Below are 144,179 nucleotides of genomic sequence, written 5' to 3'. Positions count from 1 at the left end.
CACCTACAAAGACTCGTGCTCTTCTGGGCTCAGCCAAGTATGATCTGGGATTACGGAAGGCTGGAATTTATAAAATACCTTGCGAGTGTGGGAAGGCCTACATTGGTCAAACCACACGCACAGTACACGACCGCTGCGTTGAACATGAGCGCCACACTCGCCTTTTACAGCCCAGTAAGTCGGCCATTGCCGAACATTGTATTTCCACAGGACATACTATGGATTATTCGGCCACGAAAATCTTGGCCTCATCGAGATCCTTCTGGGATTCAGTTGTGAAGGAATCCGTGGAAATACGTTTAGCGGAAAATCCCATTAATCGTGATGGCGGCTTTTTATTGAATAAGGCCTGGGACCCGTTGATTTCTTTAATTTCAACCAAAAGAAAACTTTTTATGGCTTCTGACTTGTCGAGCGACAGTTAATTTTAATTTTAATATTGAAATTTTGCATTTTATTGTTTTGGACACGTCTGCGTGCATGTTTTACTTTTTTCACGCATTATTTGGCGCTCCATAGATGCGGTAATATTGTAGAGGGCCTTGGAATCGACACGTGGCGCGCATGCTACGGTAACTTGCGCATGCGCGCCTGTGGCACTTTTACGTACAAATAGAGCGACTTGCACTAGCAATCTCGACAACCTCAGTAAGGCCAACCACTTTGCTTCCCACCTCTCTGATGTTTTTTCCATCCCAGATGATTCCCACTTTGATTATTCCCTCTTCCCTGATGTCATGGACCGTACGCATACCTCTGTTCCTCCCCTTGCTCCTAGCTTCCAGTACTTGGACCACACCCCACCATCTGCACTTAACACTCCCATCACTACAAAGGACATCAGCCTCACACTCCGCACTAAACGCAACACTGCTCCCGGCCACGACTGCGTTACCTACCGCCACCTCAAACACTGCCCTCCCTCCTTCCTTTCCATCCTTGCCACCCTCTACAATGTCATCCTTGCCACTGGCTTCTATCCCGACCTGTGGAAAACCTCCCGTATCCTGATGTTCTCCAAACCCAACAAGCCTCCATCTGATGCCTCTTCCTATCGTCCTATCTGTCTCACATCGGTGTTCAGCAAGATCTTGGAATCCATCCTTTCCCGGCGCATCCATCTCCACCTCCACCAAAACCACCTCCTCCCAAACACCCAATGTGGCTTTCGACCTTCCTTCTCTGCTGATGACCAACTCCTCCGCCTCACTCATCTCCTCTCCCTCCAGCTTAACTCCCGTCGCTCCGCTTTTTGTCTCACTTGACCTCGAAAAGGCCTACGACCGTGTCTGGCATCCCGGTCTCCTATTTAAACTCCAAACCTACGCCCTTCCTATCAACTACATCTGTCTGGTGGCCTCCTTCCTCTCCCACTGCCCCTCCTATGTTACCATCCATAATGCCAATTCCCACACCTTCTACCCCTCTGCAGGTATGCCCCAGGGCTCTGTCCTCTCCCCTCTCCTCTACCTCCTGTACACGGCAGATATGCCCCAACCCCCCACCCCCCCCCTCCAGTACACCTCTTGCAATATGCTGATGACACCGCATTCCTCGCCCTCGCTCCTACCCTCCAACGGTCCCAACGCCTTCTCCAGAATCACCTTGACCTTTTTGCTGCATGGTGTAACCAGTGGCTCCTGAAACTCAATCCTTCCAAGACCCAGGCAATCATCGTAGGTCATACCACTCGCTCCTTCAGGCTCCTGGATTTCTCCCTTACTGTCTGCGCACGTCCTGTCCGCCTAACCCCCACCCTCACCTACCTTGGCCTCACCATTGACCGTCACCTCACCTGGCTTCCTCATCTCCGCTCCATCCAATCCAAAGCCCACAACCGCCTCCGACTCCTCAAACTCCTCTCTGGCCGGACGTGGGGGTTGCACCCCTCTACCATCCTCCACAGCTACAAATCCTTAATCCGTCCCATCTTCTGTTATGCCAGTCCTGCCTGGATATCTGCCCCCCCCCCAAATTCTATAAGTCCCTCCAGATCCTTGAGCGTCATGCAATCTGCCTCGCCTTCCGTATACGCCTCCCGTCCCCCACGCGGATCCTCTATGATCTCATTCCTTTCCCCCATCTGCTCCTATTCCTCGAACATATCCGCATCCTCTACACCTCCCGCCATCTTGAACCCCCTCACCCCCTGGTTGCTCCACTCCTCTCCCATCCCCGCCCCCTGCCACGTCTTCACCGTTGTGTCCCCCCTAACCCTCCATCTCTACACCCTACATCTCCTTTCCCAAGGTGGCTTCCATCAACTCCCCCTCCCGGACGATGCCCTCTCTCCCTCCATTTATCCCTCCTATCAACTCTGATCCTCACTCCCCCTCCCTTCCTCTGTCCTTTCCCTGGGCTCCCTCTTCCCCCCTTCTGTCCTGTTTTCTCCCCACTACACCTCTCCCTACCTCCCCTCTCCCCCCCCCCCCCAAGGCCTTTTGTATTCCCCTCCTCTGCCTACCCCACTCCCTGTCGCGTCTGCCCCCCACCCCTCTTATGGGTCCTCGTCCTCCATCAGCTCCTTTCCCGGTTCGCCCCCCCTTCGCTTTTACTCTCCTTTCCCCTCTTTTTTTCCCATCATCTGTCCAGTTTCCCCCACCTGCTCTCGGCTGTGGTATGTCACATTTGCCAACTTTTTAGTGCAGTGTTCCAGTGACTATTCAGTGTTGTTCGTCTTTCTCGTGTTGCGAACAGAAACCATGCTCTCGCTAGGTGTGAATTTTATGTCTTTTGCGAACAGACTCCAGACTGTCGCCGTGTTTTTTAATTGTCTGTCTATTGTTTTACCTGTCTGCTTCATATGTATTTTATTAGCATCATCATCCCTCTGTTCTTTGTTTTAAGTTCCACGATTTCTTTTCGCCATGTTACTCTTTAAGTCTCCGATTTTATCGCCTGTTTTTTATTATTTATTGTCTTCATGTTTCTCACAAAGTCTGTAGGCTTAAGAGCGGCATACTAAGCTGCTGCCAGCCCGCCCCCTTCGGGGGGAATTGAAATTTAATAAAGAAAGAAAAAAAAACTAGCAATCTCCAGTGTCAAACACTCGCCTGAAGATGGCTGTAAGGTTGTCAGCCGAAATATCGTGGAAAGAAGTCGATGAGATCCGGCTGCAATCCCGAAATCTTGTGGAACTACTTGATATTGTTTTTTTTTCAGCGGAAACCGAATTTCTTTAGTAGCTGCTTTACACTAGTGTTGCTACCTTCAAAGTCTACTGCTTCTTTCAACATCTGTTTAATTCCTTCCACTGTAGGCATACGTTTTTCAGCCAGATAAAAGTTGTAAGCAATTCCCCTAACAACGGCCTCATCAAAACTGTCAACATCTATAATTCTTCTACGTTTACGTTTTTTATCTGGAGTTTCAAATTCCCTCTTCCCACAATATTCCGATAGCTTGCCCTCCCTTTTAATTTTCTGGATAGTGCTACGTGAAACGCCTGTGACCACTTCAGCTCTCAGCTGAGCTTGCTCCACCGGAATGTTCATCCCCTGAGAGGACTCAGCCTCCATGAACATTAAAACGTCATGTATAATCTCCCATGACTGACTATTCAGTTTTCTGCCTTTTAGTTTTGAAGTACTAATAGAAGTCATATTCATTATGAAGTCACTGCGCACTAGTAATACAAATACCGAAAAGGAACACAAACGTGGAACGTGTACTGCACTCACAACGAACACACGTGGCACACTGAGGGCAGCCGAATGTATTTGGGCAGAGCTGCACACTTCTGCGCATGTCCAGTGGCTATCCGGCTGTTTAAGAGTAACGGTCACAAAATTCTCAGATACCTGGCACGGACTGTACATCGTTGCGATCCTGGATGGCGTTGAGTACAGCTCTCCTGAACCAATCGGTCCCATATTTGCATGACAGTCGTTGGATCACACTAGGGATTAATTTCGGCGGGAACGCGCAGAAACTGCGTTCCGCCACCTCCCAAGGAATGTTTTTTAATTCACTGGGACAACTAGACACCGGAGATTTAAAACGGTATACGTCTATTAAGTCAGTAAATGAAATTACAAAATAAAAGTAATAACAGATAAAATAAAATGTTTATGAATCCAAAAAAAGACAAGCTATAATTTTATGTAAACGCAATCAACAATATAAGACAGGAATCAACTTAATTTTCCAAGGAACTCCTTGCTAGAACAGGAGTGACCATGAGGAAACTCTTCAGTTTCGATGTGAAAGCTCATGGGTTACTGCTAAGATTTTTCAATTCTTGTGGTGGCATATTGAAAATGGATGCAGCGGTATACCGCACGCCTTCGTGCACAATAGTCAAGGAAGTGAGATTCAAATGCAGATTGAATTTCTACCTAGTACACTGTACAAGTATTCCTTCGTCACATGTATCAAGTTTATAGACCGTACAGAGGGTCATCCCAGAACTGACTAATTACAATTGTTTAGAGTAGAAATGTGCCGATTCCACGACGGAAACTTTGTTGTTTATTGAGTCCCATTTGGCATGAGTTAATATGTTCTCACAGCAGTTGCACTGCAGTTGCACGGAACGACAGAATCAGGTATCACAACGATAGAATTTTATGTCTTCGAGTCCGAAACAAGTGCACGAGTATTGGGAACGGAATTCTTCTCGTAACATTTTGGAGTTAAACTACAATCAAATTTCTTCTGTTTAGTGTGTGTGCATTGCAGTAAACGCCCTTGTACGATCCGGTATACAGTTCGTAGCACAGTGTGTGAGGGGGCGTCGTTGAGATTAGTTTGCGAGACCCGTGGACGTATTTTGTAGGATGGTCGTGTATTGTCCACGCGAGAGGCGTATTGACTTGCTTGTCTGTTTTCGCCATGGTTTGTGACCATTGCCAGGTGCAGTATGTGTTCTCTGTGGGCTGATTATTGTCACTGCCAGTGGCGCGATGTATTTGTGGTGTGTTTTTAGTCTATGGATGTCGCCTTTGGTACGATGTTTCTCGCGAATGGGATATTTTATTTGAGTGTGGTTACACAGATAAGCTATCGCGTCTTATGCGATTGTTGTTTACTGCGGTTATTTGCTTGTGGTTTTCGCATGTGGGTTTCTGCACTATTGTGCGATGATCTTCATGTTCGCTTTCGCGAGTGGTTCGCAAGCACCTGAATGATGGATCTTGGGCGATAGTTTGTACTATGTGGCGTGAGCATAGAATGTGCGAGTCATTTTGGCATGTTTTTGCAGAGTGAGCGAGGCACACCCTCAATTTATGAGAAAGAGAAGAACGGAAGAAATTTAGCTTTGCAGTCAAATGTCGATAATACCTTGTGCTTTTTTTAATGTTTGGTTCAGCAGCTGAAGTGGAAAATTTTTACATTAATCTGAGAAATTTTTGTGTCAGTTTCAGCAAAAAGAGAATTTTGCAGCAGAATTATTTTGTCTACATAACACAGACAGCAGACTGGTGATGTCAGCACTCATCGAGATTCACGCCATACATCAGCGTTAGTGTCACCATAACAACTAAGTAATCAGTAGTTCGTATATCTTTTATAGTAGTTGCGTTGCATGAATAAGTAGTAGACTTAGATGGTGTGAGAGAGACTGAAGTGAATGTGTAGTATAAGCCAGCTTAGTATTTTGAATTACATGAAAGGTTGTGGGAAATTAATACCACACTATCATACATTACAACATCATGACTTCACAAGTTTATAAAGATTTAGACACAGAAAATTAATCATTTAAAATTATTGCTGTAACTCAATCAAAGAATAATTGTAGAATAGAATGAGATTTTATTTTTTGTCAAAAGAGCTCTGTAAACCATTTTATTTCTTTTATTTTTCTTGGAGTAATCATGTAAAGCAATCCCTTACAATTTCGCTATAATTCTCTCTGTATTTACCCTGTGAACAAATTTGAAAACAAAAAAATGGCACTAAGCCGACGTTTAAGTGTTGTGAAGACTATGGGAACTGAGTGGATGGTGACGTTTCAGGCAGTTGGGCATGACGCTGACAACGGGGCAGTCATAGCAGCTGGGAGAGATGGCGCACCAGGCCCCCACAACCGCACTAGGGGCCGACTGTGAAGAGCGGACAAATTGAATAGCTGGCCGGCGGCCATTAGAGTGGTAAACTGACGCGAGGAGTTCGAATGTTTATACATCGCTTTTGGTTATAAAATGCCTTCCCTTGAGTTAGGTCGCAAACATAATGCCTCATTTAAATACTTTACTACAATATACTTTTTAATGTATGAACAAACAGCAACTAGTCACTGTTTATGAATTTATCTTACGTCCTACATGGAATCTGCCGTAGCTAATAGTTATGTACTGGACCCCTAGCTTTTTTCGTAGTTCATTTACTATAGATGTACGCAAAATGCATCAAAATACTCGAAGATTTGCCCACTATATTAATAGATATTTTCTGACGCTACCTTGCTTTAGATTTTATGATGAGAAGTGCGTTATATATGGCATAGTGCTTTGGCAACTCACGACCAGATTATCAAGTTTCAACCTAAACTAGACCATGAAAACACTACCGATCAGCCAACTTTCTTCAAAATGATCAGAACATATAAAATAGTATTCTGTCGGTCGGAAATCTTGCCTCCTGACAGCGTGTAACCATTTTTGTAACAGCTGTGGTTTTGAGAAACGAAACCTGCAAATAGATGCACAGACAGTGTGCTAATACCGTGTTACAAAAACATTTATTAAGCAAGTGCACTGACATACAAAACTACTTAAAATATTCACATACTTGCGAAATGTAATGAGAGGCACCCACATGCCTTGCTCATACTGTGGCATCAAGCAGTCAGGCCTGCAAGATGAGTGTTCTGCCAAGCGAGTGGATTCATTCTTATCTGTTGAGTAACATGAACTCTAGTACTCACAATAAAGATACAAATTATCCTCCTGTATGAATAATGCGCAACGGAAACGCATATCTGACTATCAGTAATTTACAGAACTCTGACTGTTCACTACGCACTGGCAGTACCACATTTTCTTTCCTTTTTTTTTTATTTAACGGCTTTTATCAGCACGTGGCCATCGCACTGAATATGAGTGGCGCACACATTATAAATTCTGGATATCATGACAACATACAATTCGAAGGAAAAGGCCACCAGTCTTTTTCTTTTCACTATCTTATTTATTCCGATAAATTCTATAACCTAAACACACAAATTCTATAACCTACAACAATAACACATGAGAAATTCCGCCCAGTGGGTATGGCTTAACATTGGTGATTCTCTACCTTATGGTCTCGTAATTATTTAACGCTACAGTGCACTTTCTGGACAGGATGGTGGATCTTTTATTATTTCTCACACTTCGACTCTCTCAATCATCATCACGAAACTTTCCTCCAGACCGAGCAGTACAAAAGGAACACGCATAACCCACTAATCTTTTGAAACTACCTCGCTACTCTCCCATGCAAACCACACATACCCAAATTACATGACATACACCACACTACAATATGAAATACTACACAGGGAATAGTCACAACATTATCACTTTTAGCTTTCCCACTTCAATTAATATTTATCCCAGTTTCACACGACACTGCCCCACTTCGTAATTCTACTTTCCTACTATGAACTCTGGAGACATATGCACGTCTTCCTGTGCAATGCAAGTCAAGTGGCGTTGCTGGATAGACGGCCGATTCACCTTGCTTCTCTCCCAGAGTTTGAATCTAGCGTCACACGGAATCATATCACGCAAAGTAATATTAAGAACGTATTCATCACACACGCGAGTCCTCAACTGATACCATGGACGAGTACTTCTCTTTATCTTTTGTCTCATACACAGTTTGAGACTCACACAGTACTCACCGCGTGGAAGTACTCGTCTCTAATTCCAAGTCCTGCACACGCCATTTCTTAAATATTTCAACTTATGGTACACACGCTATTTCTTAAATATATCAACTTATTGTACACACGCTAGTAATTCAGCTTAACTTAAGCACATGGAAGTGTTTCAACTTATTGCTACACGTGGTTTCATTGTGACCGTTGGTCACTTCTGAAGATTACTACGATCCCCTTAATATTACCTGCCTGACATTTAATTCTCCCCACAAAAGTTCCTGAAATAGAGAAATTATTATTTCAAACTACTCTTAAATATTCCACATGCATACCATGTCTCCACTCTTTTGTCTCTACGGAGCACAACTAAAACAAGTCTTAACAGCACAAGATCCAGCGGCAGAGTGCTGAAACATGGCTGTTCTTCAGGTCCTCTCACACCTCTGTCAAAGTGGGGGAGCACCTTGCTACCGTATTGGTCAGCCACATTTCAGGCGCTCAAAGCTCAGGTAAATTTCATCTCTTTGGTCCCACCAAAGGTGGCCAAAGGATCGACTCAAAGATGATCATATATTCACATTCACTATCTGCGGTTAGCAGACGACCATACATTCATTCATTTCAAAAGATCTCACCAAACTGGATGTAGGGATTTATTTTGTGGGAGTGCACATGTGATCAATTAAATAAATAAATTGTCATTCTTTCCCACACTGGTATCCGGCTTCGCTGTATTTATTGAAATTGAGTTATTTTACAAAAAAAAAGTGTTGTTCTGACAAAAATAATGAAGTATGTTGTACCTATTTTCAATGTCGGGCGATACTGTACCCTTTCAGTAATATTCGTTCCTTTCTCGAATTTATTTGTACAATTAATCGCTGCACAACTCTTCACCATTGTACTTCCTTTGATTGGAACATACAGACAGTAGAATTACGAGTAACAAATACTGTATGTACGCCCCAACAAATACACAACGTTGAATCAGGGTCATAAACAACAATACTACACAGCACATCAGACTACAACCACTATAATGGCGTCCAGCCGAAGGTTCAAATTATCCCGCGACTGCAGCGCCGTCAGTGAGTCTAGTTATTTTTTACAAGGTCTTTGTGGCGCACCAAGAGAAGTAGCACAGTCAAGGTCGTCCGCCAGACTTGTGAGAGCCGGGGGGGGGGGGGGGTTGCAGTTGGCTGCAGGCGGCAGTGACCCACATAGCGACAGCAGGGCAGCTGGTTGACATGTCATCATCCGGCTGCATAATGGAGTTAGGTGCGGATGAGCGATGAGCTGTCAACAAAGGGCTGGTGGCCTGGCGGCACAGGCTACTTTCCGATTCCAAGGTCCCATGGGACCTACCACTGAATGAAAGGGCGTGCGCGGCCATAGGGGCGGAGCTGCGGAGTGCTGACGACGATGGCAGATGGTGATTTACCTCAGACCCATGTCCTAATGCTGCCTGGCTCATCCTATGAATGTTTTCGACGACGACAATGCGTTGTCGACTACCACGCCTTCCAAGACAGTCAGTAATACAGACGCCACTGATTGCTGCCCACAGACAAGGAGGACATCCTGCCACACCGAGGCTGCTGCCTGTACCGTACATGCGGAGTAAAAGGGGTAATCCATCTTGACAAACTCATCCCTCATAGCTGCCACATCCAACCTGTTACACGACATGTGCAGTGCTGTGTTTATTCGTGTGACAATTGTAAATTTATAAAATTGGACTGCCTAAAGAACTTTGAAAAGGGAGCTATAGGAGATATTTGTTGTTTTTCATTAATTTGTTATATATGTGCCTTGCTGTTTTAATTTTACTAGATTACATGTATAATCTGTGTTTTCTTATCAAGTATTATTTTTTCTTAATGAACTCATGAATTATTTTTCGTTCTGTGTAAAGAGTCACTTGTTTTATGTCACTTATATGTTGTTTTGTTGTGTTGACACTAACATCTTTGTACTAAAGTAACAGACTGACACATGTTAAGAAATAAGCTGAACACATCCCACAAGAATACTATGATTCTTTTATATTGCGTGAATGTGAGAACGTTTGTGATCGATGTTCTGCCAAAGAATGAATGCAGACATGTGTATAATTGAGCAGGGGTAGTAATTTTCTGTGGGGCAGAGAATCCTCGAGACAACAGTATTATATTCTGGTTAGGGAAATAACCTTCTCTGGCTGCAATTTCAGGATGAATGAATAGATAAATGTCTGCATGACCCTATAACCATTTAGTAATTATCATCAAAGCCAGGGTATACAAGAATATTACCTGATGGGTTGCCCATCGCATTTTTTTCCTCACTTTGATTTTGTAGGAATGAAGCATTGTGCTGGGGTTTATGGCGAACAAAGATTGATTTATGTTTATTTCTTTGATAATAACCCAACTAAAGTGGCAATTTATTTTGTTCTATGTCACACTAACCATCTTATAGTGTGACACTCCCCAAGAATAAATTTGAGAGGAACGAGGAGGTTGCGAGAGATTGCAGGGCACTCTCACTTTTGATGTGGTGTCGTGCTGCTTAATGTTAGTAGGGAAGGTCATCTCTATTACTTGATTGCTACATTTGATATGATCTGACTACATTCACATGATGAAATGGTTCGCAGTGTGCTTGTGTGCTCTAGTGAAGGCATAGCGGTAAGGCTTTACCTTTGTTCGAAGGAAGTGGGTGGCGAGTTAATTGACAGCACTAAAACCGTACGGCGGTTGAGTGCCAAGGGGAGCTTTTTTCTGCAGGACCTGCGTGGAAACGTTTGCCGACAGCCAAGTCCCCCGGTGTCATTGTGCAGACACAGTGGGTGGCGCCGGTCGGCCGGCGGCAGTGTCCAGGTGGACTGACTAGGGCCTAGGAGTCGTTGCAGCTTAGACTTGCGCATTGTACAACCTGATGGCTGGCAATAAAGCAGAGTATGGGCCCTTGTCAGGTAGAAAGCGAATGAGATGGCTGAGAGTTTTTGTGAATTCCATGGGACAGGGCAGTGGTGCCCAGGTGTCCAGACTCTGCTACAAAACAGATTTGTGAAGGCACGAGGCTTTTAGCAAGTTTATGGCCATTCTTTAGGAAGTTCGAAATGGATGCAACAGGGGAGGTAATGATCTTTTTATGGAGGGCTGTGGTTCCATCCAAGTCATGCTTTTTGCAAAGCCACGGCATAAACACGTGGGAAAGAAGGCGTGAAGCTGAATCTTTTTTTCATTTTCTCCCAATTAATTTTTAAAGTCTCTCATCGGTAAAATGTGTGTCTGCTGAGCAGGGGGCAGTCTCCCAGCTTCGAATGCTGAGCTCTAGCTCGTGATTGGCTTGTGCTAAGGTGGGTGTAGTCTAAGCATGCAAATGTGCTATGCTACCGAGCTGCAGAGGAAAGCTGTCCAGAAAAAAGGGGCACTCTTTCACTAGAGCTTCTCTAGTATCTGAAATAAGTGACACTTCAACACGAAAAGTAGTCTACTTCGCATATTTTCATACGCTTATGTCGTATGGTATTATTTTTTGGGGTAATTCTTCTGATTCAAAAAGGGTATTTTTGGCTCAAAAACGGGCTGTTCGAGCTATATGTGGTGTAAGTAATGTAGTTCATGAAATAAGTTCGTGGCTTGTGGAAAACAATTTGATGCTAAATCACAGTAAGACTCAGTTTTTACAGTTTCTAAGTCACAATTCAACAAGAACCGATATTTTGATCAGACAGAAGGGGCATATTATAAGCGAGACGGAACAGTTCAAATTCCTAGGCGTTCGGATAGATAGTAAGCTGTTGTAGAAAGCCCATGTCCAGGATCTTGTTCAGAAGCTAAATGCTGCTTTATTTACCATTAGAACAGTATCTGAAATAAGTGACACTTCAACACGAAAAGTAGTCTACTTCGCATATTTTCATACGCTTATGTCGTATGGTATTATTTTTTGGGGTAATTCTTCTGATTCAAAAAGGGTATTTTTGGCTCAAAAACGGGCTGTTCGAGCTATATGTGGTGTAAGTTCGAGAACCTCTTGTCGACTCCTATTCAAAAATCTGGGAATTCTGACAATGCCCTCACAGTATATATTTTCTTTAATGTCGTTTGTTGTTAGCAATATTAGCCTATTCCCAAGAGTTAGCAGCTTTCACTCAGTTAATACTAGGCAGAAATCAAATCTGCATGTAGAATGCACTTCCTTGACTCTTGTGCAGAAAGGAGTGCAGTATCCTGCTGCATCCATTTTCAATAAGCTACCACAAGAACTCTAAAATCTTAGCAGTAGCCCAAACTCTTTTAAGTCTAAACTGAAGAGTTTCCTCATGGCTCACTCCTTCTAGTCTGTCGAGGAGCTCCTGGAAGAGCTAAAAAATTAAGCAAATTCCAGTGTTACATTGTTGATTGTCTTCATTTAAACTTACGACTTGTCACCTGAATATGTTTTTTTATACACTCCTGGAAATGGAAAAAAGAACACATTGACACCGGTGTGTCAGACCCACCATACTTGCTCTGGACACTGCGAGAGGGCTGTACAAGCAATGATCACACGCACGGCACAGCGGACACACCAGGAACCGCGGTGTTGGCCGTCGAATGGCGCTAGCTGCGCAGCATTTGTGCACCGCCGCCGTCAGTGTCAGCCAGTTTGCCGTGGCATACGGAGCTCCATCGCAGTCTTTAACACTGGTAGCATGCCGCGACAGCGTGGACGTGAACCGTATGTGCAGTTGACGGACTTTGAGCGAGGGCGTATTGTGGGCATGCGGGAGGCCGGGTGGACGTACCGCCGAATTGCTCAACACGTGGGGCGTGAGGTCTCCACAGTACATCGATGTTGTCGCCGGTGGTCGGCGGAAGGTGCACGTGCCCGTCGACCTGGGACCGGACCGCAGCGACGCACGGATGCACGCCAAGACCGTAGGATCCTATGCAGTGCCGTAGGGGACCGCACCGCCACTTCCCAGCAAATTAGGGACAGTGTTGCTCCTGGGGTATCGGCGAGGACCATTCGCAACCGTCTCCATGAAGCTGGGCTACGGTCCCGCACACCGTTAGGCCGTCTTCCGCTCACGCCCCAACATCGTGCAGCCCGCCTCCAGTGGTGTCGCGACAGGCGTGAATGGAGGGACGAATGGAGACGTGTCGTCTTCAGCGATGAGAGTCGCTTCTGCCTTGGTGCCAATGATGGTCGTATGCGTGTTTGGCGCCGTGCAGGTGAGCGCCACAATCAGGACTGCATACGACCGGGGCACACAGGGCCAACACCCGGCATCATGGTGTGGGGAGCGATCTCCTACACTGGCCGTACACCACTGGTGATCGTCGAGGGGACACTGAATAGTGCACGGTACATCCAAACCGTCATCGAACCCATCGTTCTACCATTCCTAGACCGGCAAGGGAACTTGCTGTTCCAACAGGACAATGCACGTCCGCATGTATCCCGTGCCACCCAACGTGCTCTAGAAGGTGTAAGTCAACTACCCTGGCCAGCAAGATCTCCGGATCTGTCCCCCATTGAGCATGTTTGGGACTGGATGAAGCGTCGTCTCACGCGGTCTGCACGTCCAGCACGAACGCTGGTCCAACTGAGGCGCCAGGTGGAAATGGCATGGCAAGCCGTTCCACAGGACTACATCCAGCATCTCTACGATCGTCTCCATGGGAGAATAGCAGCCTGCATTGCTGCGAAAGGTGGATATACACTGTACTAGTGCCGACATTGTGCATGCTCTGTTGCCTGTGTCTATGTGCCTGTGGTTCTGTCAGTGTGATCATGTGATGTATCTGACCCCAGGAATGTGTCAATAAAGTTTCCCCTTCCTGGGACAATGAATTCACGGTGTTCTTATTTCAATTTCCAGGAGTGTATTTCATTTTATCTGTTTCTAATATTGTGTTATAATTTCATGTATTGACTCATTCCATGACCATGGCGACTTCTCCTTAATTTGGTCCCACGGAACAATAAATAAATAAATAAATAAATAAAGAACGGCAGGTCTTTACCTAGATGGTGAAACTTTTCTCCTTTGGTAGTGTGCCACAGAGCCTGTACCAGTCACCATCTGAACCGTGAGAGATACTGCTTCTTGCATCACACACTCAACGAGTTACGCGTGAGTGTACTTATTTGTTTTGAGTCGGATGTCTAAACCTTTGACATATTCCACCACGCATAATCGTGTCACGGAGTCAAATTGGTTTGACAGATCAACAAACGGGTCCGCCTACACACTGGAATCCACCGGGGTTTCAGAGGCTCACTGCAAAATGTCTGTGTGCCGCATCAGCCGAACGCGAGACCGTATACTTGCATATTTCCGGGAACGTGCCGTTAATAACAGATTACCGATGTCCGCGACTGCACTCGGAGAGCACGTCGTGCTGTGGCGGGAGGATTAAGGGGCTCCGGAACGCCCTATACTTGCAATGTTAAAATAACGCTTATAAATTACATCTTTCCTCACAAAGTATTTGAGGTAGGAAGTTGAACTTTTTACAGATTATTTATTGGAATATGGGCTACAACTTAACACAGGGATTTTACAAAATTTTAGTTCAGTTATTAAAGATGTTTTTTTTTTCAATTGTAATGAAAATTCACAACATTTTTTTGCAATTTTTTATTTATATATTCAAAAATATACAGTTTTTTGGAAAAAGGCTGTGTTAAATTATGCAGAAGGTACTGTGTAACATTTACTGAAAGTCTGAAACAAATATGTTTGGAAGATCCTTAGAAAACATGTAATTAGTATGAGAAAATAAAAGTTTTGGGAATCGAGCGACAAAGATTGGATTAACTTTTTAGTGCATTCCAGGTCCATACGATGGATTATCTTCATCCTCTGCAAACTCCTCCTCCAGCTTCCTCTTGTTCCTCCTTCTGTTTACTCTTGCTTGTATTTCTAGACTCTTTACAGCCCTGTCTGCAGCCCGAAGGCGTTCCTTGTCTAAAGCAAGCATCGCTCGTACCATGTTAGAACCTATCTTCATTCCCATATTTCTAAATACCTTGCACCTTACAATGTTGCCATCATTGAAAGTCGCAACAGCATCATACACACCAAAGTGAAGTGTTTCTATTCCAACAAATACAGTCTTGGGGATTCTCGACCATATAACACTATTTACACTTTTTTCCGTGAATACACTTTTTCAACAGTTCAGGTGCTGCTAAGTCTCTGAAAATAGGTTTTATCACCTCCATTATTGCATGAGGCAGACTATGCTTGTGAGTGTACACTTCACCAGTTAGCAATCCTTTGTTATATTTACACCAACTGTCTTCTTCTTTGGGACACAAGCTATGTTGGGGATTTTCATCGGTTGAAGAAGTATGAAAAAAAAAATAGCCCAAACAGCCTTCTTCATTTCGTCGACACTTTGTGTATTTCTAATAACTTTACTTTTACTCATTATTATACTTCAACAAAACAGAGACTCAAGAAACAGAATTAATTACGAATATTTTCGAGATAACGACAGAGTAAATAAACATGAAACAACCGACAATCACACCAGCGATATATATTGAACCATCGCAGGTTAGCCACAACACATACTTTATCTCACATCACTAAAATGTACCTGATGAACACGGACGTTAATAATAACACCATTTGACAGCAGTTTAACAGCGCCACAGTGGGTCACGTCCATGTAGAACACATTTAAAAAAAAAATTAAAAATAGTTGTAGTCTTCGGAATTGAATAAATTATATATCTATTAAAAGGTAATAGTCGGCAGATTCAGAAAACGCAAAAAAGTAAAAATTGAACTTTTCATGATTTTGAGCCTTTCCGGAGCCCCTTAAGTATTTGCTGGTACGGCGTGGGGCTCCAAAATACGCTTCTCAGCACCCTGGTCTTTGGAACAATATTTTTATTTGTGAAATAGTAGAGCATAAATGCTTGATAGTAGCATAGCTTTTGGGCCATACCACAGATTCACATTTATGAAGTCAGATAAAGCGATAAGTTCTGCTTAGTGTGGTGCGTTGATCCCCGGCTGATCCTTTGTGAACGATAGACCGCATATTATTGAAAGCGATTGTCAGATAAAATGTTTGCGTAGCGTTTCTTTAGCATCATTTGTCATGTGATATTAATAAAGAACAAATCAATGGTTATTTATACTACAACTCCTCCCAGTGTTCCGATTTACATTACCTTTGCCATTCTATTAAAGTCATGGTTGCAATTGACAGAACCCGGAAGCTTGCAGGCCAACCAGTCGAAAGCTCCTCCCTGTATTCCACAATGTTCCAGCTTCTGGAGCAATGGTGAGAGTTGAGAACACGCAATGCGTCCAAGAACATTGTCGAAGATGACCGTTTTTGTGGTCCACATGTTAAGGTATTGGGAGGTATAATGTTGTGTGTGTGTGTACTGACCTCCAAATCTTTGGACATGGTAACACTCACACGTCAACGTTATTTTCACACTCTTCTCTTTCACATTGGGCTCTGACTTAATTTTTATGGATGGCAATGCGCGACCGCATTAAACAGCAAAGGTGAGGGAACCCTTGGAATGAGACGATTTACGGCGAATGGACTGGTCTGCCGTTCCCCCGAATTAAATAGCGCCGCGGAGGTGAGCTGATCGCTGCATGTTAGCGCTAGCTCCCCAGCATGTATGGACGACGCGGAAAGGGAGGCAAAGCTGCTGCCCTGCTGCAATTGCTGAGCCTCGTGCTCGGCGCATCAGAAGACGGGGAACGCAAGAAGACGGCGGAGCGGAAGGAGCAGTGCTATCGCTGCCAAAAACTTGGCCATGTTGCCAAGTACTGCCGTAATGCAGTGTCGTGCCTTCGCTGTGCGCAAGCACACGATTCGCGCCACTGCACCAAGAAAGACGCCACACGCTGCTGCGCCAATTGTGGCGGCCCCCACGCGGCGAATTACCGCGGGTGCAGCTATATCAAGAACTGGAGTCGCGGCGACAAAGCCAGACGGAGACACAAGACCACCAAGAACCTGGATACAGCCGAGGCCGTTGCGTCCTCGCCACCCCCCGCCTCTGGCGGTTCCGTGGTGGCCGATGACGTGGCTGTACCACCAGACGCAGTCAGCGAGGCGTGCGCCAGGGTCCGCGCCGCCGCCGATGAAGAAATTGCTGCCCTCAAAGCCGCAATGGCGGAAGAGAGGGCAACACTCCAAGCCGAACTAGCCGAGGCTCGGCTGCTGGTGCACATTCTCCGTGATGCATTGGCCAGCCAGCCCCACACAGCACAGAAGAAGGATGCTGACACGCAGACTGCCGCCCCCGTGGAACCTGTAGTAATACAGGAAGCCACGAGGGTGGGAACACAAGACGCAGCCGCACAGACAATCATTGCGGCAAAGAACATGGCAACCCAAGTCACCATCGAGGAGGCTCCTTGCCCTCTCCAAGACGCAGTTGGAGAAGGTAGTGTCCATTCACTTGGATACTCTCAGGTCCTACAACGCCCGCCCACCTCTCACGCCTGTTCAGTGGGAAGCTCTCTTCGTCTCAATAGAAAAACAAGAACAAGAAGAAGAGAGCACAAGACAACAACAAGAGGCGAGGACCGCCGAAGACGCTGAAGCTGCCAACTGGGAGGATGTGACATATCCCAAAGTGTCATTTGCAGACACATACCACAACAAGAAGAAGAAGAAGGACAAGAAGAGGTACCCAGACGCCAGGAGGACTTAGAAGACCCTCCTCCTCACTGCGCCCGACATCCATCATCCATCACCATCATCATCTAATATCCGCTCTGTCAGTCGCTGACTGACAGTCCCAGGCGTCGACAGGGCCAGTCAAGTAAAGGCCCCTAGCCGACGCACACTTGTCAATTCACGTGACCTATCGCCTGTCTCTGACCGGCAATCATATGCACCTAAACGTGCACAACCGTCCCAGTTATTCCCAAACGTCCCAGTAACTTCAACCCATCTAAGTGGAGTAAATGTCTAACGACAACAAACTCCCCCTTAACATCCTCAAGAAGAGGAATTCAAGTGCAACGCAGGCAGGCATTAAATAGCGTCGAGCACGAGTGGGATACGGGAGGGAGGCGTGTTGCAGCCCTTCCACACGCACTAACGATCATCCAGCAGTAGTCATCAGCACTAATGGAGGAAATGGAACGCCATACCAGAAGAACTCCAGATTAACCTTGTCACCAGCATGGCACCACGTTGCAGAACGTACGTTGCTGTTCGTGGTGACCACACACCATGTGTGCCCCACTTTTTGTATTGTCCAGGGGACCATCATAAATCGCCGTGACTTCAGTGTAATTATTCTCTTTGAATAAAAGTGCCGTTTTTGTCCGTCACATTGCGTATTTCTTTGAGTTACCTATGGTGCTATCCATGGTCCAGGTTTCATCGAACTACGTTACGTGGCAGTGACACATCATTCAAAACTTATTTTCGTCCTCAAGTTCTGCACAGCTGAGTACTATTCGCACAGTCCAAGTTGACACTCGGCGTATTCACTGATGGGAGCGACCATAAAGGTGTCTCTCATTTACAAGTCGCCCGTATCAGGTACCGTGCCGTGTGTCAGCATAGGTTGCGCGAATAATGCACTTAACGCCAATTTGACCAATGTTGCATGCTACTTTGATGAGGTTCCATTTAAAACAGGTGATAACTGAATCAGACAGTGAGAATATATGTACGCATTGTTCAAGTTATCTGACAAGTACATTACCTTGCAAGCGACGTCGGTTCTTTCTAAAACGATTATGAACAAAGCGAATTGCCCGTTATAGGAATTAGCAGCTTTGAGCTAAGGACCATTTGTTTAACCCATTGAAACACTCGACCTAGCGTTGTCAACGTCTACGGCACTCCAATAAGGGACACAAATAATAATTCCAAATTTTTACCCCGATCAACAGTTAATTTAGTAAGGAAAGAACATGTACAGTGTAGTAACCAGAATATTTTCCATTAATTAATATAGTGTAAAATTCTGTTTTAATTTTCCCATCTTTCTAAATAAACATACACAACCGTGCAAGTTGATTAGAGGGCAAGTTAGACATTTGAGCCTCAGTGTTCATCGTATTCGTATAACAACTAATGTCAAATGTTGGCTCCTGACGACTAAAGTAAACATATTGCCTACGCGTAATTGCTGTTGGTTCGGAGCATCAGTTAGTATTGGCTCGTGTAAGTAAAGCGTCCTTCATTTTTGTCGCAAATGTAGAAGTTTCGAAGTATTATTTCATCATGTACAGACTGTATTATTTAAATTACTTTTATACCTAATAAAGTCTACAGTTTCAATAAGGCAATCCCAAACTTACAGGGGGTGTACAAAAATATGGAAACACCGAAACACCAATAACACAACACATTAATGTGCCTAATATGTTGTAGGAAAATCGTTGACATTCAGAACTGTGTCCAGTCTTCTCAGGATATGCGGTTTTCTGGGGAATCTTATATCATTCTTCCTGCAAAATTTGCAAGTTCAGCAAACGATGATGGAGGTGAATAACGATCTCGCAACTTTAGAAGTTTCGAAGTATTATTTAATCATACACAGACTGTATTATTTAAATTACTTTTATGCCTAATAAAGTCCACAGTTTCTATAAGGCAATTACAAACTTACAGGGGCTGTACAAAAATATGGAAACACCGAAACACCAATAACACAACACATTGATATGCCTAATACGTTGTAGGAAAATCGTTGGTATTCGGAACTGTGTCCAGTCGTCTCAGAGTATATGGTTTTCTGGGGAATCTTATATAATTCTTCCTGCAAAATTTGCAAGTTCAACTAACGATGATGGAGGTGAACAGCGATCTCGTATCCTTCTCTCCAAAGGAAACAACAAGACTCCTTAATATTGAAATGTAGTGACTGCGATGGCTAGGGGAGAGTGACAATTCATTTTTGTGTTCACAAAACCACTTCTGAACGACGTGTGCTGTGTGAATATGGGCTCTGTCGTCTTTGAACAGAGTATCACCATTGGGAAACGAAAATTGTACCATGGGATGGACCTGATCAGTCAAAATGGTCACCTAATCCTTGGCAATATTGAAAACTTGCAGAGTACCCCAAATACCACGATATGGCTGCCGATATCATCAACAAACCCCTGCCACTTCTCATTCTCGGGATGTAAAGTAGATCAGATTTTGAAAATAGTGTGAAACAAGACTCATCCGATCAAATGATTGTTTGCATCGCTCCACAGCAAGGCCACCCACACCGGGTCCTAAGGAGGAGCCTCTACCATAGCTGTGGAGGAAGAAAAAAAATAGTTTACTCAGGTGTTTTTCTTCTAGGAATGTAATTTAAAAATAGGTATTATATAGGTTTTTAACAGGATTGGAACTGGAACTTTTTTATAACTACCTAGAAGTCGTCATTCGTCTTCCAAAATATTAAAAAATACGTCATACCACAGGTCTATCCATCCCCTCTCCCCAACAAACTAGTGGTTAGACATTGGACTCGCATTCGGGAGGACGACGGTTCAATCCCGCGTCCGGCCATCCTGATTTAGGTTTTCCGTGATTTCCCTAAATCGCTCCAGGCAAATGCCGGGATGGTTCCTTTCAAAGGGCACGGCCGACTTCCTTCCCCATCCTTCCCTAATCCGATGAGCCCGATGACCTAGCTGTCTGGTCTCCTTCCCCAAAACAACCAACCAACCAACCCAACAAACTACCGTACGGGCGCCCTTGCCCCATAGTCCAGGTTCTATGGCTTCGGCACCACGTTTTCCTGGTACGTGCATTTGCATCACTGATATTGGGTTTGGAATTCTAGCCCGCCCTGCAGTTACCACCTTCTGGAGCTCCCTTCGTGTAGTTTTGACGTTGACAGGGTTCGCGAGTGCGACATTCAGTTCTGCAGTGACTTTGCAGCTGTTATCCTCGTATTTTTCGTCGCAGTCCTCTTCAGTGAGTGTCTGTCGTGATAACTCAACACATATTTTTTGCTGCCTTGAGACTTAGTGAATGATATTTCTTCCCCTTTCCCTGTATGAGGTAAAAAAGAACTTAGATACGGTGCCTCTTGAAACACCAAACATTTCGGCTCCCTTGGTTACGGGACCACCCACTATACGCGGATCGACAATGTGCCCACGTCCGAAGACACTCAGCTCCGACATACTGCACTCAGAACTATGCAGAATACTATGCTGATGGTTCAAATGGCTCTGAGCACTATGCGACTTAACTTCTGAGGTCATCAGTCGCCTAGAACTTAGAACTAATTAAACCTAACTAACCTAAGGACATCACACACATCCATACCCGGGGCAAGACTCGAACCTGAGACCGTAGCGGTCGCTCGGCTCCAGACTGTAGCGCCTAGAACCGCACAGCCACTCCGGCCGGCTACTATTCTGATCACGACCGACACTTGCAATTTATAATGGATATCGCACAGGTGTCGTTCGTGGACAAATACAACAATGCTACCTGCAGGTAGTATCTCCTATTATGTGCAAGCATGCATCCAATCCGTGTAAATGCGTTGTCTAACACACACACACGTAATGTGATGTACCTTCCCCTGACTCCGACAAACGCGTTATAAGACAAATTTATGCTTTAATATACTGATCAGCGACCTACGGAGGATGTAATTTGGAAAAATGGTTTACACAAATAAGATAAATGCGAGAGAAAATATTAAATACTGGATTGTAGTGTTCCATACAAGGTGCGTACGAGATCATTTTTTTAACCTTCAGACATGGGAAATCCGTTATAGTATGGGACGATAGACAATCCCGCTCGACCAATACTCCAGTGCTTCTAGGCTGCTAACCGAGTTGCTTTCTACACTGTATGGCAGAAACGCCGCCTGATAGTTAGCCTTTATCGCAGTGTGCGCGGCAGGGCAGGAGGGTCTATGTAATTGGCCCCTATCAAGTGGCCACAGACGATAAGCACTTCCACACCAACGGTCGCGTGTAACGGAAATGACTCAAAATCACTCAAAGAACGTCAGTTCCTCGAGCATTACCGCTAACAATATGATAGTGACTCGGCATTGATGCCGAATGTACGACGATTCTTGCAAGTTGGGGCTGATTTGTGATCAGGTTCTAAAGTTTCGTTCCAGACTCCCAGGCTTTCTCAGCCCCCTGCATTATTAATCCGCATTGTCGTAATTATGTTTTTGTGATTGTGGTTATTTGTCTCCCTTGTCTCTTTTTTTTACCAAAAGGGCCAATATACACATTAGCCAGTCTTACTAATAACAAGAGATAAACCAAGTTGATCCAGTCTTTCACGTCATCATGAGCAGAAACAAGCCGGTGGCTTATGAAATGACGATTGCCATTTCCTCTCAGCAGGTTTCAGTCTGAAGCGTACTCTGTGAGATGTAATGCAACTACAGTAACAGCTTCTGCCCGGCGAGCGTGCTTATCGGAAATATTATGAACCGAGTTAAAAAGCTAAAAAAAAAGAAGGTTTAAAGGAAATGCGAGGTCTGTTCAAAAAGTTCCGGAACTTTGTCCACATAATTTTTCTACGCTTACCTTTTACTTATTGTGCATGGTGTCCCTCGAAATACTGTCCTTCACAATTGATCCTCCGCTCTCCCAACGCCGTTTCAACTTCCAGAAGCAGTGTTGGTACGCCTTTCACTGTCTCGCGCGAAGCGCCATCTGCAAACTTCCTTTAATTCGTCTATCGTTACAAATCTTCGTCCTTTCAACGGAATTTTCAACTTCGGAAATAAAAAAAAAGTCCGCAGGGGCCAGATCTGGAGAGTACGGAGGAATGGGGCAGCACAGTGATTTCGTTTTTTTGTGCAGTAGTCAGGCACCAACAGTGATGAATGTCTGGGTGCGTTATCGTGACGCAAGAGCCATGAAATGTCTCGTCACATTTCAGCAGTTTCCTTCTCACATTTTCTCGCAGGCGTCGCAACACGTCCCAATAGTACCATCGATTAACAGTTTGTCCCTGTGGCATGAATTTATGATGAACTAATGCGTCAATGTCAAAGAATACTATCAGCATGGCTTTGACATTTCACATGACCTGACGAGCTATTTTGGTCATAGAGACCCAGTGTGAAGACTGAACCTTGGTCTCAACAGCATAACCGTAGGCGCATGACTCATCATTAGTTATTACCGTCTGACGGAACATCTCGTTCTCATTTGCGCGATCCAAAAGCTCTTCACAGATTGCGAGGCGGAGGTCTTTCTGGTTTTGACTCTTGAGCCGTGGGATGAACTTGGCGGCAACACGATGCATTCCAAGATGCTGTGACAGGATTTCCTGGCATAAGCCAACTGAAATGTCACATTCTTCTGCAGTCTCTCGGACAGTCAGTTTTCGATTGGCACACACAATTTCGTTGATGTTTCTGACATGAGCGTCGTCAGTGGACGTCAAAGGGCGTACTGAACGAGGGTCATCTTTAACTTCCGCCCGGCCATTTTTAAACCGTGTGAACCAGGGAGGATGCTAAGTTCACCGGTCTTGGATACGATGTGACGTCATTATGACGTATACACGCTACATCGAAAACGATAGAAACCGTATATCGACTATTCGACGTTTGTGAACTTTCGAAAGGTTGTGACAGGGTAGCGCTGTGCTCTGGGCCATTCGTTTAAATGTGTTTTGCGTTTAAATCGTGTATTGTACTGTGTTTGTGTCCTGTGCGTTGTTTTTCGTTTGCTCGTCTCTAATTATGTGTTCAGCATTCAAGAGACAATGAGAGAAAAGCTGAAAGAGTTCAGCATCGATGACGACGGGCAATTGCGTGGTTATTGTGAATCTCAAGCACAAATTGATGTACTTCTGACCCAGCTGAAGTGCGTCGGTTATTCGTACTCGGTGAGAAGAAGCACTCAGCAGCCAAAATCTTTAGATGCGTCAAGACACTAACCTTTGGTTAAGATTACATTGAGAAATCCACTTCCCCTGGTATTTCATCTCCGGTCGACGATTTTTCTTCAACAATGCCTCATATTTTTCTTTTTAAGTTCGAAATTCAATCATTCTACACTCCAGTCATTACTGGACACTAAGGTACCTGTCTCTGCGGTCCAAGTGTAAAATTACTTGGAATTATGGTTGATAAAAGACTATCTTGGGATGGACATATAAATTACTTAGCTAACAAACTTGCACGCGTTCTCTTTCAGCTATATAAATTTAAAAAAAAAGTCAGCAAGAGTATGCTGCTACAATCTAATATGTACTGACAAGACCAATTTATGAAACCATACTAAAATATTGATAATAAATAAATATTATTTACGGCGTAAGCGTTCAATACAACAATCACACAATCTAATCAGTCGGGATATAAGAAGACTTCACTTTTTTACGAAACGTGTTGTCCGTGGTGTTTTCAAGGCCACGGTCAGGAATATTTCTATTAATATCCAGCTCTCTTATTTTGGCGAAATACATATACGCTGCCACACTGAGCTGTTATCAGAATCGCACGTGTCAAAACAAGCCACTAGCTGACGACAGTTTAGAATCTCGAACGTTCGTAAAAGACGATAGGTGTGTTAATCGACTAAAGCGTATTACGTCATAATGACGTCACATCATATCCAGGTTGGGTGAACTTAGCATCCTCCGTGAACCAGTCGTACCACCGAGTACGGCTTAAGCACTCATCACCGTAGGCTTCCTGCATCATTTGGTGTCTCTCTGTAAGGATTCTCTTGAGTGTAACGCAAAAGTTAATGGAGACGCGCTGCTCCTCAGACTCTGCCTTCTCGAAATTCGCAAGCCGTACGACACAACGTTCTACCCAATACAGCACTGAACAATAACGGACAGACGTACAACGATGAAACTCCTGGCAGTTTAAACATTAAACACAGGCGCGTGGAGGGATGCCAACGGCATTTCGCTTCAACACACCACTGGCACGAAATTACGAATGTACCGGAATTTTTTGAACGGATCTCGTGTTTTTGAGTTGATATAAATATTGGGCAACTCTCTGCAAGCAGCTTCGTTATAGTCTCTGTTATACACAGGCACCAAAGCGGTAGGCTCACAAGTGTATTCTTATTTATAAAAAGTACTGATGTTCCCGTTGTGGTCTTCAGTTCGAAGACTAATTTGGATACAGTTTTAGTAGCAAGTCAATTTTTACTCCCCACACTTCCAACCATCGCCAAACTGACGATACCTCAGGATGTGTCCTGTCAACTAACCCCTTCTTTTCGTCCAGCTGTCCCACTAATTCTTTTTTTCAAAATTCGATTAAGGTTTTTCTTCATTAGTTATCCGACCTATCTAATCCTTAACGTTCCTCTGTATAATTCAAAGGCTCCTGTTCTCTTCTTCTCTAATCTGTTTATCGTCCATGTATCACTTCCGTAAAAGAATACACTCTAGACAAACATTTTCAGCAAGAGCTTCTTAACAGTCAAATTTATGTTAGATGTTAGTAAAGTTCTCTTTTTTAGAAAACTTTTTCTCTGTATCGACTGTCTTCATTTTGTATCCTCTCTTCTCCGGCCAGTACAAGTTATATTGCTACTCAAATAGCTTTTTCCATTTCACAATGACTGATCCCTGACTTAGAGCTCATTTTCCGGTAACATCGCGTGACGAACATCTATGGGTTGTTCTGTATGCCTCCTTAGCTGACTGGGTGATGAACAGAAAACAGATTACTCGAGAAAGACTCCATAGGATTCATCTTGCCTGTTTACCTTTACGTCTGAACTGCAACGTTTAGGATACAGTCACTGGCTACATCGTAGGCCGTCGGAAGAGATGTGGTACGATATTTTGTGCGTCAAATTATGGCTCTCTTTTTACGGATGTGGCCTGCTGAAGTCGATTCACGCACTCTCCTCTACCCTGAGGTTGCTTATTCCCCGAGGACGAAACAAAACGCTGTCTCGTAGATACGAGGTCACGTGACTTTAGAATTTGGTTTTATAATTATTTTAGGTAATTTATTCAAATTTTAGGTATAATTTAATAATCTTTGTAATATTGATGAAATACGTATTTATTTGTATTTAATATATCCCATTGTTACCTTGTTAAAAGGAACTAGGCAAAATCGATTTCTCCCTGTTTGGAGGTGGTGTCATAGGACTTTTTGACACTATTTAAACGATCGTCATTGCGAAGAAACTTAAGTACAGCCAACATGTATCGAACTTCTTGCATCTTCCACGATCCGCCGTGTAACTGGATAATGGCAGGAGATAAGTTTGATACATTCCCAAGCAGAAGACTGAACATATAATGGTATTTACACGACATTACGAGAAGACATGCTATGAAGATGGGGAGGCGGCGCCCGTGGAGTATCGACATGGAGTATGTTGTGTGTGTTCCAGAAATGTTACGTTTGTTTTCTTTTTCTCACGCAAGTACAGTGTATCCCTTCTTCTTTTAAAATCTTGGCGATAGAGACAAGTCATGGAAAGGATCAATTTATTTTTTGTCAGTAAATAAATGAATACTTTGTTGTGGCTATTTGCCCCTTCCTTATGTTCCTGTCTGGCGATGGAGACATTGCGGCCAGGCCTCATAAATGACCCCTGCCCACTTTGCCCCCAGGGCCATTCTCAGTTTCAAGAAAAAAGAGTGATAAAAAAGAAAAAGGTGGTCTTCGCATGTGACTGCTATGCAGCGGACGCCGGTTCGATTCCCGGCCGGGTCAAAGATTTTCTCCGCTCAGAGACTGGTTGTGTTGTCCTCATCATCATTCCATCAACATCAACACGCAAGTCGCGAAGTGTGGCGTCACTTGAAAAGACTTGCAACTCGGAGGCCGAACATCCCCAGGTGGTGATCCCAGCAATCAATGCCATACGATCATTTCATTTCATGTCACCGATGTGTTGTACCTTGCCTGAATTGTGGAAAGGTTCTATTTATTTTGTGTACGAATATTATATTTTAGTTGAAAAATAGTCGACGAGGCGACATACGCGTTAATATTTAAAAGAAACATGGTTTTTCGGCCATTTTTTGGCGCGTCTCATCTTTGAGGAGTCATAGAAGTCAGACAGTAATTAGGAGAAAAATTTCCTTTTCACAGTTTAAAACTACAATCATTCCTTACTCACAGGCGAATTTTCGTTACTTTCCGATCAGTCGTTTTGTCATAAAAATGTTGGATGCAGATTGCCGCAATTCGACCAATAGTAATATGTATTAAGCAGACGAAAAGTGTAAATGCAAGCTCTGTTGTTGCCTTTCACACCTCTGTTGTTTTTACGCGCATTAATCTACAGAAAGCACTATCTCGCGTGTTTTGTTTATTTGCTTTTGCGTCTACATGTGCCGCGTGCTCGCATATCCTATGTTGCCGGACCTCTGAACGGTATTTCCACTTTATAACTCCTTGTTGAAATGTTTACTTCGTGTCTTCCCGTGAGATACGAAACAATCGTGCATCCCGTCACTTTTTTGAACCCTCTTAGATAGACTCGTGATGTAATTAGTTGACTTGTACTTGTGTGAAACCACGCATCATTTACAGAGTTGTCAGAAATTCATGGTGATCAGTGGCTTTCAGTGCGCGTGCTTACTTTGAGGCCGACGAAGAATATGACGCGAGTAGTTCCGTATCACATTCAGTGTCGCTATTAGTGAAAGTATAGCCAAGCGAATTTCGAGAGAATATAGAGAAACTTCACGTCTTGTATGACCAAAAAAAAGAGTTGTGGCCGGCGGCAGACGTTTGCATTGGACGAGTTTACACAGACAGTCGAAGAAGGAAAATCCACAACTTCGATGTGGGAAAGCAGTTTTCGACACCAGGTGCCGAATTGGAAAAGTTATAGTCTCAAATGGGAAACCTTATTGATACACTATGTGATCAAAAGTATCCGGACGCCTGGCTGAAAATGACTTTCAAGTTCGTAGCGCCCTCCATCGGTAATGCTGGAATTCAACATAGTGTTGGTCGACCCTTGATGACTGCTTCCACTCTCGTAGCATACGTTCAGTCAGGTGCTGGAAGGTTACTGGGGAATGGTAGCCCGTACTGCACTGAGGAGAGGTATCGATGTCGGTTGGTGAGGCCTGGTACGAAGCCGGCGTTCCAAAACATCCCAAAGGTGTCGTACAGAATTCAGGTCAGGACTCTGTGCAGGTCAGTCCATTACAGGGATGTTATTTTCGAGTAACCAACCACTCCGCCATAGACCGTGCATTATGGACAGGTGCTCGATCGTGTTGAAAGTTGCAATCGCTATCCCCGAATTGCTCCCCGAATTGCTCTTCTACAGTGGGAAGCAAGAAGATGCTTTAACATCAATGTAGACCTGTGCTCTGATAGTGCCACGCAAAACAACAAGGGGTGCAAGCCCCCTCCTTGAAACACACGACCACAACAAAACAACACAGCCTCCGAATTTTACTGTTTGCACTACACAAAAAATGGTTCAAATGGCTCTGAGCACTATGGGACTTAACATCTATGGTCATCAGTCCCCTAGAACTTAGAACTACTTAAACCTAACTAACCTAAGGACAGCACACAACATCCAGTCATTGCACTACACACGCTGGCAGACGACGTTCACCAGACATTCGCCATACCCATACGCTGCTATCGGATTGTCACACTGTGTACCGTGATTCGTCACTCCACACAACGTTTTTCCCCTATTCAATCGCCCAATGTTTACGCTCCATACACCAAGCGAAGCGTCGTTTGGCATTTACCGGCGTGATGTGTGGCTTATGAGCAGCCGCTCGACCATGAAATCCAAGTTATCTCACCTCCCGCCTATCTGTCATAGTGCTTGCAGTGGATCCTGACGCAGTTTGAAATTCCGGTGTGATAGTCTGGATAGATGTCTGCCTGTTACGCATTACGACCCTCTTCAACAAGACTTAACTGATGAAATTGTCAATACTGTCTTTCAGAAAATTACTAAGTGGTTCCTTGTAAACGGACTCTCACTGAGTTTTGATAAGACACAGTACATACAGTTCCGTACAGTGAATGCTATGACGCCATTAATAAATATAGACCTTAATCAGAAGCATATAGCTAAGGTAGAATATTCCAAATTTTTAGGTGTGTCCATTGATGAGAGATTAAATTGGAAGAAACACATTGATGATCTGCTGAAACGTTTGAGTTCAGCTACTTATGCAATAAGGGTCATTGCAAATTTTGGTGATAAACATCTTAGTAAATTAGCTTACTACGCTTATTTTCACTCGTTGCTTTCATATGGCATCATATTTTGGGGTAATTCATCACTGAGGAATAAAGTATTTATTGCACAAAAGCGTGTAATCAGAATAATAGCTGGAGTCCACCCAAGATCATCCTGCAGACATTTATTTAAGGATCTAGGGATATTCACAGTAGCTTCTCAGTATATATACTCTCTTATGAAATTTGTTATTAACAACCAAACCCAATTCAAAAGTAATAGCAGTGTGCATAACTACAATACTAGGAGAAAGGATGATCTTCACTATTCAAGATTAAATCTAACTTTGGCACAGAAAGGGGTGAATCATACTGGCACTAAAGTCTTTGGTCACTTACCAAATAGTATCAAAAGTCTGACAGATAACCAACAAGTATTTAAGAAGAAATTAAAAGAATTTCTGAATGACAACTCCTTCTACTCCATAGAGAAATTTTTAGATATAAATTAAAAAAAATATATTAATAAAAAAAATAAAAATAAAAAAACACAAAAATGAAAAAGTTGTTATATTAACTTAAGTATGTTGTTAAATTAACTTAATTATGTCTTGTATTGGAAAATTTGACTCGTTCCACATCATTACGAAATATCGTATTCATGATCCATGGAACTAATATTAATCTAATCTAATCTAATCTGTCGGCAGTCTCTGTCAGTCAACAGACGAGGTCGGCCTATAAGTTTTTGCGCTGTACGTGTCCCTTCACATCGGAAACAGTGGACCTAGGAATGTTTAGGGGTGCGGAAATCTTGCTTGCAGACATATGACACAAATGACACCCAATCACCTGACCTCGTTCGAAGTCCGTGAGTTCCGCGGAGCGTCCTATTCTGCTCTCTCATGACGTTTAATGACTACTGCGGTCGCTGATACGGATCACCTGGCAGTAGGTGGCAGCACAATGCACCTAATATGAAAAACATATGTTTTGGTAGTGTCCGGGTACTTTTGATCGTATAGTGTATGAATGAAACAACTCCTTGGCTTTCTGTTCGGAAATTGGGCCTCGGATACAAAAAGTTCAACAAAAAAACCTGTGCTGATGGAAAATAACAGAGTAGATGGAAAAAGAAATGTATTCTTGCGGGATATGAGACACTTAGCAAACGCCGGATGGACTATTTATTACACTGCTGAGAGTTGATGTAGTATAAATTATTCCAGGAAGTTTGGATGGCCGGAACAAGAAATGTTTTATATATCAGAAAATGTACAGGATAATCAGAGAGCAAGTGTTCAAGTGTGGAATGGCTGAAAACGAGGAATTCAAACAGCATCCGATTCTGGAAAAAGAGTTATAAAATGCCACATTGGGAAAGAAGGTGGATTTGTGCAGAATGCTGGCTGATGTTATATTGGGCAACAAGAAGGCGCAATTATCATTCTGAGATGAATGACGCATACTACGAAGATTGGTTTGGGAGCGTTCTCGAAAAATTATCAAACAGATAAGGCTCGATATTACACGATGATAAATCCAATATCACGAAATCCATCTATGAAATGGAGAAGGATTCTGTTACTGAATGTATGGAAACAGTAACGTAGAGCTTCCATTTGTCGCCGAATCAGATGAGGAATTTGCTAAAGCGGACTCACTGGAACACGCGCGACTGCACTTCAGGGCACTGGAATACATTTTGGAAATGTATTACCGTCAAGGAACTTAAACTTCTGTGGTTTCGTGTGGTGCACTGCGAATTCATCACCATTGAACTTATTTGGGGGTTTGTCAAATGCAAGGCAGCAAAAGAGAACAAGAATTTTAAGATAAATGATGCTTTACAGTCGTGTCGCTCCACTCTACAAGGTATTATCCAAAGTGTATGGAGGAATTCAGTGAGTCATTTGTCCTTGATTTCCAGTACCGCTTGCTCGACATAAAAACTAAACATCAGCGGCAGGCTAAATCTGTTCGCAATCCCTTCACAGTTACTGCTTTCCTTTCATGTTCTTCGACTCTTTACAACAGCAGTCTGGTTTCTGCTAAAACTTTAGATAACCTATCGCTCACCGTATTTTATCCTTGCTACCTTCAGAATTCCAGAGGGTGTCCTCCAGTTGATATTGTCAAAGCTTTTACGAACCAGTCTCTCTTTAAGATAAGTCGTAGGGTCGGTATTGCCTCGCGTGGCCCCAGATTTCTCCGTAACTCATGATCTAGTCAAGTGCAATGGTCGTCAAACTGCCGACCGAATTAAATATTCTTATGCCCGGCGGTTCTCAGCATCCGAATCCAAAAAGTCAAGTAATGTTAACAGTGCACCACACGAAACCACATAAGTTTAAGTTCCTTGACCGCAATACATTTCCAAAATGTATTCCAGTGCCCTGAAGTGCAGTCGCGCGTGTTCCAGTGAGTCCGCTTTAGCAAATTCCTCATATGATTCGGCGACAAATGGAAGCTCTACGTTACTGTTTCCATACATTCAGTAACAGAATCCTTCTCCATTTCATAGATGGATTTCGTGATATTGGATTTATCATCGTGTAATATCGAGCCTGATCTGTTTAATAATTTTTCGAGAATGTAGTTTTCCTGTTCAGAAATGAACAAAAATACTTACAGAGATAGTAATATTATTTTCACATTCACTTCTCGAAAAGAGTTTAGAATCTACACATCACTAAAAATCTAGTTGTCAAAATGCGCACGACAACACTCGATTCCTGTGACTATATCCATCGAAATCCAACAGTTGCCAAACTGGCACTCGACAGTTTAAAATTCCTGTTTCCTGGTTCAAATGGTTCAAATGGCTCTGAGCACTATGGGACTTAACTTCTGAGGTCATCAGTCCCCTAGAACTTAGAACTACTTAAACCTAACTAACCTAAGGACATCACACACACCCATGCCCGAGGCAGGATTCGAATCTGAGACCGTAGCTGTCGCGCAGCTCCAGACTGTAGCGCCTAGAACCGCTCGGCCACCCCGGCCGGCTCCTGTTTCCTATTTTGGACGATTTTAATATCATGAATATGGATGACCAATGTCATCAACTGCACAATAATTTTATTCGACGGTGGAGACAGATAAAGCCAACAGTTGCAAATGGCAAATATTTATTGTTTATCGGTACTGGATATACATTTCCATTTGCAACAGCTGCTAGTGTTTAATAGCTTCTGAAAAAATGTAACTTATAAACCAGTAAAGAACACCATTTGCAACTGTTCGCTGTATGTGACTTCTTGAAAAGTTGGCCGACTACCACAGAGGTGATGCTGGGTGATGAAGCAGACAGAGATGTCGTTGTAGGGTGAGGGGACGTAAAGGAAGGAATGCTTTCCTGTTTGTCTTCCGGTGTTAACAACCCATGGGCTCGCGTGCGTTGTACCGAACAGCTGCTATGGTATAAATTTCACGTGGAAGTAAAATAGATTCATGAATGCACATTACATAGACGGTCATCCACATCTACACGCGTCTGCATGGATACTCCGCAAATCACACTTGCGTGCTTGGCAGAGGGTTCATCGAGCCACCTTCATAATAATTCTCTTTTATTCCATTTTCGAACAGCTCGCGGAAAAAACGAACACCAATATTTTTCCGTGCGAGCTTTCGAGTTCCGTTATTTTATTATGATGATCGTTTCTCCCTATGTAGGTTGGGGTTAACAAAATATTTTCGCATTCGGAGGAAAAAGTCGGCGATTGAAATTTCGTGAGAAGATTCCGCCGCAACGAAAGCTCGTCTGTTTTAATGATGTCCACCACAAATTCTGTGTCATGTCAGTGACACTCTCTCCCCTGTTTCGCGATAATATTTTCAAACGCGGTACATATTTGAAGCAAGGAATATGAAATAAAATTAAGGCTGTTGTAACACAACGCAATGAGTACCGCAAAAATGACATTCAAAGCGCTTAGTAAACATTTGTGATTGTGTCTCATTTTGCATAATTCATTTAAATATAAATACAATTACTGTTATTAATTAATTAATCATCTGCTCACACAGTCAGCACAACACTTCATCAGGGAATTACAGTGTCAAAACTTTGGAGTCGCCGAGATTTGCGGCAGCCTGAAAACGAGAATAGTCGACATCAAATGTTCCGAATGGTACTTACTTTTAACTATCAGAACTTTGAGGCCGGGCCAAACTATCGCAACCTTGGTGTATCCAGTCTATTGGGAGCTCATAACATGATCGCTACATATGCGGCCCAAGGTGCCTTCCCACAATGTCAATAATGGGTCCTGAGCGAAAAAGTTTGACGACCAACAAGACTCTACTGGTTAGCGTCGTTGCCCCATCTAATCCTCAACATCCGTTTGCAGCACCACAATTCAAATACTGCTGTTCCAGATATGGGGGTCTTGGTGAAACGTTCCTCTGCATGCATCGCTTCGGAGCTTCTGTATCGTCTGCTGAAGTCCCCTCGCGGCCGTGTGAACTCCCAGCATCGCGTCGTGCGGTGCTCAAGACGAATCACGCAACCTGCTGCTCCCTAGAGTTCATCCGATAGGTTTGGTGCTGGACTTCAGTAATTTCTATGCACTGCTGCACTTATGCTATCAATCTAAAAAGGGCCACCCGCGTCGCTTTGACCCGTGGAACAGGATTACGATACAAGTAGCAATCAAATTAAAACGGCCCAGATGGAAAAAAAGTAAGTGATCTGTTTGTTATTTCTAAAGTGATCGCCATGACTGTTGATACATTTAGCCCACTTTGGGACAAAAGGATCAATGCCGTCAAGGAAAAATGTTTGCAGTTGCCTACGAAACCGTGATTGCCAGGCATGCGCCTTTTCATCGGAGGCAAATAGACAGCCACGAATGTCTTTCTTCAGGTCTCCAAAAATATGGAAATCACATGGAGAAAGATCAGAATTGTATGGAGAATGTATAAGGGCTTCCTAAAGAAACTTTCGCGGCATAGTTGAAACAACTTTGGCAACATGTGGACGGGCATTGCCCTGCAACAGAATGATGATGTCCGTCAACATTCCTGGGCGCCTGGACTTGATGGCGCGCTTCACTTTTTGCTAAGTGTCCCTGTGCCACTGCGCGCTAATTGTGATGCCGTGTTCCAGAGAGTCAGTCGAAGAAAACGTCATCATGAGTTTCCCGGAACTGGCGTGCACGGCTTTGGGTTTTTTCGGTGGGAGCCAATCCATGTGCTTCTATTGTTGGATCTGACACTTGCTCATCAGATTAAAATGATGACATTATGTTTCATCTTCCGCAACAGTATGGGACATGACTCAATTTTCTTCATCGTGATACCAATCCAGGAGCTGCAGTGATGTCGACATCCTGTTCAACATCTACTCGTCCTGAAGGTGTCGGGAACCCACTGTGCATAGATTTTCTGGAACTTCAGATGCATTGTCATGATGGTGTGAGGAGTACCTGACTGATGCCCAGCATGAGCCGAAAGTCTTCCACACTTCGCTGAGGGTAATTTTTGATGACAGCATCCACCGCAACAATAACACAAGGGGGTAATGACTTGATGACCCTGTCCTGGCTGACTCCTGTCTTTCAATGACATCCTACTTTCTCGAAATCATTTATTCTATGCAAACATACTTGCACATATCATATGAGGGGGGAATCAAAAATAAACAGAATTTCTGATTATTTTGAATTTTATTGAACTCTATATTCACAGTACTTCAGCCCCTTCGAAGTGGTGTCCAAGTGCATTAATGCACTTATCTCAACGCTTTTGCCACTGTAGAAAATAGTTCTGGAACTCTTGAGGCAGCACATTGTTCAAAGCCATTGAGGTGTTTTCTTTGATGTCAGCCACATAACTTAATCGCTTTCCTTTCAGAGTTTCCTTCATCCATGGAAAAAATAAAAGTCAGACAGAGCCAGATTGGGTGAGTAGGGTGGATGAGGCACAAGCCTCTCTTTTTTTTTCTTTTGCCATGAACCATCAGTAGTGGAGCAGACTTTGTTCTGCCCTACTCTCCATTGTTGCCAAATTTATTCAAGATGGCGGCGATATATATGGCAATGTAACAATGATGTCATGGCAGGAAGTTCAAATTTTGGCAGGAAGATAGGTCAACTGAGCTACCTCCACTAACCTATCCCCCTCCCCTCCCCCCAGAAAATGGCGGGAAGTTAAAATTCCAGCAGGACAATACAACATACCACAACTACCTCCACCTAACCTAAGACAATAGTGGGAAAATAGGTCACTTGGGCTGACCTAAGTATCCCAGCCACTTCCTCTTCATAGGAATTGGTGGGAAAAGGACTCAGACTGTGCTGGATAGGATGGACAAATGTCTTTATTTTAACAGTCTCTATTTAAACAATTTGAGGCAGTGTCTCCATCTTGTGTGTTCACCACGTGGTCTGGAGACCAACTGACCTAGTACACAGTACCGCCACCAGAGGGTGCCATTGTCCCTCCCATGACATAATCAAAGATGGCGGTCTGGAGGGGAAAAATAGTGGGAAAAGGACTCAGCCTGTTCTGGGCTGCTGGAGAGAGAAAGGAGTGTACTTTATTTATTTTTGGAACAATTTATTTAGGGACGGATTTCACCTAATTTCTTTATTACACTGATACAAAACACTCGCCCTGATGTGTTTGGGATCACAATATACAGTTTACAGACCTGGAAACTACTCATAAATCGCAGAAATAATGCAGTACACTGATGTACAATCACGAAAACAATTCGTAAATTATCGAAATAATGCATTGCACAGCCCACAGACATGTCCAGAAAAGAATGCAGTACACTGATGTGCAGACACCTTCACTACGCATAAAATTTCAAATCTACTACTATACACCGATAAGGGGTGCTAACATCCTCGACAGGGGCATGTCTGGGGAAATCTTGTGCTATTGGATGGGCAAGGACTCGGCAAGCTCCATTCATTCACGAGATTCGGACTGTAGCGGTCTACTTCTGATCAGCTGCAGATTAAATCGGTAACAGTGCTGCAGTGTGAGGGGTCTTTCATTCTCTAATTTCATCCTAAGACTTTGAGAATGCTCTGTGACTCCCACCAGCACAGAGATAGATCATAAATTATGTACTATGCTCGAGATGCTAGAAATATGTAGAGCACTGTCAGGTATACTTTTATAATGTAAATGTTGGAGAATTAACAATGAATGGACTTACTGCACAGTCATCTATCTACATTTGCAATGATACTCTCAAAGTGGAGAAGGGACGGTTTAGTGATTATATGGAAATTGGGAAACATGCTGTCGCAACATTGGTCGGTGTTGAAATTACTGTAAAAGTGCTCAAATTGTTCACATAATCAACTGTGATGCTTATTTTTACAGTACATCGAAGGTGTCTTTTCCACTCCATCCATCCACTGATACGCTGTTGGTTACCACATAATGATTGACTGACATCGCTTGTTTGAGGTGGAGAAAGAGTTTTTGTGGAGGGCAACACCTTCTGCGGATGGCTAGCACCGAAACAGTGATCACATACGTGATTGCAAAATGAGGAATTAGTCGAAACGGAATGCAGAGCCTTCAGCTATTCCGTCACTGCGACAGATCAGTTTAAATGTAGAGGTCATCAATCACCTTTCAACAGCAGTTTGGAAACGCTCCACACCACCGCCAAACTCTTCCAGTTTCCTGATGTTGCAACTGTCTTTTATTTAAAATCATCCAGTGTGTGTCGTGTGTTGTGGTAGCAGCAGTAACAACATGATTTACACCCTGCAACGTCTAGTTTTATGTGAGAAGCAATGGATCAGAATGTGCTAATATCAGTTTAGAATCTGACACAGACCTAGAAGTCGTGGCAGAAAAACAATGTGTATGGCAGTGTACAAAGTGTGGTACAGCAGGAAAAGCAATGTTTCAAACAACGAGACAGGGTCACAGGGAGCGTCTCTTGTGACTTCTTGTATAATTTATGGCATAGGGTCATCCTCCTACAGTACAGGCGATGCAACTTTACACTGGTCTGTGCAGTGGATCAATACCTGTATATTTAATAGGAACATTACATGTGCTCGATGCTGGCATGCAGACGGTATTTGTTTTCGATGTATGGGAGAAGAGAGATGCAGTAAAAATCTTGTGGAGTTCTTTATCGGATGTAGTGAGTGTAGCTTTCATAGTTCGTAATTTTTCTCTGTTGGATGGAACAGAATAACGATGATAGCATGTTGGGGTGATAGACGTGAATGGGCCCTGAGGGATGCAGAACTGCTTCAGACTGCCGTACTTGTATGTAGTTTCGGGGCCCACCCCAATGCAATAGCATAATCCTCGTCCTTCTCCCAGTTCCCATACTGTCTTTTATACTACCTCGTGTTTCAGGAGAAGGCTTCATTTGGCACTGACCTCACACATCGTACACTGTTGGCTAAGCTACGACAGCTTGTTCCCATTTCCACTGAATGGTCAAAACACAGTCCTGTCGCACTAAGTCGGGTCACTCTGTTTCTACATGGGTTGCAGAAGGTGGTGTATATAGCTCTCTCAGATTTCTGCTCAGTTTCAACTTAAATTGGAGCGATCATGTGCGTAAAGCTGCAGAAATGGCAGCAGTTGCAAGATGCATAGGGACTATCTAAAATTTTACTGTAGCAGATAGGTTCTACGTCTACATATATATACTCCGCTAGCCACCAAGCGGTGTGTGGCGAAGGGCACAAGTCATATTTCGATCCCTCTATTCCACTCGCAGATCGCACGAAGGAAAAACGACTGTCTGAACGCCTCAATACGAGCTCTAACTTCCCTTATCTTTGAATGGTGATCACTGCGCGATTTGAAAGTTGGTGCTAATAATATATGCTCTACATCCTCGGTGAAGGTCGGATTTCAGTATTTAGTGAGCAGCCCCTTCCATTTAGCGCGCCGTCTATTTGCAAGTGTGTCCCACTTCAAACTTTCTATGAGATTTGTAACGCTCTCGCGATGGCTAAATGAACCAGTCATGGATCTTGCCGCTCTTTTTTGGACCTTCTCAATCTCTTCAATGAGACCCAACTGGTAAGGCTCCCATACAGACGAACAATACTCTAACATTGGACAAACTAACGTATTGTAAGCTATTTCCTCTGATCTAGGTTCGAGAAAGGTGACACGTTTCGAGATATGAGTGTGTCAGAAATATGATTCACTAGTGGCTGTAATCATTAAAGGACTTCTGCATAGGATTCTATGCAGGTATGTGGTTGAATGGAAAGACTTGATTCAAAATTCCAGATAGCCTTTCTAGCGGATAGCGTAACACTAGAGATCTGAAAAGCTATTGCACATTTCTTATGACCTCAATCAGCACCCCATCTACTACTGTTTGTTATCATTCTCAATCAACCTTCGCCTATAACCTAGTGGATATATTGGGGAACCTCTGACATGGCATTGAGACAGAATGCATTACAAATACTGGAGAAGTATCTAGCGGTGGCAAGAGGGAGTAGCAAATACTGGTTTCATACCATGTTCATTAGCCGAATCACTTTCTAAATTTGGTAATTTTAGTATGAGGTTGCATTGCAGGCGACGTGTAACCGCACTGTTGGCCTGATAATATACTCTCCGGTGATCACCGTCTATAATCAGTATTTGTCTGGAAAAACCATGTCATCCGTAGGTAATGCCATACCTCAATTTATAAAGCCAGTATAGCTTTTAACATGGATACTTGTGTGCACCTGAAGAACCAAGATCACTTGTGATGGTAATATGGTTGTATTTTTTTAAAATCTGGCGGTTTGTAAGACGATTATGCCTCTCTTTACAGATACAGTGGTACCACTAGCAAGAAAACATAAAACTTATGAGACATGTCCACCCATCGTTGATTTTCGCTCGGTATTATTTCGTATCGCCAGTAATCAGTTATTGACAAAGTATTATACTTAGAAGTGGGGGATATGTGTTAAGTTCGCCTTGAGCATCAGGCTTATAAAGTATGTGTTTGTGTTCCGACTTGTGCAAAGGAAATGACTATGTCCAGTAGTAAGGAAGGTATGAATTTGTCATGGATTACTGTGATAGCAAAGGGAAAAGTATGTCAAGTCATAAGAATGGGCCAGATATTTCTATTTAGAGCCACAGCCGTCAGAAGGGTGTATTCCAGATACTTTGCTCGTTGTCGAATGTCGTCCAATTGAGACCACGATCGTAATATTTTATTGTAAGTAGAATGATAAAACAGATATGTGGCCGGTTTTCTAGGATGATTCTGCGTATGTGTGCTTGGCGTGCAGCGCCGGTGACCCGTGGTGGGAATGATTCACGTTTCCAGCTAATGGTAGGAGGTGTCCGAATGGAGAGGCCTTTTGGGGTGCAGGAATGTAGCTGACTTAACTGTGACTTCCTCTAGACGGCCGAATAGCGAACTAATACTTAGTATGTGTTGGGCAGCTTTTGTGATTGTGTGCTCAGAGCCCCAATAAAAAGGCTTCGATTAATCTAGGAATTACCAGCAAAACAGAAAATGCTAAATGTAGTATCCAAAATTCAGTTAATTGGGACAGAACGTTGGAGCCTCTTCAGACTGTGTACGCATATTAAAATGTATAAGGAACCATTTTCCGATAAAAGTAGGTTGCTGTACAAAAATCAAGAAATAGATTTTAATTTCTATAGTCAGGTGTATGCTCTGGACTCATCCTATGAATTTGCAGGCCTTAGAGCTTGTCCAAACTTGAATTGTTTCCATGTAGACCCTACGTCTTTCTAGAGAATGAATGTGATGCCGGCTTTTCAGTTATTCAGCAATTCAATGCAAATACAATTAAAATTTTCTGCAAAACTAATCCAGAGAATTTTAATGTCAGTGAAAACATGGCACTATTCACAAGAGGTATGAATAATGTATCAGATACGCTCAACTTTGGAATACCAAAAAACTCACTCTATAAGGATCTCTTTCACACAAAATATTAATTGACTTTTACAAAACCATTTGCTCAGAAAACAACACATTTTCCTCAAACAGAACAATGGAACCTAAGGGTCACGCTAAAGAGTACATTAGAAGTTTATCAGTATTCATGGGTCCAAAAGTTTTAAGTTCTTAATGACAGAAGAATTCAGTCAAGATCCTCTGGAATGTCATTTTGGAATTTTGATGACTATAAGCTGTGTAGTGGCAAATTCTGCCACTGAATGTATCAGGATGACCAAATGTACTGGTAAGAGGTAGAAGGCACCATATTAAGAGTCATCCGAGCTTTCCAAGTGATTTATTGTTTCTAACTACAGTGCGGTATTCCCTCAGTCTGCGTCACTGGGTCCCACAATGCTGAGGACACCACTTTGCTGTCTGCGAAATGACTTGGCGCGGACTGGCTGCCTCAGCAACCTGTGCATGCACTGTGTGTCGGCCTTGTATGCCAGTGGAGTTGCGTTGTCATCAGGATGCCGGCAGTTGACTCAGCGATTTGCATCCCTACCGACTCAACACCACTCGGTGTGAGCCACAGGCGGCCAACTGCGTGCTTCTCGCCAGCATGGCCGAGATCGCAGAGACAAGCGCCCGCAATCCGGCGTCCGAATCTGAGGCCCTCGCCTTGGGACGCCTTTGGCGTGTGTTGGAAGCCAGGAGGACTGCCTGCAGTAGTGAGCTGTGGAGTGGTCCACCGCCAGCTGGCTACGGACTCCATTCAGCCTCAGAGGGTCGAACCTGCAACCCACCATGGACTGGAACACTAGCGCCCCATCTGCTGCTGTGTGTAGCCAGTGGTGTGACATGCCCCGCATCCAGGAGCGCTGCCACACTTGAATGAATCTCATTAGAAATCTGCACCTACTTATATGTGGCTGTGTGCCTCTGTTTTGCTGTACATGCCACTTCGCGTCATGTACTCGTAACACAGTAGGATGGTCAGTGGGCCCCTCCTGCCTGTGATTTGCAACATTCAAAACCGCTATGTATACACTTTCAGCAATTTGACGGCCATGAGGCCTCTATTCTACTTCACAACTATTCGTATGCGTAGCTCACTGCAATCCGGCCTGCACCTGGCTGTAACTTGTGCTGAGAATATTGCACAAAATTAACTTTCCCTATCCTAAACGGTGGTGCCGCTACAGCTGTGACGACCATCCATCAACAGTAGATTTTCTGTGATTTCATATGTTACGGTGGGTGTAAGTTAAGATGGCTATATCTGCAACCTGGCAACTTTGAACAGAATTCAGAGCCATCTCTTATGACATTTGTTAATCAGATGCATTTATGTGCTAAAGAAATGGAGCTGCGCACCAAACGCATTCATTTACCTGCAGAGGAGAAAATGGTGATAGTGGACTGGGAGAATGATCTTCCTGTCCTGTATAAAAGACAAGATTCCAAAACACTGTTTTAGTTTATTGCATAGCAGGTCACACTGTTAGAAAGCTCAATAAACAGAGCAGCTGTGTGCGCTCAAACCCTCATGAGTAAAATGCGGTCTGAACACAATAACTGCAACCTTCACTGCTACAAACGACTTCGGCTCAGTAAGTAGCCTTTCTTATTTGACTTACCCGTCTGAAAGTGTTTTCATCATTCTTTTATAGGTTGAAGTAGCTTTTGAAAAGAAACTGTCTTCCATCTCAAATCAATGGGGTGATACATTTTATGTGTTTAGACAGCACTGACAAAATTGTTTTAGGAACAGGTGATTTAGGATGTTGTGTGGAATATAAACTTGATATTGCCAGTAAATTGATTTTCTATTTCACAAAGTGCCGCTTTTTCTTTCACACAAAAGAAATCAGCAAAGAGATCTTGTCAGAGAAGACTGTGAAGTAATCATGTAAGCTTTCCAAAGCTTCCGACAACAAACACACAAATTATATGGATGAGTTTACATTATGTTTCAACCTGTACGTTTTTGTCTGTATTGTTGGTTGGTGTGTCTCCATTGAAGATAATTTGCATGTTGTTCGATCTTCTTCAGTATATTTTATTCGTCTTAAAGAAAGTCAGAGTGTTATATTTTCTACACAGATGGCGTAGTTCACTTATCTTCTCTTAACCTTGTCAAATTCAGCGTTTTAAAATTAAGTAAAACCCGACTAGTACATATACTGAAAAGTTCCTCATGCAGCGCTAAGCGACGGTAGAGCCATCTAGCGACAGACCTGCGGAAACTTGTCAAGTGGCTACACCTACATTACTACTATCACCACACTGAAAAATACTTACCTCTTGTACAGTAGCAATCAATCAATCAAATTTTATTGTTGTTCAGCTCATAAAGCAATAGACAACGTCAAGATAACTTACATTTTTAACATTAATTACTAAATACAATTTAGTTTGGATTACATAACACCATCCCCTAGATACAGTGTTGAAAGACAGTATTTTCAGTTTCAAAAAATTCGTCTACAGCGTAGAAAGGATTATTCACTAGTATTCTGTACAACTTAGCTTTGAAGACATTGACAGGTAACTCTTTAAAATCTATACTTAACTTAGTGCACAACTTAAGTCCAAGAACTAAATATGAATTCTGTGACTTGGATAGTCTTTGATATGGTACATCTAAACATGATTTGTTCCTGGTGTTATGGCTATGTAAATCCCTTCTTAATGATATATTTGAAATATTGTTTCTAACATACAATAGAACATTATAGATGTACAAGTTTATTACCGTCAGGCATTGCAATTTAACAAACAAGGGTTTACAGTGTTCTAACTTATCTGAGTCGGTTATTATTCTTACTAATTTTTTTTGTAAAAGTAGAATGCCCTTTATGTGACTGCTATTGCCCCACAACAAGATTCCATATGATATGATATTTTGAAAGAAAGCAAAATATGCTGATCTTATATAACTATTAGGGAGATGTCTTTTTAAGTTTCTAATTATATCTAAAAACAAAGATGATATGACTTACCAAATGAAAGCGCTGGCACGTCGATAGACACACAAACAAACACAAACATACACACAAAATTCTATCTTTCGCAACCAACGGTTGCTTCGTCAGGAAAGAGGGAAGGAGAGGGAAAGACGAAAGGATGTGGGTTTTAAGGGAGAGGGTAAGGGGTCATTCCAATCCCGGAAGCGGAAAGACTTACCTTAGGGGGAAAAAAAGGACGGGTATACACTCGTGCACACACACACACATATCCATCCACACATATACAGACACAAGCAGACAACAAGTGTCTAATTAAATAGATAACTCTTGAGAGTCTGGCAGATAGATGTTTGATGTGTGGTTCCCATGTCAACTTGTTGTCTACTATAACACCTAAAAATTTTATACTTTCTAAGTCATGATTCTCTCTTAAGCTAAAGGAAAGTGCCTGGGACTTACTTTCATTTAGTAGAAAACCGTTCGCTCTAAACCATAATGAACTCTGAGCAAGGGTAGCTTTAACTATATTTTTTAGTGTGTTTAAATCTGAGTTTTTATTTAAAAAAGTTGTGTCATTGGCATACATTATTGTGTGAAAGTTTACAAAAGATGGCAGGTCATTAATCATAAGTAAAAACAATAGAGGTCCAAGTACTGAGCCCTGTGGCACGCCAGACCTAACATTAATCAGATCTGACTTCTCCCTGTTAATGCATACAACTTGTTGGCGGTTCTCAAGGAAGGATTTAATCATATTTATGCTGCTATTAGCAAAACCATAATAGGATAGCTTATTCAGTAAAGTATCATGGTCCACACAGTCAAACGCTCTGCTCAGATCACAAAATGTAGCCCAAGCAAGTCCCCTAGCCTCAAACACATCCAGAACAAATTTTACAAGAGAATCCATAGCACCTGTTGTGGATTTACCTTTCATGAATCCATATTGTTTGCCACTTGTTAAGTTTAAGTTATCTAAATATGTGCTAACTTGATTATACATAATTGTTTCAAGAATTTTTGAGAAAACAGGAGTTAACGATATTGGTCTGTAACTAGCAGGACAGTTCTTATCACCTTTCTTATATACTGGGGCCACTCTAGATATTTTTAGTACATCAGGAAACTTGTTTTCAGCTAGACATTTACTTACACAGTAGGTTAAGGGATCAATTACGCCGTCAATAATATCTTCAATAAGTTATGTGATAAATCATAGTAATCAATGCTATCTGAGGCTTTGAAATTTTTAACTATTTTCAGAATTGTATTGGTACACACCTCTGTGCAGTTGAGAATGCTCTGGTGGGGCCTTTCAAAATAGTTATCGATGAAGTTAAGGGCATTTTCTGGAGGTCTGTCTATTGAGCTGCATATTTCTTCAATAGATTGGACGCAGAATTGATTGAATTCATCTGGGGATATGGCAATAATGTCTTTTCCTTTGGTGTGTGCCACAGAGTTAATTATACTCCAGGCTTTTTTGCATTTATTTCTAGAGTTTTCAATGCGGGCTGTATTATATAGCTTCTTAGCATCATTAATAGCCTGTCTATAAAGTTATTTTCAAATGTATTTAAAAATATAGAGAAAAACTCAGTAAAAACAATGTCGGAGGAACAATGTTGTAGTCTACTAAATAGGGCATCCCAACTGATACAAGTGAGGGCAAGTCTAAATCTATCTATCCTCTCTTTGTTCTTAGGTCTCGTGGTTACAGTTTTAGCTTTTGGGCTGGAACAGTCTGGAGTTACATTGCTAAGACTAATATATACTGCATTATGGTCTGAGAAATGAAAACTAACTACATCTGAAGACATATGAGTTCTATTAATATTTGTAAATATATTATCAAGACAAGCAGGGCCCCTGATAGGTTTGGCGTTAGTATAGTACAGGTTATATTGCCTATGTACATTCTTGAAATCTGCCACATTTTTTGTCCTGCAGAATATCAAAACTTGAGTTGATGTCCCCTCCAATGACAATAGTATATTGTTCCCATTTTGGTGTACCGAGGGACATTAATAGGTCATCAAATTTCTCAAGAAAGATACTGGGGTCTGCACTAGGTGACCTGTAGACGACTAGTACTACTAATATTTTAAGGCACTCAATTACTATACCCGGTGTTTCAAAGTGCAGTTCCTCACAGGGAGTGTTGAGATCTAGCTTACTATACTTTTGTGTAGGCGGTGCTTTTACATATATTGCTACTCCACCATTCAAGTGGTGTTTCCTACTATAGCATTTAGTAAAGTATAATCATCCAGTACTTTGTAATCTAGTTCTTGCTCTTTGCACCAGTGTTCACTTATAAATAAGATATCAAACATGTTTTCATTGGAAAATTCATTAACAATTAGGTTTTTATCTGTCATACCCTGTATATTGAGGAAACCTATTTTAAACTCCCCTTTTTGCTTCACTTCATTTACATGTTTACCTGACTGACTTAACATACTGTTACCATAAAGCAGTTAACCAGGTTGTAACCTAATGCGGCTATCTAACCTGGTCTAGCACTGTAAGTTTTTTGACATCTCAGTTGAAACACAGCTCAACTTATCTAATACTATCCTGATTACTAAGTCACTTAAAACACGTTAGCCTAATTTGTTAAAATGTTCACCATGCTTGGTGTGACAATCTCTGTGACAGTTACTAGTGTTTATTATAGATACATTTTTGAAGTGCTTACAAATAGCTTTGTATTCCTGGTTGGTTTGATCCACTTCCTTATTAACACAGGACCACTGAGGCAAGTCGTGTCGATGAGGCACACTGACAACAATCACGTTGGTGTGGGTCAATGTTTCCAGAGTTTTCTTCAGTGTTGATGTTGCTGTCTCCCTCTCGTTTCTACTGACGTCGTTTGCTCCAGCCATTACAACTACAACGTCTTTATCTATCAAGGTGTTGCAGTCTTTCTTGAGTGATGCTGATACATCTCGAAAACCTGCCCCTGGTTTTACGATTCCATCTACTGTGCATTCATTAATTGCAGAAGGTCCTCTTTTCTGTTAACATAACTGCTAATACTCGTGCATAGCTGTCAGAATAAATCTTGATTTTCCGATTCTTCTTAGGTGTTTTTGCTGGATTTTGAGGCTCTTTCTGATTCTTCTTAGATGTGACTATGTTATTTGCTGGATTTTGAGGTTCTTGCACTATTTTATTTAGAGATGAACGTCCTGCTTCGGATCTATTGACAATCACACACCTTTCCCTACTTCCACGTAAACAGTTAGCTTTTTTGTTTTCATATGCAGTTTCAGATCTGTATGACCGATTGTCGATTGTTGTTTTGCTTGCTGTTTCACAAGATACGTTTTCTTCGTTACTGACAACAGTATTATGCCTACACCCATCACATTTCCATATCATTACAGTTTTCTTGTCTCCTTTTAGCGAGGGGTCAATTTTTCCACAACGAAAATGAAATATTTTGCCACACTCCTTACACACAATTCCATTTTTCACTGTTTTTTGACATTTCCCACATAGTTTATCACAAACCCTTGTCTTTTCAGAGGTTGGAATATCTGATACTTCACTCTGTTGGCACTGCTGTTCTATTTCATTACCTTTACTTTTCAGAACACGTATTTCTTCTAAAAGTACAGTGATAATTTTGGCTTTGCACTCGTAACTGTTTAATTTCTTGCCTAAATCGTCTTTGAAACAGTTCGAGCAGAACCAACTCTTCCGCTTTGGATCGACATTTGCAGACTTTATGTGGAACATTGTTTTACAGTTAAACCACATTATACCTTTGATAGCATTTCTACCGCAGTAGCATTAGGTTGTATCCCACATGTCTAAATCTCGCTCATAAGACGATGTTGTAGGAATATCTCGCCATTGTTCATGAGACGATGTTGCAGGAACACACATACTTTTCATTTCGTCTTTTCTGCCTGTAGCGCTTCTTCTTTCAGCGATTTCTTTAAGTGGATGGCACAGAACACACAGTTTATCACAAAAGACGGAGAAATTTCCACATGTCGAGCAATTTTCCTCATGATTTATGTGTTTATTTACAGAACTTACAAACTCACGATCTTCACTCGGCGCCATCTTGCCTCACTTATAAATATTAACTACAGCGAAATATGCTTACCACCATTGTGCAATACCAATTTACCACTTTTGGTAAGCTGTTGCTAGTAAGCTGGATAAAGAACGATGCAGATATGCTTAGTAGTCATTGAAAACTTATTTGCTGAACTTAACAGTGCGTACTGGCTGACAACTCTCAGCGCTTCTGACCTTTGTCAGTTAGCCGAGTGTATGCCTCAACACTAAGTGAGTTTAGAAGCTGGTCCCGCACCCGTGGTCTTGTTATTTGAGAGATGATTCATAATAATGACGACGTTTCTCGAAAAAAAATGAGAGAACACTTGAACAAATTTTTAGGCTAAGGCAAAAAAACACGAGAGAAATGTTCCTTGTTAACGCTTTTAGATCACACCCAGTTAATCGTGAACGTTGATAGACTTAAGTGTCATTCAAAATTGATAACTTTTTGTACGTTAGTAACTTCGAATGAGTAATGTTCTAAAAGTTGGTATACGAAAAATAGAAAGCGATGACATTTTTCAACAACCGTTGTGAATCAAGGGTGCCTGGTAGTGTTTCGCAATGACTATCTTAATTCGCTAATGATAAAGTAAGTTTATTGTTCCTTTCTTCCCACATTTTGTACGTTTTCTGCGAATTTGTTTGCGTGTAATTCTGCGTATTTTTACGTGTTGTTAAATAAGTGTACGTATTTTTGCTTGTCTGTACGTATTTTTACGCGTCGTTTTCTGTTATCTAGTTCCCCTCACAAACATCTAACGCCTCATTTGTCCATTACCTACATGATTTCACGTGCCCCGAACGCAATCCGCCATCCCTGTACAATGGCCCGCTGCTTAATCTTTGTGCACCTATTTAGAAAAATATCTCTTTCCGTAGCAAAAACTCAGACCCACATCCAATCCCTTCAGTGCTGCCAAAACCATGGAACCACCACGAACGGCCCAATCATAAAAATTCATTTCTCCAGATTCCACTGTTAATTTCACAATGACCTTCACTTTTTCAGATTCCGCCAGTCCCTGGCACACAAACCAGGTACTGCAAAAATGCATCTCCATGGCACAGGCATCCCAGAAACACTTCTGCTCCCTCTGCAAGATATTGCTACTGTGGAATCCCTGCTATATAAACCACATTTCTGCAGTTGAATCCCTTGTTCTCCAGCACCTGCAAGAGCATTACAGATGCCACCTCCAAAAGTCGCCCAACCTGCTGATGTCATAGTGCCACTATCCAATCCCTATCCTACCCAGAATGTTGCTCCTCGCCAACCCCCTCATAGTAGCACCCAGACCCTGCCTAGCTGAGCTTTTCAATTTTCCACATTCCCCAAAACTCCATATCAACTCCCCACTAAATCCTGAAACACTATTGTTAACCTTTTCACCAAAATTCTCAGCTCCACAGAAGTTGGAGTCATATCTAAAGGCATTATCTTCAGCCCTACACTCAAATTTAACCATGCTGGACTCATCAAAGAACAGCTCTACTTCACCTGATCCCTGCAATGGAAAAATTTCTATGCCAACCAAAGTTAACATAATTCCAACATTGAACCCTGCCTCTTCCAGTTCATACCACCATCCAAACATGATCCTTCCCCCCACCCCCACCTAATCCCCTCATTGCACCTTCCAGGATTTCATTATTTCCAACTTGGTGCCACCATCCTTCCCCAAGTTTCTTCCTAAGAACACTAACCTTTCAGCAGAAGAAAGGAGAGACACACCCAACCTCAAAACAAATCCTGACCTAATCATCCTACCTGCAGACAAAGATTCCACCACTGTTGTTATGAATCACAATGCTTACCTGGCACAAGCTGTCTGCCAATTACCTGACTCCTCCACCTATAAACTTTGCCAGAGTGATCACATTCCAGAATACCAACATAACCTCCAATACTTGCTCAAAACATTAGGTCCTTCCCAGAACCTATCCCCTGAATCCAATTCCCACCTCACCCATATGACACCCCTCACATCCTGATACTACATGTTCCCCAAATTCTACAAACCCAATAATCCTGGACGCCCCACTGTAGCTCTTATTCTGCCCACACTGAAAGAATTTCAGTCCTCACTAACGAAACATCCTACCAGCCGCTCTTAATCTAACTTCCCACATCAATTATGCCAGACACGTTCCTTCACTTACTCTCCACCATCCCTATCTGTTTACTTTCCGAACCCCTACTCATCATTGTTGATGCTGCTTTCCTATACATCAACATGCTTCTGCCCATGGTCTTGCCCCTACAGTATACTATGTTCCCCAGCGTCCTTCAGACTCCAAACTCACTACCTCATTCCTCATACACCTTACTAACTTTATCCTAATCACAACTACTTCTTTTCATTGAGTCTGTCTATAGTTCCACATATCATCTTTATAATGAGTAGCAATCTATCCTTTTCCTAAAAATAAGTTTTCTTTATTTATGCAAAGTGTGTACTATAAACCACCTGAATATGTTACAGTTTATTCTCTTCTGCATAAAAATGATTTTATAGTCACAAAGTCGCAAAAACATTATTTCTGTCACAAAGAACAAATGTTTTGATCAATGCTTATACTGTATGCAGTTGGTTGAACCTGCCACACACAAGCGACTGACAGATCAGTTTCATCCAGTATTACCAATATGAATGCCACTGTGTCGTAAAGACCTGACATGGGAAATGAATTACTTTGTTTACCAGGCGTCAAAATTGATCTCCGTATACACACTAATACTTAAAAATGGATCAAAATCCATTAAACTTATTTTGAAACTTTTTCTTGGAAACTCAAGGCTATGTTACAGAATAAATACTATTTTACATTTGCGACAACTGAGTTACATGCCTCTGTCCATTGTGCAATTCATTTTTCATTTCTTAATTTTCAATTCCCTTTTCCTTTATTAGTGCTGCAGTTTATGGCAATGGAGAGTATTTGCACAATGGTTTTAGAAACATGATGTATGTATAGACATTTTGTCAGTAGCAGCACTGCTGATTTCTGTAACTTCTATTGTAATTTGTATGACAGATTGTTAGATTAAATGAAATGACAATGGATATGAAGGTAGGACATGAGTTACTGGGGGAAATAAAGCTTTGAGGATGCGTCGTGAGTTCTGCTTGTGTAGGTCATTCAGTAGACTGCTTTTCTGCAAAAGGTACATGTCTTGAATTCGAGTCTCAGTCCAGCAATCATTTTTGATCCATATCAGTGCACCCTCTGCCGCAGAGTGAAAATTTCATTCTGGAAACATCCCCCCAGCTGTGGCTAAGCCAGTGCTAGTCCTCCAAGCTTCACAAGAGAGCTTCTGTGAAGTCTGTAGATTAGGAGAAATAAATAAAGCAGTGAGGATGGATCTTGAGTCGTGCATTGGTAGCTCAGCCAGCAGAGCACTTGTCCATGAGAGGCAAATGTCCCAAGTTCAAGTCTTGGTCCGGCACACAGTTCTAGTTTTCCAGGAAATTTGATTTCAGTGTCTACTCTGCTGCAGAATGAAAATTTCATTCAGATGTTATATGTATGTCAATCCACCTAGACAGTACATACGTAAGTAGCATACATCCTCGACATTCTACTATAACATAAATATGTGTAATGAAAACAATGTCACCCACAGTGTATCACAGGTCACTCGATAATGGTAGTTTAGCTGAAACAGACCTATAGTGAAAGTGAAATAAATAAAATTTAATCTCACACAGCAGCAAGTGTTGACACACCTTATAAATAATATATGACTGGAATAAGTTTAAACTTAACATTTACATAAGAAGACAATAAAGATGAAAAATATGATACAGACATCATAGATAACACTGTTCTTGAGTGAAACAACACGTTTAAAACTGAATTTCTGATGTAAAATTAATCAAAACTAGTTCTGAAACAATTATAACGTTAGCTATGGCAAAAAAAGAGGAAAAATATGTCACAGACATTGTACTTTACACTGATTAAGAAGTGATGTATCACAAACATGCTTGAATGAGATATCCTGGACATAAAATTAATAAAATCTGGACCTAAAATATTTGTAAGTCAGTTTTAGCCTATCAGACACAATTCCTTCTTGCAGAGAGATGTTGAATACATCACGTAAGAATAGACTCATTCATTTCAATATTTTACTAGAAATATTGTCCGCACAAGTTTACTTCTTTTTTAATTGTCTTAATTACTCTTTCATTTTCATTTACTGTAACATAAACAAGAGGATAGATTGCTAGTCGCTGTAAAGATGCCACATTGAGTTGCAGACAGGCACAAGGAAAAGACTGTTACCGGTACACATTAATTTTTGGCCAAAGTCTTCTTCAGGAAAGGGAGCACACACATTCATTCACAAAAGCCTCCTACATCAAAGACACCACCAATTTCCTTCACCGACTCTTCACCATCCCCATCTCTTTACCTCCTGCATCCCTACTTGTCGCTACTGACACCGCTTCTTTATACACCAAAATCCCTCATGAACAGAAATTTCAGTTCTATCCAAAGGCCTCACCTTTAACCCTACATCCAAATATAATCATTTTGGACTTTTCAAAGGCATAATCTCCTTCTCCCATGCCCTGCAATGGAAACACTTCTTTGCCACCAGTCTCCAACCTAATCCCAACACTGAACCTTTCCTCTCCCAGTTCATACCACCACCCAACTGTGATAATCCTCCTATCACTAACCACCTCTTGGTCACCTTCCAGGAATTATTTATCTTCATCTTGCCCTCACTATCCTTCCCAGAGTCCCTTCATAAGATCACCAATCTTTCAGCAAAAGCAAGGAGAGCTACACAAAACCACAAAAGAAATCTTGACCTGATCATCCTACCTACAGACAAACATTCCACCACTGTCTCCATGAATTGCAGTGACTAAATGGCGTAAGGCCTGCCAATTATCCAAGTTCCCCACCTATAAATTCTGCCAGAGTGATCCCATCCCAGAAGTCCATAATAACCTCAAATCCTAGCTTAAAGACATCTGCCTCCTATATGCTCACTAACATCCACAAACCCAACAATCCTGGATGCTATAGCAGCTGGTTATTGTGTCCACACTGAAAGAATTTCGGTCCTCACTGACCAACACTTCAAACGTATTGTCCTTAATATAACCTCCCACGTCAATGATATCAACCCCTTCCTTCACTGACCCTCCACAATCCCTGCCTCTTTAACTCCTAAATCCCTACTCATCACTGTTGATGCCACTTTCCTACACATCAGCATCCCTCATGCCCATGGTCTTGCCCCTACTGAATACAACATCCCCAATGAACATTCCCAATGTGCTTCAGACTTTAAGCCCACTACCTCATTCCTCATACACCCTACTAACTTTTTCCTAGTTCACAACTACTTCTGCTTTGAAGGGAAGGTATTATACAATGAAATCTGCAGTAAAGCCACATGGCACCTTCCTATGCCAACTTGTTAATGTGCCATCTAGAGGATACATTCATAGCCACCCAAAACACTAAAACCCTAATCCAGTTCAGGTTCACAGATGATGTCTTCATGTTCTGGACTCATGGCTAAGACATCCTATCCTCATTGCTTCACAACCTCAACACCTTCTGTCACAACTGCTTCACCCGGTTCTCCCCAAATGAATGTGCCACCTTCCTCAACACTGGCCTCTTTGATGGCTCTATTGACACCTCTGTCCATATTTTTTTTACCAACCAACAGTACCTATATTTTGATAGCTGACATCCCCCACCAGAAACTTCCTTCCATACAGCTTGGCCACCTAGGGAGGGCATATCCACAGTGACAAGAACTGACTTACCCAGTATACTGAGGCTCTCACCTCTATACAGACAGGCATAATTCCCCAAACGTAAACTGCAACCAAATCCCATGTGTCATTTTCCCACACACACTCCAATCATCCCTTCCCCCCACCCTGAACCCCCCAGGAACCAGCTACAAAGGAGTGTGCCCTTCATCATCCAAATCCATCCAGGACTGGAAAAACTGAATCATATCGCTCATTAGGGCTTTGATTGTCTATCTCCGTGACCTGAAATGAGGGGCATCCTACCTAAGATCTTTCCCACCTGTCCTAAAATAGTGTTCTGACGCCCACCCAACCTCCATATGCCACCTCCTATGCCACTCCAAATCCCACCCCTTGCCCCTGGGATACTGTCCACAAGGGTGAATGACCACCACCAAACTATGGCCAAGAACAATGTGGACAACACTGTGGCGCAACAGCTGCTGAACATAACATGCTTGATTTCAATGGCTGCTTTGCAACCTGGGCCATCTGGCTCCTCTCTTCCAGCATCGGATTTATAAACTGTGCAGATGGGAGTTATCCTTACAACGCATTCTTGGCTCCCGAAATCATCCTGGCCTCCTGGCTCCCTCCCCGTGGCCTACCAATGATGCAAAGGCAGCCTTGTCCTGCTGCCTTCTAGTTCCAGCTCGCACAGCCAGACAGTGCTCTTCTCCTTCCCCCTCTCTCCACCTGTACCCTATTGTCCCTCCCCCTTCCTTGCCTCACTCCCAATTGCTGCTTTTGCTCAATGCAACAGTTGCAGTGTGGCTAGAGCAGCCGAAGGCATTAGTAATGTGCTTGTGATGTTTGCCTGCTTGTGTGAATGTGTGTTTTCCTTTCTTTTCTGAACAAGGATTTGGCTGAAAGCTAAACGTGTAACAGGCTTATTGTTGCGCCTGTCTGCAGTTCCACATATCATCTTTGCAGTGAGTGGCAACCTATCCTTTCCTAAAAATAAGTTTTGTTTATTTATGAAACAGACAAAGGTTTCACCACTGTCTTTATGAATTGCAGTGACTGTGTGCCACAAGGCATCTTCCACCTGTCTGACTCCTCCACCTATAAACGCTGCCAGAGTGATGCCATTCTAGAAGTCCAACATAACCTATATCCCTTTCTTAAAGCCTTAGGTCCTTCCCAGAATCTATCCCCTTAATCCATTTACCTCATTACCTGTATGACACCCTGGACATCGTCTTTCTACCTGTTCCCCAAAATCCTCAAAAAGAATTTTGGCCCTCATTGATGAACAACTCCAACCAACTGCCCGAAATCTAGCCTCTCACAATATTGATACCAACCACTTCCTTCACTGACTCTCCAATATCCCCCCACTTTACCTCCTGGATCCCTACTCGTCATTATTGACACCAACATTCCTTGTGCCCATAGTCTTGCTATTATAGCACATTGTCTCTAACAATGTCCTCCAGAGTCCAAGCCCGCCATCTCATTCTTTATGCACCTTACCAACTTTTTCCTAACACACCACTACTGCACCTTTGAACAGAAGGTAAACAAGCGAATCTGTGGCACAGTCATGGGCACTTGCTTGGCACCCTCCTACTCCAACCTGTTTATGTGCCATCTGGAGGGAACCTTCCTAGCCTCCCAAAGCCCCTTAACCTGGTTCAGGTTCAATGATGATATTTTTATGATCTGGACTTGGGACAAGACAACCTGTCCATTATTCCTTTATAACCTCAACACCTGTCCCTTCTGCTTCACCTGACACTCATCAACCATTCTTCTGCCTTCCTGCAAGTTGACCTCTTCTCTGATAGCTTTATGCAGACCTCTATCCCCATTAAACCCCCTAACAGTACATGCATTTTGATGGCTACCATCCCTTCCACATCAAGAAAATCCTTACCACACAGACTCACCACATACGAACTGCATGTTGCAGTTCCTTGTCCTGTATGCTTAGCATGCAGAGCACGTGTGTGTGCGCGTATCTGTACGTCTCACAAAGGCCTTCACAGGTAGGCACTACCCCCAGACCCAGTCCATGTGCTAATAACCTTTTTGATGAATGGCTCCAACCCATAGATTTTTTTTTTTTTTAGATTTACTTTCATCCCAATTGATCCGTAGTGAGGAGGTCATCCTGGATGTAGAACATGTCAGAAAAACAATAATACATGAAAAATATTAACAACTAAACAAATAAGCTAATGTACCTTCCTCAGGTCCCAAATGGAATTCTTTCTCTCTCTCTCTATCTCTCTCTTTTTTTTTTTATGAATACTGTTGGAAAGGATCATTTTACAACACTCATTTACTAAGATCGCATTAATGCACTGAATTTAAAATTAAAGAAAGTTTATTTTATTTATAGGGTAATAAACATATAGAAGAACTACTACAATACTTATTTACAATGAACATATTACTGCACTGAAATGGTGCAGAAGTTAGGACGCACACACACACACACAAAATCAGTTGGTTCTAGTTAGAAATTCATCAATGGAATAGAATGCTTCTCTTAAACTGAATTCCATTGGTTGTTAGGCTTTTTATGGCTGTTGGCAAGTTATTGAAAATGTGTGTTCCTGAATAATGCACACCTTTTTGTACAAGAGTAAGTGACTTTAAATCCTTGTGAAAATTATTGTTAGATCTAGTATTGATTCCATGAACTGAGCTGTTGGTTTGTAAAAGTGATATATTTTTAATGACAAATTTCATTAAGGAATAAATACGTTGGGAAGCAGTAGTTAGTATCTCTAGTTCTCTAAACAGGGCTCTGCAGGATGTTCTTATGTTCACACCACATATAACTCTTATTGCATGTTTTGTGCGTGGAAAACTTTAGTTTGCCTTGATGAATTACCCCAAAAAATAATCCTATATGACATTATGGAGCGAAAGAATGCATAATACGAGGTGGAATCGAAAATTTTTCTGGCCTGGTGCTGCCATCTGGAAAGTAGGAGTAGTAGATCTTTGCACTGCTAGATGGCAAGAGCTGCATATCTGATGAGTCAGTGTTTGGAGTGGCATTCAGCTGGGACAAGATATTGTATGTCCACAGTGATTTCCGTAATCTGTGTTTGGTGTGTGGTGATTTTATGATGGATCCACGAACAGAACAGTGGGTGTGTATCAAATTCTGTTCGAATCTCGGGAGAAGTGCTACAGAGATGAGAGCTGGATTTATGGTTATGACCCAGAGACAAAGCAGCAATTGTCCCAGTGGAAGAGTCCAGACTCTCCAAGACCCAAAAAAGCTAGACAGGTGAAGAGCATGATCATTGTTTTCTTGGATACCAAGGGAATTGTGCACAAAGAATTCATCCCACCCAACCAAACAGTGATTTCTGCATACTACTGTGATGTCTTGCGACAGTTCCATGAAAATGTGTGGCGATGACAGCCCGAACTTTGTTGTCAAGGGAACTAGCTGCTGCATCATGACAACGCGCCCTGTCACATGTCCTTGCTCACCAGGACCTTTTTGGTAAAAAACAACATGGTGGTTGTACCCCACCCACTGTACTCACCAGATTTGGCACCTTGCAACTTCACACTACTCCCAAAACTGAAACTCAGGTTGAAAGGCCGTCGGTCTGACACTCTAGAGAGGATTCAACAAGCATCGCTGGTGGGGATAAACACCCTCAAAGAACAGGACTTCCAGAAAACGTTTGACCAGTGGCAGAAGCACTGGGACTGGTGTGTACGTTTGGATGAGAACTACTTTGAGGATGATGGTGACCATTAGTCCAAAGGTAAGGTTTTCAACAGATGGCAGCACCAGTCTAAAAAAAAATGCATAGCACCTCGTATGCCAGCTTTTTTATTTCTATATCCCCTATGTCTCACAGGATTTGCATTGCCAATAGAGATTTGTTTAGATGCTTCAGCAGTTCTGTTTTGTGCTTTCCCAGTTGAATTTATTATCAAGCTGTAATCCCAAGAATTTAACACTGTCCACTTCTTCTATCTGCTTTTCATCATACGGTAGGCATAAACTCGTGGGACACCCCTTAGAAGTTCTGAACATACCTAGTCCACAGATTTTCCATGGCATATCCCTACATACCTGCAATCCTCCCACTAATCCCAAGAACCAGCTCCAAAGGAGTGCACCCTTTGTCACCCAATACTAACCCAGACTGGAACAAATGAAACACATCCATCATCGAGGCTTTGATATTCTATCACTATGCCCCCCTAAAGTGTTGTTCCAGTGCCCACCTATTCTCCACAACATCCTATGCCACTCCCAATCCGAGCCCCTTGCCACAGAGATCATATCCCCTGTGGAAGACCAGGGTGCAAGGCCTACCCTAACTTCCAGCCAGCCTATCTGTCCTTTTCATCCAACAAATGCTGGAATAATCACCTGGAATTTTCAATTGAATAATCAATATTAATTCCTTAGGTTGCTCTGTGCTCTCTTTCAAGATATTCATTTTCTGTCTTACAGAATTACATTTAACATTACATACATTTTCACAAGATTCTAATTTTTCATTAAGATTGGGTTCTTTGTTATTACATTTAGTGTCAAATTTAGTTTCCAAAGCAATAGTGCCTTCGCTCAGATTTTTTTTTTTTTTTTTTTTTTCCAAAATCTCACTTTGAGCATCCAATTAGCACTTTGGTCATCTAATCTAGCATCTAGCATGTAGTCCTTGTCTTAAAGGAGCTGAATCTGCTCTCTGTTCATCTAATTTAGTATTTAATTGTATACTCTGAGCTTTGATTAAATTTATTACTTCAGACAAGTCTGGCATTTCCTCATTCACTGTCATGGCCATGGCTCTACTTTTCTTTGACCTCGTAATCATCTAACCTAAAATACAATATTGTGCACAATAACTACACCCACAGTTTGTAGTCCCTCTTTCAACTTACTTTGGTTTTTGCTCAGCCGTCGTAAAGGTCTAGGCTGCGTTGGGGAGCAGGTGTACAATCAGCACCAGTGAACAGCACGGGCACCGGCAGCATCGAACAGTGATTGCAGCATTGGTGTCAGCATCAGTGAGCAGACTCGAAGTCAGCAACAGTGAACGGCAGTTGCAGAAGGTGACGACGGCTGGTTACCGCGTCAGCACTATGTCGACGTCAGGTTACTGCGTTGGCATCAGCTGGGTCGACGTATGTGTGAGAACTGCTTACTTCCGACACCAAATAGTCTTAATCGAACTATTCTTCGCATTTTCCTTTTTTGGTGCCAGTTAACTTTTTCACCCCTTTTTTCTTTTAAGCAGAATCCAATTCTGCGAAACGGTTTCTTTGTCTTGTTACTCTCAGTTGCTATGGCAACTCAATATCTTCTTATTTCGATTTCTATCGTAAAATTCCTCCTTATCGAGTCCTGATCATGTCGGTTGCCACATTCTAACAGGTTGCCATGTTCTAACACTCTTGGACGACAAGAGACAGTGCGGTGTTGGGTTGCACGACTCACACGTCTCTTCCAGTTGACTTACACATTGTGCGTGCAGCCGATCCTCTTCTTTCAGTTATCAGCTACGTCGCTCGCACCGTTTAATTCTTTTCCGAAGACTTTATCAGGTTAAGGGAAATATTATTAACCAACTCTATGTTCTTGAAATAATTAAGTACTCGTTCGCTCATCGGTTAAACAACCATATATTTTCGACTCCCTTCCCAAAATAACAATTATTCTGTACAAACTCCAGCAAGCCAACTGGTTCCAAGATAAATGTTAGAATCTACTATACATTCATACAGTTACATACATTCTGCCTCATGCAGAGTCAAGAAATAAAGTAAAAGTCTCTCTATAATACACACTTCATCTGTCTCTGTAACAATCCTCATGACACCACACACCATAGAACATTATCAAGATACTCTTTGACTTTTTGATATAACTTATAGGGCGCTGCTTGTAACCACTTGTTGGGGCCGCTCATCTGACACAGCTCCTGGCTCCTCGTGATAGCTATCCTTCCAGCACACACAAATGTGTGGTGCATTAAAAAAAGGCTCTCTCACCCTTATCATTAAAATATCGGGTGTTTGAGATGGTGGAGAGCCAAGTGTTTCTAGAATTTACTCCAAGTTCTCGAAGCACTACAATATACCACATAAATTAATAAGTGATGGTACTGATCCCCCATGGTACACAACACGGGACAGATCGCTGTTGCAGAAGCAACGAAAACCACATGCCAAATTTAAAAGAACACAAAATCCCCAAGATTGGCAAAGTTTTGCAGAAGTTCAACATATAGCGCATGCTTCAATGCGAGATGCTTTTAATAATTTCCACAACAAAACTCTGTCTCGGAACCTGGCAGAAAACCCAAAGAGATTCTGGTCATACATAAAGCACACCAGTGGCAAGATGCAATCAATACCTTCACTGCATGATAACAATGGTGAAGTCACTGAAGACAATGCCACTAAAGCAGAGTTATTAAACATGGTAATCTGAAACTCCTTCACCAAAGAAGACAAAGTAAATATTTCTGAATTCCAATCAAGAACAACTGCCAAGATTACAAACATAGAAGTAGATATCCTCGGTGTAGCAAAGCAGCTTAAATCACTTAATAAAGGGACAGATTGTATACCAGTCAGGTTCCTTTCCGAGTATGCTGATAAAACAGCTCCATATTTAGCAACTATATACAACTGCTCGCTCACAGGAAGTTCCGTACCTAAAGACTGGAAAATTGCTCAAGTCACACCAATATCCAAAAAGGGAAATAGGAGTAATCCACTGAATTACAGGCCCATATCACTAATGTCGACATGCAGTAGGGTTTTGGAACATATACTGTGTTCGAACAATATGAAGTACCTCAAAGAAAACGATTTATTGACACAAAGTCAGCACACGGATTCAGAAAACATTGTTCTCGTAAAACACAACTAGCTCTTTGTATTCATAAAGTAATGAGGTCTATCGATGGGGGATGTCAAATTGATTTCATATTTTTAGATTTCCAGAAGGCTTTTGACACTGTTCCTCACTAGTGTCTTCTAACCAAACTGTGTGCCAATGGAATATCGCCTCAGTTGTGCAACTGGATTCATAATTTTCTGTCAGAAAGGCCACAGTTCGTAGTAATAGACGGAAAGTCATCGAGTAAATCAGAAGTAGTATCTGGCATTCCCCAAGGAAGTGTTATAGACCCTGTATTGCTCCTGATCTATATTAACGACATAGGAGACAATCTGAGTACCCCTCTTAGATTATTTGCAGATGATGCTGTCATTTACCGTATAGTAAAGTCATCAGATGACCAAAACGAATTGTAAAATCATTTAGATAAGATATCTGTGTGGCACGAAAAGTGGCAAGTTATTCACATGAGTACTAAAAGAAATCCGCTAAATATTGATTACGCGAGAAGTCACACAAATCTTAAGGCTGTAAATTCAACTAAATACCTAAATTGGAATGATCACATAGATAATGTTGTGGGTAAAGCAAACCAAAGACTGTGATTCAATGGCAGAGCACTTAGAAGGTGCAACAGGTCTACTAAAGAGACTGCTTACACCACACCTGTCCGCCATATTCTGGATTACTGCTGTGTGGTGTGGGATCCGCATCAGTTGGGACTGACGGATGACATCAAAAAAGTTCAAAGAAGGGCGGCTCGTTTTGTTCTATTGCGATATAGGGGAAGTAGTGCCACAGACATGATACATGAAATGGAGTGGCAATCATTAAAAACAAGGTGTTTTTCATAGCAACAAGATCTTATCATGAAATTTCAATCACCAGTTTTCTCCTTTGACTGCAAAAACATTCTGTTGGCACCCACCTACATAGGGAGAAATGCTCATCATGATAAAATAAGAGAAATCAGGGCTCACACAGAAAAATTTAAGTGCTTGTTTTTCCCGCGCACCATTTTTGAGTGTGGAACGGTAGAGAGACACCCTGAAGGTGGTTCACTGAACCCTATGCCAGGCACTTTATTGTGAATAGCGTAGTAATCACATAGATGTAGACGTAGACATTATATTTCCAAAAATTGATTATTTTTGTATCCATAGTTTTTGGACATTTGTACAGAGTGCATGACAATAGGCTAACAAACCAGAGCTCAAGGTACTTCTATGAAGTACCGTGGACGTCCGTCCGTAGTAGGATGATCACTGCGAGCAAACTGATCACAATGCCTAAAAGAAGTTGTCAGTTGCAAGTTGTAAGTCAGATCGAGTCTTGCTAGGGAGTTCCTGCATTACATTTGTCATGTCTTTAAGTTGTTGAGTGAGATAGAAACAGTGGCACACCATGGATGGTATTTAGTAGAAACAGAACCATGAATAGAATTATTGGGTATGGACAGAGACTTGACTGTCTATGGAGGTGTAACTGAGTAATGTTAGTTTGGAACTGTTCTTTGAATAATACATCAAGACAGAAAATTAGTTTTCTCCCAACTTAGTCAATGCATGACAGATAGGCTAAACCTGCAATCTACAATTGTTGTAACCATAACATTACCACAGTTGAGTAATAGTTTACTATTCTCTATTCCATGTTTCTTTCATTCTGTGTGCGCTGTCCTAGCATCCATGCATCCTTACTATCTGGGCACCTTTATTAGTCTTTTCACTGGCAGTCAGATTTTCGTCACAGTGGTCGCCCCTGTCCACAAAAAAGACCTGACCAAATGTAGCAGATTGGTTAAATATTGACCTCTTATTCACTGGCTACAAACAATTGCTCCTATAATACTTGGCCAAAATCCATCGTGCACACCACTAACCAATAATTGTTGTTACGCACTACATGGTTAAAATCACAGTATGCCCATGCTGCAGTGACCAAATAGGAAATATCTTTGAGTTCTCTATACTAGCAGTGGCATGTGTACATGGTTACTGCTCATGGCTAATCGTAGGAAGGTGTATTTGCAAGGAACAAGCCAACATTTATACCACACAGCAGATCAATAAAGAACCATACTCCTCACGCAGCATATTTATATTCATTTGGCAAGAAGCCAGATCATTTTATCACCCATCAAATGTTTGTAAGTAGATGCCTTCCATTGTGACTGTTGAGTGATGGAAAGTATATCTTAATGTAGATGCAAGGAACTTCATGTGAAACTGTAACATTATATCTTTTTAGAGATTAGCTTCATTGAAATTGCAAATATTCTTATACAGTAGGTGATGAACTATAATGCAATACTGTAGCAGCATATTGTCAAATGATCTTTCACAAAACCCAAAGAAATTCTGGTCGTATGTAAGGCCTGTTAGTGGCACCAAAGTTAGTGTCCAGTCCCTAGCGTATGAGACAGGAACTGAAGTTAAGGGTAACAAAGCAAAAGCTGAAATGCTTAACTCTGTTTTCAAATGTTCCTTTACAAAGGACAACCAAGGAGAATTGTCCCAATTTAATCCTCTTACCACTGAAAGGATGAATGAAATATGTATTAGTGTCAGTGGTATTGAGAAACAGCTGAAATCGTTAAAACTGAACAAAGCTCCAGGGCCCAATGGAATCCCTGTAAAATTCTATACTGAATTTACAGCTGAGTTAGCCCTCTTCCCACGGTAATCTATCGTAGATAGTCATGCCCAGTTCTTGGAAAAAGGCACAGGTCTCACCCGTCTACTAGAAGGGTAGTAGAAGCAATCCACAAAACTACCGTCCAATATAGCTGACATTGATTTGTTACTCTGAGCTCAAACATAATGAGGTATCTTGAACAGAATGACCTCCTCAATGCCAACCATTATGGTTTTCGAAAACATCGATCATAAGAAACCCAACTCGCACTCTTCTCACATGACATACTGAAAGCTTTGGATCAAGGCAACCAGGTAGATGCAGTGTTTCTTGATTTCCAAAAAGCATTTGACGCAGTACCACACATACGCTTATGGTATGATGATATGGGGTATCAAGTGAAGTTTGTGACTGGACTGAGGACTTTTTTGTAGGTGCCCCAGGGAAGTGTGTTGGGACCCTTGCTGTTCATGTTGTGTATTGATGGCCTCGCAGAAAATATTAATAGTAAAATCAGGCTTTTTGTAAATGATGCAGTTATCTATATTGGAGTACTATCTGAGAGAAGCTACATAAATATTCAGTCAGGTCTTGATAAGATTTCAACACGGCGCAGAGACTGGCAGCTTGCTCTAAATGTTCAGAAATGTAAAACTGTGCACTTCAAAAAATAAAAAACATTGCATCCTATGACTATAATATCAACGAGTCACTGTTGGAATTGGCCATTTCATGCAAATGGCTGGGTGTAACACTTTATAGGGATATGAAATGGAATGATCACATAGGTTCAGTTATGGGTAAAGCAAGTGGTAGACTTCGGTTTATTGATGGAAAACTGGGGAATTGCAATCAGTCTACAGAAGAGATTGCTTACAAATTACTCATTCAACCCATTCTCGAATATTTCTCAAGTGCTTGGGCCCCTTACCAGATAGTACTAACACAGGATATTGAACATATATGGAGAATGAATGTTCCCAGGTTTTGTTTAATCCAGGGGAGAGTGTCACAGAGATACGGAAGAAACTGAAATGGCAGACTCTTGAAGTTAGACATGAACTATCCTGAGAAAGTCTACCAGCAAAGTTTCAAGAACCGGCTCTAAATGATTACTCTAGGGATATACCACAACCCCCTATGTATCGCTCACACAGGGATCGTGAGGATAAGATTAGATTAATTACTGCACACACAGAGGCATTCAGTCAATCATTCTTTCTGCACTCCATATGTGAATGGAACAGGAAGAAAACCATAATAACTGGTACAATGGGACATACCATCTGCCATGCACTTCACAGTGGTTTACAGAGAAGTAGATGTAGATGTAGATGGACTGCAATTCTCACTCACAATTAGCTCAACTCATAGCTGAGCATCTTCAGCAGCAAATAATTCTGTTTAATAACTGGTCAGCTCAAACCTTCCAATCTAAGTTCCATAGGGCATGTTTATAAATTACAAACACAAAATTTGTACATATAAGTTTCAGTACATAAAGTATATCCTCATACTCTAATTGCAAGACAAATAAAGCTAGTACTGAGCAGGAAAATCCTCTCAAATAGGCTAATATATTCATTCTGGTACTGAATTCTCTTGTGCATCATGTGAGGTGGAAACATTTGTGACAGTGAAAAGGCCATCACCACAGAGAATACAACTGAATATAAACTGAGAGCACACAATTTCAAAACTACACTGCGGCTTCTCATGGAAGTGACTTGTGTCAGATATCTTGGGATGTTAACCTCATCTGCACTTGGGTCCTATTCGAGCAGAGCAAAGTACGAGAACCTGTTTTCACAGTACTCTTTGCTCATCTTAGTGCAAATGAGTTTATTCTATGAAAATGGTTTAATTATTTGTAGACCATTTTATTCTTGGTAACTGGTGCATTGGGTAAACGAATAAATCTCATGGTTAGCAACACTAACAGGGTGTTACATTCAATGTGCACTAATCTCAGTCACTCACATTAAAACAATAACATAGGTTTTTGAGTGGGGTTCGTCTTTATTAAAACAGTTACCCTAAGACATCTGACCCAAAAGCATCATATGATAAGACTTTATATGAGGCAGTCAGCCATGTTGTCCTGTAGTTTCCCTCCAGATGAGCATCTTGGAATATTCTGCTTGGGTTTCATCCTGCTGTTGAGCTGCTGTGTTGACTTGAATGGTATACATTTCTGTGATGTCACTGGCCCTTTAAAATCATCAAACAGCTGCACCTTCAAGCCTGGATTCAAGTATATGATAGTCATTCACAACTTGCCTATCTAAATTACACATTCCAGGACAAATAATATAAAAAATTCAATTTTTCATCATCTGAGAGTAATACAAACGGCAACTATCATCAGATTGCTTCCAGGTTTCTGAGGAAATTGTACTATTATATGGAGAATATGGTCCTGAAATGTGACAGAGAGGAATAATTGCAGACAGTGACACAATAACAAATCATTCATTCTCATATGCATGATATTTTATTTTGTATCTATAACAAAGCAATAATTTTGTTTACCTCCATCTTCACTCTGACTTTGCATATGATTAGTAGCTGCTCTCAAAGAAGATATTTTCAAGCAAATACAGTTTTTAGATTCAAGTCTTCAAAAGTATAGCCAGTACAATTTTATGACACATTTATTTCATCATCATTCAATATAATATATGTTTGGTATATGCAATGGCAGCAGTAACATCATATCTACAAACTACAAGGTGTTGCCATCCTCTGGTTCTTTGGTATAAAAGCAAATTTTCTTTCTAAAATATATAAGACTACATTTAACTTGTGCTTTCATTTTATAATCTTGTATAAGCATTTTAAAATATATACACAAAAACTTACATGATATGATTTCAGTCAAAATTACAATCTCATGGCACATAAACAACTGCCATTCACTCTCTATTTTTTTTCAATTATTTGTCGCATACCACTGACTCAAATCAAAACTATTTGGCAATTAAAAGGAGAAAATAGATGTTCATATCTTGTTTCACAACAGATGTACAGTAACAACATTTTATCTTCATATTTTGCACAAAATACAACATCATATAGCAGAATTAGCCACTTTCTGTAAAGAAGCATTATTAGCATCTTGTTTTCCTGCAACCAGTGTCTACTGTTTATTTACTTCCTCACAATAATTTGATACACAAAGTAATTGATAAGATGATTCTTTATACAATAACAAAACAAGACATGCATTTAAAAGAATCTCCAAGAGCTAAGCTTCCATGAATTTGAGTCAGCTACCTCTCACAAGGTGATAAAACTTAAACTTTGAAGTGTGATAAGAGGTCATAGGTAAGAAAAAAAAACTTTTATAGACAACTTTCCCAAAATCTTTCACTTAAATAAAAGCCAAAAGCTTACTTATATTATATTTAACTAATCAGTATCTCATCTGTAAACACAACTAATTAGATAATTAAGGAATACTGTAATATAATGAGCCTTTGCGAGCATATGAAATAGCATTTTCTGCACATCATTTTCCATTCCACAACAGCTTTTCCAAGAAGGCATCTCACCCATTTCTCTGACAGTGAAACTACTAATAACATTGACAAGAGCAAAATCTAGAAGGCATTAATAACAGATGAAATATTAAAAGAAAAGTTCACGGGATACAAAGCTTCCTTTCATAAGTACAAAGAGAGAGAATGATAGTACACAGCAGACAAGAGCAGGGCTTCTCTTGTTGAGAAGTGTAACATAAATAACCATTTACATTCTCACTTCAATATGAGATGCAACCCTAACTTCAAATTTTCCTTTCTACTTTTCTTTCTTCATTGTACTAGGTAAAAACATTAGTACCTTAAATCCTGATTAAATTATACAAATGTTTTCCTGTTGAATTTCACTGACCTTCAATTTGTTGCAAGTACAACCTTCTCATCTACATTTAAGTTAATGTTATGGCTCTCTTTCTCATTTTACTTATATAATATAATTCAGAATGGAAATGCTGGAAACTATGTCTGTGGATGAATTATACAGTGTGTAAACAACTTCAGATATCCAATTAATATTAGTTTTGGATTGTATGCTTGTGCATAGTTTCCTTTCTGTGGAATAAATTATTCAATTTCCGAACTGTGTTTTTTTTTCTGTTATTCTCACTGAAGCGACTTTTCTCTCTTATCTTTCACAAACATTAATATTTATTATTTGCATATCAGATGACTATTTTTTCAGACAGAATGGGCAATAAAATATTTTTTTTCTAACATAAGAGTACCAAGCATTTGGTCAATTCTGTTAACACAACTTTCAAACACTTCTTGTAAACTTTCTATGCATGCAAGTACTTATTCTAACTACAGAACTTTATTGGTAATAGCAGGCAGAAAATAAGGATCTGTTTTGCTCTGGAGAATGGGTTCAGTCTTTGCCAAATGTCAGCTTTGGAAAATGGCTACAATCAAACAACAGCTGGAGCTATTAAATGCGGCCAAGGATATATTAAGAGCATGTTAAATAATAGGTAATATCTCATTATTAAATTATCTTTGCTAGAGGGCAAATGAATTGACAGGCCAGTGGTTGTCCATTGCAGCATAGCAACAGATTTGATATTCTATGTACATTTTAATCACAGAGCAAAGTTAGGCACAAAGCCATTACTGATTCTCGGAAAATGAATAAATTTGTGTAAACACTAAACAGAAAAAACATTGTACAAAATAGAGTGAGATTTTTATGGTCCAGCAATACTCTGGCAACAAGAACTGGAAATGAAACAGGGAACAGATGACGGGAGTTTGACAACAACTAAAACATGACACTTCAATAGTCAGCAGCAGAATACGGAAAGTCGCAATGATAAGCTGGGTGTAACAAAGATGTGCTCTACAGGTAGTACTAATGGCTACAGACTTTGAAGTACAATACTTTGCTATTAGATGTTGATTGCATCCTATAAATTCCTAAAGAACACATGAAGATCAGAATATGGGATACAGTCAAGAAAAGTATTTCAATAAAAGATGTGGGCAAGTTGCAGGCACTCTTGTGTTCACCAAGTGGAAACATGTGATAAAACAAGTATGGTGGTAGCCATTTGACATGTTTTCCTCGGTAAAGTTTTCCCCCTTTCCAACCAAGTGTTGGATGTCATCTGATATAGTAATTTTCTGCTTCCATAGAGCAAACAGCACACACTATTTAACAGCATGACAGGTTTTGATGCGTGTAAGTGGTCACTGTGTCTTTATTCCATGGTTCTTCCTTGTATAAAAATGATATGTATTAACAATGTTTGTAACTACCACATGCTGTGGCATTTGGAAGATGCTGAAGATGAAAGACTCCCCCCCCCCCCCCCCCCCCGTCTGCAGTGAGCGATGGAGAAGAAAGTGACAACAGTGCATGTAACTGAAAGGTTTATTATGCCATAATGAAATTCCTGATCTTGTCAGGCAACAAAGATTCAAGCTTTCTCAAAGCATTCAAACAACAGAGCTCGAAAATTTCTAGTTTTCATACAATGAGAAAATTAGTAGCAAAACAGTGCGACCTGTACGTGCCCAGTGGAAAAAATATTGAAGATGATGCCATCAACAAAATATTCACTCACAGGAAGATGTTTACTAGAAAAAATTGTCATTCTTTTGTGTAATAATGAACATGGCTCTGAATTTGAAGGTGCAGTTATTTCACCATTGTACCAAATATTGGCTACCCAATTTCCCCAATATATTGGATGCTGCATTTAGTTTCTCCTGTCACAGATCAAGGAAACTGGAAGACTCGGTAGAACTGTGGGTGTTATGTGTTTACATGCAGGTACTACAAATGGTGGAAAAAATGTTCCTATAATTTATGGAAGTTGTAGTTGTGGACAGCTATATCCTTTACTCATAAGATAGGACGAAGACAGGAGAGCTCTTCTTCTTATAAGAGTAATCTCATCACTCAGCTTGTGGGGAATGTTATGAAAAGGAATTGAGGAAAGAGAGGAAGACTGTCATCTTCTGACATCATTTATAACTCCAAATGAAAATGATTCAACAAAGGGCTGTATGTCTTTTAGCAAAAGACATTAATAGAGGCTGAAGGAGAGAAACCATTTTCTGATGTGAAACATGCAAGACGAAGTTGGATTTGACCCTTCACCTTCTTTGATAAGTTTCCACACAAAAAGAACAAAAATAAGTTATTATTTTATGTTACAAGCAATAGATTTTAAAAGCTACAAATTACCCCATATTTATGCCTTTGTCGCAGCAATCAGCCACATAATTACAGGTAACCTATTTCCCACCCAAATTAAAGAAGGCTGGAGAGCATGTTTAGCAGAAAAATTATATTGGGTAGGGGTAAGCTTTGGAATCAAAAGGCCAATTCCAAATGTTTACTGTATTATATGAGAGAATAAAAGAATAAATATCACTGGTTGTCACATTAACATCATGAATCACAACTATGCAAACCTTGGCGGGGGAAAAAAAGGAACGTAAGACACTTTAATGCAAAGAGGAAGATGATTTACAACAAGCTAGTTTGCCCTCACATAAAACACATTTCCTTGACAGTACAGCAAGTAATTACAAGAAAATAAACAGCTATTTTATGAACAGTGTTGGGTATTTCATGTTAACCAGCATTCTGAGTCAAAAAGGATAATTAGGAATGCTCTGTATTTGTCATAAGGAAAACCAAAAGAAAAATTTACATATGTGATAATTAAACTATTCCCAAAACAATAAGACTAGACTCAACTGCAAATTGCTGAGAAAGTGAACAAAACAGAAAACTGGTACAGTTGCCTACAGGTTGATAGGCTTGGGTTTCAGCAAGATGAGCTTTATGTGCCACCTCCAAATACATTTTCACATCTTCATACAATATCAAAATTTGCCACAAAACAAAACTTTAAAAAATCATATAACATAGAATATAAAGCATGTTCAATGCCTTTTTACATTATATCTAGCACTAAATAAAAAAGGAAGTTGTACTCTGAAAATAATTTGTTTTACACATGTTCCACAATTTAAATGTATAACCTGTACACTTCACCTGGGAGGAGACATCAAGCATAAAAGTGTGAGGAAGGTGAATTTTTCAGTTCTTCATAGAAAGGAGATTCTCTGCTGATAACCAATGTAATTCCTGAACTGTATGATGCAGGTATTGTTATATGAGATGTCAAAACGCGGCCCTGGCTCTGCGCTCGGGATGTGGCTGACTCGCGAATGATGTTCACAACTTGCCCTGAAGATAGACAATTAGAAATCATTAAAATTCACTACAGAAATCAATACTTTATATTAAACAATCAAGCACATAATATATCAGGCTTACAAGAACCCAGAAATGAATGAAAAGCAAGAAACTTCAGAACATAAAAGATGGACTGAGTAGTAAAATAACGTTCATTTTATTCAAAACCCTTGAACAGAATACTACAGGATGATGCATACAAGAGAACATAGTCTTCCCTCCCCCTCTGTATATTGTGGTGTTCAGTGCTATAGGGTGGAGTGAATCAGAAGTTGAGTGGTATTAAGTTATATCATGTTTAAGAATATTTTTGGCCTGGCAGTTGGACAAGTTTATGTAGTTACCTTGCATGGTGTCTTCAATGTTAGGATTCTGAGTCCATGATACAAACTCCTGGACTGTGCATTCAGAAATTGAAAAACACTACAAAATACATTTTTGAAGATTATTATCTGCCACCAGAAAAATGTCTGGGAGGAGGTGCATAGTGAGAGCAGTTTTTGCAGTAAAGATGGCTCTATTGCTATGTGCATCATGAAAAAACAAAATGCACATGTGCTCCATTAACAATGGAATGATAACAGCATATGTTACAAATGGGGTAAGGAATACAATGGCAAATTTGTATCTTGCACTCATCTGAAACCTTTTAAGTGAGATCATATAGAATATGGGTTAATAACTAATTAATTTTTGGCATTATATGCAAATGAAACATATGGATTCATTTTCTCGTTTTTGTTTCCATTGATCAACATCAACATGGACTAATGAATAATGCTTCCTCTAGACTTTTCCATGCAGTATGGTGTTCAGCCAAACACATCTATGTTATTACTGCAGGTTTTCTAATGTCATCATCCCAGCTTCTGTTACATTGAAATCTCAAACTTTTTCTATCTCTTGGAATCCAGCAATGAACTTGGCCCATCTACCATCCATTCACATGACGACACTTATTGCTAACCACCACTTATTTTCAGCACAGTCATAATTATTTATTGTTATTCGTATTATTTCATGATCAACTTGCCTGTCTTTTTATCTCTCACAGTAATTCACATGTTTCTATACTGCTCAGTAACCTACACTCATTTTATTCTTTTTAATGTTTTTCACGTAAAATCTCACATCTGACAGTATTAAGTCAAAATTGGTTATACATACGGATCATAAACTTTCAATATCAGATGCACTGTAAGCTTTTGTCTAAACATTATTTACTTTACCAAAAACACTCAAGGCCATTTTGACTCTTCTGTTTATCTAATTTGCTTTCCATCCAGCTGTTATATCCTACTGTGCTAAATACAAAAAACCTATCAACTGACTATGTCTTCCTTGTTAATTTAAACTATATTTTCAATGAGGTAGTTATACATTATTTTAGAGTTATTATAATTGATTTCCAGGTCTACTTTCAAGCTAAGTCTATTAAGTTCTTCCATAACCAGTTGAAGTTTATCTCCATGAGAGAAAGACAGCCAACATCATCCACAACATGAAGGCGGTTCACATATGGTCCATTAATCTAGCAATACCAACACATTTTTCTTAACACAAGGGGGGTATTTATGTCACCCACACCCTAAAAAAATTAAAAAAAAAACAAAAGTCATTAATTTTTGTTAACTTATTTATAAAGAAATTTTCTAAAGAGATACTGATGTGTAAGTAGTACCAAAACCTGGAAATATCTTTTGGCACACACTTGACAATATCAAGGCATTTTCAATAACATACTTTACCAGCTAGGAGGGACTTCACGCCCAACCTAAAACAAGAATTTGTAAAATGTAAATTTTGTTAATTGTTGTTGCCTTTTACTCACAACATACTAGTAAAAAGATATTGGTGTGTAAGGTCCTGAATCTGGAAATATTGAATATTACATTCGCTGAGGAAAGTGAGATCTGCTACTAGGTATTAAATTTTTGGGTTAGGTTTACTTAAAAAAAATTTACAAAATTTATGGAATCTGGTAGCGGAATTCATTTAAAAAAATATTTTACAATATAAAGTAATTGACTAGATTACAATATTTTCAAAAGGTGGATGTAAAGTACACCCTCCCCCCCTCTCCTTTATTTTTGAGAGGGTTAACACCTATTTCTCCTCATCTTTCCCAATTTATGGACCTGTAACTTCCTCTAGGGCAGCTGGGAATAATTATGTTGCATGGAACATCCTTCCCTTACTCCTCTTTTCTTTTCCACTATCCTAATTAAATCTAATGAATGCAGTGGCATTTATGTACAAAATCTCCAATATTTTCAAATCAGTTGAACCAATGTTTTGTTATCACATGGCCACTCAGTACAGATTTTCTTAAAATGGAATTACAAGCTTTCTCAACACCTATGACTCCCAGACAAAGTGGTAATCAACATGCATTTCTCCATTCACCAGTTATAAATGGTCAATTGTGCTACATGCACTCAAAGCCTCCTCCATCTTTTTTATATTAAACTCATTTTTTCTCCCTATATCTGACAATTTGATGGTTATTAGACTGACACGTCTACAGTTCATTTTTCTTGTCTGTTTCCTTTAATCTGAAATATAACAATTACATCACTGTTCAAGCTTGCAGAATTAGAGATAACCTGTAAACAATTTGTACATTTATTTTTTATCATGTTGCCTCCATGTTCAACAATTTCTATTGGAACACCATCATTTCCTAGCACATTCTCTTCAGTTATATACCTTATACACCTTATCTGGCATTACTTCCATAATGTCATTATTTTCAGTAATAATAGTCAGAAAATTTTGTTCATCTCTTCATTATCACCACCAGCTTTACAACTTTACCGCCTCAAGTGGCACCTGTGTGCAACCAAAGCTTTTCAATTTTCCTCAGCCTTTAACCTATCTCTTTGAGTCTACATTTGCCCAGTCTTTCCACTGCTTTTGCACTATCACCTCCACTCCCTTCAGCTACTCGCGCCACGGCCCTCCTCTTAGCTTCTACTTTCATTTAATGCAGCATCTTTGATACCCTTGATGGTCACATCTCTCCACATGGCTCTACGACTTCAATCTTGGCCTTTCAATCTTTCATGTGAGGTTCCTCATTAAGGTCTCCCTGACTCCTGTTTCTCATTCTGACCCATTTTGTGAGTTTCATGCTGCTCTTAAGGAATTTTATCTCACTTAGTTTTATTTTGCCTTTCATCGCTCACATATACACCGTTTACAGAAATATTAGGATGTATGCATTTGATACACTCTCTCTTGCTTATTATGGGTACTTCTTTGTACCAGATGCAGAGAGTGATTGTACTTAAGAATGCTGATGCTTTATGACTTGGTCCACTAACTTCTTTTTCAGTTTTTCCATTTTACCCTATTTAATTTCTCAACTATCTAACTCTTTCCACTCATTTTTGCTGTTTCTCCCTCACCATTACTCCACTTGACCTCATTTTTGGTGTCTTATTTGTATTCAAAAACACACTTTTTAATACTAAGCTTCATTTCATAATCTTTCACTTCTTCCTCCTACACATCTAACTGCTGTTGGACGTCTCTTCCTTTTCCCCACACACCATCAAATCATCTGCAAACGGCATTGCCTTCATCTTTTCTCCTCCAGCTTTTCCTTCATTCCTTGGAACAGCTATTTTCCCCTTTATATCAACTGATTATTGAAGCATTTGTCCTTTAAACCTTTCCATACTTTCCAGCAGCTCACACTATTATATGTCTTTCCTATACACGGAGGTGCCAAAAGTCATGGGATATTACCTAATATCGTGTCGGACCTCCTTTTGTCCAGTGTAGTGCAGCAACTAGACGTGGTATGGACTCAACAAGTCATTAGAAATCTCCTGCAGAAACACTGAGCCATGCTGCTTCTACAGCCATCCTCAACTGTGAAAGTGTTGCCGCTGCAGGATATTGTGCACAAACTGACCTCTCGATTATGTCCCATACATGTTCAATGGGACTTAAGTCAGGCAATCTGGGTGACAAAATCGCTCGAACTGAGGGTGTTCTTCAAACCGGTCGAGAGCAATTGTGGCCCGATGACTTTGTGCAGTGTCATACATAAAAATTCCACCAATGTTTGGGAACAGGAAGTCCATGAATGGCTGAAAAAGGTCTCCATGTAGCCAAACATAACAATTTCCAATCAATGATCATTTCAGTAAGACTAGATGATCCACTCCATTCCATGTAAACACAGCTCACACCACTATGGAGTCACTACCAATTTGCATTGTTGACTACCTGGGCCCATGGCTTTGTAGGGCCTACGCCACACTCAAATCCTACCATCAGCTCTTACCCAAAGAAATTGGGACTCATCCAACCAGATCACAGTTTTCTAGTCATCAAGAGTCCAACCAACATGGTCATGAGCCCAGGAGAGGAGCTGCAGGAGATGTCTGAATGTTAGCAAAGGCACTCGTGTCAGTGGTCTGCTGCCGTTGCCATTAATGCCAAATTTTGCTGCACTGTCCTATCTGATATGTTCATCGTATATGCTGCATTGATTTCTGCAGTTATTTCATGCACTGTTGCTTGTCTGTCAGCACAGACAACTCTGAGCAAATGCCGCTGCTCTTGGAGGTTAAGTGAAGGCTGTCAGCCACTGCGTTGTCTGTGATGAGAGGTAATGCCTCAAATGTGGTATTCTCAGTACGTTATTAACACTGCGGATCTTGGAATATTGAATTCCCTATTGATTTCTGAAATCGAATGTCCATGCGTCTAACTCCAACTACCATTCCACATTCAAAAACTATTAATTCCCGGTGCGTGGCCATGATCATGTCGAACACCTCTTCACATGAATCACCTAAATACAAGTGACAGCTCCACCAATGCACTGCCCTTTTATACCTTGTGTACATGATACTACTGCCATCTGTCTACGTGCATATTGCTGTTCCGTAATTACTTTATTTCTCACGCGTTCTTCACCTGCTTGCCTATTTCATTTAGCATACTCATAGTCCCTGTTGGATTTGCTTTTTACTTATTTTACCAATTTTTGCTTTGTTTTTCTGGATTTCTTACCCAGCATCTTTTGATTTCTTTTGAAACCATTCCCTGAAAGTCTTATTAATACTTTGTAATACTTCACTGGTTTCAACATTCCGCCAAGGAGTTTCTTGCCATTTCACTTTTACTGTTGCTTCTCCTATTACCATTTTGAACAGCAATATTCCTCCTCCACTGATTTGATCTCATCCCTTGGCAGCTTAGCTACAACTGCTTTTCTGGTACTCATGTCCGCCTTTCTTCGTCTCTTGGTCTATGCAAATGTTTAATGAAATATTTGAATGCTTTTACAATTTTTATTCTGCTGTTACAGTGCCACATGCCTACTCTATGATTGAAATGTGACATCTACCCAATGTTAATTTCCGTTTTGTTTTCTTTGTATTCTTATTGTTTTCAGTTGTTCATCTCGATCACATTTCCAAAATTATGTTTCATTCAGCATGTCCTCTTCTTTGCTGTTCCATAAGTATCTTTCTAATATAATTAACCTATTTTTCAATAAATCTTTTCTGATTGTGTGACCAGTTCATCATGTTTAACATAGACCAATGTTTCAGCAACTTTTACACGTAGCCTTCATCAGGTTGCTGTATCTACCACTGGGATATACCACATTCATAATTTATATTGTGTTATTTCTTCATGCACTTGGTTTCACTGAACTTTTTTACTGAATGGCTGAAATGGAGAGGTGAAAACTTTATAGCAGTTTTTATTATAATTTTTAGTAACAACTGATGGCCAAACCAATAAAGCGACAGCTTAGAAACATATTACTGTTCCTGTGGTACACAGTGATGGCAGAGGCAACACCGTGCCTTGTCTTCATCCACTACGTTTGCTGCTTTGCCTGATGGGGCAGACTCACGAGTGCTGCCACTTGTAGGTCAGCTACCATTGGCAGCCAAGGCAGTGGAAGTCTCCATCCATTGCTGCTAATTATGCCGGTAGCTCCGTCCGCAATCTCAGTCACCTATCATATTTTTCAACTCGAAGGTACGTTATCTTTACAGAATTGTAGAGTTTGCAGCAGTCATTATGATATTCTGCCACAACCGGCTTAGTGTCATCTAAGTCATGTGACCTCATGTTCCATAAGGTGCGCTAATGTATTGTCCAATTACACTACCATGTACTATGCACCAGTCACTATTAACTTACTGACTCCAGGAATGTACAGCTCTGACAGCTACTCCAGGAGCTTAGCACAATGGATGAAGCTGGGACGGGAAATTTTACTTCACATTTTACAAGAAACCATATCAGCATTTGCCTCAAATGATTAAAAGAAACCACAGAAGTCCTATATCTGGATAACTGGAGAGAGATTTGAACCTGCTACCCCTGAATGTGAGGTTAGCGCCTTACCTACCATGCAGCTTCAATTTATTTCATCATGCCTCTTGGCATAGTCTGGCTCCTCATTGGTCAACACATCTTTTACAGGGACATCCTCATATTTGCTGTCATAATGGATCATAATGCTTTTCTAGTTATCTTGGATATAGCCATATCCTTCAAGTGCTGCAACACATTATTTCACATTTTTTTATCACATTTCTGGTGGTCTGGATATTTTACAGCTTCTACAATTTCTTTATAATCCTTGATGTCAGACAGTGGATAACTTAACTGTATATTGCAGGCAACATAGTTCACGGTATCGACGGCTTCTAAATCTGATAACTATAATGCAGTGATCCCCAAGATATTTTTTAATGTTGTGTACTTGGATAGATTTTTTAAATCTACTCTCCAAGTGACAGCAGGAGAAAGTTAAGGAAATGGACAAGCTTCCAGAGCCAGTGGTTCCTTTGTCTGGCAGAAGAGTTGAAGAGGAAAAAGGAGGATGAAGGAAAAGGCCAAGCGAGGTTTAGGAAATGGGTATAATTACAGAAACCATTGCTCAGAACCCTGGATGAGGGGAGAGTTGCCAGATGGGATAAGAAGGAAAGACAGATTATTGGGGACTGCATCAGCTCCTACCTCTGTGTGACAGTACCCATTATAAGACTTGCCCTATGCACCCTCCTATCATCACCCATTCTAGCCCTGTAACTGATAAAACATACACTATCAAAGGGAGTGCCACCTGTGAAATGACACATATCATATAATAGCTATTATGTGAACACTGTTCGGCCTTTTATATTGATATGACTACCAAAAAGTTATCAGTTAGGATGAATGGGCATCAGCAGAAGGTGTATACTGACAACACACAATATCCTGTTGCAGAGAATGCTCTACAACGCAACAGTTGTGACTTTGGTGCCCGATTCACCACACATGCTGTCTGGATTGTTCCACCGGGCATGTTTATCAGATCTTCGTACGTGGAAACTGGCATTACAACAGTCCTTGTTTCTTGCCACCCACCTGATCTTAATTTATGTCAATTTTTTTGGTCTCAAGATTCCTTCCCAGCAACCATTTCTTTTTTCACTCCCTTTCAGTTTTCTACATGTTTTATTTTCTGAACTATCTATCTTTCTCCGCCCCTCACCTCTATAACACACTTAGCTTTCCACTCATACTATCTCTTGCAAGATGTTTTGGCAGTAATCTCTGTTTTGCTTATAACCCTATCTTCCACCTTTAAACTCTCAGGTTGTCAAATCTCATCCCGTGCAGTCCGCAATCGTCAGTCTTTCCTTCTCATCCTGCCCCATTAGGTCTCCCCTGACTCAGGGTTATGGGCAATATTTCCATAATTCTTCCCATTCCTTAAATCTTGCCAGTCCTTTTCCTTCTTCCCTCCTCCTTTCCCTTCAACCCTTTTGCATTACGAAGGAGCCATTGGCTGCAAAAGCTTTCACATTTCCTTAACTTCTATATGTATTTTCTCCTGCCACCAATTGGTGAGTAGATTTTTTTATGTATACAATCACATTTTTAAAAATTTATTTTTTTGTTGGTATTTTAATTTTGTGTGGAAGACTAAACATGACAACTCTAAAACTTGTTTTTTTACTTTATTCTTAACAAAAATTTTGGCTTTTATTGGGCTTTCACCTCTTAAGGCCAAAGTTTTGGTCTGCAAAAACAAACTGCTGGTAGTTAACTTTAAAATGTGGAGATACAATAGCTATGGAAATGTCAGTGTATAAAGCAACCTTATCATTCACCTACAACCAAGTTCTGGCTATTATATCATGATCCAACAAGTATCTCTCTTTTTCCAGTAATTTTTGGGTCTGCAGAAGGATCCCATAAGCATTCTGCCATGATATTTCAGCCCAGAGACGTCCGGCCATCCTCAGGTGAGTAGACAAAGTACTTCATCCACTTGCCTGACTATGGCCAGACATTTGTGGGCCGAAATATTGTGGCAGAATGTTGATGGGATCCAGCTGCAGACCCTAAAATTACTGGAAGAAGAAATATTCCGGGAAAATTTCAGAAGTCTCTCTCTCTCTCTCTCTCTCTCTCTCTCTCTCTCTCTCTCTCTCTCTCTCTCTCATGAAGCTGAATCAAATGTAAATTGGAATATTGTTTTTAAAAGTTTATTTAAGCTTCAGAAAAAATCATATAAATGATCCTATTTTTCTATATAGTCTCCTGAAAGGGGAAACACATTTTCCCCAGCATATAGAAAGCTTCCTGATCACATTTTCATAAAATAAACATGACTGAGACAGCAGCCAGCTGGGCACAAACAGTTGGGCAGCCATCATCGTCAAATCTGTCCTCTCCAACTGCTCCCTTTGCTGGTCCAAACAATTGAAAATCACAGGGCTATACATCCAAACTGTAGGGAGGGTGTTCTGGGTGTGGTCCAGAACAATTCCTGAAATTTTTTTCGCGTTTGAGCAGCTCTGCAGTGGGAAGACAAGGCACCCATCTTGCTGGCACTTTTCGAAATTCAAAGTTGTCAATAATGATCGCCTGAGCTGCCGTAGTTCAGGCCAACCTCAGTATCAATTTCACCAACTGTTATTTGATGATAATCTTCAATAACCTGGCTCGTCAGTCACACTGGTCCTTGGGCAATGTTGGTGAGTTGCATTTGATCATTCTCGTAAAAACTGTTTCTGCCATACATACACCTGAGCCTTTCTAAGGGTGTTGTCTCCGAACAATGCCACAAGTCCTCTCAAAATTTCAGATGGGTGTATGTCCTCTGTTGTCAGAAACTTGATTACAACACGATGCGCACAGATGATGCTACCTCTTGCTCTGACACTCTGAACAATCACTGGAAACGAAAGCAACAATGAGCTGGGCCTGTGCCACTCTCCATTTAAAATAAGGCATATAAACCAAAAATTCCACTTTATATCTGATTCACCCTCACGTAATTAACTTCTGCAGTTAGCAATTTATTTTTAACTTTTTAACCACATTTGGCGTGTTGCATAGCAGGAGTAGCAGCCCATCAGAGTACTGTGAGCTGACACAGCTTCTCATAAGAAGCGACTCATTTTAAATTGCATCAGTGTTCTTTAGCATCAACTACTATATTTTGTGCATTTCTGTGTATTTACCAGGCCATCTTTAGTATGGATAGGCACTGTGATTGCAGTGTTCAGATGTGAGCCGAGATGGTGACCCTTGCTCACAGCTCCAGGCAGTACTGGCTTCGGCCATGCAGCTTGAGGCTGTTTCCAATGGGCATCACTGAGGGGAGGCCCTGACAAGGTGATCCAAAGGATGTCCAGCACGACCCACATGTCTCCCTATCAATCCACAATTGGCCTTCTTGAGTACTGCCTGCACACGCCAGCAGCGAAAGATTTTTCAAGGGACCAAATGGAGGGCCCACCAGTCCGTCTGACGATCAGGTTTTGGACACTAACTGTGGTCGACGAAGTCCTTGAGCCAGAGAAGTCTCTTGGCCCGTTCCAAAGGAATCCTCTTGGCCTGCAAGGTCTGGGTGTTCACAGATGGTGAGATTACTGGTAAGTGGGAGCTCCAATGTTAGGCATGTAATGGGGTTCTTCCGGATATGGCCCCGAAAAATTGGAAGGAATCCAATGTGCATTCTGTATATATACTGGGAGGAGTCACCCCAGATGTGGAATGGGTGCTTCCGAATGCCACAAAGAGCCCAAGGTGCAGCCAACTACAGGTGGTGGCTTATGTTGGAACTAACGATGTGTGTTGCTTTGCATAGGAAGAGGTTCTCTCTGGTTTTGGGTGGCTAACTGAAGTAGTAAAAACTGCCACAGTCTTGCTTAAGAGATGAAGTTGGAGCTCACAATCTGCAGCATTGTCAATGGAACCATACTGTAACATCAGGGGACTTCCTTTTGTCTTGGAATGAATAGTTAAAAATTGCAACAATTGAATTTTTAACCAATAACTGACTCTGTGCACAACTCAGTACAAGAGGTCAGAACTGCATGCTCAGTGAACACATGACTCAAAATAAAGAACTGGATGATGCAATACATGTAGTGGCAATAAAACAGTGTCCTCAGATGTCATTTGTTCCTAGGGAAATCCAGTGTAGCCAACTTCAGCAATTTAGTGGTGACATGGTAGTCATGAATTAGCAGCTTCAATATTTCTTTTACAATAACACTGTTTTTCACACTTCCCATTATTTCTACAAACTGATTCTCTTTGTGTGACATAATAGAATATGTATAATAATAATATAAATTTTTCAAAGGTATCTATGAAGGGGCATTACCTTTAAAAGATTATAATGTACATGCCTGAATTTTGTTTAAAAGAAATTATTTACAACTTTTTTCTGAGATGTAGATGATGGATATTCACTACAAGAAGCATGACTATAAAAATATAAACCTTCCTCTTAAAAAAAAATTCAAGCTTCCATTGCAAAAACTGTAGGAAAATTACAAAGGAGCTTGTCTAGGAAAGCCTGAATTTCTGAATCTATCCAACTTCTTTTTATCATAAGTGAACGAGTAATTGACTTGCAATGTTTACATTTTGGCAATGTGAATATATCTAGGTAAACTTCCACTACCCAAAATTTCAAGGATTCGTGTGACAATGGGTGTCATTTCCAAAAATTTCTGGATGATTTGACGTGGAATGACCCAGCATCAATAGTGACAAGAAGGGCACTGTGTGATAAAGGAACAGGAACTATGGAGGGTCGGTGGAGGAAATTGCTGGTGTCTTTTACATAGGAGGGTAGGTTATGGGTAATAGGTTGAAGGTGTTCTCTCAGTGGGCACACAGTAACCAGAGGTTGATTTACGGACTTTAGGAAGCATGTAGAAGGTAGGAGTGCTGGGAGTGGTAGTGGTGAGCAGAGAGATGCACTCCAGAGAGAGGTTCTGGGATGGTCCTAAGGATTTGAGGATACACTGAAGAGCCTGCTGGATTTCTGGATTGGGGTCACTGAGGCAAGGTTTGTAGATGGATGAATCTGATAACTGATGGAGACCTTCGGCCACGTAATCCTTGAGGTTCAGAACAACAGTGGTAGAGCCTTTACCAGCAGGTAGGATTATAAGGTCGGGATCAGTTTTTAGGTGGTGGACTGTAGGTCTTTAAGTGGAAGTAAGGTTAGTTTGCATGTTGAGGTGTTGGGGAATGATGGTGAGGCAACAGTCAAGGTTAAGAAATTCTGGAAATTTAACAGGGGGTAATTTGTGGGCAGTGAGGGTGGATCACGGATGGATGGAGGAGTGAACTGAGTCAGGCAGGGTCCCCTCGTGACTCAGTACCATCCAGGACTGGGGTACCTGAATTACATTCTCCTCCAGGCTTTCAACTACTTCTTGTGCCATGAAATGAGAAATGTCCTACCCACTATCCTTCCCACTGCTCTCATTGTGGTATTCCGCCGCCCACCGAAGCTACTCAATACCCTCATCCGTGCCTATACAACTCCTGCTCCCAACCCCTTGCCTCATTGATCATGCTTATAGGAAACTCCGAAACAGAACCAAGCAAAGCGTGAGGAATGCCAAAATCAGACATGCCCGCTCTGTTATATGCGGCATATCAAAACCTGCTGCACTGTGGAAAAAGCTGCACAGTTTCGGTATAGGGAAGCGAAGATCTGACACTGTTTATCAAGCGTCTGCAGAAGAATTAAACAATTTCTTCTCAACAGCTGTAAACTGCCACGCAGCGACAAATTACCAGCCCCAAGATATCAATCTCTCGAGAGACAAGTTTTTCCTAAAACATGTCGCTACCAGCACAGTACACAAGGCAATTATGAGAATCTCTTCCGAGGCAGTAGGAAATGATGGAGTGAGCATTGGAATGATTAAGAACGTCGTAGACACTATTATTCCAGTTATCACAGACATCTTCAACCTGTCTCTTGTCAGTAGTACATATCCTACTGAGTGGAAGCGAAGTTTAATTCAACCTATACCCAAGACTGACAACCCTAAGTCGCCAGGTGACTACAGGCTGATCAGCATACTGCCTGCAATATCTAAAGCCCTAGAATACATCGTCCATGAACAGCTGACGGATTACCTCAAAACTCATAACATACAAGACAAATATCAGTCAGGCTTTCGAAAGCACCATAGTACAGCAACTGCATTAATCAAAGTAACTGATGACATTAAACATGCTATGGACAGACGTGAAGCTACCATCCTAACAGTGCTTGACTTTAGCAAGGCTTTTGATACAGTTGACTTTGATATACTACTAATTAAAAGGAAACAGCTGAATTTCTCAAACAGCGCAATACACTGGTTCAACAGCTACCTCAAAAACAGAAGTCAACAAGTCATTTGTGGGTTGGAAAAGTCATCACGGAAAAACGTGCACTCTGGAGTTCCCCAAGGCTCCGTACTTGGTCCATTATTTATTTATTTATTTTTTTATTTAGTTATTTGTTGTTCCATGGGACCAAATTAAGGAGAAGTCTCCATGGTCATGGAACGAGTCAATACATGAAATTATAACACGATATTAGAAACAGATAAAATGAAATATAAAAAAAAAAAAACATATTCAGGTGACAAGTCGTAAGTTTAAATGAAGACAATCAACAATGTAACACTGCAATTTGCTTAATTTTTTAGCTCTTCCAGGAGCTCCTCGACAGAATAGAAGGAATGAGCCATGAGGAAACTCTTCAGTTTAGACTTAAAAGAGTTTGGACTACTGCTAAGATTTTTGAGTTCTTGTGGTAGCTTATTGAAAATTGATGCAGCAGAATACTGCACTTCTTTCTGCACAAGAGTCAAGGAAGTGCATTCTACATGCAGATTTGATTTCTGCCTAGTATTAACTGAGTGAAAGCTGCTAACTCTTGGGAATATGCTAATATTGCTAACAACAAACGACATTAAAGAAAATATATACTGTGAGGGCAATGTCAGAATTCCCAGATTTTTGAATAGGGGTCGACAAGAGGTTCTCGAACTTACACCACATATAGCTCGAACAGCCCGTTTTCGAGCCAAAAATACTCTTTTTGAATCAGAAGAATTACCCCAAAAAATAATACCATACGACATAAGTGTATGAAAATATGCGAAGTAGACTACTTTTTGTGTTGAAGTGTCACTTATTTCAGATACTGTTCTAATGGTAAATAAAGCAGCATTTAGCTTCTGAACACGATCCTGGACATGGGCTTTCCACAACAGCTTACTATCTATCCGAACGCCTAGGAATTTGAACTATTCCGTCTCGTTTATAATATGCCCATTCTGTCTGATCAAAATATCGATTCTTGTTGAATTGTGAGTTAGAAACTGTAAAAACTGAGTCTTACTGTGATTTAGCATCAAATTATTTTCCACAAGCCACAAACTTCTTTCATGAACTACATTATTTGTTACTGTTTCAATATTACATACAAGATCCTTCACTATCAAGCTGGTGTCATCAGCAAACAGAAATATTTTTGAATCACCTGTAATACTAGAAGGCATATCATTTATATAAAGAAGAAACAGCAGTGGTCCCAGCACCGACCCTTGGGGAACGCCCTACTTAACAGTGCCCCATTGGGACTGAACATCACTACCACTCTCAATATTGCGGTGAATTGCCCTCTGCTTTCTGTTCTTAAAGTAAGAGACGAACCAATTGTAAGCTACTCCCCTTACTCCATAATGGTCCAACTTCTGCAGTAATATTTTGTGGTCAACACAGTCAAAAGCCTTCGTTAAATCAAAGAAAACACCTAGCGTTCGCAACCTTTTATTTAATCCGTCCAAAACCTCACAGAGAAAAGAGAATATAGCATTTTCAGTTGTTAAACCATTTCTAAAACCAAACTGAACATTTGACAGCAAATTATGTGAATTTAAATGCTCCAGTAACCTTGTATATACAACCTTCTCGATAACTTTAGCAAACACCGATGGCATAGAAATAGGTCTAAAATTGTCAACGTTATCAATGCCTCCCTTTTTATAAAGTGGCTTCACTACCGAGTACTTTAATCGGTCAGGAAACCGACCACTCCTAAAGGAAAAGTTACAGATATGGCTGAGAACTGGGCTAACATACATAGAACAATACTTCAGTATTCTGCTAGATACCCCGTCATATCCATGAGAGTTCTTGGTCTTTAGCGATTTAATTATTAACTCAATCTCCCTCTTGTCAGTATCATGGAGGAGCATTTCAGGTAACAGTCTCGGAACACTTTTTTCTAAGAGCGCTATATGATTCCCTGTTGGGATTAGGTTTCTATTTAGTTCACCTGCTATATTCAGAAAGTGATTATTAAATACTGTACATATATGCGACTTATCAGTAACACAGACATTCCCACTACGCACTGATTCTTTATCCTCGACCTGTCTCTGCAGACCAGCAACTTCCTTTACGACTGACCATATGGTTTTAATTTTATCCTGAGACTTAGCTATTCTAGCTGCATACCACATACTTTTTGCCTTCCTAATAACATTTTTAAGCACCTTACAATACTGTTTGTAATGGGCTGCTGCATTTAGATTTTCACTGTTTCTAACGTTTTGATATAATTGCCAGTTCTACAAGATATTCTTATCCCTCTAGTCAGTACCCTGTTTTAAACGTTCTAACGGAAAGCAACTTTCAAAGAGTATGAGAAAAGTCTTGAGAAAAGCGTTATATTTATCGTCTACTGTATCAGCGCTATAAACATCTTGCCACTCTTGTTCCTTTATAAGGTTTACAAAGGTCTCTACAGCAACTGGATCAGCTTTCCTGAACAGCTGAAGACTATATTTAACACGTGTTGCAGCATAAAAATCTTATAAAGTTAAAATTTGCGCATCATGATCTGAAAGGCCATTCACCTTTTTGCTAACAGAATGCCCTTCTAGTAATGAGGAATGAACAAAAATGTTGTCTATGGTTGTTCTACTGTTCCCTTGCACTCTCGTTGGAAAGAATACGGTTTGCATAAGATTATATGAATTAAAGAGGTCTACCAGCATTGTCTTCCTTGCACAATCACTTATACAATTAATATTGAAGTCACCACATATAACTAACTTTTTGTATTTCCTATAAAGTGAACCAAGAACCTCCTCTAGCTTTAGCAAAAATGTTGTGAAATCGGAGTCTGGGGATCTATAAATAACAACACATCAATTGACTCAAATGCGATGCCGTTTTTCACATACATGGCTACTCCCCCACACTCTTCTCACTGTACATTAATGATATTTCTTCAGTGATTCACTCCTGCAACTACCATCTATATGCCAACGACATCCAACTGCACATAAGTGCAAGCTCCAAGAACATTGCTGATGCAGTAGCGAGTATGAACACAGATCTTTGCTCTGTTTCTCGATGGGCACAGAACCTAGGTCTGAAACTAAACCCCAAGAAATCACAGGTCATAGTTATATCTCATCCAAAGTTAATCAGCCGGTACTTTCGTGAAACAGTCCCTCAAATACTCCTCAATGGTACCCAACTGCCATACCAAAAAACAGTAAAAGACCTTCGAATAATCTTGGATGAACACCTAAACTGGGAAGAACAAACAGTCACAGCTTGCCGGAAATCGCTCTCCTCCCTACATGCAATTCAAAAATTTTGAAAAATATTTCCAACCCATGTTAAACAAAAATTAGTCCAAACTCTAGTCTTGCCTAATCTTCACTACTGTGATGTAGTTCAACACGGCACAAATAGTGAAAATTTGAGATGCCTCGAGCTAGTGATGAATGCTTGCGTTAGATACGTGTGCAATATACGGTTGTATGATCATACCAGTCCTTCATACTCCCAGCTAGGTTGGATACGCCCACATAAGGCACGCGATCTCCACACGATGTGCTTACTTCATCGATTTCTTAGCCACTGGTGCCCCCAATACTTATCTTCACACATTAAACACCTATCATCATTCCACAACCGCAATACCAAATCGGATACGTCTAGCATCTTGGCTGTACCTTTACATAACACAAAATCTTTCTCCGTGTCATTCTCCATCTCAGCCATACGACTATGGAATGCGCTCCCCTGTGATCTGCGTCTTATCCAGAACCACTCAACATTCAAGAGGGAACTCAAAACTTACATATTAGGGACGGTATAGCCACCATTGTTGTGCCCCTCTCATCTCTTACTTTCTCCTCTCCATCATAGCTTCGAATTTTACCATTCTATTTCTCTTCCTCTAACCTATCTACCTCTTCTATATCTCTTTCACCCAATTCTATCGTCTTATGTCTCTGTTCGATGGAATAACTCACAAGCTGCAAGAACATAACGAGAAAATTCCCAACTAGCAATAGGACTGACATTCATAAAAGAAAAATATGTTTACTTTTATATACAGGGTTATTACAAATGATTGAAGCGATTTCACAGCTCTGCAATAACTTTATTATTTGAGATATTTTCAAAATGCCTTGCACACACATACAAAAGCTCAAAAAGCTTTTTTAGGCATTCCCAAATGTTCGATATGTGCCCCTTTAGTGATTCGGCAGACATCAAGCCGATAATCAAGTTCCTCCCACACTCGGCGCAGCATGTCCCCATCAATGAGTTCGAAAGCATCGTTGATGCGAGCTCGCAGCTCTGGCACGTTTCTTGGTACAGGAGGTTTAAACACTGAATCTTTCACATAACCCCACAGAGAGAAATCGCATTGGGTTAAGTCGGGAGAGCGTGGAGGCCATGACATGAATTGCTGATCATGATCTCCACCACGACCGATCCATCGGTTTTCCAATCTCCTGTTTAAGAAATGCCGAACATCATGATGGAAGTGCGGTGGAGCACCATCCTGTTGAAAGATGAAGTCGGCGCTGTCGGTCTCCAGTTGTGGCATGAGCCAATTTTCCGCGGGCTACGCGTGAAACTTGCCCGCACGCGTTCAACCGTTTCTTCGCTCACTGCAGGCCGACCCGTTGATTTCCCCTTACAGAGGCATCCAGAAGCTTTAAACTGCGCATACCATCGCCGAATGGAGTTAGCAGTTGGTGGATCTTTGTTGAACTTCATCCTGAAGTGTCGTTGCACTGTTATGACTGACTGATGTGAGTGCATTTCAAGCACGACATCCGCTTTCTCGGCTCCTGTCGCCATTTTGTCTCACTGCGCTCTCGAGCGCTCTGACGGCAGAAACCTGAAGTGCGGCTTCAGCCGAACAAAACTTTATGAGTTTTTCTACATATCTGTAGTGTGTCGTGACCATATGTCAATGAATGGAGCTACAGTGAATTTATGAAATCGCTTCAATCATTTGTAATAGCCCTGTACATAGTCGTTACTATTATTCTTATTATTCTTGATCGTTATAATTATTTTTTTGATTGTTATAATTATCATTGTACTACTGTTATAATCTCTATTTTTTATTTAACATTAATATTGTACAACACGTTACATGTCCTTAATGTTCTGTAAAAACTGTAATTCATTCAATCTGAGTATGCCTGGTTAGGTGTAAGAGAGGGCCTGAAGGCCCTAATCTTGCCAGGTAAAATAAATGCATCAATAAATAAATAAATAGACCTAGATGCAAGACCTGTCCCATATACCCTCCCACCACCAACTACTACTCCCGTCTGGTCACAAACATCACCTATCTCATCAAAAGCAGGGCTACCCGTGAAACCAGTCTCGTGATTTACAAGTTAAGCTGCAATCAGTGTGCTGCATTCTACTTGGGTATGAAAATCAACAAGCTGTCTGTCCACATGAATGGCCACCGACAAAATGAGGCCAAGTAACACCTGGACCATCCTGTTGCTGAGCTCTCCGCCCAACATGATGTTCCTCGTTTCAATGACTGCTTCACAGCCTGTGCAATAAGGATCCTTCTCACCACCAGCTTTTCTGAATAGCACAGATGGCATCTCTCCCTGCAATATATCCTACTTTCCCGTAACCCTCCTAGCCTCAACTTTGGTTAGTCACTGTCCCTACCCATCTAGCCCCTTCCCTGTTTCAATTCTAGCACTATACAGCCCCCTACTCTACCAATATGGATGGGACACATTCTGAGACATGAAAGTCTTCTCCACACTATAACGGAAGGCCTTGTGGAGGGCAAAAGGGCAAGAGGCAGACCTAGAAGAAAGTACATAAGCCAGATAATGCAGAACCTAGGATGCGGAAGTTTCACGGAATTGAAGAGGCTGGCCGACAATTGCACTGAATGGAGAGCTGCTGCAAATCAATCTTAGGATTGGCAACTTAAGAAGAAGACTCTACCAATGCTCCCAGTCTTTTTACTTTTGTCCTTTTCCACTACTCTCCTCTTTCCCCAGCCCGCTGTCTAACCTCCCAACCGCACCTAGCTATCCTACTCTCCACCTCGTCCATGCACAGTCCCAACAGCACCTTTACCGTCTCCCAACCCTACCCTGCTATCCCTCCCTCTCCCCACCCCAGCCTCCTCCTTACCCCCACCCGGTTGTCTCTCCCATAATGCACCGCTACTCACAGTATGGCTCCAGCTGCCCAAGACTGTGGTCGTGCGTGCGTGCGTGTGTGTGTGTGTGTGTGTGTGTGTGTGTGTGTGTGTGTGTGTTTTGTCTATTTTTGACAAAGGCATTGTTGGCTGAAAGCTAATGTTCAGACAAACTCTTTGTTGTGCCTTTCTGCAAGTCAGCATCTCAGCTATATGGTGAATAGCGAGTAAAACAGAAGTGTTATAGGCCCTGCGTTGTCCCTGATCTACACAAACAATTTAGGAGACAATCTGAGCAGCCCTCTTAGATTGTTTGCAGATGATGCTGTCGTTTACCATCATGCAATGTCATCAGATGATTAAAACAAATATCTAAATGATTTAGGCAAAATATTCGTATAGTGTAAAAAGTGGCAATTGACTCTAAATCATGAAAAGTGTGAAGTCATCCATTTGAGCACCAAAACGAATCCACCAAATTCAGTTACACAATAAATACCACAAATCTAAAGGCTATAAACTCCACTAAATACTTAGGGATTAGAATTACGACTATCTTAAATTGGGAAGATCCCACAGATAATGTTGTGGGGAAAGCAAGCCAAAGATTGTGATTTATTGGTAGGACACTTAGAAAATCTAACATGTGTAGCAAAGAGACAGCAAACACTATGGTAGTCTGCCCTCTTCTGGAATATTGCTGTGTGGTGTGGGATCTGCAACAGAGAGGATTGATGGAGGACACTGAAAAAGTTCAGAAGGGTAGCTCATTTTGTATTACTGTGAAACACAGGAAAGAATACCATGTATATAATACAAGAACTGGTGTGGCAGCCATTAAAACAAATGTGTTTTTCACTACGGCAGGACCTTCTCTTGAAATTTTGAATCATCAACTTTCTCCTCGGAGTGTGAATATATTTTGTTGGCACCCTCGTAGATTGGGAGAAATAAGAAAATAATAATAGAATTCAGAGTTCTTGTGGAAAACTTAGAGCTCATTTTTCCAGCATGCTGTTTGAGGTGGAACAGTAGGGAAGTAGCTTCAAGGTGGTTCTGCCAGGCACTTAACTGTGAACTGCAGAGGAATCATGTAGATGTAGATGAATCACTATATATAAAAGGCAAAGTCCTAAATGACAGACTGACTCACTTACTGACTCACCATCACCACCCAGCCCAAACAGCAATGGATAGAAACTTGAAATTTGGAGGTCATGTTGATCTTTTACTGTAGGCATAGTTTCAAAAGGGATTTTTCAAAATTCCACTCATAAGGGGGTGAAATAGGGTTTGAAAGGTTTTCTGAAAATATTTGGTTTCCCAGCCAGAAATAAAGAAATACATGTTTCAGTAAATCTGAAAAGTTAACCCCCATAGGGGAGAAATGATGGGTGGATTTTTTAAAAATGTAAATCATTATAAAAAACTACTGCAGCATTTTTAAAGCTTCATCTATGAGAAATTGTATTCGACATCTCTATAAAAAATTTTAAAAAATACGCCATTTCACTGCTTTTGGAAATTCAACCCTTAAGAAGGTGAAATAGGGGGTGAAAAGTCTTATGAAAATATTTTTAAAGCTAAATCTTCGAAAATTAGTGTTTGGCTTCTCGGTTAGAAATGAAAAAATATGTATTTCACTATTTTTGGATGTTCAACCCCTAAGGGGGTAAAATAGGGGCAGACTGATTCATTGACTCATCATTGCCTCATCATTGCCCAGTCAAACTGCTAAGGACGAAATTTGGAAGAGGGTGTGGATCTTATACTGTAGGCATCGTTTAAGAAGAGACTGTTGAAATTCCACTCGTAAGGGGGTAAAATAGGGGCAGACCAATTCATTGACTCATCATTGCCCAGCCAAATTGCTAAGGCCAGAAACTTGAAATTTGGAAGAGGGTATGGATCTTATACTGTAGGCATCGTTTCAGAAGAGACTCTAGAAATTCCACTCCTATGGGGGTGAAATGCTTTTCGAAAATATGTCACTATTAAGGCAATTCTGAAGCTAGAAATACTTAAAGTGGTATTTGGTTTCTCAGTCAGAAATAAAAAATATGTCTGAATGTCCATCTTTCCAGAGATGCTTGTGAGGCTCAACTATTCGATACAGGATGTCACACCAAACACCTTTCAGCCATCTAGTTTCCAAACTTTTTTTATTTGGCTGCAGGTTTCAGCGATTTATTAATACCATTTTCATCTTCAGGCCCCTGTCTGACATATAGGAAGATTCCACCTCGGTTCTGGTCAAAACATGGGCTATCATTCGAATACTGGTATCAGTAGATTTCTGCTTGCTACAGCAATCACTTCAACCATCCTCTACCAAACAGATGACGGTTGAAGCAATCGCTGTAACAAGCACAAATCTACTAATACCACTACTCGAATGATGGCCACTGTTTTGACCAGAACTGAGGTGGGATCTTTCTACATGTCAGACAGGGGCCTGAAGATGGCATAGTAAATCGCTGAAACTGGTAGCCAAATATAGTAAGTTTGGAAATCAGATGGATGAAAGGCGTTTGATTTGACATCTTGTAAAAAATATGTATTTCAGCATTTTTGGAAATTCAACCCGAAGAGGATAAAATGGTGGGTGGAAGTTACTTCAAAATAAATCGTCATTACAAGAACTATTAAAGCAATTTTGCAGCTACATCTGCACTAATTGGTATTTAACTTCTCTCTTAGAAATAAAAAAAAATTGCATGTTTCAGTAGTTTTGGAAATTCAACATGCAAAGGGTGTGAAATGAGGGTTGACAGATTTTACAAAATTATTTCATTACGAAAGCACTTTCAAGGGTAAATCTATGAAAATTTGTATTTGTCTTTTCCGTTAAAAATAAAAAATATGTGTTTTACTGCTTTTGGAAATTCAGAACATAGGGGAGTGAAATAGGGGAAGAAAATTTTTAAGAAAATATTTATTTATATTTAAAAAATTTTAAAGGTAAATCTAAGGAAACTGGTATTTCATTTCTTGCTTGGATACAAAGAAACATGTTAGTGGATGAAAGTTTCTATGGAAATATCTCCACAAGAATGCAATGCCATGACGAACAAAAACTTTGGAATGCAGCTACTGGAATAGCTTTTTGGTAAGAAGTACACTTGGAAAAGACAATGCTTCTATGGCCTTAATTAGCATGAAAAGTTTAGAAGGTGTTTGTGAACAGCATAAAAATTCTATTAAAGAGAAGCAAAAAAATCCGTACAGGCAGCACAGTCTACGCGAGCCAGGCTGTGGGTGCTAAGGTAGTATACTATATTTGCAACCAGTAGTCTTTAATAAATGTGCTACTAGAAAGTAAATATTTTGGGAGTACTGGTAACAACTCACTGAATAGCAGAACTGTTGAGTTGCTTATAGGTATCAAACAAGACTCCTTATGAAAGGATAGTTGCTACTCACCATATAGCTGAGATGCTGAGTTGCACAACCCCTACTCCCAATGCCTAGCCTCATGGCTCGCATCCCTGTAATAGACAAGATGCAAGACCTGTCCCATACAGCCACCACCACCACCACTTACTCCAGTCTGGCCACAAAGATCACCTATCCCATTAAAGGCAGGATTACCTGTGAAACCAGTCATGTGATCTATAAGCTAAGCTGCAACCAATGTGCTGCATTCTATGTGGTCGTGACAAGCAACAAGCTGTCTGTCCACACGAATGGCCATCAACAAACTGCAGCCAAGAAACAAGTGAACCACCCTGTTGCTGAGAATGCTACCAGCACAACATCCTTCATTTCAATGACTGCTTCACAGCCTGTGCCATATGGAGCCTTGCCACCAGCACCAGCTTTTCAAATTGCGCAAGTGGAAACTTTCCCTGCAATATAGCCTACGTCCCCGTAACCCTCCTGGCCTCAACCTTCATAGTCATGTCCTCACCCATCAGCCCCTTTCCCTGTTCCCATTACAGCACTACATGGCCTCTTTTCCACCAACAAGCCTTTTACTTTTCTCCTTTTCTGCTTCCCCTGCCCTCCACCTCTCCACCAATCCCTCTGTCTAACCTTCCGATTGCACTTAGCTCCCCTACCCTCCGTCCACCTCATCTCTGCATGCTTCCTCCTGAGCAGCACTTCACCCCCCCCCCCCCCGCCACCTATACCCTACTAACCCTTCCCCCTCTCCCCACCCCAGCCTCCTCCTTACCCCCACCCAGTTGCCTCTCCCATCATGCACTGCTGCTGCTACTCGTAGTGTGGCTTCAGCTGCCAGAAACTGCGGTCACAGGCGTGTGAGTTGTGTTTGCATGAATGAGTGTGTGTGTGTGTGTGTGTGTGTGTGTGTGTGTGTGTGTGTGTGTGTGTGTTTGTGTGTGTGCGCGGGTCTGTTCTATTTTTGACAAAGGGCGTGTTGGCCGAAAGCTTATTTTGTGACAGTCTTTTTATTGTGCCTATCTGTGACTCAGTATCTCTGCTATATGGTGAACAGCAACTATCATTTTCACAATATTGTTACATTCAATCCTGGATTTTCATTTGTTTGATTTAGACTCATATTTTTGTTATTTTTGGGACAAATCCTCATCTCTCTCTCTCTCTCTCTCTCTCTCTCTCTCTCTCTCTCTCTCTCACACACACACACACACACACACACACACACACACACACAAATGTGTGTGAGTACATTGTGCTGGTTGACTATCCACAAGCACCTCTGCAACTTGACTGGGTTGAGGGTATGTATCGGGTGGAATGGGCGAGGGGAGAAAGGAGACTGCAAGTGGGAGGGAGGGTAGGTGAAGGGTGGCTAATAGCTCGGATAGAACCACCAGGTGTAAAAGGTAGGAATGGCATGCAGGCGCTGCGGCTCATGCAGGACTGAAGTTCGCTAAGGACTGCAAATGAATCTACTGAAGCAAACTTTCTTCATCCAGGGTTACAAATTTCAATTTTTATTCTACTACTTTATGTGGGACTTTGTTACTGAATAGTTCCTTAAGGTACCCAAGAAAAAGTTATTTGTGTTCAGTTCTGGAAATGCTAACTGACCTACAACCAAAAATCAGTATCCAGTGGTAGTTGTAGTGGAAATTAAGGGACAGTCAATATGTATCTTCCACAACTACTCAAAACAATGGCAACTCCAGGTTTAAATATCAACAATATTATGAAAAGGATACAGTGCTGCTGACAGGCACAATGAAAAGTTACAAGTTACACATTGTAGTTTTCGGTCAAAGCCTTCTCCAGCAAACAAAACACACACACACACACACACACACACACACACACACACACACACACACAAAGTGAGCATGCCTCAGCCATGTGTGCATGAGGTGAGCTTGCTTGTGTGAATGTGTGTGTGTTTTCTTTGCTGAAGGAGGCTTTGACCGAAAACTACAATGTGTAACAGTCTTTTTGTTGTGCCTGTCTCCAACTAAAAAGGGTCTTCTTTAAGGTGGGTAACAACAACATTTTAAAAGTCTGCTTAGGATTACACCAGAAACTCACCCAAAACATTCATATCCTTCCAGCGACGATCTGCCTGGCAGAGAAGTGTACGGAGGTCTGTCACTTCATTCCACCGAGCGAGGATGTCACTTCGCCTGATGAGCAGTACCGAGGGGCTGGACAGTTGAGGCCACAGGGCTTCCTCACTGACACACTCTAGGGGGTTGGTGAGGTAGATGCCTTGAGGACCAACACCAAAAACCATTTGGTGGTGCCATGCATCTGGCACTGGGCTACCTGGGGCTACACCCTTCTGTAAATTCAGTGTCAGGATTGGCACAGCACCTGTAACCATAATTTAAAATATTATACAAACACATAGCAAACATTTCATGAGTCATAGTAAAGAGAACACAGTAGTAAGAGAGCAGGGTGAGTAGTTCCACAGGCCAGTATGGCAAGACTGTTTTTTAGGTCAAAAAGCACTTATTGTTTTGATGTAAGCCCTCTTTTACAGTCAGTTCATTTTGTACAGTGTTTTTACAGGGAGCAGGTTACATCACTATAGTGGGATCCTATTGTCGTCATGATCTTCATTCCGAAGACTGGTTTGTTGCAGCTCTCCATGGTACTCTATCCTGTGCGAGCCCTCTTCATCTTCAAATAGCAATGGAAATATTACTGATGAAGTGCTGCTAAAGCAGAGTTACTAAACACAACCTTCTGAAATTCCTTCACCAAAGAAGATGAAGTAAATATTCTAGCATTCGAATCAAGAATAGCAGCCACAGGGTGTATACGTGGACGAGGAAAAAAAATTCTCGGATTTCCCGGTTAGAAATACACTTTCTCCCGGATGAAATTACACTTTTTCCGTGTTAAGTAACAGTATACTTTTCCTCGGAACTGTAAAACTTATCAATCCTTTCAATGGTTGTGGTTTTGTACACCGGCATAGAATTTCCCGGCGCTTTAGAAAACTCAACTTGGGGAAAAAACAAGTTTTGGAAAGATGTGCAGCAACATCTAGACTGCATATTTCGTATTACAAAAGTATAAATTCTAATTCCACCAAACACCACATGTTACTTTCCGAAGGATTGAGATCGAGATTGCGGTGCGCTTTTGTAAGCTGGTCATAGCACATGTCAAGCGATCTCGACAGCCGATGACAGCGGATATTCGGAGCATAGGACACGTGATGTAGTCAGCCAATAGCAACATCACTGTTAAGTAGCGCGAACACATAAATAGGGAAAGGTAATGGTTTAAACTAATATACATAGTGTTGCTAAAAGAAAAGAAAAGCTTTCATGTACCCTATAATATTGGCCTCAAAGATTAATAAGCTGCAAGAGAAGCTAGGCTTTCACATGTAATGTTGATCTTTTTTGCACGTGTTACACTTTAAGATACATCACAAAAATGTGCCAGTAATTTTTTTAACGACGACATAAATGTCTGATCTTCTGGGCTCAAAAATATTCTAAATGGTCATTCTCAAAGATTTGAATTTTGAATGAGAGTCAAACGCTCTGTGATTTATGAAATTCATCGGACATTCACACACAGAGTTCATCTTGTGTAAAAGGAAATTTACTTTACTTGAAAGTAACACTTTTCAAACAACCATTCGGAATATTTTCCTGCAACCTGTTAGAATTAGATTCGTTTCAGCAGTTGCGCCGGATGACAGGTGTCGCCGTGCTTGCGCAGCTACGATGACGCAGGAAGCCCATACGTTCGTACGTGTAAAACATTAAAAGATCTTGCATTATGTCATAAAAGAAACAAGATGTTAGAGGATACTCCAAGAGCATGGGAATTTTGTGAACCCTACTAAAATGCATAATTCAGCTTAAAGTGCACATTCATATGTTCAGATTCTGATGTAAATATTCTTGGAGTACCAGTACCGCATTCTCTGATGTTTGGTTCTTTATTATGGCATAATGCCATATGTGCTAGATGATGAAAACATGAACTTGAAATGTAGCGAACAGTTGAACTAGGCAATAGTGTGGAATTAAACACTTCGTTTCAAATAAACTGACTGCCTCAGGAGAAAAGATTAATAAAAGTCAAATTTCTTTAACAAACCGACAAAGATAACTTCATTGTTCTGCAAGGCGATTAACGCTTGACTGTCAGAAAGGTCGAAACAAAATAAAATCTGAAATTAATAACTTATTTTAGCATTCCGTAATTATGAGAATGTATTTTAATTCACTTGATAGCTCCCGACCACAGAAATCCGTTTTGTTTTCATTTGACGTGAGAGCAATAAACGAAGAGGAAACAGCAAAATCACATAACGTAAACACGGGTCACATGGAGGCTACCACCTCCCCACTACAACTTAGACTGCTCTGTGCATCAGGTCCGGATCTACGATATTTCCGAACCAGGCCAATATTAGACAGTGGCGCTCCCCATCCCTTGAGCGTTTGAGGTAAGACGCCAAAAATTTAAAAAATCGACTTTTCAAAAATATCTTCATACTGTAGCGCACGTCTTTCTGAAGTATCTGATACATAAAACATGTATGATGAAGGCAATGTAAGACATGTTATTTGGTGTTAAGTATGCCAAAGTGCAGTGCCAAGCCTCTTCATACAGCATTCTTCCATCGCACGTCTTTGAATTTCGCTCTGTGGAATTCAAATGTGTAATATTTTGTAACGGGTGCCATCAAACTATATTCAGACCAGTAGAAATTAAAATGTCCTGTGGTGCCTCTCCTGTTCACAGTCGGCCGGTTTGACATCCTGCCCCGCTTTAAAAAAATCTCGCAATTAATAGTGGATGGGATTATTTGTAACCAGGAGAACAAGAACTCTTCAGAAAATTTGCAGTCTTTACTGCCTATTAGCTAATAACTTGCTGTAAAGACGAGACAAGCAAGACAGTACACATTTCTTCAATCCTTAAGTCCCAGCTTTTTTTTTTTCCCCTCTCTAATCTTGCCACAGCTTTATATGGCATACTTTCCTTTCTGGGAAAGAATCTATTACGCTATCAAAGTTCGTCAATGTTTTGCTACATGAAAAAACAAAATGTCGTTGTCTAATACCAGAAAAGCTGTTAATACAAATAGTACCCAAGGCTGGTGTGGTTTCTCGATCTGATTATGTGTATTTTGTCACTGTCTGCTAGATAAAACGAAATAGGCCTGCCTAATATTGCAGAAGTTGTTACATGCACCAAATAAACGAGACTGTTTTGGCACAATTGGTCATTTTTATAACACGACAGAATATAATTCACGAAGTACCAATATCAAAAGCCCATTAGGCCTACTACAAGCAAAAAGTTTTATATTAGGAAATAATTTCACATTTCATTCACACTCTCTAGCTTCCGAAGCAAGAGATCGAAAGGGGTAAGCGCGTAATTTTTATATAAATTTGGAATCGTCATATTCTTCCGTAATTTGTGAGAGTCTCCGTTTCTTCTCCTTCCTCGTTCTAACAAACAATCTTGTCATCACTAATTCTGTAACTATTCCTGCCAGTGTCACAATTTATTCTCTGGTTAACTTCACTAACCCTGCCACAATCACCGGTTTAGTAATCCCGCATTTGTTCTCCGGTTAGGTGTTATTAAGTGCTCGTACAACGCGTTTTCCGTGCTACTCCCAGAATAGAACTTTATCTGCTGCTAGCCAGGGACTGTAGTGTACTGGTCTGGCCAAAAATTTTCTGTCAAAATTTCATTTTCTTGGATACACGGAAAAGACAACACATAATCTTAGTTGCCTGTTATTCCTGTTAATCTTTTATTCCCACTCTGGTAGGCTGAATCTATGGAATTCGTTAGTAATTATAACAATGCTGATGATTTGCAAACCCAGTCGACCACATAAACAGCGATTGTCATTTACCCTTTCGGCTTTATTCGCTCAACTCGTATAGACCCCTATCCTTTTGTCTGCAGAAAAGTTTATTTCTAGATGCGATGAGGATTCCCCTGGCGGAGACATCACTTACATTATGCACGCATTCAAAAAGCAATTTACAATTCATTCAGAAATCAACTTAGAATTTGATCATTAAAGTTCAAAAACCAACAGGGATGCGTTCAAAATCATATGAGTAATTGATAGACCAACGTGTGCTGGATGCTAGGCGCTTTGTGAAACAAGGTCTTTTTCCTCAATAATATGAATTTGGTCCCCCCCCCCCCCCCCCTTAAGAAACTGCCGCATGCAACAGATAGATACCCCAGTTTGCACCTGCTCCCTAGTTTCGGGCCTGTTGCGCATATGTGAATCTCCCAGCTTAGGTGCACCAGTAAAATTTTTCTGGATAGCATCTGGCTGCTTGCTGCTATTACTTATACAGCTAACTGCCACACTTCTGTAGCCAGAAGTGGGAGAAGGTACTACTCATACACGACTTAACTGCACGTGCGCATAAACACGCCAGAAACCGCTCAAACGAATCTAATGTAAACAGTTGTAACGTCACGCTCATCAGAGGCAATTTGTTGTTATGAAACATTGCATAGTCTTCTTGGTGCTTTTGACACATTTTCCTGTTGGCAGACACTTGTATGAGCACTGTGTTTTGTTCCTGTATAGCCGGCTGGGTGGCCAAGCGGTTCTAGGCGCTACAGTCTGGAATCGCGCGACCGCAGGTTCGAATCCTGCCTCGGGCCTGGATGTGTGTGATGTCCTTAGGTTAGTTAGGTTTAAGTAGTTCTAAGTTCTAGGGGACTGATGACCTCAGCAGTTAAGTCCCATAGTGCTCAGAGACATTTGTTCCTGTATATGGCGCATTTCCTTTGCAACTTAGGTTTTATTTTCGTTTTTCTCTCGTTCGTGTTTTATTGCTGCAGTATTATTCTGCATAGCGAGATACAGTAATATTCTTTGTTAGAGTATTGGTTCTTACTACTCAAAGTTACAAAAATGTAACCAAAAACTAAAACAATGAAAAAATCCCAGAATTCTAAAAAATTGCTGGGTTTTTCCTGGTTTTCTCCCGGATGAAAAAATTCCCAGGTTTTTCCCGGATCTCCCGGTTGTCCCGGGTCATACACACCCTGGGCCAACATAAGTAACTTAGAAGCAGATATCCTCAGAGTAGTCGAGCAAAAAGCAAGTCTTCCGGTCTAGACTGTCTACCAATTAGGTTCCTTTCCAAGTACAGTGATGCAGTAGCTCCGTACTTAACAATAATATACAACCGCTCACTCGACGAAAAATCTGAACCCACAGACAGGAAAGTTGCGCAGGTCACACCTACATTCAAGAAAGGCAATATGAGTAATGCACTAAATTACATGTCCATATCATTAAAGTCGATATGCAGCACGATTTTGGAACATATATTGTGTTTCAACCTTATGAATTCCCTCGAAAAGAAAGGTCTATTCACACACAGTCAACATGGATTTAGAAAACACTGTGCTTGTGAAACACAAGTAGCTCTTTACTCACACAGAGTGCTGAGTGCTGTTGGCGAGGGATTTCAAATTGATTCGATATTTCTACATTTCCAGAAGGCTTCCAACACCATACCTCACAAGCGGCTTGTAATCTAATTATGTGTGTATGAACATCATCTCAGTTATGCAATTGCATTTGTGACTTCCTGTCAGAGAGTTCACAGTTTGTAGTAATTGACGGCAAAGTCATCAAGTAAAACAGAAGTGATTTCCAGCATTCCCGAAGGTGTTGTTATGAGCCCTCTGTTGTTCCTTATCCATACGAACGAATTAGGAGGCAATCTGAGGAGCAGTCCTACATTGTTTCCAGATGACACTGTCATTTACCGCCTAGTAAAGTCGTCAGATGATCAAAATAAATTGCAAAAAGATTTAGAAGAGATATTTGTATTGTGCAAATTGGCAATTGACCCTAAACAATATGAAGTGTAACATCATCCACAAGAGTGTTAAAAGGATTCTATTAAGCTTCGGTTACCTGATAAATCAATCCGTTAAGCTTCAGTTACACAATGAAACAATCAAATCTAAAAGGTCGTAAATTCAACTAAATACCTAGGAATTACAATTAAAAACAATTTAAATTGGAAGGAACACACACAAAATGTTGCGGGGAAGGTGAACGAAAGACAGCATTTTATTGGCAGAACACATAGAAGATTAAACAGATCTTCTAATGAGACTGCCTACACTACGTATGTCCACCCTATTTTGGAGTTTTGGAATACTGCTGTAGGGTGAGGGATCCTTACCAGATAGGGCTAACAGAGTACATCGAGAAGGACAAACGTTTTGTATTATTGAGAAATAATGGAGACAGTGTCGTGCACATGATATACACTTTGCATTGGATGTCATTAAAACACAGGCATTTCTCACTGCGACGGGATATTTTAATGAAATTTCAATCACCAACGTTTTCCTTTGAATACAAAAATATTTTGTTGATGCCAACCTACATAGGGAGAAATGATCACCATAATAAAATATGGGAAATCAGAGCTCGCATAGAAAGATATAGGTGGCCATTTTTTCTATGCGCAGTTTGAGAGTGGAGTAATAGAGAATTAGTGTGAAGGTGGCATGATGGACCCTCTGCCGGCCACTTACATGTGATTTTTCATGTAGTTGTAGATGTAAGTGTAGATACTGCAACCTACAGCCTTCTGAATCTGCTAACTGTCTTTATCTCTTGGTCTCCCTCTACAATTTTTACCCCAACACTCCCCTCTAATACTAAATCTGCTACTTTAAGGGGGGATGTAATGGATTTTGGCCCAAAAAATCAATTTTTCAAACATAGTATTTGCTTGATCTACACAGTTTAATCTATGTTGTGTGTGAATTTTATCATGATAGCAGCTTTAGAAACGCCTTTAAATTATTAAACTGATTAACTCTGCACTGGCAGTCACTCCCACCTTTCTCGACATTTGGGAAACTGCTTGTTTCAGTGGAATTTTTGTCAGTGAGAAGGCTATTTTCTTTCGCTATCTTTGGCTGACATCTATTTCTCTGAATGACGTCTATATCTTTGTCTCAAAACTTCCTTGCATGTGGTTTATTTATGTTTTGACAATACTAACACACATTAGTAGGTGGAAGGCTGTATTTATAAACTTTACGTGGAAGTCAAGATTTATGCATAATGGGTGGTGGAAAAACTGTGTTTAGGAAATGGAGGCTTCATGGAAATAGGTTTACCAACAAAAAAGAGGAATCAGCTCGAAATGAAAAACATTAGCTCTCAGCTTCAGCATCAAAACTTGGAACAGGAGAATTGTACAGGTGCATGAATTATGTTGATATGGATTCCACGGGATTCAGACTTCTTGATTTACAGCTTCTCTGCCAGGCTATAAGTTTTCATGTTCGTGGTTAGCTATAAAATATGGAATGCATGATTGTTGTTGAAGAAAGAAGAGTAGGAATAGCTTGTGATTTTAAATTAATTTGTAATTTGTGTGACTATGAATTTTCATTTTCCTCCTCCAAAAAAACTGACACTGGTAACTATGAAAGCAATTTTAGGTTAGCATATGCTCTGAGATGCCTTGGACAGGGCAGGAAAGGAGGTAATTTATTGTGTGGTTTTCTGAACATGCCTGCTCCTTATGCAAAGTCCGAAAAAATAAATAAAGAAATATCTGAAAGCAGTGGATGAATTTGTTGAAATAAACCAAAAAGAAACGGATCCAGGGGTAGATATTCATGACAGTGAAGCTCCTACAAATGTTACTGACCTGTGTGTGTGTGTAGATGGGACCTAGATGAAGAGGGGTCACACATCTCTGTATGGAGTTGCGTCTGTTATTGGTACTGACTCAGGTAAAGTTTTAGATGTAGGAATTATGTCTAAATACTGTCACCAGTGTGCAACAAGGAAAATGTCCAACAATGAAGACAGTGAGAAACTGTGGCAAGAAAAGCATGCAGTAGCAGTATCTAAAATTATAGTGGCTCAAGTGGGGGCATGGAGGTTGCAGCAGTTGTGAGGATGTTCTCCACATCTGAGGACTAGTATGGTGTTAGATATACTAAATACCTTGGTGATGGGACTCCTCTTTGTTCAAAGCTGTGACAGATAAAAATCCGTACAATACAACAATATAAAAGTTGGAATGTGTTGGCTACATCCAAAATAGGCTTGGTGGTAGGCTTCGTCGCTTGCTGAAAGAGAAGAAAGGTGAAGTACTTGAGGATGGTAAACCACTAGGAGGAAAAGGCTGGTGTACTCTGAAAGAAATTGATTCTCTTCAGTTATTTTATGGGAGAGCTATCAGGAAAAACACACATAATTTAGAGGCAATGAGGCGTACTGTGTGGGCAATTTTTTTCCACAAGCTATCCACTGACCAAACGAAAATTCACAATCTGTGTCCGAAAGATGATTGGTGTAAGTCAAACAACAGAAATGAGATGTATTCACATAAACATTCATCACCAGAACCTGTTATGAAAGCAATTAAGCCCACATTCAGGTTTATTGCAAACCCTGATTTATTGAGGAAGTGTCTTCACAGGAAGACACAAAATGCAAATGAAAGCCTCAATAATTTAATTTGGATTACATGCTCAGAAAGGACATTCTGTGGACTTGAAGTATTCAAAATATATGTCTATGATGCAGTTTTATGTTACAATAATGGAAATAATGGCAGAATTGAAGTGCTGAAGAGAGTTGGTATACATCCTGGCGTGTTTACAACAAAAGCATTTTACACCATCGACAAGAGCAGGGTCAAGAAAGCTAACAGATCAGTGTCTTACCTGCAAATACAGGCCCAGCAGATTCAAAGAGGAGAGAAGAGAAACCTGGAGGATGAGGAGTATCAGTGTGGCAGATTTTAAAATTGAGGTAAGCTTATGAGAAGAAAATCTTTGAACCTCATTTTCTTTGTTTTACATTTTTTTCCCAAAAAGTATACGTGCTATAAAAAGTATATGTGCTAATGCTATGAAATCTTCAGGAACTGTTCACAATGTGTTTCTGTCTCACTGGAACCAGTAAATACGAGATCCTGCGAATACATTCTGATTTTTAGATGACTGTTTGTAGAAAAAAAGTTAATTTTGGATGTGCAAAATTAAAAACTGTTAATGATACAATTTGTACCATAAATTTATAATCAGTGGTCTTATAACCTTTTCAGGACACTAAAAGAAGATTTTCAGATTAATTGCATGACTAGAATTTGAGTTATGGCTTTTTATAAAAAAAGACAGTAAAAAATTAAAAATTAAAATTTCTGGCAAAATATTAATACTACACATTTTATTGTATTTTTCCATTAAAACATAGCTCTTTTGCTTTACACATGCAAAATTTTAGATTTGTACATTAATAAATATGGCTGTAATGATTTTTTTAAATAAATGTTTACATTTTTCGTTACATCCCCCCCCCTAAGTTTCTCCTACTCCTATTCCCTTAGAACAACCTGATTTAATTTGATTACATTCCATTATGCTTGTTTCGCTTTTGTTGATGTTCATCTTATATCCTCCTTTCAAGAGACTGCCCACTCCATTCAACTACTCTTCCAAGTCCTTTGCTATCTCTGACAGAATTACAATATCACTGGTACACCTCCAACTTTTTATTTCTTCTCCCTGAAATTTAATTCCTACTCCAAACCTTTCTTTTGTTTCTTTTACTGCTAGTTCAATGTACAGACTGAATAACATCAGGGATACACTACAGTCCTTTCTCACTCCCTTTTCAACCACTCCCTCCTTTTCATGCCCCTCAGCTCTTGTAACTGCTGTCTGGTTTCTGTACGAGTTGTAAATAGAATCCCACTCCCTGAATTTTACCCCTGCTATCTCCAGTATTTCAAAGAGAGTATTCCAGTCAACACTGTCAAAAGTTTTCAGAGTCTACAAATGCTATACATGTAGGTTTGTCTTTTCCTCACCCATCCTGTAAGAGAAGTTGTAGGGTCAGTATTCCCTCACTTGTTCCTATATTTCTGGAATCCAAACTGAATTTCCCTGAGGTTAGCTTCTACCAGTTTTCCAATTGTTCTGCAAAGAATTTGTGTTAGTGCTTTGCAACCATGACATATGAAACTGATAATTCGACCATTTTCAAATCTGTCAACAACTGCTTTCTTTGGAATTGGAATTATATTCTTCTTGAAGTCTGGGGGTATTTCACCTGTCTCCTACATCTTGCACACCAGCTGGATGGGTTTCGTCATGGCTGGCTCTCCCAAGGCTATCAGTAATTCTGATGGAATATTGTCTACTCCCAGGGGCTTGTAACAACTTAGATCTTTCAGAGCTTTGTTGAATTCTTCTCAAAGTATCATATCCCCCATTTCATCTTCATCTACGTCCACTTCCCTTCCTATAATATTGCGCTTTCAAGTTCATCTCCCTTGTAGAGACACTCTACATTCATTTCAGCTTTCCCTTCTTTGCTTAGGACTGGTTTACTATCCAAGCTCTTGATATTCATACAGCTGCTTCCCATTTCCCCAAAGGCCTCTTTAATTTTCCTGTAGGTGGTATTTATCTTTCCCCTAGTGAAACACTTCTAAATCCTTAAATTTCTCATCTAAGCATCCTGCTTGGCAATTTTGCATTTCCTGTCAATCTCATTTTTTAAACATTTGTATTCCCTTTCGCCTGCTTCATTTTCTGCATTTTTTTTAATTTTCTCATTTCATCAATTAAATTCAATATCTTATGTGTTATCCATGGATTTTTTACTAGGCCTTGTGTTCCTACCTATTCAATCCTCTGCTGCCTACACTATTTCATCTCTTAAACTACCCATTTGTCTTCCACTGTATTCCTTTCCCCTGTTCTACTCAACCACTGCCTAATGCTTCCTCTGAAACTCTCCACAACCTCTGGTTCTTTCAACTTATCCAGGTCCCATCTTCTTAATTTCCTACCTTTTTGCAATTTCTTTAGTTTTAATCTACATTTCATAACCAATAAAATTGTGGCCATAGTCCACATCTGCCCCTGGAAATGTCTTACAATTTAAAACCTGGTTCCTGAATCTCTGTCTTACCATTATATAATCAGTCTGAAACCTTCCGGTGGCTCCAGGTCTCTTCCAAGTATACAACTTTCTTTTATGAGTCTTAAACAAAGTGTTAGCAACAATTAAATTATGCTCTAAACAAAATTCTACCAGGCTCCTTCCTCTTCATTCCTTTCCCCCAGTCCATATTCACTTGCTATTTTTCTTTCTCTTCCTTTTCCTACAGTCAAATTCCAGTCCCCATCACAATTAAATTTTTGTCTCCTTTAACTACATGAATAATTTTTTACCTTATCATACATTTCTTCAATCTCTTCTTCATCTGCAGAGCTAGTTGGCATATTAAATTGTACTTTTCTTATTCGTTATTAAGCCAACTCCTGCAGTACCCCTATTGGACTTTGTATTTATACCCCCGTATTCATCTGACCAGAAGTCCTGTTCCTTCTCTCACCAAACTTCGCTAATTTCCACATCTAACTTCAACCTATCCAAAATACCTATCTGCCCAATTAAGGGATCTAACATTCCACACTCCAATCTGTAAAATGCCAATTATGTGTCTTCTGATGATAACACCCCAACAGGAGATCTGAAAGGGGGACTATTTTACCTCTTGAATATTTTATCCAAGAGCCCTTCGGGAAAAATTATGGCTGTAGTTTGCCCTTGCTTTCAGCCGTTCACAGTACCGTTTATGTTACAAGGCTACATCAGTCAATCACCCCAGACTGTTGCCCCTGCAACAACTGAAAAGACTGCTGCTCCTCTTCAGGAACCACATGTACGTCTGGCCTCACAACAGATATCCCTCCATTGTGGTTGCACCTACAATACGGCTATTTGCATCACTGAGGCATGAAAGCCAACCCACTGAAGGCAAGGTCAATGGTTCATGGGGGGGGGGGGGGGGGGGGGGGTTGGGATACTGGCAAGATGGTAATATATCCATCTACAGCTGCTGTAGCCCCTTCACTGGAGATTTCCAGCCATTAATGTCTTTTGATGCAGGAGTAGCATCTCACTGGAGATTTCCAGCCACAAATGTCTTTTGATGCAGGAAAACCTGGAACAGATGCCAAATGTGACGAATGAGAGGGATATTCAAACAACTCATACTTGGCCCACTTCTCACGTATTTTTCCATCCAGGTAGTATAGAAGAATAATGTAGTACTTGCATTACTGTTTTGCCATTAATGAGAAAATCAAATAGAATGATCCCTTTTGTATTGCAGAAAACTCAAGCCTCAATCTTTCTGGTCAATAAATTTTTTTTTTTTTTAGTTCAGTGCCATCAGTCTCTGACTCAGTGTTTTCTTTGTAGTTTCATTTGTTGTATGTACTGACACACCCGTGTTTCATCCACAAAAACAAATCTGCACACAAAATCAATTAGATTCTGTTTTAAAATGGTCCAAACTTGGCCAAGAAGTTCATTCTACGTCTGCTTTCAGTCAGTATTGAACAAATATGCACACATTTCATTCAAAACCCTCTCCTCACATAAACGTACCATGCTCTTTCTTCTGATATGGCTAGGGCTGCAACTTATTTCACACTATTTTAATCACATACTGTCCAATAGTATATTGTGACTCTTCTTGATGTTTTCATAACTAATTTCTATGTTGCTATACAGAAACCATACCAGCAAGCACAACACCCAGGCTGTCCAATTGTAGGCCCGAGCTCTCTGCCTGAACTCAGAAGGCAGTAAGTTTTGTTACATGAGTATAAAAAGATACCGGACAACCTCAAGCTTCTCACTCAGGATTATATCCCTAAAATACGTTTGACATGCTACAATACACACAATCAGCACTAAAAACTTCTCAATGAAGGATTTAATATACCTCATAAACAGAGCAAATATGGATTACCATAGACCACCAGGAGGACAAATCAACCTAACATCAGCATTAATCCAGCATGTTTTGGTTTGCCTCGCTGTACTTAACAGAATCCACACAAACCAAAGTGTATGCAAGAACTTTCTTCTCAAATAGAAAAAAAGTGCTTGACTCATCTTCCAGTTGAGTTCAGACATCCTCAGAGATCCAACACATCATACAGGAGTGTAGTGTAACATCATACCCAGGCAACACAAAGGATTTCCTGGCACTGATGTCTGTTGCTGTTGTGTAGATTGAGAAATTAAATTTCAATGTTTTAAGTATTCCTCCCTTAAGCTATTGTACAATATACGTATTATATTTTCCATTAGGACAACTGTTTTATATTTATAAAATAATGTATAATAATACTGTGTGTTCAACCATATGCTAAATAAATAATAAGTTACTAATTCATATTATATGCCAATAAATGACTTAGCAGATAGTATTAATTGCAATCTTTGACTTATTGCAGATGATACAATCACCTGTGAGGAAACATTATGCAATGAAAATTGCAGTTGTATTAAGTCAAACTTACAAGTACACACATGCTCCAGTCACTTTCTTGTGACCACTGCCTATGTTTGATGTCAAACTGTAATAACCACTCAAAGATGGCAGCACTAACAGTGGTGGGTATATAAAGAGGGTCAGGAGGATGTGGAACACAGTGCAGTTGACGCTGTAATGTGCAAATGGAGTGATTTATCTGACGTCCAAACGGGCAAGATCATTGGCTTTTGGGTCAAGGGTGAAAGTATTTCCAAAATGTGCATGGCAAAATGTCACTATCCAAAACCGTGGCCGAGGCAACTGTGGTCCACCACAGGCAAATATGACAGGGGTGAACAATGGCTGTGGAGATGTGTACGTGTGAAAATGAGTGCTACTGTTGAGGAACTGACCTCCCAGATGAACCAAGGGGCTGTCAACAGTGTCTCCTCAACGACTATTCAGTGAATGTTGCTGCATATGGGCCACCACAACAGGTGCCTTGTACATGCACCCATCCTGACTACTGTCCATCATGACAACAGCTGGAATTGGCACACCAATACCAAAACTGGATTCACTGACTGGTGACAAGTGGCCCTTTCAGATGAATCATGTTTTATGCTCCATTGGACAAATGGCTGTTGATTTGTATGGCCTTGCAACACTTGTCCGAAGGGTTCAGGGCAGAGGACAGAGCATTATGGTTTGGGGAATGTTTCTGTGGCGTTCCCTGGGTGATCTCATTATCCTGGAACGCACAGTGGATCAACACATGTATGCATCTATCCTTGGGGACCATGTCCATCCCTACATGCAATTTTCTCTTCCTCAGCATGATGGCATCTACCAGGAGGAAAATGCAATGTATCATATAGCTCACAGTGTGCATGCATGGTTTGAAGAGCACGGACCAGTTTACTGTATTCCCTGGGCCACCTAATTCCCCATATTTTAACCCAATGGGAATTTGTGGAACCACCACGATTGGGCTGTATGTGCCATAAATGCTTAACTAAGAAATCTAGCACAAATGGCCACAGCACTAGAGTCGGCATGGCTACACATGCCTTTGGTTCCTTCAAGAACCTCACTGACACTCTTCCTGCATGTTGTACAATGGTCTGCACTGCAAAAAGTGGTTATTCAAGCTTTTGAGAGGTGGTCCAATTAATGTGACTAGACAGTGTATAACCTGGTACAAATAACTCAAGTAACTCTTAATACAGGAAAATACAGGGCTATTACAAATGATTGAAGCGATTTCATAAATTCACTGTAGCTCCATTCATTGACATATGGTCACGACACACTACAGATACGTAGAAATACTCATAAAGTTTTGTTCGGCTGAAACCGCACTTCAGGTTTCTGTCGTCAGAGCGCTCGAGAGCGCAGTGAGACAAAATGGCGACAGGAGCCGAGAAAGCGGATGTCGTGCTTGAAATGCACTCACATCAGTCAGTCATAACAGTGCAACGACACTTCAGGACGAAGTTCAACAAAGATCCACCAACTGCTAACTCCATTCGGCGATGGTATGCGCAGTTTAAAGCTTCTGGATGCCTCTGTGAGGGGAAATCAACGGGTCGGCCTGCAGTGAGCGAAGAAACGGTTGAACGCGTCCGGGCAAGTTTCACGCGTAGCCCGCGGAAAATTGGCTCATGCCACAACTGGAGACCGACAGCGCCGACTTCATCTTTCAACAGGATGGTGCTCCACCGCACTTCCATCATGATGTTCGGCATTTCTTAAACAGGAGATTGGAAAACCGAAGGATCGGTCGTGGTGGAGATCATGATCAGCAATTCATGTCATGGCCTCCACGCTCTCCCGACTTAACCCCATGCGATTTCTTTCTGTGGGGTTATGTGAGAGATTCAGTGTTTAAACCTCCTGTACCAAGAAACGTGCCAGAACTGCGAGCTCGCATCAACGATGCTTTCGAACTCATTGATGGGGACATGCTGCGCCGAGTGTGGGAGGAACTTGATTATCGGCTTGATGTCTGCCGAATCACTAAAGGGGCACATATCGAACATTTGGGAATGCCTAAAAAAGCTTTTTGAGTTTTTGTAAGTGTGTGCAAAGCATTGTGAAAATATCTCAAATAATAAAGTTATTGTGAAATCGCTTCAATCATTTGTAATAACCCTGTATATTGTGTGCTTTAGGAGGTGTGAATTTCAAAAGTTACGAATGTAGCTCATTATGCACTGAAGAAGAAGAAGAAAACACGAAGTGAAAAAATGCATTAAGAGTTAGTTGCATTTATACCAGGACAATATATACTTACAAGAAGTGTAAAAATGTATTAGAGTTTGGCTTCATCATTACTGAGATATAAATGAAGTATGTAACACCATACAAATATTTGGAAATTATAATGTACAGAGGCACAAGGTGGAAATACCAAATAGGATCAGTTGTGGATAAAGTACATGACAGGCTGTGAATTATTAGTAGAATATTGCGAAGCTGCAGACTGTGTATGGAATAGACTGTTTACAAAACATTTGTATGGTTTTTCTGAAATTTCAAGTGTGTAGGATACTATTAGTTCGGATTAACAGGGGAATCATGCTTATACGATGAAGATTGAAAGAAATAGTTATGGATCTGTTTGCCTTGCAAGGCAGTGTCATTGCAATACCAGAAATTTCAACTGGCTGACACTTGGTAATTGGCAAAGCTCTCCTGGAAAAAAATTGGACTATCTGAATTGTGACAGCACAAGCAACCATAGCAGTATCTGCAGTTACTATAATTTGATTTCTATTATGTCTGTGTTTTTTTTATTGTTATATTATTTGCTGCAGTTTAAAATCTGTTCTTGATACATTAATTCCAGCCAGAACTGATGGCTTTTATTAAAAGTAATAACAAATATTTTCTATTACTACCTCACCTTTCCTCATCCAACTAGCTAGCCATTTTGTGAGTGAAGAAACTCGGTTGGGGTACATGTGAATGAAGCGAGCATAAACAAAGCCATCTGATGCCTGCTGGACTCCTCGGATGAGGTCTTCGTGTGTAGCTCCAGCAAAAGATCTAGACAACAGGTATTCCGGAAGAGGGGCAGCTTCTGCTCTTAACCTTGTCCTGACTGCATCCTTCACTCTCTCAAGTGAGTATGGGATGTTGAACACCAGCTGGAAAGTAATAGTTTCTAAATTATACAGCAGTTTTCAATAAGCACATATAAACCACACACACACACACACACACACACACACACACAGTGCTGTGTGATCATTAATATAGTCAGAACCAAACAGAACTGGCCACATATTTGTGAACACATGAAAGTATAAGAATACTAGTGCAAGATACTCATTAAAATGATCAGGAACTACATAGAAAACATTATGTTTCAATCATGCTGACCAACAAGTAGACTTCAGAAGTGAATACCACAGAGTGGACCATGTCCAAAATACGAATGAAGCAATGAGTATGAATTACCATTTTACATCAACATCTATACTTCACAAGCCGCTATACTGACTGCTGGAGGAGTGTATTTCTGTTTCTTCTTCCAAATTTGAATGGTGTATGGGATGGACAATGGTCGGTTATTCTCCTTATATCCCCCAATTTTCAAGTCCTGATAATATCACGAGATGTACATTAGTGGAAATATATTGCCTGAGACTTATCAAAATGTACACTCAGAGAACGTTAACAGCAAATCTCTGTGACTCTCAAAACGTCCCTGTGCAGCATCTAATACCAGAGTTGGATGAGCAAATTTGTGACACTGCTGTGCTTCTGAAATGAACCTGTGATTAAGCACACCTTTCGCCTTTGAATTTGTTCTATTTTTCACATCCAGTAAGGATCTCAGGAAGACAAGCAATTCTCAAGAACTGGTTAAGCAAGTGTTTTGGAAGCTCCCTCTTCTGTGTGTGAATTTCCTTAGGATATCAGTCAACAATTTGCTTTACCTGTAACTAATTTCATGTGGATGTTACGCTATTCCAAATGTTTATTCCTGATATTTTATGACATTTGTTATTTCCAGTGACCAAAACACTGTAATTGAACAATACTATGTTTTCCATCTTTTTACGTGTAATACGTTACATTTATTTATGTTGGCAGTCAGCTGGAAATCCTGAAAACAAGTGTCAATTCTCTGCAGGTCTTTATTGGAATTTCCCAACAATTTTATGGTATTCTGACTTCCGTGTATGTAATGTCGTCTTCTGCAAATGACCTTAAGGGGATTCTTATGTTATCCATGGTTATATTGTATTACTCTTAAACTCTGTGAGCAGTGAATGAATTTATAAGATCACTTGGGTCATTCCTAAAACATTTCTAAACCTTCTTTGGTTTTCTGATAACACTGTAGTTTTGGCAATTACAATTTTTACTTAATAGAGCATCACTGAGTACTTGCATGTATCTCAATGTACTAAACTTCTCGAACAAAAAGTATTTTGCAGTGACCTTTTTCGTGTGAAGACGAGTCTTGGAGAGAGACAAAACCAGTAATTAAATAAAATTATTGTACGATCAAGACAGACAACTACCCCACAAAAGATTAATAGAGGAAGCCTAAAAATAGGTCTCAAAGTCAATACTAATAAGATTAATTTGATGTATAGTCAGAGGAGGAGAAGGACAAGTAGTATGAAAATACAGACTGGGAGAAAGGAATGAAAGAGGAAGCTCCTTGGTAAGATTCTGCACAAAACGTAATTTAATCATCACTAACACTTGGTTTAAGAATCATGAAAGAAGGTTGTATGTGTGGGGAGACACAGGTATGTTTCTGACTGATTATCTAATGGTAAGACAGAGATTTAAATACCAGATTTTAGATTGTAAGACACTTCTAAGTGCAAATGTGGGCTCTTACCACAATTTATTGGTTGTGAACTGCAGATTAAAACTGATGAATTTGGAAAAAAAAATAGAACAATAAGAAGATGGGACCTGGATAAGCTGGAAGAACCAGGGCGTTTTAGAGGGAGCACTAGGCAACAACTTACTGCAAGAGAGGAAAGGAATACAATAAAAGACAAATGGATAGCTTTGAGAGATGAAATTGTGAAGGCAGCAGAGGATCAAACAGGTAAATAGACAACACTTAATAGAAATCGTGGTATATCACAGGGGTTACTGAAGTTAACTGCTGAACAGAGAAAACATAAAAATTCAGCAAATGAACCAGGCAATACAAGGGAATACAGACTCTATAAGATAGGATCTGCAGAAGGTGCACTATGGTTAAGCAGGATTGGCTAGAGGACAAATGCAAGGCTACTGAACTAGGAATAACTATGGGAAAGATAGATATCACCTCTAGGATAATTAAAGTGGCCTTTGAAGAAAAGAAAAGCAGCTCTATGAATATCAAGGTCTCAGATGGAAAACCAGTTCTACGCAAAGAAGGGAAAGATGGAAGGAGTATATAGAAAGACTATGTAAGGGAAATGAATCTGAAGGAAACATTATAGAAAGGGAAGAGGTAATAGATGAGGGTGAGATGGGAAATATACAGTAAGAAGAATTTGACAGAGCACTCACAGACCTAAGCCAAAACAAGGACCCTGGAGTAGACAAAATACCCCCAGAACTATTGATATCAATGGGAGAGTCTGCCATGATAAAAGTATTACAGCTGGTGTGCAAGATGTATCTGGCAGGTGAAATACCCTCTGACTTCAAGGTGATCAAGGTAATACCAATCCCAGAGAAAGCAGGTGCTGACGTGTGAATATTACCGAACTATGAGTTTTATAAGTCATGGTTGCAAAATATTGACATAAATTATCTACAGAAGAATGGGAATACTGATAGAAGCATACCTCGGAGAATATCAGTTTGGGTTCTGGAAAAAGGTAGGAACAGGCAAAGCAATACTGACCCAATGGCTTCTCTTAGGAGACAAGTTAAAGAAAGACAAACCTATTTTGTGTAGCATTTGTCGACTTAGAGAAAGCTTTTAGCAAAGTTGATGTGAATACTCTCTTTGTAATTCTGAAGGTTGTTGTTGTTGTTGTTGTTGTTGTTGTTGCGGTCTTCAGTCCAGAGACTGGTTTGATGCAGCTCTCCATGCTACTCTATCCTGTGCAAGTTTCTTCATCTCCCAGTACCTACTGCAACCTACATCCTTCTGAATCTGCTTAATGTATTCATCTCTTGGTCTCCCTCTACAATTTTTACCCTCCATGCTCCCCTCCAATGCTAAATTTGTGATCCCTTCATGACTCAGAACATGTCCTACCAACCGGTCCCTTCTTCTCGTCAAGTTGTGCTACAAACTTCTCTTCTCCCCAATTCTATTCAGTACCTCCTCATGAGTTATGTGATCTACCCATCTTTCTCCAGCATTCTTCTGTAGCATCACATTTCAAAAGCTTCTATTCTCTTCTTGTCCAAACTATTTACCGTCCATGTTTCACTTCCATACATGGCTACACTCCATACAAATACTTTCAGGAATGACTTCCTGACACTTAAATCTATACTCGATGTTAACAAATTTCTCTTCTTCAGAAATGTTTTCCTTGCCATTGCCAGTCTACATTTTATATCCTCTCTGCTTCGACCATCATCAGTTATTTTGCTCCCCAAATAGCAAAACTCCTTTACTACTTTAAGTGTCTCATTTCCTAATCTAATACCCTAAACATCACCCGACTTAGTTCGACTACATTCCATTATCCTCGTTTTGCTTTTGTTGATGTTCATCTTATATCCTCCCTTCAAGACACCATCCATTCCGTTCAACTGCTCTTCCAAGGCCTTTGCTGTCTCTGACAGAATTACAATGTCATCGGCGAACCTCAAAGTTTTTATTTCTTCTCCATGGATTTTAATACCTACACCGAATTTTTCTTTTGTTTCCTTTACTGCTTGCTCAATATACAGATTGAATAACGTCAGGGAGAGGCTACAACCCTGTCTTACTCCCTACCCAACCACTGCTTCCCTTTCATGTCCCTCGAGTCTTATAACTGCCTTCTGGTTTCTGTACAAATTGTAAATAGCCTTTCGCTCCCTGTATTTTACCCCTGCCACCTTTAGAATTTAAAAAAAGAGTATTCCAGTCAACATTGTCAAAAGCTTTCTCTAAGTCTACAAATGCTAGAAATGTAGGTTTGCCTTTCCTTAATCTAGCTTCTAAGATAAGTTGTGGGGTCAGTATTGCCTCACGTGTTCCAATATTTCTACGGAATCCAAACTGATCTTCCCCGAGGTCGGCTTCTACTAGTTTTTCCATTCGTCTGTAAAGAATTCGTGTTAGTATTTTGCAGCTGTGGCTTATTAAACTGATTGTTCAGTAATTTTCACATCTGTCAACACCTGCTTTCTTTGGGATTGGAATTATTATATTCTTCTTGAAGTCTGAGGGTATTTCACCTGTTTCATACATCTTGCTCACCAGATGGTAGAGTTTTGTCAGGACTGGCTCTCCCAAGGCCGTCAGTAGTTCCAATGGAATGTTGTCTACTCCGGGGGCCTTGTTTCGCCTCAGGTCTTTCAGTGCTCTGTCAAACTGTTCACGCAGTATCGTATCTCCCATTTCATCTTCATCTACATCCTCTTCCATTTCCATAATATTGTCCTCAGGTACATCGCCCTTGTATAGACACTCTATATACTCCTTCCACCTTTCTGCTTTCCCTTCTTAGCTTAGAACTGGGTTTCCATCTGAGCTCTTGATGTTCATACAAGTGGTTCTCTTATCTCCAAAGGTCTCTTTAATTTTCCTGTAGGCAGTATCTATCTTATCCCTAGTGAGATAAGCCTCTACATCCTTACATTTGTCCTCTAGCCATCCCTGCTTAGCCATTTTGCACTTCCTGTCGATCTCATTTTTGAGACGTTTGTATTCCTTTCTGCCTGCTTCATTTACTGCATTTTTATATTTTCTCCTTTCATCAATTAAATTCAATATTTCTTCTGTTACCCAAGGATTTCTACTAACCCTCATCTTTTTACCTACTTGATCCTCTGCTGCCTTCACTACTTCATCCCTCAAAGCTACCCATTCTTCTTCTACTGTATTTCTTTCCCCCATTCCTGTCAATTGTTCCCTTATGCTCTCCCTGAAACTCTGTACAACCTCTGGTTCTTTCAGTTTATCCAGGTCCCATCTCCTTCAATTCCCACCTTTTTGCAGTTTTTTCAGTTTTAATCTACAGGTCATAACCAATAGATTGTGGTCAGAGTCCACATCTGCCCCTGGAAATGTCTTACAATTTAAAACCTGGTTCCTAAATCTCTGTCTTACCATTATATAATCTATCTGATACCTTTTAGTATCTCCAGGGTTCTTCCATGTATACAACCTTCTTTCATGATTCTTGAACCAAGTGTTAGCTATGATTAAGTTGTGCTCTGTGCAAAATTCTACCAGGCGGCTTCCTCTTTCATTTCTTAGCCCCAATCCATATTCACCTGCTACGTTTCCTTCTCTCCCTTTTCCTACACTCGAATTCCAGTCACCCATGACTATTAAATTTTCGTCTCCCTTCACTATCTGAATAATTTCTTTTATTTCATCATACATTTCTTCAATTTCCTCGTCATCTGCAGAGCTAGTTGGCATATAAACTTGTACTACTGTAGTAGGTGTGGGCTTCGTATCTATCTTGGCCACAATAATGCATTCACTATGCTGTTTGTAGTAGCTTACCGGCATCCCTATTTTCCTATTCATTATTAAAGCTACTCCTGCATTACCCCTATTTGACTTTGTGTTTATAACCCTGTAGGCACCTGACCAGAAGTCTTGTTCCTCCTGCCACCGAAATTCACTAATTCCCACTATATCTAACTTTAACCTATCCATTTCCCTTTTTAAATTTTCTGACCTACCTGCCCGATTAAGGGATCTGACATTCCACGCTCCGATCCGTAGAACGCCAGTTTTCTTTCTCCTGATAACGACATCCTCTTGAGTAGTCCCCGCCCGGAGATCCGAATGGGGGACTATTTTACCTCCGGAATATTTTACCCAAGAGGATGCCATCATCATTTAATCATACAGTAAAGCTGCATGCCCCCGGGAAAAATTACAGCCGTAGTTTCCCCTTGCTTTCAGCGGTTCGCAGTACCAGCACAGCAAGGCCGTTTTGGTTATTGTTACAAGGCCAGATCAGTCAATCATCCAGACTGTTGCCCCTGCAACTACTGAAAAGGCTGCTGCCCCTCTTCAGGAACCACACGTTTGTCTGGCCTCTCAACAGATACCCCTCCGTTGTGGTTGTACCTACGGTATGGCTATCTGTATCGCTGAGGCACGCAAGCCTCCCCACCAACGGCAAGGTCCATGGTTCATGGGGGGGTAATAGTTGTAAAATACAGGAAGCAAAAGGCTATATACAACCTGTACAGAAACCAAGTAACATTTATAGGAGTCGAAGGGCTTGAAGAAGAAGCAGTGGTTGAGATGGAAGTGAGTTAGAGTTGTAGCCTATATCTGATTTTATTCACTCTGTATATTTTATAAGCAGTAAGTGAAGCTAAAGAAAAATTTGGAGACAGAATTAAAGTTTAGGGAGAAGATTTAAAAACTTTGAGATTTCCCAATGACATTGCAGTTCTGTTGGTGACAGCAAAGGACTTGGAAGAACAATTGAATGAAATGGACAGTGTCTTGAAAGGAGGTTATAAGACGAACATTAACAAAAGTAATACAAAGGTAATGAATGTAGTTGAATTAAGTCATGTGATGCTGAGGAAATTAGATTAGTAAATATACACTAAAGGTGGTACAAGAGTTTTTATGTTTGGGCAGTAAAACAACAAATCTTGAATGCTTGGAGCTCTGCAGCTTTCAGATATTAATTAAAAGACATCTTCTATACATCATGAGCTGCACTAGAAATGTTTTTTCTTTCCAAAACCGTTTTTCAGGTTTTTAACCTAATCTCAGTGGCATCTGGTACAGAGGAACAAACAACTGCATGTGCAAAGATTTCTGCAAAATGATAACTGTACACATATAGTAGTAATATAATTCCACCTACATTATGCACTTCTGCAGCAATGACATACTTGTCAGTTAATGTGACAGAATCTAAAATATGTCCTACAAGATAGTACATAGTTCGTCATTTACATTATTACTATCAAATTTTAGGCAGTCACGATTCTTGTTAATGTCTGACATAGTCGTCATATAGAGTAAACATGGCACTGACAGGACAGGGAGTCTATATTACCTATTTTTTGTTATTTCTAAGATCATATTTATATATTTTGGGACATGCATTCATATAATTATGTGAATTACAATTTTTGACAATTGGCGTGTGAAGGTAGAATATACAAAAGGTATAAGACTGCAAAATAATCCAACATATCTTACCAAATTAGACAATGTTTACAACCTGGATGTAGACTCCAAACCAAAATTATTCAGTTAAAACACTGTTGAAATTTTATGTACACATCTTATTCCGTAACTCTGTTTGTTCATTAAGTATGTTGTCTCGTTGTTTGTCATATGTCTGTACATTTCAATTTCTTCTTCACCACAAATCTGGCTTTTTCCGTTTTGTGGAGAATGGTGATGTTTTTGTTAACATCATTAGCGGAATATTTTCTTACTGAATGCTCAGGGATTGGCTTCCCTAACATTAGTATGTTCTCTAAATCTTGTTTTTAAGTTTCTCCCTGTTTGCTCAACATAAAATTTATCACTATCATTACATGTCACTTTATACACCCCTGATATAATATATATTTGCCTCTTATTGACATTGTGTATAAGATGTGGTTTTACATTTCTCTCTGTTGTGGAGCCGATTTTGAGGTTAGTTTCTCAAAACAAATGACTAATTTTTGTCAGAAATGTGGCCCCAGTATGATAAGGTTATAAACATATATTTTTTACTTGCTTCCTTTTTCTGATGTAATCTGATTTCTGCTCTTACTATGTTCTTCCTGTTTTTTGTGTATAATTTCATAACTGGGTGTTTTGGGTCACAGCCACTGCCTAAAATTTGATAGTACAAATGGTTTAATTCATACTTAACTGGAAGAATGCATAAAGTTGAAATAAGTGGTTCATGTAATGTTAAAACAACAGCTGATTCCTCAAACTGGGGGGCTATCAAGTACGGGTTCAAACAGGGTTCAGTCTTAGGTCCTTTACTGTTCTTGATATACATTAATGACTTATCATTCCACATTGATGAAGATGCAAAGTTAGTTCTTTTTGCTGATGATACAAGTATAGTAATAACATCCTAAAACCAAGAACTAAGTAATGTAATTGTAAATGATGTTTTTCACAAAATTCTCAGCAAACAGACTCTCTTTAAATTTTGATAAAACACAGTATAGACAGTTCCGTACAGTAAATGGCACAACTCCAGTAATAAATATAGACTTTGAATGGAAGTCTGTAGCTAAGGCAGAATTTTCAAAATTTTTAGGAGTGTCCATTGATGAGAGGTTAAACTGGAAGCAACACATTGTTGGTCTGCTGAAACGTCTGAGTTCAGCTACATATGCTATTAGGGTTATTGCAAATTTTGGTGATAAGAATCTCAGTAAATTAGCTTACTATGCCTACTTTCATTCACTGCTTTCGTATGGCATCATATTCTGGGTTAATTCACCGTTGAGTAGAAAAATATTCATTGCTCAAAAACGTGTAATCAGAATAATTGCTGGAGCCCACCCACGGTCATCCTGCAGACATCTATTTAAGGATCTAGGGATCCTCACAGTAACCTCACAGTATATATATTCACTTATGAAATTTGTTGTTAATAATCCAACCCAGTTCAAAAGTAATAGCAGTGTGCATAGCTATAACACCAGGAGAAAGGATGATCTTCACTATGCAGGGTTAAATCTGACTTTGGCACAGAAAGGGGTAAATTATGCTGCCACAAAAGACTTTGGTCACCTACCAAACAGCATCAAAAGCCTGACAGATAGCCAACTAACATTTAAAAATAAATTAAAAGAATTTCTAGATGACAACTCCTTCTACTCATTGGCTGAATTTTTAGATATAAATTAAGGGGGGGGGGGGAGGGGAGGGGAACAACAACTTAAACATTAGTGTCATGCAATATTTTGTGTAATGTAATATCTTGTACAGACATCTTTTATTAACCTGACACGTTCCACATCATTACGAAGTGTCGTATTCATGATCTATGGAACAAGTATTAATCTAATCTAATGTACAAGACAAACTGTGTACTATGTTATAGGACATACTTCAGGTCCTATCATAGTAAATGACAAGCACGTCATTGCTATAGAAGCACATAATGTAAGAAGACTTATATTAGGCTAACTGCTATATATAAGCTGCTGAGAGAAAAAGTGGTATAACTCAATTTTTCCCACTTCCGAGAAATGAAAGGGTTTGCATTTTGTTTAGTGTAAATACACGCTTTAAAATACTTCTTGGCTATTTTGATGAAATTTACAAATTACAATTATGTTTACTACAGACATTTTAGTTATTTGTACCTTAAATTCCTTTTTATAGTCCATAAAAGTTGGAGTACCAATTTTCCTCACAGAAATTTATTCATAGTGAAAGGTAAAGTGGTATAAATTACTCTTCTTATAAACATATTGGTGAAGTTGAATACCTGAGAAGAAATATGCTGGCTTTTAATCCCCATAATTGCAGTTTATTTATAAAACATAAACGTAATGTGATACAGTAAATGTGAGTCTGCACTTATTGCTAACATTATGCACTTTTCTCACAAAAATTGAGTTAAAATAATTGCAATATTGTTGTTAATTACTATAATGTTATCTACTGAGTCCGTTCAACAGTTCAGCAGTGTGTTCATCTATGGATTATAAATAAACTGTAGTTTCTAAATGTCAAAATTTCTTAAAATGTAATTCTTGTTGAGCTTCATAATGGAGCATGTCAATTTACTCGGTTCCACCGTCAAATCATCTTCCTCTGCCAAAGGGTCAACAGGTCCAAGTCCAGATTCCTTAGCCAAACTTGCAGTTGTCAGTTGGTTGAAGAAAGCATAGTGCACCAGAGGGATGTATGAGAGAAGTGTCATCATGTTTTCCCTTTTTGGCTCCGAGTGCCACGTAGCATAGTTGAGAGAGATGTGTTTTATGGATCACGTATTTAATGTGAACATCACTGCTTGATTTGTGTAGGCTTTATTCTAGACTTCAACATGAAGTACAAACTCCCCCTATAAAGACAATTTCTGCTTTAATAACACTTGGGATATTACAAATCTAAAGAAAGAAAACATTGCTAATACTTACTAGCACTGTTACAATGCCTTTTTGATTTTAGAGCATAAATAAATAAAAACGCAAAACAACACAAAATAAGGCCACATGGCCTTTCCACATGACTTACACCACTATTCCCGTGAACACCCTACACTCTGGCGTGAGAGGAAGAATGCATTTGGAGCTCTCAAGTGGTTCCGGTGGGAGTTATCATTACACCAGTTCTCATATGCACAGTTATCATTTTGCAGAAATCGATCCACATACAGTTGTTTGTTCCTCTGTATCAAATACCACTGAGGATAGGTTATAAGCCTGAAAACTGGTTTAGAAAAATAAAACATATCTAGTGCAGCTCATGGTGTATAGAAGATGTCTTTTAATAAAACAACAAATGATGGCAGAACTAGAGGCAATACAAAATGTGTATTGGTGATGGCAAGAAAACAGTTCCTGAAGAAGAGAATTTTTTTTATCATTAAGCTTCTGAATGGTTTGAAGCAGCTCATCACGAATTCCTCTCCTGTGCCAACTTTTTCATTTCAGAGTAACACTTGCAGCCTACATCCTCAATATTTTACTGAATGTCTCCAATCTCTGTCTTCTTCAACAGTTTTTATCCTCTACATTGCCCTCTAATACCACAGATGTTATTCCCTGATGTCTTAGCAGATTTCCCTTCTACGTATCAGTTTTTTCCCCCATATATTCCTTTCCTCGCTGACTCTGCAGAGAACCTCCTGATTCCTTACCTTATCAATCCTCCTAATTTTCAACATTCTTCTGTAATATGACATCTCAAATGCTTCAATTCTATTCTGTGTCAGTTTTTCCACTGTCCAAGTTTCATTACCAAACAATGGTGTGCTCCAAACGTACATCCTCAGAGATTTCTTCTCCGAATTAAGGCCTATTTTTGATACTATTAGACTTCTCCTAGCTAGGAATGCTCTTTTTGCCAGCGCTGGACTGTTTTTTATGCCCTCCTTGCTCCATCCATTACAGGTTAATTTGGTGCCTAGGTATCGGAATTCCTTAGCTTCATCTACTTTATGATCCACAATTCTTTTGTTAAGTTTCTCGCTGTTGCTGTTTCTGCTACTTCTCACTACTTTTGTCTTTCTTTGATTTACTCTGTATCCATATCCTGCACACATTAAACTGTTCACTCCATTCAGAACATCCTACAATTCTTCTTCACTTTCATTGAGGATAGAAATGTCATTAGCGAATCTTATCATAGATTTTCTAGCACCCTGAATTTTAATCCAACTCTTAAACATTTCTGTCATCGATTTTTCGATGTATAGCTTGAACAGTAGGGGCTTTTTAATCTGAGTGCTTCATTCTTGTTTTCCTTTCTAACACCTGTGATTGCTCTTTTTACAGCTGTCCACTCCTCTTCAGATGACTGCCTACTTAGGCACTCATTATCGCAATATCTATGCCCTCTGAAAACTTTGAGTGTATCTCTTCATTTCTTAGTATTCCCATATTCCACTTATTTGCACACTGGTTTTTACTGACTAGTCTCTTAAACTTCCGCCTACTCTTCATCAATATGAAACTGTGATCTGAATCTATATCTTCTCCTGGGTATGCTTTTTATTCAAATCTCTGATTTTGGACTCTCTGTGTGACCATGACGTAATCTATCTTCCTACATCTCCTGGCCTGTCCGAAGTATACCTCCTCCTCTTGACCTACTATAAAGAATAAATCAGGCACTTTGGACAAATTCTATTTTAGTGTGGTCTACGCTAAATTCAGAACTGTCAATGTCCCTAGGTGAGTGATGTCCTACATAAAATCCCACCCTCCCAAACAAGCATTACTTCACTGCCTACTGAAACTACAAAATATGCCTCTCCTGCTTTCAGTCCAGCACTTATGAATCTTTCCCCTATGGATGACCCAGATGCAAACATATACTCACCACCTCTTACTGGAGTCTTGTGATAGATATTTACTATACAATTAAGGGTGGGGCACAGCAAAAACAGTCCTGACATTTATCAGCTGTTCTGCAACTAATGTCTAGTATTCTAAGTAAGCATGGAAACCAACTGGCTGTGTACACATGAACAGCCACCATTCTTCTTGCACTGTCCAAGGTCTTAGAAAATATACGCTATGACCAGCTAACAAACTGGCTAACTACAAACAACCTACTAAACAAGTATCAATCAGGTTCCCATAAACACTGCAACACAACATCTGCCTTAATATAGGTAACAGATGAGGTGAAACTTGCCGTGGATGCCTCTTAGACACCAACAAAGCCTTTGACACTGTTAATTTCAACATTTTGCTTGCCAAACATAGCAGCATAAATTTCTCACCAAATGCAGTGCAAAGGTTTTGCTCATACCTGACATCTCACCAGCAATGCATCATGTCTGACAACATAAAGTCATAATGAAGGAAGGCAGTATCAAGTATCCCCCAGAATTCAGTATTGGGGTCCTATACACTTTTTTCATTAAGCATAAATGATGTGTCATCAGTTTTGTCCTACTGCAAATACCACATGTATGATGCATCTAAGTGCAAGACCAGCAAATCTGAAGACAGTTATTGAGAATCTCAATACTGACCTATGTGCACTATCAAAATAGGTGTAGGATACAGGGTTACAGCTCTACGCATCCAAAACCCAAGTGCCATTGATTGGTCATTCTAGGTTCATTAGCCAAAAATATCATGAATCCCTACAATCTTTAACCTGAATGGGACAAATACCAACTTCCCTCCTAAGAAGTCTAAGAGAAGATGAAAATCTACACTGGACTGAGCACGTAACTGCATGTGCAAGATGGCATCAGCATCTCTCCACGCCTTACAAAAATATGAAACGCTATTCCTTCTTGACCCAAAAAGAAACTTGTACAAACCCTTATACTTCCAGTGCAGTTGAAGTACCTTCATAGCAAAATATATTTTCATATGTTTCATTGTTAATAATAAGGCTGTTATCAGCAGCTGAGTCCAAATGCAATTCATTTTAGGAACTCAGTAATAATTATACAAACACAATACCTCTGATTACATTATAATTTTTGCAGTCCTGAAGTAATGTATTTTGTTACCACTAGTCTTCTCTCTTCGAAACAGGTGTTTTCTCACCTCAATTAATAGGAATAATTTTTTTATGTCAGAAATAAGTAGACAGTTTTATAACACGTAATAACAAATTAATTATAAACCTAATGCTTGTTTCTCTCCTTGAAACCAAATGGGCAAGTGCAGTACCACGTATCACATTCAACTCAAATTATCCCATGTTAATAGATCTTTGACAGTGAGCCAGATTGAAGTAGGTGAAAATGTGATGTATTTTTAAGATTCCATTCCTATAATGTGTTCACTTAAATCCAACAACAAAAAAGTTTGTTTCACGTTGAAAATTTGAGAAAGACACTGGGAAATGCATTTTTGTAAACTTTCCATATACTGTCTTAAAAAGTTTTTGCCACAAAGAAATCTAGGATGAAAACATTATGCATCACTTCCAGAAGACATTGATGCCACCTCTAACGTAGTACACAGAATAGCTTGCGAATATGAGCAAGCTGAATGAAATGTAAAATTACACATCTGTTCCATGGAGGAGTTGGTAACTCTGCTCTGAGCCTCTACATACTCCAGTTCAAAGTGTTAATCCTAAAACAATTCTGATCAGACTATAATAGTACATGAATTTGGTACAGTTATGACAAAAGCAATAATTTAATGTGCTGTGTTTCATTCCTCTCCTGTATCTTTTCAATACAGACCTGTATTGATATAACGCATCCTGCAGATACGCAAATCATATTTCAACATATATTCCTCTGCCTTTCTTTCTTTCTTAGCAGTTAAAGAGAAAAAGTTTCAAGAGGTATATGATTCACAGCAAAACTTTGTTCAATAATTATCATCATGGATAAATTACACTAGTAAAGAAAAGGTATTCTGGAGATAAACTGCACAATGAGAGTGAGTGATGAAACTTGAAACTGCAGGGCATATATTCTACAATTAATGATTTACTTGGTGAAATGATGAATAACTAAATGAAACATAGATGACATTTGGCTTACAATTACACACAGAAATAAAGTATTTGGAATTGTTTTGTTATTCATGCACTGTTCAGTAATTATAATAATTCACAACTCAAATCCTACTTTGAATCTATTGAGTGATTCATATCAGTAGCATATAAGGAGCACTCTTCTTCACTCGTGCTGCAATTTCCAGAAACCATATATACGCTGCAGTTATCCAAAAAATGCACTAATCAAAGACCTGTACCTTATTTCTAAATTAGTACTACATACTGAAGTAAAATTTGACAATACGCAATGCATACTAATTTATAATTAAAAAGTCAATCTATCAACATGTGACAATGTGGGTATTCAGTAGCAGGAACCTCATTACAGTCAACCCAAGATAATGTGATATGAATACCGTTTTTGGACTTTTTTTCATAATTGGTATTATTAAGTATAAAATTACTAACCATCAAAACCTGTCATTGTTCCTATATCAAATTCCATATATCTCAGCAATATTTTGTGGAATAAGGGCATATCATCCATCTTAAGAGCAAATTATTTTTTGAACCCTTTGCAAACTTCCCATCAAGAATAGTTTACTAATTTTCATAACATAAACATTACACTGAGGTGGACAAAGTCATGGGACAGCGAAAAGCACACATACACATGGCGGTAGTATTGTGCACACATTGGCAAAGCTGTCATTTGTACTCAGGAAATTCATGTGAAGAGGTTTCCGACGTGACTATTGCCGCATGACAGGGATTACAGACTTTGAGTGCAGAACAGTAGATGGAGCTAGATGCAATAGATATTCCATTTTGGAAATCATTAGGGAATTCACTACTCTGAGATCCTCAAGGTCAAGAGTGTGCTGAGGATACCAAATTTCAGGCATCACCTCTCACCACAGACAATGAAATTGCCTACAGCCTTCAATTAATAACGGAGAGCAGCAGCATTTGTGTAGCATTGTCAGTGCTAACAGGCATGCAACACTGTGTGAAATAACCACAGAAATCAATGTGGAACATTCGATGTACATTTCTGTTAGGACAGTGCTGCAAAATTTGGTGTTAATGGGCTATGGCAGCAGACGACTGACACAAGTGCCTTTGCTAACAGCACAACTTCGGCTGCAGCACCTCAACTGGGCTCGTGACCCTACCTGTCGGATCCATGAGTGACAATGCACTATGCCACCGGTTAACAATTGTTCGGGACTGATTTGAAAAAATTCTGGTCAATTTAAGCGAATGATCTGCCCGCCCAGCTCACCCGACACGAATCCCATCAAACATTTATGGGGCATAATCGACAGGTCAGTTTGTTCAAAAAGTCCTGCACTGGACAGTTATAGACACAGCAAGACTCAATATTTCTGCAGGGGACTTCCAGCAACTTGTTGAATCCATACCACATCAAGTTGCTGCACTACATCGGGCAAAAGAAGGTTCAACATGATATTACGAGGTATCCCATGACTCTTGTCATCTCATTGTATGACAGAAACAATGTGTAATTTTAGTCATCTACACTGGACATTTACATTAGCCAACAGACACAAGTTGGAGAAGGAATATGAAAGATCACCTTCATCCATAGCTTCATCACGTTTCTAGAAACTTGAACCTTTTTGACATTACAGGCATCCATCTACAATAGTGCCTGTTCAAAATAAATATCTACACAAAGTAATAAATAGGATAGAGATTTCTCCTCTTCATGTAATGGAATTACTATTTACACATTTCTAACATTTTATTATATCGTAATTCTTCAGGCTTTCTCGGTGATTTGTTGACGTCTGGAGATGTCCAGTGTTCTACCGGATATTAGCATTGTCCATGCACAATATTTTGATGTGACTCACTGTCTTGCATCAAGTGTCAGAACCAATTATGGAGGGGGGAGACATTAAGCATAAACACTGGACCTGTTCCATTCAACTAGCAGTCTCAGGTAACACCTGATGAAGAGAATGAGTCACACTGCCAAGATACTGTGTGCAGTAGCCACCAGAAAGATTGCGGGAGGCGCACATCAGCACGGCATGCACGGACAGTAGTTGCCGCAAGTAAAGTCCCGTCCACCAGAGGGCACGCGAAAATTCGGCCGCGCCCTCTGCCGGCGGAACAACAACAACTCGGGCAGCAAGGGCCGTGCCCAGTCAGTTTTACATCGGGCATACCTAGCAGACAGTTCCCGGTCTACACTATGTGAAGTACGACGGACAACGTGAATTGTGTTAATACACAATTGGCGATGAGTAGGATCGTTCTTTCGCGTGTTGCGTCATTGTTCCGGTTTCGCAGCTTATCCACGGCATGGAGGATTTAGTGTAGGTTTTGGTTGAGCAGAGACGGAGCTCATGGCAACTATGAAGCAAGCGCTTCTGGCGTTGCTCTCCACGCAGTCTGCTCCAGCGCCATTCCCTCCTCCCTTCCCCCTGTATGACGAGACGGCGGAGGATTGGGACGCATATGAACATTGCCTTTGGTAGCATTTCCAGGCATTTCATGCTGCCAATGTGGAGGTATGTCATGTTCTTTTCTTGTCTTGAGATTCCCCGTCGCTGTATCAAGTTTTGCGGCAGCTAGCGCCATTGCAGGAACCCTCGTCTGTGTCTTTTGACGCATTGTGTTCATTGCTGTCTTCATATTATCGCCGCCGCATGCAAGTTGTGGCAACTAGGGTCAAGTTCTATCAATGCAAGAAACAGTCCCACCAGTCTTACCAGGCGTGGGCCGCTACCCTGCACGGTCTTAGTCGCAAGTGTCATTATGTCACGAAGCAGTCGCGAGAGTCGTATGCCCACATTATGGTGCGCGATGTCATTGTTCGTTCGGCCCCTGATAGGGAGGTCCGGCAATGGGCCCTACAGTTGGAAGATCCTTCCCTTGAGGAAGTCCTGTCCATTGCTCAATCGTATGAAGTCTCTCACGTCATAGGTCAGCATTGGAAGTGTGGTGCGTGTGACATTGCGGAGGTTCAGGGTGGCACGGCCACATCCACTGCATCCAGGGTGGGTGACGTGCGAGCGGTACAATCTGGCCATTACGGCCGCTCCCACACGGCGCGTAAACAGAGTTCTGGCCTGTTACCGTCCTGTGCGTCGTGGTATATACATCATGATCAATCAGAGTGCCCCAGCGTTGGGTCATTTGTCATTAATGTAATAAAAAAGGACACATTGCTAAAGTTTGCCGCTCAGCCCCAAAAGAATCGAAGGAATCAGGTAGAGGACAAGGACGTTGAGATTCAGGAAGTTCCATCGGGCCAGGCTCCCGACGCATTGGCACAAAAACTCTTTATCGAGGTGTCGGTTCGGTTGCGCCGATTACAACTGCAAGTAGATATGGGCGCAGCAGTTTCCTTGTTGAATGCACAAACTTACTCCGACCTTGGGTTGCCCCCGTTGGCACCAGTTTACCGGCATCTCTGCGGTTATGGTAAACAGTTCATTCCCCTACTGGATCAATTCATTACCGACGTTACTTACAAATCAGTCACTCGGCCTCTTACTTTTATTGTTGTCAGTGATGCGAGCTCCGCTAACCTTTTTGGATTGGATGCGTTTCAAGCTTTCGGTTTTTCTATCGCAGACACCATACAGTTGGTCTCCGAAGACGTTCCCTATCAATCATTGGAATCTTTGACCTCTGATTTTAAGGATATCTTTGAGGAGGGCCTGGGGCGTGTTTCAGACCTTGAAGCTCACTTAACGTTGAAGGCGTTGGCTCGCCTCCAGTAGCTCCAGCACCGGCATTGCCATCGTTAGAGATGCCCCAGCGAGAGCCGGCCCCCCTCGCAGGCCCGGTTTCTCAGGAGGCTGCTTCACCTGTGGTCGTGCCTTCCCCATCGTCCCCGCCACTGGGTCTTGCCCCTGTCGAGGTGGAACGGAATCCAGAGTTCAACAGCTTGTCGCCCGTTCTGTCCCGGGCTCCGGTGGTGGGACGACGGGGGCCTCCTTGTGTGGGTCACTTCCAACCACATTCAAAGGTTCTGGCTCAAGGGTTGACAGATCCCTCCGAATCCAGCATTCCAATGGACCTGGAGGTCATCGCTACTGCACGACGCTCCACCTTCCGACGCAGTGGATCACAGAGGCTTCACCCCCCGAAGGAGGAGGAGTGCAGTAGCCACCAGAAAGATCGCGGGAGGCGCACATCGCCACAGTACTTCATGGACAGTAGTTGCCGCAAGTAAAGTCCCATCCACCAGAGGGCGCGTGAGAATTCAGCCGTGCCCTCTGCCGGCGGAACAACAACAACTCAGGCAGCACGGGCCATGCCCAGTCTGTTTTACATCGGGCATGCCTAGCAGACAGTTCCCAGTCTACACTATGTGAAGTGCGACGGACAACATGAATCATGTTAATACACTGTGCATGGAAGATGCTGCTAATGTGCATTTAAAAAACAGAAAAGATGAAAAGTTATCCAAAATTTTGACAGCAAACTTAAGATTTTGATTAGATTAAATATTGTGAGAGATCGTCAATAAATAATTTTTTTCCCTGTAACATCCCCAAAATCAATATGTGATACACTTACCAGTACATTGATGACAGCTGTTGCTCCACACTGAGAAGTGCCAATCTGGGTAACATTTTTGGCACAAGCTTCTTTCTCTGACCAAATCATTACTCTTTCCGCTATCTTCCTGTTATGTTTTATCTGTAACAGTCCAATACAATAAAACTGTTTTGTGCTGGCAGTAAAAAAAAACACTGAGGCGTCTATCACAATAGTATTCAATCAAACAAGAAACAACATCCTGTTAACATTTTGTGGTTGTGTAGACCACGCCATTCTGTATATGATGCGAAAATATAGTATTAAGAGTACCTTCTTCCATGGGTCTCCATACCAGACACCCGAGGGTCAAATTGACAAACTATTAGCAGCAATCAAAAATTTCCATTTGAAAGTCATACAGTCCAGAATCGGTATGCCAATCAAGCAAAACTGCTGTGAGCATTGAGATAATCACCCCACTGACACACCAGCTTGAAGATACACTACTGGCCATTAAAATTGCTACACCAAGAAGAAATGCAGATGATAAACGGGTATTCATTGGACAAATATATCATACTAGAACTGACATGTGATTACATTTTCACACAATTTGGGTGCATAGATCCTCAGAAATCAGTACCCAGAACAACCACCTCTGGCCGTAATAACGGCCTTGATACAGCTGGGCATTGAGTCAAACAGAGCTTGGATGGCGTGTACAGGTACAGCTGCCCATGCAGCTTCAACACAATACCACAGTTCACCAAGAGAAGTGACTGGCGTATTGTGACAAGCCAGTTGCTCGGCCACCATTGACCAGACGTTTTCAATTGGTGAGAGATCTGGAGAATGTGCTGGCCAAGGCAGCAGTCGAACATTTTCTGTATCCAGAAAGGCCCATACAGGACCTGCAACACGTGGTCGTGCACTATCCTGCTGAAATGTAGGGTTTCGCAGTGATCGAATGAAGGGTAGAGCCAAGGGTCGTAACACAGATGAAATATAACGTCCACTGTTCAAAGTGCCGTCAATGCGAACAAGAGGTGACTGAGATGTGTAACCAATGGTAACCCATACCGTCACGCCAGGTGATACGCCAGTATGGCGATGACGAATAAATGCTTCCAATGTGCATTCACCGCGATGTCACCAAACACGGATGTGACCATCATGATGCTGTAAACAGAACCTGAATTCATCCGAAAAAATGATGCTTTGCCATTCGTGCACCCATGTTCGTCGTTGAGTACACCATCGCAGGCGCTCCTGTCTGTGATGCAGCATCAAGGGTAACCGCAGCCATGGTCTCCGAGCTGATAGTCCATGCTGCTGCAAATGTCGTCGAACTGTTCGTGCAGATGGTGGCTGTCTTGTAAACGTCCCCATCTGTTGACTGAGGGATCGAGACATGGCTGAACGATCCGTTACAGCCATGCGGATAAGATGCCTGTCATCTCGACTTCTAGTGATACGAGGCCGTTGGGATCCAGCACGGCGTTCCGTATTACCCTCCTGAACCCACCGATTCCATATTCTGCTAACAATCATTGGATCTCGACCAACGCGAGCAGCAATGTCACAATACGATAAACCGCAATCGCGATAGGCTACAATCCGACGTTTATCAAAGTCGGAAACGTGATGGTACGCATGTCTCCTCCTTACACGAGGCATCAAAACAACGTTTCACCAGGCAACGCCGGACAACTGCTGTTTGTGTATGAGAAATCGGTTGGAAACTTTTCTCATGTCAGCACGTTGTACGTGTCGCCACGGGTGCCAACCTTGTGTGAATGCTCCAAAAAGCTAATCATTTGCATATCACAGCATCTTCTTCCTGTAAGTTAAATTTTGCGTCTGTAGCACGTAATCTTTGTGGTGTAGCAATTTTAATGGCCAGCAGTGTACCTGTTTGAAAAAACACTGTGATCTGCTGCATGAAGAAGTCAGTAACTATCATCCAACCCTTCAAGGCCTTTTTTAAGGGACTGAAGGTATCATAACGGCACAGAGAGAGATCAGACTACAGAGCAGTTGCTCAAGTGTAATGGATGAGGCTGGCCTCCCAGTTCGACTGGCATCTTATGTCAAATTGCGACCCGCATTCTCCAATGTATGCCTACCGATGTTTGCCCTTCAGCAACCAAGAACAGAATCCCACAACGCTGCATATACGCTGCAGCAACACCCTCCAATGGAAAGTTTTTTGTTACCCCTTATAAATCACAGGAATAAAAACAAACACAGAACCAGGGAATGTGGCATGACGTGCCATGATGTATAGTGTCCTTTCTATTCTTAACTACATAAATGATATTCAAAATAGTTCAATGAGATATTAAAAAAATTCTGAAGACACGAGAATACTACTTAAAGGCCAAAAATCAACCATACCAGATCAGACCAACCCAGATGACCTCTGAGCAAATAAATAACTTATTCATAACCAGGAGTTTAATTTGTGATCTTGCAAAGAAGCAAATTATGGAAATTTAACTGAATAAAAATAACAAGTTGGAAAGAAAAGACAATTAACTGTCAGACAACATACAAAGTATCTATCAGTGTTTACTTGAAGGCAAGGATATAACTCCTTTTGCATAGATTCAGTTCCTTTTATCTTATGTAGGCCTAATTAAATCCTCTAAGTTAATGCAGCTGCAGTAAATTAAGTATTAAGTATTTTTCAGAAAGAGCAAGCAGAAAGAATACTGGCAGAGCAGACCACTTCATCACAACTGGAAGAGGAAGGGGGGCTCTCCAAATGTTTATGTTTTTCTAAAATCAGTTCCCAGTACATTTTCACCTTAACAAAGTGGTGCATTTTTTTACTGCAATGGACAGCTGTTGATGATCTCTTCTTTGGCATTTTCAATCAGTCCTGAGGCTGCAAATGCTGGCGGGGTACAGCACCAGTAGAGGGTGTCCACTGGAGTGGACTGTGCACATTTGCAGCCTCAGGACTGATTGAAAACGCCAAAGAAGCATCGTTAACAGCTGTCCACTGCAGTGGACATGTGCACCACATGATCAATGACATTTAAGATAAACAATAAAAATAAATTTAAAATGAACTGCAACAACACTATCTCAACATATGACACAAAAATAATTTCCATGTCAAATGTCTGCTTGTCTAAGAGTTCAGAGCAGGGTTTTGCATTCTGGTGTGATGGTGTTTAACAAAATTCCTGCAGACATAAGCAATAAAATTTGAATCCCTATAAAGTCAAAGAAGTTAAGAATACAATTTATCTGATTATTTAGGCACAATGATTAAAATAACTTGTTAGTGGCTGACAAATAACAATATTCAATGTAACTAATCCTACATTTCTACAGCATGTAAAAAATTGTTCTTTTGTGACAATTTTCAATACAGTCTTGTAAATGTTATGCAAGCAGTAGTATATAAATGGTATCTCTTTATTTTAACTGAAGAAGCGCCAGCTTTCTTGAAAGTAGTCATTTTTCTATTAATTTCATTAGGTTCATCTGCACCTATATAATCTCCAACAAAATTTTTCATGTTCCTGAAGATTTTTTTCTGTCTTCTTGGCACACGAACCTACAGTAAAATTTTGAAGTTTCAGTGATAGACTCCAAATTCTTTGCAGAAATTACTCACAGTCATTACTGCTGCTATAATGGCCTCCTATATTGAAAAATCAGCATGTGATTGTTCAAGCTATGTCATCCTGTCATGATAAGGCCAGTATAATGTTCATGTTTGTGACTCCAGTGGTGCCACCTCTCTTGTTGGAATGTAAACAGCTTGGCAAATTTCTCTGTAGCTTCTCAATGGCAAGAACTTGCTTTCATACATCCATGAGAGCCACTATTGTGGAACAAGGCTGCTTTTGTTTCACCAAACATAATATTATGCCTTCACATTACAATGTGCTCAGCAGTTGCTGATTTGTCCAAATTGTGATATTTAATGTGATGTTTGTGTTCTGCAAATTGTTCAAAATCTGAGTGGGTGGACTGACCAATATAGTTGCCTCTGCAGTGACAAAGGATGTTACATATTTCAAGAACATCGAGGGGAAAACTGTCTTTAAATGCGCACAGCATCTCTCCTATCCTCATGGTTGATCAGAAAATAGACCGCAGCAGTCATCCACCATATTTTTATAGATGTACATCTGCAGAAAGGAAGATGTGCATCAGGCCAATCGTCTTGTGATTGTTGAGTGCATTTCCATTCACTAGAGAGTGTCCATCTAATATCATGATCCCTACAGCTGATCTCTAGAACAAACGGCTCATAGGTTTCAGCTCGGTATCCAAGTGGTCCTTGTGAAAAAAATCAGCCTCATGAATAAATATAACTCTGAAACAAAATTTTTGTACTGGGACTCTACTCTCAAAGATGCTGTAGAGACCTGTGTAACAATAATGTTAACTAGAATTCCTTTCCTCGACGTTTCCCAGCTGAACTAGCTGTTGTTGAGACATTAAATCTGATTAACTTGCCTTCCTTCACATCAGAAGTCACATGCACATTGTCCATTGCGTTCAGGTGACTTTATGAGCTGATATAGTCTGTATGTACTGTACATAATATGTACTAGCATTACAGATTACTCAGAGCTGCCACTGATTAGGAAAGGTGATTTATTCAAGAGGCTTGAATTATGACTGCAAAAATCTGAGTCAAATCTCAGGGTACTTCATAACCAGTGTGCTTTGTGAAGTAGGACTATTGATATTTTTAAAATATAGGGAACATGTTACATCGATACATATAAAAAATATCATTAACTGCTCTTGATATATTGAGAAAAAGTATTGATATATCAACAGAAAAATATCGATGTACCAGCCTATAAAAATATCGTCTGCATATTGTAAATATACTGCCAGTTTTAGAGCTATATATTTAAGTATTGATTTATTATTAGATACTCTGTACATCACCTACCTAGTAGCTTGCCTATACCTTTAGAGCAAGAATTGGAAGGAAAACGATGCATGTTCACTGCAATGACCACTTTGCTAACAATGGTAACTGCAAGTAAATGGCACAATAATATGTGTCCAATGGATCTGTCGTTCGGCTTCATCACACGTCGGATTTGTTCAGAACACTTCATGTTGACTTTCCTGTTTTTTTTTTTCATTTTTGCCAACACCAGTGACCTAGCAATTGTAGTGTCACAATTGTGTGGTGAAGCTAAGCTTTGCAGTTTCTGTTGGTAGCGCCAACCGCTAACTGCGTCAGCATTTCCCCTCACATGCCTCTGCCCACCACAAAGACCAATCTTATCATTTGGATTTTTGTTCATCATTTTAAGCAGCTGCTTTTGAAGAATACTGATGCGAAGAAATAGCACACTAGTTGCATTAAAAATTGTTTTTAACACAGCTGGTGAGCTATTTCTTCATATCAGCAATTTTGTTATTCCATTTATGGGGGACAGTGTGTTGCCTCTAATAAAATTTCTTCAGCTATTTGGCTTGTTGGCTGAAGTCATGAATTGTGCTATATGTGGAGATGCTGTAAGGATAACAGGCCACGGGAAATGTTTGATTCCAAATTTTTTTTTTTTTTTTGTAGTATTAAGTGTGGTGGTGGTAAAAGTTCTGAGATTTATAGTGTGGTATCGGTAGTTGCTGTTGACCTATATAGGTCAAGGGAAGTGTTAGATACCAATTTGTTGTTTTTGTTGTGTTTTTTGAGGTAGTGATGATTGTGGATGTGGTTGTAGTTTTGGGTTTTATGATTTGGTATCGGTAGTTTCTGTTGACCTATACAGGTCAAGGGAAGTGTTTGATTCCAGTGGATATTGTTTCTAGTTGATTTTGGGAAGGTTGTGGTCATTTTATTTTATCGTTTTTGTCATTTGGTTTAGTAGCGTGTGTTTATTTTTAGTTTGTCTCCACCCAAAAAACCCCCAATTTCCTCCGCTTGTCCCGTTAGTTTTATTATATTTTTGGAGGAATATGTGTTTGATGGTTTTTTGATCTATTTTTGTGTTTTGTTGTTATGTTTACGTATCGACGTCATACTCACGATATGGGAGTTTTTGTGAATGGTAATTTCCACAATATTGGTGACATCATTGGTAAAAGCAGACAGGTGGAATCGGACGTTTCCATTAACCCGAACATAATTACATGTTTACAGGCTGAGTCAGTTTTCTCAGTAAACTGGAGAGAGTGTAAGGGGCATAACAACATGTTCGTGGTCCAAGAGTCAGCAGTATGTGTCATTAAATGTGTGCAGTGATGTAGTGCAAAACTATGTATTATATCATACATTATATGGTGCAACCTTTGTCTAAATCAAAGAATATAGTACAACAGGGACCAACCAAATAAGACAGTGCAGCTATTAAGACACTGTCCTCATATTTAGGATGATGGTGCTTGCTCTTTCCAGGTGTCCTGAATTGGATTACTGTACTTTAAATCGCTTCAGGCAAATGCCAGGATGGCCCCTTTATAAGGTCATGCTTAATCATATGTCCAATCCTTATGAAAGCAAACTAAAATATTCTGTGTGTATGTATTTTCTGAACTGCGTATTTTCGTTGTGTTATGATGAAATCCTGATAAGAAGGAACACAACTTTTTGGCACCCTCTTCACAAGTTTAGTATTGCTGACAAAAGTTTAAACATATGGACATCACACTGCAAACAATGCTCCACACTGAGAAATTAAATCAATAAAGGCAATGATAAAACAGTATGTTATTTTCTATCTGAAATATTTTCTGATGAAGATGAATTTGTGTTGCTCTTCCTTATGTGGTTACACCTACTGGAAATAAAACATCACAACTGACAAAAAAATCAGTGGATAAACACGTTGTAAAGATCAAATTTAATACGTCCCACAAATAAAACAGGGATCATAAATCAAATTGCCCCCCCCCATACAATCAATCAACTTAAAAAAAATCTCATCAATAAGAAACACAGACCACACTACCTAGTATAAGTTATATTGTTCAAAGGGTAATAAAACACAGAAAACTAAAATGAACTGGCCTAGGTGTGTCTGCAAGATTAATGATTAAAAGTGTTACAGGATTATTCATCATATCTGAAGAACCACCATAAAAATAAATACTTACTGAACTGCCTTCTTCAACATCTGGGTGAATACTCAGAAGCAACCTCTTCGCCATTATGCTGTGATAAAGAGAAGTATGGAGACTATGCTTCCTGGTATCTGGCAATTGCTCACACTGCAACCTGGAGTGGGATTCATTCCACAAACCTGCATGGTCAACTGGACAGTCACTGCAACACACATCGGTTTCACCTGGAGAACACAGATCTGCACCACTACAATGATGACCTCGAGTGTCTCTTGTCGGCCAACAGACAACACTAGCAGTACTAGTGCTCGGAAAAACTTCACTGCTACGGCTGCGAGGAAGAAACAATGATTGCAAATTCGTTGGCATTTTTTGAGGGAGAGAAATTATATTGTGAGATTCTGATACATTATTTCCTTCAGGAGTAAGTGGTGTTGGTACTAGTGCAACTGCACCGTTTTCCGAAGATGGCACTAATTCACTATGATTACAGGGACATTGTTCCTGAGTGTCTCCTACCTCATCTTCCACCGAATCAGAAGCTACCTCAAATACCCTTTCAGTTGTGGCAGTTTCATGGCAAGACTCTTCTTCCCTTAACTCACATACATCAGAATCATCGTCTGAGTTCTGATCGCAAGAATGTCCGGGATCAAAATCCATTTCCAAAAAATCCATATCTGGTGAGGAGCTTCCACTGTGAGGATGAACATTTTCATTAATTTCTCCGTTTCCACTGGTTCTTGGGGAATTTTCTCCTACACATTGTTCGCCGTTACCAACGACATCGAGCCTGAAAAACGAGCTCGGTAAATCTGCTAACTGATCGCCCTTGTAGGTGTAAAAACAACACTCGTCCGCAGACAACACATCTTCACCTTCATTTCCCGTATCACTAGAACTTTCATCGTCATTCCACCTTTTACTTACAACTCCATTCCTTTCTCTATGACGCATGGAATTTTTGCTCGTCCCGTTCTGGAGTGGACGCGAACACGATGAAACAGAGCTATTAACGTTGGCAGTCCCCAAATATGATTCTACGCAGAGAGGTAATGAGTTTTCTGGTTGGTTTGAGTTCAAACCATTGAGAACCTTGTTTACGGTAACGCCCAAATTGACTTCTGTCTTGCTGCTTGTTGCTTCACTAACAGCATCCACAGGTAAATTGTTATTCACAGCTACAGCACCATCAATTACATGACTGGAAATACCATTTGCTAAATGATTAACCAAATGTCTGTTCTTTGGACGAGCACCTCCGCCTGAGGCCATGCAGTGTTTACTTCGATCATGATGTATAGGAGTACTTGTTATGCAGTCTGTGCTGTCAGTGTCATTATCATCAGCTTCTCCATTCATATCCACATCACCCACATTCATCTCTCATTTACAGGATGTATCCAACACAAATACGATTACGTCTATGAACACCGAAGTAATTCACTCCCAATCACGGCGCATTTCCAGCATCTTAATCACATCTAACGAAACAAAAAAACGCAACGATGAAATAGTGTGATATCTGTTTCGGATATCACCTGTAAAACTACACAAACTTTACAGGACAACACTGTACCATATAAACTCTTATGCTTCTTTCCAAACAAACCAATATAACAACACCTCCGTCAACATATCTTGCCGACGTGATGCACATCTGTGCAATATCAAAGACCTTTCTTTCGTGTGTACATGAAAGCAAAGATGGCAAGAAAAGCACACGGTCTTTCATAGAATATACCACAGTCTAACATAATTGTTATTGTTATGTTAGACTGTGGAATATACTGTGTTATATAAATCTATGGAATAAGTGTGGCTTGCTGCCATAGCCCATTTGGCTATGCTACTGCGCGTGTTGTCGACATTAAACCTGCCTAGTGACATGATTTTGGGATGACGCTGCTTGTCTACCACTTGCGGTAATGGCGAACCTTGAATATTACATGTATTCGCCTTCTTTTGTATATGTTTCTGCACGTTTGAGTCTTAGTAACAACTATGGTGTAGTATTGTCGTTGCTACGTAAAGAGTAGTATATGAAAGGAGGGACAGTTACTCTTCATAGGTATGTCCAATAAATGGAATAGAATAGATGGCGTCCAGTGAAAGCATGCTTTGTGCTAAGTGCGAGGAAAAAGTTAAAAATAAGGAATTCAGTGTTTTGTGTGGACTGTGGTGTGGAGAATCGTTTTACACGGAATGTGTGGGGCTCACCAACAACGAAGATTGCATTCTAAAATGCTCAAAAGGTCGCTTAAAATACGTTTGTAACAACTGCGAAGTGAGGTTAGCTGACAAAATCTCAGAAGACATTAATATAGCGAAACATGAACAAATCTTGTACTCTGAGCAGCAATGCAGTATTGGTCTAGTTGCATCAGTGAGTAATCTTACGCAAATTGTGAAAAAACTTACCAGTGATAACAAACAAATAAAAGAAAAACTAGACACTGTGATTCCCACAAACTCTTAAGTTAGAAATATTGGTACCACGAAGTGAAGAAGCATCTCAATAATCGAGAAACACAGCAATACAGTATGCAGAAGATGTAGAAAACAACATGTCATGTATTATAGCCGGAAATAAAGAGGTAAACATCGCTGATCTGAGGCAAAGTTCAAATACAGGTCTGGAGCGTGTTAGAGAAGCAGCACCTACCACCATCACCAATCACAACAGCAGCAAAAAGCCTGAAAATTCATCAAGTGGTAATTTTCCAACGAGAAATAACGTTGAAGAGCCAAACATTGCTAGAGTGGCAATGAGTGTGTCAGTGAAACTCATCCCCACATTAAAAACAAACCAAGTACAGATGTAAACAATCTGATGGAAGAAAACTCTTCGGAAGGCATCCATAAAGACTGGCAAGAAGTGAAAAACAAGCGAGGAGGCAGAAGAAATTCGACTGTGGCGAAACAAGAAAATGAACTGGCCAAGACCACTGAAGAAACAGAGAAAGAATACAGAACATCTTACATGACTGTGCTACAAAATGGAAAATCTGGTGAACAGTGTTTGAGGCCCTATATACAAACGTTTGTGAATGCCAGTACTAAAAACAGAAATAAAGCCATAATAGGTATTGGCGATGAAAAAGGAATGCTGTATGGTGAGAAAAAAGCCTGTTTCCACCTAATCAAACTAAGAGGTGGCACCACAGCTGAAACTGTAACTAACGTCTTACAGAACACGTTCCCAAATCACAACAATTTTACAGTTGAAAAACTGGAAACAAGGGAAAAAACAATGGCTTTAAAATTGGTGTTGATTTCTACCTAAAAGATAAAATAATGGACAACAATATATGGTAGAAAATTGTGATAAAACGTTTTTCATGCCAGAGGGTGCCCAGTGCATCAGTGTGATAAAAAAATGCTGTGTTAGTTATAGTGAGTGTAAATATGCAGTGCCTCAGAACAAAACTAGGTACATTATCACTGTTTGTTGATGAAGTGAGACCTGATGTATTATGTATATGTGAACACTGGCTAGCCCAACCAGAAACAGAATGCTACAGAAACATTGAATATTTAGAAATATGGAATGCATGGTGTAGAGAAACTACTATCCATGGTGGTGTGGCTGTGTATGTAAATAGTAAACTCAGTGCCAATAAAATTGGCTTAAGTAAATTTTGTGTAGATCTAGACCTAGAATTAGCTGCTTTGGGACTGTCAGATGCCAACTTAATTGTTGTTTCTGCGTACCGTTCTCCAGATGGAAATTTTGAAAATTTTCTCAACCAGTTGGAAAGCTGTCTGTGTCACCTAGTGCACTTAAGGACAAAACTTGCTTTATGTGGAGACTTCAACATTCATATTGGAGAAGGTAATGATAAAGAAAGAGCTTTCATGGACTTAGTAAGGAGCTATGGGCTATTCGTAGGAAACTCTCTACCAACAACAGGAGCCATTTGTCTTTACACAATTGTGACAAACCTAAATAGTTGGGTCTACAAAGTAAGTGTGGTGGACCCTATACTAGCAGATCACCATGTAGTAATCATGAAGTTATGGACAAACTCAGTAAGTACACAACAAATTCCCAGCTGGAATTCAAATTATGTGTTCTGAAATAGAGTTATTACAAAGAAAAGTTTAGATGACTTCAAAACTGCAGTGTCTTCTATAGATTGTCACCAAACAATTGATGAATTGCCACTAAATTCTGCATTTAATCACATGTCCCAGACCCTTGAAGTAAAATTTGATGAAAATTTTCCATGAAGACCCAATAGATATTGAAATACCAGATCAAAATGTAGACAAAAAACAAACAGAGTAAAGAGGTGGTATACTCCTAGACTAGCCAAAAGAAAATGTATTGTCCAAATACTAAATGACAAGGTCAAAGCTGCTAAAGACATAGATATTAAGGATAGACTGTACTCTAGTTATTTACAGATCAAAAGGATCTACAAAAGGAAGAAGACAAAGCAAAGAAGGAAAGCAATGCCAGATTTATTGAAGAAGCTCACAGTCCTTGTAAAGTAGCATGGGATCTGGTTAATGAGCACAGGAAAAAGCCCACCTCTTGCTCTAATTCTTGCAGTCACCATGAGTTTAATGACTATTTTATAAAATAGTACAAAACTTTGGAATAGATCCTGCAGCTGCTGTGAAATTTGAGAATAAATACAGCATGGTTATGTGGAAGAGAGTGTATTCAAAAGAAATAATAAAAGTTGTAAAAAGCTATAAAACTTCAGGGAGCCCTGATATTTATGGCATGTCATGTATTACGTTAAAAACTATAGTCAGTGAAATTCCACAGCCATTAACATTAGTAATAAATAAAAGCCTCCATGCAGGGGAATTTCCAGACTTCCTGAAAGTAGCACACACAGTACCTGTTTACAAAAAAAGCAGTCCACATGAAGTGTCAAGCTACAGACCCATATCTATAACACCAGTACTAGTGAAGGTGATGGAGTCGATAATGAAAGAACAACTATTAAATTACTTTGAAGGAATAAGTCTCTTTTATGATGTTCAACATGGCTTTCGGAAGGGTAGGTCAACAACAACAGCTGTACTTGACGTAGTTACAAACATAAGTCAAGATTTTGAAGACAAAGAGTCTATAGCACTAGTACTCTGTGAACCTAGTAAGTCATTTGACTGCATCCCACATAAGGCCCTGCTCAGAAAGCTAAAAACATGTACTATAAGTGGATCTGTCTGCAAACACTTGAATCCTATCTGAGAAACAGACGACAGAGTGTCTCAGTGCAAGGAGCTGATCCAGGTAAGAAGAAGCTACATTGGTGTGCCACAGGGATCGGTAATAGGATTCCTGCTGTTCCTTATCTTCGTAAATGATATAGGCTCCAATGGGCACACTTTGTAGTTTGCAAATGATACAACCTTGTTCTCAAAAGAAGAGAATGTTGTACAGGCAGTCCAACAAGCAGAAGTCTTCTTCAATGAAGCTAAGGCCTGCTTTATCATGAACAAAATGAAAATTAATGAAGAAAAAACGCAGAGGATGATATGCAGCCTCAGCAATACTGGAGCACTGGGTAATGCAGCAGATGTTAAACTTCTGGGCTTTCTCATCGATACCAAATTAACCTGGCAACAGCACATCAAACATGTATGTTAAAACTTTCACGGGGCTTGTACCTCTTGAGGAAACTGAAAAGTATACTACCAGAACAGTACCTGTCAACTGTGTACTGCGCAATATTCCACAGCCACATCAGTTATGGGCTGTTGTTTTGGGGCCATTCTGCAGGCTGCAAGAATGTGCTTTTACTGCAAAAGAAAGCAATAAGGATCATTACTTCAAGCAAAAAAAAAAAAAAAAAAAAAAAAAAAAAAAAAAAAAAAAAAAAAAAAAAAAAACCAGACCAATGTAAACCAATTTTCACCAGGTTTGGAGTTCTGACTGTTTACAGCCAGTATATATTGAACTGCCTCTTCCACATAAAGAGAAACCATGATATCTACAGAAAGAGAAATGAAGTTCACAAACACTGCACTCGCATCAAAGACAGTATTGACATGCCAAGGTGTCGATTAGCAAAGACACGAAACAGCTTCCCAATGGTGGCCCTAAAATTGTTTAATGCTCTACCTGATGACATTCAGTCTTTACCATGGGAGCTGTTTAAAACTACTATTTTGTGTAAGCTAAAAGAGCAACCCTTCTACAATACTGAAGAATTCTTCTCTAGTAATAGCATAGTGTTTACTTGAGCTGCAGCTCAGTTCCATGACTCCAACAGCAACCATTATATTTAATTTCATTATATACTTGTATCTATTTTATTGTTGTGATATTATTGTAATCTTATTTATAACTTAAATATGTCTTGCAGTACTAAATTACTATCATAGTAGAATTGTATTAATGTATTTTGATAATGTTGTATCTTGACGCTGTCTGTCCAGCCATGGCTGGTGAATGACATAGAATTGGTAATAAATGGTAATAGAAATTTTATTGTCACTTAACATGTCAGGCACAATCAGATGATTCTATAATTGTAAATGTATTATTGATCTAAGGCACTTTATATGATGAAAAATATCGAGGCACTGTAATATAGTCTTGTTCTATAGAGATAATTTCTGCAGTTTTATGCACCAGTGTTTACGAGACACGTGCTAGATAAATTTGCAAGTGTGTTTGAATAAACTGCCAGTCAGTGTATACATATTGGTGCTACGTTAATATGCAGAAAAACTTATACATGGCAGTCTAATTAATTTCCTTCAATTTCTGCAGGAGATAGTTTCCTATAAAGTGTCACTGTAATTTAATTAATTAGAACAGATTCGACAATATGGATCAGTGCAATAGAAAATGTAAAAGAAATATTGTTGGCTATCACTGCTTCATTACTCCAAAATTCGAATATTGAGGAAGTATTTTTTATTTTTGTGTGTAGTGTACACTTTTACTTATCTGATGAGGTGACAAAGTTGCAGATACTTTACTTGTCTAAATAAGTAGAAAGGTAAATAAATAAAATTTGAATATCATAATGGCCAAGCATGTGGTGCAAATCGCTTACCGTATTTACTGTAACAATTTCATATTTCCAAATGCGTTGTTTTTCATGAGACTTCAGGATCGTATACAGTGTCATTGAAACATAATTAATTATAACATGGATTCGACAATATTACCAAGTACAACAGAAAAGGTAAAAAAATATGGTCGTCTGTCACTTCTTACCCCTTTTCCGAAAAACTTAAATAAAGTGGAATCTTAACTACAATACTGTGGCGAAAAAGCACAGTACCAATGCTCTTCACATCTTTAAGCCAACTTCAGTTCCTGATATCAAATTGTTAAAATGTTGGTAAAATGTGTATATAACACTTCACGGTACTTCTGTAGGTGATGCGTCTGTAGCAGTGAAGTACACAAATCAAAAAAGTTTTACATCATCCCAGTTCCCAGAACTCCTGAAGATAGACGTTGACTGTGGATATTGTATCACATACACAGTCCCTTTGACTGTTCAGAGATGTCACTAAACCTGCCCGTAGATGTAAACAACTATGCACGAGCAGCGCCTATTAGATGGAGTGTATCTGACAACTGCTCAGTTCCAGTCATTCCACCAGGAAGGAGGTACACAGCTCATGTTGTATGTAGTTCAATCATGCCTAGACGGTCAATACCACAGTTCAATTGCGTCTGCATTGTTACTTTGTGCCAGGAAGGGCTCTCAACAATGGAAGTGTTCAGGCATCTCGGAGTGAACCAAAGCAAGTTGTTCAGCCATGGAGGAGTTACAGAGAGACAGGAACTGTCGATGACAAGCCTCACTCAGGCCGCCCAAGGGCTACTACTGCAGTGGATGACTACTACTTACGGATTATGGTTCAGAGGAACGCTAACAGCAACACCACCATGGTGAATAATGATTTTTGTGCAGCCACAGGACGTCGTGTTACGACTCAAACTGTGTGCAATAGGCTGCATGATGCAGAACCTCACTCCCGACACCCATGGCGATATCCATCATTATAACCACAACACCATGCAGCACAGTACAAGTGGGCCCAACAACATGCCAAATGGACCGCTCAGGATTGGCGTCACGTTCTCTTCACCGACGAGTCTCGCATATGCCTTCAACCAGACAATCGTCAGAGATGTGTTTGGAGGTATCCCAGTCAGGATGAACGCCTCAGACACATGTCCATTGAGTGCAGCAAAATGAAGTTCTCTGCTGTTTTGGGATGGTGTTATGTGGGGCCGTCATACACCGCAGGTGATCATGGAATGCGCCGCAATGGCTGTACGATACGCAAATGCCATCCTCTGACCGATAGTGCAACCATATCAGCAGCATATTGGCGAGGCATTCGTATTCATGGACGACAATTCGTGCCCCAATCTTGCACATCTTATCAATGATGTTCTTCAGGATAACAACATCGTTC

The 144,179-nt window shown here is 40.5% G+C and overlaps 1 protein-coding gene across 2 annotated transcripts; it reads right to left on the bottom strand.

The window, feature by feature from the left end:
- Window positions 1-50,918: 50,918 nt before the first annotated feature.
- LOC126191094 (uncharacterized) lies at window positions 50,919-137,413 on the bottom strand. 2 transcript variants are annotated; one of them, XM_049931822.1, is made up of 5 exons: window positions 135,801-137,413; window positions 128,748-128,870; window positions 109,842-110,085; window positions 93,651-93,935; window positions 50,919-51,041 (listed from the first exon to the last, which is right to left on the bottom strand). In XM_049931822.1, the coding sequence occupies exons 1-5, from the start codon at window positions 137,148-137,150 to the stop codon at window positions 50,974-50,976; spliced, it is 2,070 nt and encodes a 689-aa protein (XP_049787779.1). In that variant the 5' UTR covers window positions 137,151-137,413; the 3' UTR covers window positions 50,919-50,973. The 2 variants fall into 2 exon arrangements, with proteins under 2 accessions (XP_049787779.1, XP_049787778.1); XM_049931821.1 differs by lacking the exon at window positions 50,919-51,041 and adding an exon at window positions 67,454-69,352.
- Between the last annotated feature and the right edge of the window lie 6,766 nt (window positions 137,414-144,179).

Source organism: Schistocerca cancellata, chromosome 6 (assembly GCF_023864275.1).
Source record: "Schistocerca cancellata isolate TAMUIC-IGC-003103 chromosome 6, iqSchCanc2.1, whole genome shotgun sequence".
Taxonomy (NCBI): Eukaryota; Metazoa; Arthropoda; class Insecta; order Orthoptera; family Acrididae; genus Schistocerca; species Schistocerca cancellata.
The sequence above is the reverse complement of the archived record's forward strand: the minus strand, read 5'-3'. Positions and strand labels throughout refer to the sequence as shown.

Bases quoted from the DNA above. Each gene is read 5' to 3' on its own strand.
- LOC126191094 (XM_049931821.1), bottom strand. From the start codon at position 137,150: ATGAATGTGGGTGATGTGGATATGAATGGAGAAGCTGATGATAATGAC. The intron at 93,936-109,841 runs GTGAGGTAGTAA...TTATGGTTACAG, and splicing joins AGCTAGTTGGATGAGGAAAG to GTGCTGTGCCAATCCTGACA. The intron at 69,353-93,650 runs GTGAGTTTCTGG...GTCTATCTTCAG, and splicing joins GAAGGATATGAATGTTTTGG to GGCAAGTTGTGAACATCATT.